General features: G+C 35.3%; 5 protein-coding genes across 8 annotated transcripts in view; 2 read left to right on the top strand and 3 right to left on the bottom strand.

Annotated features, from left to right (window-relative positions):
- Nucleotides 1-4620, bottom strand: part of LOC127848282 (snaclec aspercetin subunit alpha-like) — a 5252-nt gene extending 632 nt beyond the window's left edge. The window contains exons 1-2 of the mRNA XM_052380656.1: nucleotides 4548-4620; nucleotides 672-766 (exon numbers count right to left, since the gene is read on the bottom strand). Of these exons, the coding sequence (XP_052236616.1) occupies nucleotides 672-766; nucleotides 4548-4593 (141 nt within the window). The 5' untranslated portion in view covers nucleotides 4594-4620. The remainder of the gene's footprint in view (nucleotides 1-671; nucleotides 767-4547) is intronic.
- A 9723-nt stretch (nucleotides 4621-14343) lies between these two features.
- Nucleotides 14344-17661, top strand: LOC127848276 (neurogenic locus Notch protein-like). Its single transcript, XM_052380647.1, has 4 exons — nucleotides 14344-15023; nucleotides 15700-15835; nucleotides 15965-16017; nucleotides 16651-17661. The coding sequence occupies exons 1-4, from the start codon at nucleotides 14672-14674 to the stop codon at nucleotides 16758-16760; spliced, it is 651 nt and encodes a 216-aa protein (XP_052236607.1). The 5' UTR covers nucleotides 14344-14671; the 3' UTR covers nucleotides 16761-17661.
- Nucleotides 17662-37777: 20116 nt separating this feature from the next.
- On the top strand, nucleotides 37778-43207 carry LOC127848977 (calmodulin-like). Its single transcript, XM_052381706.1, has 4 exons — nucleotides 37778-37787; nucleotides 38652-38793; nucleotides 40254-40354; nucleotides 43149-43207. The coding sequence occupies exons 1-4, from the start codon at nucleotides 37778-37780 to the stop codon at nucleotides 43205-43207; spliced, it is 312 nt and encodes a 103-aa protein (XP_052237666.1).
- Nucleotides 43208-46007: 2800 nt separating this feature from the next.
- On the bottom strand, nucleotides 46008-106816 carry LOC127848274 (uncharacterized). Of its 3 annotated transcripts, none has more exons than XM_052380644.1 (7): nucleotides 106498-106816; nucleotides 103266-103387; nucleotides 53939-53994; nucleotides 50164-50307; nucleotides 49120-49218; nucleotides 48324-48470; nucleotides 46008-47761 (listed from the first exon to the last, which is right to left on the bottom strand). In XM_052380644.1, exons 1-7 carry the CDS (start codon nucleotides 106666-106668, stop codon nucleotides 47724-47726), a joined length of 777 nt encoding a protein of 258 aa, XP_052236604.1. In that variant the 5' UTR covers nucleotides 106669-106816; the 3' UTR covers nucleotides 46008-47723. The 3 variants fall into 3 exon arrangements, with proteins under 3 accessions (XP_052236604.1, XP_052236603.1, XP_052236602.1); XM_052380643.1 differs by lacking the exon at nucleotides 103266-103387 and adding an exon at nucleotides 69054-69175 and having other exon boundaries at nucleotides 106498-106815; XM_052380642.1 differs by lacking the exons at nucleotides 103266-103387; nucleotides 106498-106816 and adding exons at nucleotides 69054-69175; nucleotides 72315-72615.
- LOC127848279 (calmodulin-like) lies at nucleotides 78630-89882 on the bottom strand. Of its 2 annotated transcripts, none has more exons than XM_052380651.1 (6): nucleotides 89489-89882; nucleotides 83157-83213; nucleotides 82213-82335; nucleotides 81422-81553; nucleotides 79798-79911; nucleotides 78630-78949 (listed from the first exon to the last, which is right to left on the bottom strand). In XM_052380651.1, exons 2-6 carry the CDS (start codon nucleotides 83209-83211, stop codon nucleotides 78915-78917), a joined length of 459 nt encoding a protein of 152 aa, XP_052236611.1. In that variant the 5' UTR covers nucleotides 83212-83213; nucleotides 89489-89882; the 3' UTR covers nucleotides 78630-78914. The 2 variants fall into 2 exon arrangements, with proteins under 2 accessions (XP_052236611.1, XP_052236610.1); XM_052380650.1 differs by having other exon boundaries at nucleotides 82213-82356.
- Nucleotides 106817-111863: the final 5047 nt, after the last annotated feature.

The following is a 111863-nucleotide window of genomic DNA, read 5'->3' on the forward strand; positions in this document are numbered from 1 at the left end:
TGTATTTTTTACTTTAACAAAACTGACAAAACAATGACTAAAACGGTACGCCATAGTTTATTTAAGACGCGTATGTCTACAGTTTATGTAAATTAACGTGTAAACATTCGAACCGGGAAAACACAGGTTTCCGATTTTTATAACAATTAAGTTGACAACTTTAATCCGATGTTTATAACAAAAACGTTTAAACGATATGCACTTCCACTTCTATCTTCCATGTCTTTATCGAAACTTAGTTTAAATCACACTATTGTATTGTATTCCTATCGAAATAAACATTTAAGCATAATAAACACACACTCCAAAATACGTTTTGAATTCGTTCGATATTTTTAACAAATAGTTTACTGTTAAAAAAACACCACGTCCGACATGTCCTTAAATTCCAGAGAGTTTAGATAAAACTATTGTGTTTCGTCACAGAAATGACGTCACACGATGTACTACGTAATATATTTCGTAATATAAAATATTTATATTTTCGGTGCGCGGAATGTGACGCAATTAAATTGGTCGAAGTAGTCCGGCTAGTATGGTAATACGGAATTGGAAACAGCGAGTAGCGTAATACGGGATTCTTTATTTCAACGATTGATACAACCTGTATTTTGTTAAATGCATTAAACAGGTATATAATACAATTGTATATTTGTTAATCATGTACTGACCGCAGCTTCAGTAAAGTGTGCATGTATGTCAGCAAACAAGTAGCAGGAGCCTTCAAATGCCAGCCAGCCATCTGGACAATCGGTTCCCTCGGAGGCTGTTGACATGATTCGTTTTGTTACATATATGATAAAAATTAAAATTGCTATAATTCGCTTAAAGTTTACATGATTTACAATACTGTGCAAACACTAACACAATAAGTGTTTATCCTACAGCTTAATGATTTTATAGAACAAACTACGAGCCATACAGAAAATATAAGGTTTTCTCCATAGATATTTTGAGATAAGGTTTATCCCAGAGATATGTTTAGAACATGTACATAGGAACTACTTTTGTAGGCCTTTCACCCCTGGTTAAAGGTCAGATGCAGTTAAGACTTGTAGACCATTTAACTTGTTTAAATGTATCATATTTAATAAGCATTACATTGACCGAAAAAAATCAATGACAGTAATCATAAGAATAAAATAAATAAATCACTATTACACACTTAAGTACTGCCATCTGCTTCATATAAATATTGAACAAGTGAAAATTCTAAACAGAAGAATAAAAATGTCAGATAATATTGATTATACAACAGTTAGCATTTTATGGGATGCAAAACGACATGGAAGATGACTCCCTTAAAACTACAAACACAACAGCGAACGTGAAAAATGAAGAAAACGGAACGATAGAATCGCAAAGTGCAGATCAGATTGTTCAAGTTTAATCATTTGAAGATTTTAGTAAATTGTACGGATTCGATGCAAGGGTTCTGGCGATACATTTGAAAATGCAACTTTTAATGAAGTAGCCAGCATTCCGATTCCTGAAATAAATGAAGAATTTGAGGACATTGACATTTGCATGGTTAATAAACGTATTTTAGAACAAGAAAACAAAGCAAAATTGAAAAAAAAATGTTGAAAAAATTAAACGATTCCTGGAATTAAAAGGCGAGAGCAGAGAACTGCATGTACTTGATGTTTATATTTTAGATGAATATCTGGCAAATTTCATTCTTTCATGCAAGACTAAGACTTGAACAGATTAAGAACCCTCTGGTATTAGAAACATCCTGTCAAGCATATATAGGGAACTAAAACACAACAAATATCCATATATGATTATGTCGAACACTGTTCCCGAGTTCAGTCTATCGAGGGATGCCTTCGCAGCAAGGTCCAAGAGTCTTAAGAGACAAGGTAAAGGTAACAAACCGAAAGCTGCTTCTCCATTGACTGACTACGAGATTGAGGCTTTATACCAGAAACAGATTCGTTGCTGTCAGACTCCCAGTGCCTTTCTGAAAACCATGTGGTATAACAACTGTGTCCACTTTGGCCTTCGGGGAACCACGGAGCAGTATAGTCTCTGGTTTGAGTGATTTATAATCGTTTAGCCATTTCCTTTGCGTTTTCTATATTGCCTGAAAATAAAAAAACATTTATGTAACATTTTGAGATTATTCTGAACAAATAGTAAAACATAATACACCAAATAAGTCGGCAAAGTACATTTATTGCACACGGTAGTGCACACAGTTTTGAAGTTTATTATTTTAACAAGATTTTTTTTAATGATAATTTGCCCCATAGGTGCAAACATGTTCCATCTGCCATTTCAGTGTCACATGGCACTTTTTGCACCAATGAGGCGATATTCAACTAATATTTGTTTTTATTTCTTAAAAACTAAATTGCCTCACTTTTCAAGGAATTCAATGTTCATCTCTTCTTTTAAGCTGGGAAGACGTTACCCTCAGAACGGCAGCAGATGGCACGGAGTTCCTTGAACTGAATGAGCGCCAGACCAAAACAAGGACAGGGGGTGACATTTAAAACATCAGGAAAGTGCCACCTAGGTTGTATGCCACACAAGACGACAGATGCCCCATCGCAGCCTATAAGCTGTTTGCCTCTATGCGACCCGGTAGATATTGTCAACCAGGAAGTCCATTCTACATTGCGCCTAGGACCCGGGCTTTGACAGGACCAGATGACCAGTGGTTTATTATGCAGAGGGTCGGCCTCAATAAACTGGGACACATGGTTCAAAGGATGGCTGAGCAGTGCGGGCTGGACCGTCAGCGCCTGACTAACCACTCTGTTCGAAAGTGAATGATCCAAATGATCAGGGACGAAAACGTTGCCCCTACTGACAGTATGCATTTCACAGGCCACAAAAACATCCAATCTGTATTGAATTACAGTTCGATTTCTGAATCAACACAGAAGGCCGGATCACACATCCTGTCTGGGAAACGACGGTATCCAGTCACTGCAACTGTGACGTCCCCACCATCACCATCAAGGATGGAAATGCACGATGATCGCGATGCAGCACCATCTTTCACGTCTAGCGCTTTCAAGGAACCAACATCCGAACCCAGGTCCGTCAATATTCCGAACATTGATGTTCATTCTTTCCCCACCCACTCGGAACAGAATCACGTGTCCGTCTCATCATCGAGGAATCTCCTTCAGACACACTCTCAGTTTTATTGGGCAGTCTTCAATGTGAACAATTTCAACTTCTACACAAAGCAAATTCAACGCTCTCTGTAATTCGCGTTATATTTGTTAAACTTTTTGTTCCATTTCCATTCGTTGTGTAGTCACACTGCCACATGTGCTTTACATGATTCATTTATGATTGCAAATGGCGACCTTCACCTTTTTTACGGAAAATTATTTGCTAATTCTCATTTAATACTTTATATTTAATAATAAAAATGTGTATTGCAATAAATTGAATCAATTTTAACCGGGGTATATGATGTTTAATCCCTTTATTTTTCGCAATCGTACGTTTAACTTTAGAACTATTTCGCGTTCATGCGAAAGAAGATCCACATGTTTGTATATTAATACGCGAGGTAAAAATAGGTTAAAAACTTAAAGATACAGCCCCGATGTTTGTTACATTATCGTTTCGTATAGATTCGTAACATTGTTTTTAAATTATTTTGTAGGATAAATAGAATAAATACTATGTTAGTGTGAGTGTGTACTTAAGCGTATCCCATTCGTCTCAGAAAAGCTTTCAAGGCTCGGCAAGCCTCGCATTGTAAACCTTTCTTCACTCGTGGGATAAATTATAGTACACAATCACACTTACATAGTATTCTCTATATACTGTACCTCAAGTTATAAGTAGCAATTGTACGTTATAACTATATCGTTTTTAAATTAATTCTCTTACGACTAGCTCAATCTTTGCATTTCTCAAATGTCAATGGACGAATCCTGATTTTGAATCCCAAGCAATATACACATTTATGTTATGGTGCTTGATTTGTGTTAATTTTAAATGTGTGTATGAATAGTTTACTAAGTAGTTTGTTCTTGCTATATTTCTCTGTTTTGAAGTAATCTTGGGGGGGGGGGGGGCGTTCTATTTTGATTCAGATGATCAATTCGTAAGTTCTCCAAAGGGATTGCACATTGCATGTACAGTTAATTAAAAATACATTACACTTTAAAAATAAGCACACGGTATGTCTGCATACATTGTAAGTAATTTTGATATTTTCTTACTTTGTAAGAGAATTAATTTGAAATTACGAATGATAAAATAAAATAAGGTTATATTTTATCTATTGGATAATACAATACAACTAAATTATTCTATTACTATGTATCTAATCGTTTGCATAATGTTTTCAAGATTTGACTAGGTGTTTATTGGGGAACAACATTATTAAAATTGGAAAATACCCATAATTAATGGGCATCGAGAACGTTTGCTTTTAAACTCTTGCAAGCTATTTCAAATACTTTCATTTTTTTACAAAAATGAATAGCCATTGTGTTAAAATCATCACTTCTATCTTATATGCAAAAACTTAATCATACACTAAGAAAAAACAATCACACATTGTTTACCTGCCAACAAAGCGAATAGAATAACAAGACCGTGTTGTTTCGACATTATCCCTTCTATGTAATGAAGTTTGCGAACTGAGTCCTAGTTTGAAATAACGCGCACAAGTGTCCCGATGCAAAGACACGTGATTTGTGTTGCGCCTTTCCATTATATACCACTTCAGCAGACTTGTTCACAAACATTTCCTGAATATAAACATGCATGTCGCAGCACTTTCGACTTTGACTGAAACGTTACTTAAGTTATACAAACAGATTGGACGAACATTATATTTTAAATAAACATTTAGAGCAAATAAATAGAAGAGAGCAATACATACCAAATGGAAAATATACGCATTTATCTAGTTATTCGAACATATGAGACTTATTTCAATGTAAAAGATGGCGTTCGGAACACAGGTCGCGCAGGATTTTAATCTCGCATTAATGATCAAGCAATACAAAAAAGACATACCACATGAACATGTTGTTTTAAACACGACTTTAGCAACACAGAAATCAATTATTGAAAAAAATGTTTAATGCATGTCTTATGTTTTCTAATATTTATTTTTTCATCTTAAACTGCTTTTAAAATTGCTTTTTCTTATTGGAATATACTGTTAAAGCATGAAGACATTGTATTACATCAAGACGCCGCATTAGGCGCAACATCGTCAGGACACTTTAAAAAAGCAAATGTTAAACAACAAATGGACTTTGGCGTACGAAGTCTCGTACATTATCAAAGCATTTAAATTGATATTGTTACGTGCCATCATGAACACCACTGAGTATATACCACTAGTTTATGGTCTTATTTATCAATGCTTAAAATAGAAAAGCCTTTTTTTATAAGAAATTCTATGGACGTCGTACAATGAATGTTTATATTTTAGTAAGCTTACACACGGACCTAGCGTTTATAGGATTATAAATTCGATTAAATGTAATTTACTTCTTTTACAATATTGACACCTTTTAACCTGAATTATTGGCATGATCTTTAGTTTGTTTATATTTTTTTAAGAAGTGTAGTATTTGTGGGTAACTGATCAGTTCTTTAGTTGCATGTTGTGAAAGGAGTCGAAAATGAGACATGCGTAAGTACTTTGAGAGTTGATTAAGAGGCAACTATGTAAAGTAACAGAAACAATACAAACCATGAGTTGGCCACACATGAGTGTAATTTATTGTTGAAGAAGCACTAAGTTGGATAAATAAACAATTATATAAAACTTGTTATTTGTTAAATGTTGTAAGTTTGTTTTGGAGCTAAACACTTCCACATCGATCAAGCAATTAAATGGAAACTTACAACCTCCTATGTAGGTCACCCTACGGTTGATCATCATGACTTATTTTCCCCTGAAACAGCTGCCACTGCTCTGATGGGATAACTTGGTTGTCATGTTTGTGACAAAGCTCTGTTTAATATTCGCATATTTACATGTATAACCCTAACCTATATTTATCTAGTTATCTTGTCAGTTATTTTATATTAATATATAAATGACATTTAGATAACAGTTACACTTTTCTTAGAGTTTTTTAGTTGTTGTTCTCTTAATAATTATAAGTTGATTCTTGATTTAGATAAAACTGTCTGTCACTGTAATATGGGTATAAACTTTCATTAAAAAACACAACAGCATTGTTAAAAATGTAGTATGCATCTCAATAATGAACTTCCTACAAATGTTTCTATTTTAGATTTTGTTTTATGATTTAATAATATGATAATTTTTGTTGTTTCTTAAAATGCTTTTAAAAGTGTGTGCATTTCGTGTACTATGAATAAAAAGAACGTCAATAAAAACATTTGATGTTTCATACTCCGATATATTTTATAAACTGACAAAAAACTAAAATATTGGTTTTTATTACATGTTTAATGTTGTTACATACATTGAAAATAGCTGTAAATGCCATATGTTTGCAATATTAGATTATAACTTTAATGCGATCGTAGAATTTTATTTATGTTATTCGGATACTTTAGGTCGGGATTCTTCAGAAGGTGGTTAATATATAGTTTATTGCTGTCTAATAAAAAAAGCAACGTTTTGTTCATTTTGTGTAATTCTGTTATTCTGTTTGAATAAGATTATACAGCTATTGAAGGAAATATTAAGCTTATTAGAAAAAAAAACACAAGCATTTAACATGCCTCATTAATTAAGGGAATTTGTTTAATATAACAATTTGTTTGCAATGTCTGATACTCTGTTAAACTATACATGTATATAAGTATACATATACGTTAAACAATTCGTAGTATACGAATATGCGCCTAGAAAAGTGCTTTTTGATTTAACATCACATGAGCTAATTCAGTACCTTCGCAAGCAGGTATACAACGATGATATTGTTTCCCATGCTTAAGCTGAAGCGAGTGCAATGAAGAGGGCTTACATTCGTACATACAAAACACATGTTGAAAATTCAAAAATTCCGAGGGTTACCACTTACATGTACCATTCGGCATTGCAAAACATGTATGCATCACTTAACAACCACTGGTCCAAAATTATGACATCGATAAAATTACACAACTTATTCCCTAAAAAACGTTATAGCCTACCGAAGGAGAAAACGTCTCAAGGACATACTTTTGCGTGCCATAATTACACCCGAAGCTGTGAACAACGTTTCAGGAGCGTCAGTCACATGCAACATCGATCGTTACCAAACATTCAAGGCATGCCACCAACCCAGACATTGAAGGGCATATCAGCCGCCAAATTGTCAATAAAGGGTACCCATAACTGTAAAACAGCAAATGCAGTATAACTCATACAACAAACGCATTAAGTTGCAAAGGTCTGAACGGAAAACACGTAGATTTAATAGGTTCCCCGTTGCATTACATTTTAGCAAAACTGACCTCATGTTTGATGACATCGTATTGTGCTATATTGAAGCTAATGAAAATGTTCAGACGAAACACGAAAGCTTCGAAAAACATACAAGCGAATGCTGCTCAACACTCTTCAGCCGCTTGTAATTCATGAAACGACACATAGAGGCATGATAAACAGAAAAACAGGTTACTGCCTGATCTTTTTGTTATATATCAGCAAGGCTTCGACTAATATAACGGAGAGGCTTGCCGAGCAGTTATTCTATTCGAGCCGAGCCTGATATATTACAAAATGTCCCCGATTATAAAGAAATAATGAAAAAAATCGCTAGAAATCTGCCGTTTTTGCGGGTAATAATATGGTAAAGGTAAAGGTAAATGTCTTTTTTATTATAGTGTCACCCCTATTGAAAGGGCCAGCTAATTTGGCTTATGAGACACCTTTGCGTATATACCATGTACCTCCAAACTCCTATCACTATGCCAGGCGCAAGGCGGATAGAAGTCGGTAACCATTCATGTGTAACGCTAGCGGCTCACGAGCCGGCCATATCGGAACAAGTCCCATGACAAACATCCATCCTTCGACAAACGCTCCCATGGAGTTCGAACTTTCGACCTCCCGATCCTGAGGCGGACGCCTTATCCACTAGGCCACGGCGATCGGTAATATGACTTTTGTCGTTTGACATGGTAATATTGACGTCATGAGCACGCGCGCTTTATATTTGTAAAAAAATGTACAAATGTCATCGCTTTATCGAAAAAATAAACAGTCAATAACACATATATAATCAGTAACAATCAATAAACACAAGGCATAAATATATGTTAAGACTGAATGCCAAACGTTCACTGAACTATGTCTATGTAATATTTTATTTATTTATTTTTAAATTTCTTACTAGTTTATACCGAATTACACCTCTGTAATACATTTATTATCTATTAAATTTCGACTTTTCAGCACAATTCATTTTCAATAAAAATTGAAATTGTATTCATTATTGCGATTAGGTTAGGCTCGAATTCAATCGCAATTTTTGTGTTCATTCCGCTTGGTAAGTCGCAAACGTTATATCAGTCTTTTAAGACAAATAAACCCGGTCGTTGAACCAACTCGTTTAAACTTTACGACACACTGGTAATAATTACTATATATGTGTTACTAAACATGCGACCTTTAACTTGTGTTTGATTTATTATCACAAATGTGTTGAATTTTACTTAGTATTGTAATTGTACAGTTATTTTATTTGTATGCACTTTATTAGATATTATTTCAAATGGAGCTTACTAAACATAAAGCAGTGGTTATTCAGTAAATTCGGTCTCGTGGGGATTCAGTACTACCGGGAGAAGGTTGTAATTTCGAGTGGCAAACCCGTGAGTGTTCTTCAAACTGACAACACATTGCACTGCGCTCGACAATCCACAATTAAGCAGCTTGCCAGGGGTTTAGGTTCAGTAACAAAACGTGTGAGGTTTTAGCTTAACCAACCATACCGGCAGTGGATGCAGAGAATCTGGAAATAAAGAAACCCTATTGCAATGCGGTCAGCAGTGATTCTGTTGATGTCGATGTATTTCGTAGTCTTCATTAAACTTCAGCAAGCTGACGCTTTGTTGGTACGTTTTAAAAGCTACTGCTAAAGATGTTAAACAGAAAATAATAAACGTTAAATACGTCACACTGATATATAGCAAAGATAAGATTTATGAGCATATGACAAGTCGTTTGACATTAAGTACAACATTGAATCATGTGCTTCTACGTGTACATGGGCGTGTGTAAACGACAACAGCACTGTAGCACTGCCACATCAACACCAACACTTACTTTATTCAGCAGTTATTTTTCTCTAAGCCCCATTTTTACATAGTATTCATGAAAAATTGAAACATAAGAACAATTAATACTGAAAAGTATAGTTAACTATAAATCAGAATGATTTAAAACAAACATACATATTTTTCTTAAACAAACATAAAACAATAACAACTGTCCATCACTGGGATTGCCCACTTATATCCCGTATAGCATACGATGATATGCAAAGATACTGTTATGGTCTCCTAGTTAATAATCTTTTTGTCATAGGTACACCTTAGTCTGATAACAACAAGCTATACTTGACACTAACGTGAGTTTATACATAAATTTTCTGGCGGTTAAGGTAACACCATATATTGAACCAGTTGTACTTGGGGTCCCTAATACACAGTACGAATATTCGACATAATAAAAAAGTTCACATTAATAATCCTGACCACAACACTAAGGTATTGATAATGATAAAGTTATATCCGATGTTCATTTGCTCAAGTTAAATAGCACATTCAAATGTATGATACCTAGTCAATTACAACATGAATAGATGAATTACATTTAAATAACCTACATTATAGTTATGGGCTTAAGAACATCGTTCGATAGCGACGTACGGCTAAAACTGCAATATCTACTAAATTATTTCAATATCACGAATTGGTGTCAAGCCTTAATAAAAGATAAACGAATTTCGAGTTTCGTTAACTTAAACTTGTTTTTATTTCCCGAAAACTCAAAATATTATTATTAACTTTTGTGTATTGATGGAAACTGTAAGTCTGTATACTTTACAATAAAAATTTGGTTATGTTATCATTGGATATTTTATCCAAGTTCTTGTTGTATTCCGATGTAATGCATACAGAGTATATTTACACGTGCTTTTACAGGACGTATATTAATGTTTACATGGCATGTTGTACATCATTTTCAATACCTTATGTGTAACAGTTCGATACGCGAGTAAGACCGTATTTTTTTGTTTTGCTTTTCACAATAACATCGCAAGCAATATCAAATCACCATAAAGGCGCCCAGTCCGATATCGAGTCTTACCATCAATAACATTTATAAACCGCATATAAATTGCAATTGCTTCAATATTTACAACAATTGACAAGTTTCATATAAAAAATGTTTCTTTGTTCTCACGTTTTGAACCTTGCAACCCAACACTATTCCAGCTATGCAACTTTTGAATGATAACACGAAAGAAAAGTATGCATAATCCAGTATCAGCAAAAGGGACTTTAAATTATATTTTACCTTTTTTCAATAATGAACCTGACTAAACAATAATGTTACATTTAAGAATTACACTGCTTGCATGTTAGCATTTACAAACGAATATGCAGTCACTTTGTTGAGATTTGCTAATTTTGTGAATTAAGCTTATGTATCAAGTTTATCATATATCTCATTAGTAAATTTATTAACAATTATCTATAAGTATATGCAAGCAATTATCTTTTTCGCATGCGTTTGTTTGAAACAAGCCCGTTTTATTTCTTTATGAGTGTCGCGTGAGTTTAGTCCTGTTCGTAAATATTTGGCATATATTTCTTATGCAGTTTGAGTTAAACATTATTTTTAAAAATAATTGCCATAGTTCAGCTGACGTTGGCGAACACTTAACCCTGTTTAAGCATTAAGTTAAATTTATATCCGCATCAAGTCCCTGACAATGCTCATGTTGATCATGTTCAAAGTGAGTATTTCCTATGTATAGACACATTTTGCATGTATCATTTAATAATCAAGTCAACTTGAGTATGGGTATCGATAGTTCACATATGAATATACTTAAGTTTGCCCTTAATGCCTATATGGAAATATTCATATGTAGTTTACTTTTAATTTTTACTTACCTATGCCTTAAGCCACACAACTTATTTGGCATAGTAAATTTAAGTAAAAATAAGAAACATATTGTATCAATGCAAATTAGAATATATATTGGGGTTACAAGGTAGTAATCCGTCTTTTTTTGCGCTTTAAAACTTAAAAATAATCGCGTTTGTAGAAATGGACGTATACGTCTAGAAATCCTATTTTATGTTTTCAAAGCGTTACAGTTTGAAAAATTATAAATTACTTGCTAACTAGGCTATAGATTTAATTTTATCTATGCCTATAAGAATATATCTGGTGGTTAAAAGGTAGAAATCCGTCTTTTTGCGCTTTTAAACTTAAAAATAATCGCGTTTGTCGAAATTGACGTATATGTAAAGAAATCCAACGTTCGGTTTTAAAAGCGGTACCGTTTGAAAAATAATAAATTACTTGCTAACTAGGCTATAGATTTAATTTTATCTATGCCAATTAGAATATATCTGGTGGTAACAAGGTAGAAATCCGTCTTTTTTCGCTTTAAAACTTTAAAAAATCGCGTTTGTCGAAATGGAAATATACGTATAGAAATTCTACTTTCGGTTTTAAAAGCGTTTGAAAAATAATAAATTACTTGCTAACTAGTCAATTGATTTAATGACAATTTGAACAGTTTCAAATTTCATCTGATTTTGATTAACATGTTTTGATTAACATGTATTTTATTTCAAAGTGTGTGGCTCTAATGAATACAATGGCAAGTAGTATCGATTGCGAGGTTAATTTACTGCGACTGTTTTAAGAAAATCCATTATAATACCGTTGACTATTCGTTACATTTAAATCATGCTGATTGTGTTCAAACATACAAATACTATTCAGCTATTACGATATATTCGCGTATTTGTTACTTTGCAAATACACTTGTAAATGTTCATACCGTACAAGGTTTTCGCCGGATTATTTTTTTGTCGAGGTTTAAATCCCTAGTTAAATTGGTGGAAATTAAAAAATGCATTTTGAACGCACATTCATTAATTCCATACAATAATTATATGTAAGGAACTACTGCGAAGACAGGCTGGGTTCCGTGCGTCAGTTTACTACTTGTTTAAACGTAGTCTTTTATCCGAAGTTCTAATAAACACGCGATAATTGAATAAGGCTTATAGTATTCACACTACATTTATTTTAAAACTTAACGGTTAATCTTCATTGAGGTTAAAAAAATGCCCCTCGAAACGACACTCAATTCATCATGTCCATTGTTGTGGCAGAAAAATAGACGTGAATCTGCCATTACACGTGAACACGTTATCCTCCAAAAACTCGTCTCAATCGTTAGCGTACATACTTATAACATGACAGCGTTATTATCTAACCTTTACAGTTTATTTGTTAACATTATTTCCTTCCATACAGCCCTTAACTGCGTGTTCTAGATTAATGACTGAATATTAGCCCGCCTGTGTATACTCGTTATATTAGAGGCGAATACCAGTCAAAATATACTACACGTACTACTGCCTGTAAATTTAAGGACGAATTAGAAAATATTGATCACGACTTTGGTTTATAGCGAAAACATCAAAATAATACGAATACAATCACACATGTTTGTAATATTTTAAATAATCTTATATTGAAAGTTGTATATCGTGATTTGTTTAAGCGCTCCTTTGGAATAATTTTAAATAAACTTCCTGATAGACTTCAAACTTCCTCATTCATGGTTGAATGATTATAAATGCAGTACGTTTCATTAATTTACAAAACTTCCTTGTATATCGTTAGACTACTCAGTTCTAAGATATTCATCGGGTTTTAAATCGCATGTATAATTGAAAGCTTCTTTAACGAACATTTATGAATGCCCTACCATAATTCTGTATAAAAAATACTGTGAAGACTGGCTGTGTTCAGTGCGCCAGTCTACTATTTGTTAAATCATAATCTTATATACGAAAATCTAATGAACGCGCGATTATTGAATTTAGCTTACAGTATTCACACTCAATTTGTTCTTAGACTTAACGGTTACTCTTTCGTGAGGTTTTAAAAATTTCTCCATAAACCACATCAATTCATCATGTTCATCTATGTAGCAGAAAAAACGTGAATCTGCCAGTACACGAAAACACGTTACCCTACAAAAACGTCTCAATGTTTAGCGCACATAATTATAATATGAAAGCGAAATTATCTAACCTTTACAAATTGATGTGTTAACATTACTTTGTTCCATACAGCCCTAACCTGCGTGTACTAGATGATTGACTTGACTGAATAATTGCCCGCCTTTGTATACTCGTTATATTTGAGGCGAATACCGGTCAAAATATACTACCTGTAAATATAAAGACATGAAAATATTGATCACGAATTTGGTTTTAAGCGAAACCATAAAACATAATAGAAATATAATTAGACAGGTTATTAATATTTAAAGTAACAATATATTAAAAGTTGTATATATATCGTGATTTATTTTTAAGCGTTCATTTAGAGTTATTTTAAATTAACTTCCTTATAGACTTTAAACTTCCTGATTCAGGGCTGAATGACCATCGATGCACTACGTTTCATTTATTCACAAAAGCGGTATTGTTTATTTTTAAAATACTCAGTTGTGAGATATGTATCAGTATAAGCAGACATGATATTATATTGTGTGACTTTTGTATAAAATCAATTTCTTTGAGATTGAAAACTTGTATTTAAGCAAACTGAAAAAAATATGGCGACGATTTATATTCTTGGCAGTGTGATTATTTGTGGAACCATCGCTGTGCAAGGTAATAGCTTTGTGAAATTCATTATTATATTGTTGACAAAATCAAACTAATAATGATCATGCTATCACATGCGTTACATTAATTCTTATATTATAATTGATAACCTATGACCTATTTATATTTGTATTTCATTGTAGGTCAATCATCGTGTTCCGATAAGTGTACTTACTGCTTAGGGACGAGATGCGTAAGCTGCATTGATGGTTACTATCCCAGAGGTAAGGGTTGTGTGCAGTGTATAAGCCTAAACTGCAGGACATGTGACACGAGTGATGTGTGTACATCATGTAAGTCAGGATACTTTGGTGCATCATGTGCTAATCCCTGTGGAAATGGGTGCATCAATAGTACATGTGATAGGAACACAGCTCAGTGTCAGTGTACAGACGGGTTCTATTCAGCGTATTGTAATCAGGCTTGTGCAGCTAAGTGTCAGGATGTGTGTGATAAAACAAGTGGCGTGTGCCGGTGTCAACCCGGATTGTATGGACAACATTGTCACAGCAATTGTTGGAGTCGGTGTGCGGAATGCACAAACTCAACGTCCTGCTCTGTGTGTCAAGCTGGAAAATATGGACCAACATGCAATATTGATTGTAACCCAGTCTGCAGCGATGGATCGTGCGACATACATACTGGTCTGTGTACGAAATCATGCCCTGTCAACTGTAATGATTGTGTGGATGGAGACAATTGCACGAGTTGTGTCAGCGGATATTATGGGACAAAGTGTGAAAAGCCGTGTCCTTTACATTGTCTAGATAATATATGTGGTAAAACAAATGGTCATTGCCACGACTGTATTCATGGATACTCTGGAGTGATGTGCCACGTTTCTCTATGTCCTTATAATTGTTTGAGTTGTATCGGCTTTCAGTGCAATTCCACAGGTAGTAAATGTACTAGTGAAGGTTTGTGCATTAACGGATGTGTAACAGACTTCATAGGACCGTCATGTGAAAGAACGTGCCCCACACACTGTGCACCTGTGCTGAATGGTAGCAGGTGCTCTAGCGACGGAGTATGTTACAATGGATGTGTGCTTCATTATTACGGCAGTTGGTGTGAGAACGCGTGTCCAGCACAGTGTCTATCGGTTGGTACCGAAAACAGATGCGTTGACAATGGTACATGTAGAGAAGGCTGTATTGCAGGGTACTCGGGAGAAAGATGCGGTAGGATTAAACAAATTGATATTATACATTGATCGTGAATTAATATTGTATGGTCCCGTTTAAAAATGGATGTATAATAGCTCGATAATTTCGACATAAAACTAGATAATAATAGATGTCAGCTTAATACCATGACTGAAATAGATTTCAATATTGATCCTTAAATTGAAAACTTTGTTAAACATGGCCAAATTAATAGCACGTCGGCTCTCTAACTCAAGCAGTTTTAATGGAATTATCATGACACTTGTTGATAAGAGTAGTACTCATTATATCTCGTCCAGGTTGGATCATTGGCTAGAACGCCTAGAGCACTTCTGAATTATTACCAATGAATTAAAACATGGCCAAGTTAGAAATGTTTGCTCTCTTACTATTGCGTTACCATTATATCTAACCCACAATCAATAAATAGCAAGATCGTTGAAAAACTTCTGAATAATGTCCCTTAATTAAACAGAATGCGCTATCTACAATCGATTTCTTTTAATGATAATATCATTGACGTTCGCATCGATTTATATGGTCATTTATTCTCGAGCACGTTTGATAACGTACCAGATCGCCTGAAGTAGTTATGAATGATAGTCATTGCATTACCAAACAATTATACCATTTTAAGAAGCCGAAGAAGTTTTTATTCTGATATTTCTTAAACGCATGCTTTTTTCAATAGAGCACCGGGCTGACGCATTCCTCCGGGAAGACAGTAAATCTGCCAGTACAGCAGGAATGGTGGCTGGTTCGTTTTTTGGTGGGGTGGCCCTTACAATTGCATGTGGGGTGATCGCGCTCGTAGTGTGGATGAAAAGGTATAATGTGTTTTAATATTTACTTGTGAACATATTGCAATTATACAATACTTGTTCTGTCGGATTTTTAGCACAGTTTTCACTCATTTTATTATAAATATGAGATATATGCATTAACATTAATTTCAGGAAGAAACCTACACCTGCCAATGAATATTATAATACACAGACTTTTGGAGCCGGTAAGATATATACAAATAAATGTTAAAGTTTGAGAGGTAGTCATTTTGTCATTTGGTGTTTAATTTATTTAAATTTGTATAAACATGACAAGACTTCATTTTTACGGAAATGCTAATAAATATAAAAAAAATATCGCAAACACTCAAAACTGTGATAATTTGGGATGACAACGTTTTACCTAGAAATGTATAACGATCTTTATTGCACTCAACATATGAAAGAAAAATGGTCATTAATTCAAATTTATTATATAATTTGTTATCTAACTTTACTTAAAATGGTTTCCGAGCATTATTTATTTGCAATCACATAGGAATATACCTGCGGTATATTTGAGCCAGACGTCAAGTATCATTGTCCAATTGTTCTATACAAAAAATTTCAATTTTGGTGATATAAGTGTTATTCGTGGTGTTATTTGTTTTATCTATCGGATAAAAAATAAATAAATTCCTATTTCTATCATCGAAGCTAGATATTTAGTATGTAATTAATAAAGTTATAAGATCCCATGTCATGCAATTAAAACTGGACACTAATTTTGTATGTTTAAGAGCAAGCAGTTGATCATTTTCGATAGACAAACTATAAAAGCAACTTATCATTTTTGAACACGCGCTTTCCGTTTATAGGCAATGAAGCTTCAAAGCCTGACCAACCAAAATCAGATGCCGAGTCCAATTACACATCTTTGGGTGGCAATCAGGAAGAAAGACATACGTATTCCAGTCTGGACCAATAATATTCGTGGAGAACGTTACTGTGTTAGTGTCATCCTAAAATCGACATTGTTTTTTTTAACAATACAGTTGCATATCGACAAAATAACAAAACGGATACATGTATGAGTTTCATGTTCAAAGAATTTTACAATTACACAATTTATCGTTTCAATTCAAAATGTGACTCTGGTAAAGCTATTGATAAATATACAAAAACTATATTTTACTCATCGTTTACGGCCGATACTATTGTGAAAATGTTACACAATTCATGCCATACTTATGCCTTTAAGATAAAGAATGCATGTATGTTCTTCTTGACTATGAATGTTCCAATTTTTGACTACATATCGCAAAGGCATAAATTGTTCCAATGTTTGTTTAAGTTAATGCTATGAATATGATAATGATAATTTATATGTGTTTTAGTACGTATGTTAGGGAATATTATAACATATTTCTACTTGTTTAGAGTTATAATTTTTGTTTGGGGCTTATCCAAGAGGCAAATAAACTTAATTTGCATTGTCCATGTAACAAAAACTTACTGAACAACACAGAACTGAACTATCTACAAAAATACAACTCCAAAGACATCATCAAGGAATCAAATTCACCATACACAAGCCATTTATTTAAGACAATGGACCGATTGCTTACACCAGAGAGGACTATACAGATGAAAACACAATAATATACAAACACAATTATATTTAATTGACTTGATACATAAACCGAAATTGCAATTTGCTGAAACATTTAACAATTTAATTCCAATTAAATTAAAAGGTAGTTTCTTGCTACGTTGTACTTGGTATATTGTAAGCAAACATTCTCGAACTGAGTAGGGCAATGTTTTATACACTCGTCGTTGTAGTGGTAATGGCAAACATCTATCACTTCATTTCACTAACATTTCATTTCGCTCGTAGCTGGTTTATTAAAAATATATTTTGTTACTAAATAAGTGCTGATATTGACTCAGCGGATCGCATTTGATGTAAATATCAATATTCATATTTAAACTTTGATTACAACTCTAACGAACGATACTCATTATAACTATTTATTTTTTTAAAGTGTATATCAAAAGAATAAGTCGTACTATAATAATCATTATCATTATTGTATAAATACATGAATTTTATACAAGCGAATATAAAGAATAAAAAACTATCATTAAAAATATGATTTTTTATTTCGTTTTCCACCATGTTCGTGTTGGAAATATATTTTATAATTTATATACTGTATATACATAAAAATTATTAATGAAACTATAATGTATATAATTGCGTTATCTTTTGTTTGCATCACGAAACTTAAGTCTTGATAGAAGATTATTTTCTCACGAGCATGAAACTAATGAAACATTTAAAAGCTGTCCCATATCGCCCTGGTAATTTATATGAATGGGAACAAATAGCACCATGCTTCCAAGAAAACACAGCACATCAACGTAGCTCATAACCATCAATGTTGTCAATGGTTTTTGATATAACCTTCCTATGTTAACAAAACATATCCGTAAAAACAGCTCTTCTAATGCAAACGTTTAATATTTCGTCAGAAACGGATCGAGATGGCAACTTTGAGTTGTATAGGTCGTAATATGAGATCATTTTCTACCTGGCTGATTTTGAATCGTTCAAATACAAAGCTCATGCACGGATAGACCGCGTGTCTGAATGGCAACTACGTGCAAAAAGATATGTTACTATTATTGCTATTTTTTCGAATTTGGTAGTGCATTCTGATAAACAAAATCGCAAAATCAGTGTAGATGTTTAATTTAAAAAAGACCTGTACTATAAGATGATTGGCGGCTGTTGGATCGTTTTCACTAATACCAGCTCGTAACGCAAGTGGAGAAAATGTATTTAACATGTATCACAATTGCACATTTTCAGAATTTAACACGTTCTTTCATTTTATATCATATGTTAAAAAAGAAATTTAGAAATAATATATGTAAGCGAGAGATTGGATAGCTACACACGAATTCCATGGACGAGTTTTATAAATCATGGTATGAATGAACAACGAGTGTCCGTTCTTTGTTATCACATGCTTTTAAAGAAGCAAAGAAACTCAATAATTAAGTTACCGTTTTGGTGAAATCCTTAAAGATGCAAATGAAGCGTAACGTCCCTTCACGTTTAAGCGTCATTTCAATAAACTAGACTTACGCAATTTGTCCGTCTTGCTAAAAGTAGCCAATTAGACTCTCAATGGATATATTGAATCTAAAACAAAGATTAGCATGTGATAAAACTGACATATTAACCAATATTGTTTTATTAAACATTGCTGTAATTTGTATCAAATTGTTGTATAGGCCCAACCAAATAACACGTGTACTTTATAAAAACGTTAACGCATCCTTTTCCCGAAATGGTTGAACAACCAACTGGCTTTTATCATAATGGGTTTTCGATGACAAAATAGTTTTACGTTATGTTATTGTGTGACCTTGTTATTTAGAGTGATATTGCTAGTTAACATATTTTTCATCAAATGGTAGATCCATTGGAAAAGAATATTAACCAATTATTTTAGTCCACCAAACAAATGTGTACGAAATATGTCTAGTTATTATCGATAAATTATCAAACAGCTCATTCTTCGTAAAAGGGCCACTGAATTTGCAAACACCTACACTCAGTTTAACATTTGTAATACTTTTTTCAGGAAAACATGCTTCCATCTTATTGTTTTTACTATGTGTTTTGTTTTTTATGTAAATAATATATACATACGAACAATTACTAGCACGTGCTTTGTCTTGTATAACAATTTACTAACTGTCCATATCCAACTAATGCATACAGTCAATTACTATTTGTTAGTGCGTTCTATGCTAATTATATGTTAAATTTACCTGTTATAAACTATAACTTATGTATACATTCCTTACATATACGGAAATTTATTTTTTCATATTATCGAATATTCCTTTAAAATCTTTATTTAACTTTCCGTTCTTTGCCTTAATTATTTTCTATACACATCCTGCATTTAAATACCCCAACATTGTTTTTGTGCAAGAAGTTGTATTTGTTTAATTCCCTCAATGTCAGTTTATATTATACTCGTTAATACAAGCGAATGGGATTATTACTGGTAATTCGGTATTAACAATACATACTTATTTACAGTATTATTAACAGAGGCAGTAGACCACATTGATAAATATTAAAAATGGAGTGAGTGTTTAGTTGCTATCAATGAATAGACTTTTGTTATAAATATTGAATATCGACATTTAACAGAGCATGCGTATTTGCCAAGTTAACTAATTGAACTATGCTATTGACATTTAGATGAGTGGCGCATTAATCAATACACTAATTTTACAGTTAGACAAAGATCTCTGGAGAAACATATAACCCGTCCTATTAAGAAATCAGGTTACTTTTACATTGAAAGAAAGAATGTCAACACCTAACGCAATACATGACAAGACGGACGCCATTGGGGTTAAATATTCGTCGAAAATAAGTAATTGCAGACAAAAAAACATAGTAATAAAACACCAGTTTTGTATCATTTGAAACATGCCCAACGATTTAATACGATGTACCTCCATAACGTATTATAAGAACTGACAGGAGCACAATTACACGTTATATTAATTTGTGAGATAATCGTGGTATGTGGACATAAGCTTAACATTAATCCCCGCAACTTCGATATGGGGAGACGTTTCTAAATGATGTTTCACGGTGTGTAATCATGCCTTACTATTTGAACCTATAGTTAACAATATAACGCATTTGATCATATGTGCTATAGAAAAGTTCGAAAACGTTTAAACAGTGCCTAAGATTATATATGATTACCTAAACATACCAAATTATCTCATAAATATGATCGGACTATTCATAATATATCTCGATCACATACATAACATGAATCGTCAAAGCAGAAACCTACAAACATTTCATTTGTTTATAAATCAGTATTCGGAGCATTCTGTTAAACTGATCAAGTAATGTCTTATTCAGAAATTTTATCTTATACATTACCATAAATTAATGTTCATCTGAAGTCCAGTACAAAAACATAAACCTAAACTCAACGGACACACAGACAAACGCATCTAAACATCCACCCACACACAGAGGGTAAACCTTAAGTCCTCTCTGATCACAGACCAGTAGGGGAACAATAATAACTTTGTTTATAATTTTCAATAAGGCAACATTGTTTACAAAGATGTGCTGCAGTCCAGTCCATGAGTTCAGTCCACGAGTCCAGTCCATGAGTCCAGTCCACGAGTCCAGTCCAGTCCATGAGTCCAGTCCAGGTTTTCTAGACTGCCGTTTGCTCTGGAACCGCGTGTCATTTATTTCAGGTTAAATATGACTGTTGAACTTTGACATTATTATTGGTTTAATTTCCACTGGAAACGCGATTCATTAATTTCATGTGAAATAACACTGTTTAACTTTGGGATTATTATGGCCTCAGTCAAACTGATTGTAAAGCACTTTTCACAAAATTAATTATTTTAATAATAACCAAGTATAATGCATTAATTGAACACACACATGTATTAATTTTTTTGCAGTCACCCATCGTAACGTCGCGGCGGTAGGCGATTGTTTCGCTGAGACCGTCGTGGTCGGGAAGGCGTTGTACTGCGATAAATATCTGTTGCGGCCTGGACATCTGCTTGAACTGGTTGAAATGTGATGCGTCCCGGCGAAAGAGTTTTCCTTGATGTTCAACCGTTATTATAGAACCGCTCTTTTTAATGACCTTGCCAGGCGTAGAATTAAATGGCAAATCCAGTTTATCATATGGCGTTTTTTTTTGTCTCACTAAGACTTTATCGCCTTAGTTGATTTGTGACGTTTTTGATTTTTGTTTGATATCTGCATTTCGTTTTTGATTGCATTTGGAAGTGAGTCCCTTTTTTGACATGTTCGTCGTTTTCTCGTACTCTGAATATCGGAATTATAGTTTTAATTTATATCCTTCCAAACATGATTTCTGCTGATGAGCGGCCTGTGCTAGGATGTGGTGAGCTACGGTAATTCAAAAGAAAGTTGCTAAGACCTTGTCAGATCTGTATTCCTTCCGTACCAGTCGTTTTCAAGGCTTTCACAAGAGGCTTCATGAACGCTTCAACTAGACTGTTGGCTTGTGGATGCAACGGCGTTACTCTGCGATGTTGAAATCCGTATGTTCGTAAATTCTTTGAAATTTTGACTGTTAAAGGGTGCTCCGTTGTCCGACTGATATCTCGAATGGAGAAAATATTCGCTATGCTGGGGATTCCAAGCATAGTAAAGTGCTGATACATTTCTGATAAGTTCGACGACTGGGAACCGGCAGTCATCACATATAACTACCATTGCGTAATCGCCAGTCGTCAAAGGACCGCAAAAATCAATTGATGCTTCATCCCATGGTCCCTTGGGTGGCGGGCTTGATTTTACTGGTTCATAGTTATTGTGCGGAGACGCTGACAGGCACGGGATAGTTTTACATACGTCCTTGATGAGTTTATCCATATATGGAAACCAGCACGTGAATCACGGAGTACGAAAAAGTTTTCATTAATCTTCACTGTGGTTAGTTTATCAGACACAGTCTTGTACCGTTGAAAGACGGGATTGTTTTGCGTCGATTGTTTATGCAAAGCGTTGTTTGCTAATGCATCAAAGACAGACCGTAATATTTCATCTCTGCTAATACCTCAGTCACAAATAGAGACCGATCGCCGTCCGATCAGCGGCCGACGTCTTTTTCCGCTCATCGGGCTGGCGACCGGGCGATGATCGCACGGGCATCGGGTCATTTTGTGGCATCGGGCGGCGTCCGGATTAATTTTAAGTCTCACTTAAAATTTTACCCGACGTCGGGCCCGGGAAGGAATCGTATTGAGATCGTAAAAAGATCGGACAATCAACGCACGGTTATCGCTCGGCGATCGCCCGACATCGGATTCATCGTACGCGTATCGGCAAAAATCAAGATATTTCACAGGGACATATACATCGGCCGGCGACCGTCCGATTGCCGGAGGGCCTCCGCACGATGACTGACAGACACCGGACGGAGCTCGTAAGGAGACCGAATGATTCCGGTAAATGCACGTGGACAGATCACGTGGGTAGATTCAGCGCCAAGCACCTCCATTTTAAAGTGAAGATATCGAAGAGAAAGGTCGCAGCACGGCAAATGCCACCTCCTCAAACAGAAGGTCAGCCCGATGATGGACAGCATGACCAGGAGAAAGAAGAGCCATCGCAGCCACATATAAATCCTGAGAAAGCTGAAGCAATTGCCCAGTCAAAAAAAAGTCAAGCGCCAGTGAATGGTAAGAGTTGCCTGTGGCCAACAAGCGCTAGGTGATGGCCAGCTTTATGCCAATGCTCAGAGGAGGCCGTCTACTGAAAACACAAAAATGTATAAGTCGTTTGAAATAATCTCTAAAATGTTTTCAAAGTCACTCTTTTAATCCGCGCTTTGTGATTCCGCATTTTCACGGCATTATTTTTTTCAGTTTAGGTACTTGGCGCTGTATTTGTAAACAAACAAACCTTATTTGGTAGTGCCTAGATAGATTACCTTATTTTGACAAAAAGAACAGGTCATTGATAAAAGTACAACATTGATACAAATGCTCGCAGAATGCCTAGAACTATTACGAATGCATTTCACATTATCCCGAAAGCTCTTCGAATTTAAATTCGAATGACAGTCGAGATCGGTCTCTAGTGTTACTATAAGTATATAAGTACATCAATAAGTATGTCAGACAATTTATACTCACTCTTGAATGCGAGGCCCGACTCTTGTACATAGTTCTTGAAACAACTCTGGCTTGAGACGCAAATAAGCTTCGAAATCGGCCGGGTTCTCGAGACGCAATTCATGCAAAAGGGTCTCGTATTGCCCGTAGAGGGATCGTCTCTGAATCCAAGGCTTGACCCACCATCGTCTTTTACGTCGCTGTGGTTCTTCGAACTCCTCAATTATTACCAAAGCAGCAACTACAACGTTGAGGCGGTGTCTGGCTATTGCGTGCCTCTCCCTCAGCCTCGTGACTCGCTGATCTCTGTTCATGACCATAAAACAGCCTGCAAATGAAAGTTTATGGACTGCGCGCATTATATATATATATATATACCATTTTCCAGACGGCACGACACGCTTACCTTGCGGAGTCCGTCCGATGCCCGCAAGGAGCCCGGCCGAAGCCCGCCAGATTAACGTCCGATTTATTAAAACTATCCGGCTTTCTTGCGGCGCTACGTCGATATTGCGACGATAGCCGTCCGAACATCGGCCGGTTGTCGTCCGATTTACAATTTGACGCTCAACCCAAAAGCTTTTCTCAAACTGTCCGATTGCCGTTCGATCATCGGCCGATTCTCGTCCGACGCCCATAAAAGGCCGAGTTCCTGTCACTCATCGGACGGCGACCGGCTCCGACGTGTCAAATCTTCCCGATGCCTGGAGATCGGACACATCGGCCGGCGACCGGATTATTTGTGACTGAGGCATAAAGGTCGCGGCTATTTCCGCTAATGTCATTGAATCTGGTACTGCTGAAAAGGCCAGGAAGTTTGCGTAATCCTCTGTAAAAATTAATGTTTTATTTTCTTTCTTTGGGTGTCTTGAGTAGTAATCGGATACCATTTGATTCCCTGTGCGATATTTCATTGTGAAATTGCATGTTATCGATTTCAATTGCCACCTTTAATGTCGGGCAGATTGAAAATTGATTCCAAGGGTTTGTGATGAGTTATTAATGTAAACTTCGACCCGAACAGGCTCAGATGAAAGTGTTGTCATCCGAAGACACACACCAAAGCCTCGCGTTCTGTTTGTGAATACCGCTGTTCTGCAGGTTAATGCGCGGCTACCGTACGCTACGACTCTGTTATGCTGGATCAATATTGCTGATAACCCTACTGGACTAGCATCCACGCACACTTCTAAGATCTCGTGGGATCATAATAGGTCATGACCTGGTTGCTAGGTCCGAATTGTTCGAAATCAATTGTTTTGATCCGTACCCCAATCATATGCTTGATTTTGACGTGTTAATCGACGTAGAGGTTCCGATATGCTGGAATAGTCGTTTAAAAACCTTCGCACGTTATTTGTCATCCCCAGAAACGACCTTATTTCCGCTGCGTGTTTCGGCTTTTGGACATTTTTAATTGCCTCGATTTTCACTGGGTCTGGTGAAATGCCGTCTTTGCTGATAATGTAGCCATAGACTTTCAATGATGATTGTCCGAATTTACACTTGTCTGTGTTTAATGTAAGATTCTTTTCTTTAAGTCTTTTTAGCAGAGACTCGAGTCTTTTATCGTGGATTTGTTTGGTCGGCCCATGACTTATAATGTCGTCGGCAATGTTTAATGTGCCTTTTAATCCCGAGATAACTTGCCGTATTTAATTTTGAAAAATTTCCGGCGCAGCTTTTAATCAAAATGTAATCTCTTAAAACGACGTAGACCGACGTGTGTTGCAAGAATGTTGCATGATTCGGGCGCTTATTCTAGTTGATGAAACCCATTATTTAGATCAACTTTCGAGAAAACTGTTGATCCGTTCAATTCTACAATGACGTCATCGAGCGTTGGTGTCACGCGATTTTCACGTTTAATGACCTGCTTTGCTTTTCGCATATATACACACATGTGCATTTCGTTAGGTTCGTTTGGTTGTGGTGCAACAACAATGCTAGATACCCATTGTGTCGGGCCGTGTACACATTTAATGAGGTATAAATCTTCTAAGCGTTTGAGCTCATTTTCAACTTGACTTCTCACATTAAACGGGATCCGTGTAGCTGGCTGTGCAGTCGGGGTAATTGTTTCGTCGACATGAAATTTAACTTGAGTGTCCTTTAATTTTCCCACACCGTCGATTACTTCTTTGTATTTTTGTCATTTTAATCCCTGGATATCGTGTTTATTACAGGTACAATTCAGAGATTGGTAGCAAATTCGTTACCAATTATATTGTCGTTGTTTTGTCTCACTTAACAGGACATTCAGTCTTGTGGACTTTTCAGACTTGAAGGACCGAAACATCACGCCACCAACTCAAATAAATTGACATAATGATACTTGGAAAATGAAATGGAAAATAGAGAACACAACAATAAACACTAACAAATCACAATACACTCACAGTAGTCTAAATGAAAATATTTAAACCAGTTAAAAAGAATGTAATTTTACAATTGAAAATTCAATAATTGTAAACTAGTATGCAACTTGCTGTTAAAACAAATCAGATTCTGATAGCTCAGTGTGACAGTGACTGAATGCAAATAAAATATTTTACACAAAAGTCACATTATACTTGTTAGGAATCAATAAAGTACCTAAAACAACAGAATTCATGTTAGATGTCAATTACAAATAAAAGCAGCAAGCAATTATCGCTTTTCAGGAAATTTCAATGACAGCTACTTACCGGTCGTGGAATTAAACTACAATGCCAACAAACTGACCACAGCGATATATAAATCAATAAAAAAAAACACTATTACGCGTTAATTTAATCGAGAACGAACTGTTTATAACGCGATTACAGCAATCTGAGTTGCAGAACGGTTTTTTCATCTCACCGTAAGAAAGACATATTTACTTGCATATGAGAAAGTGTTCAGTGCGCATGCCCAGTAACATTTAATACATTTTCACAAAAATAAATCGTAATTTTTACTGCTAATATTTAACTTAAGCTCTCTTTTACTTTAAGCTTTTAATTCTATGAAATAAATAACCTTTTGCTCTTTAATTATTTACAGAACATTCGGACCGACAACATAGCAATTTCAATCGGATCTGTCTTAAAAACCACAGTCAGGTCCGACGGTCCGGCACTTTTGGGAATGCCCAATTTTAGAAAGTACCCAGTTAACAAAAATAAGCAAGATATCAATTTAAAGTGTTTAATAATATTCTCTGTAAATTTAAAAATCTGTCTTAGAATGGTTCAGACACGCTAATATAGTCGTGTGGCGCGACGATTTTATGGAAGTATAAGTATTTATTTCACGATGATCGCTTAATGCTTTCAGAATAGGTGGTATAAAGATGATGTTTTCGCTATAGAGCTATATTTATATTAAATGTGTGTTTGATAAGATTGCAAACGCATTTGTATGGTGTCATTGAAAGGCCTTATTAAGTACCACAAATCTGTAACCAAGACTTAATTTCACTTGAACCTTACGGAGTTAGAACGCATTTAAACGGCTCTAATTTTGCTAATTGGAAACCGAGATAAAATTCGAATAAGTGAGATAAATCGAAAGATCCGACGCACATAATAGTAAACAGATCTCACAATGTTGACATTTTAAATAAAAAAAAGTGTATATACAAAACTATGAGAGTATCAGATATTGCGGAAGACTTCGCAACTAAATCATTTAGTAAAGAATGATATTTAATATCATAGCAGTCCCAATATATGTAACGTATCACTAATGTCCACTAGTATGCAATTGAATATTATTGCCACTATTATGCAATGGACAATTAAAACATCATAATAATAAAGAAAATAATAAAACAGTTTTATATTAGTAGCTCATCTGTTAACAGTTCTATGTCACCATACACATTATATTTATTTTGGTCAACAATCTGGAATAAGTACTCATTATTAGCTTTTTCGTTGTTGTTTTTTCTCAATAAATACATTGTAAGCATTAAATTGATATGCCCACTATGTGATAGATTAAACTATGTTGTGTTGTGTAATTGAACATATTGTAGACTGCCAATAGCCATTGAACAAAGGAGTGGTGAGCGGCAGGCTCATTATAATCTATAGCATCCATATACCTAAGAATGCAACAAGGAAGACAACTGTCGCTTGGTTAAGCGAATCTGTACACTCTTGAAAACGCCTTTAACAGTTTTCCATTAGTTTTATAAATTTCGCTTACTTGTCGATTGGTATCAAAACTGCCGACTGTTTGTGTGTTTTAGTTATAAACCTATTTATTTTTGCTCGGTTGCATCAAAAGCGGAAAGCTTTTTTTGGAACGCTCTCGAGTTCGTTTTCTGGGACTAGAACCAGTATTTGGTGTCTTTGAGAGATATCAAAAGAACGCTCCCACGATTAAGATCGAACTCATAACCTCCCGGTCGCTAGGCGGACACCATATCCACTTCGCCACGGCGAACTTGCGTGTCTTTAAATGCTTGAACAAAATAACGTTGAAATTCACAGAAAAAAGGTGAACTTGGATATAAAATGTTGGAATTATTTTTATTAATTGACATAATGCTATGACTTTAAAAGACGAGAAGATATCTGTCTTTTTATTTCATCCAGCCTCAAAAAGTTTGGGTTCTGGTGCTCTCGTCGATACATAATCATTGATTAATCAAATGGTAATTACATTCAAATGTTTTCTTTAATTGCTATTTAATAAGACTCGTGATGATATGAGGTTCAATTTTTATTTACACTTTAACCGGGTTAAATCTTTTATGATTCGCATTGACCGTTTCTAGGTTGTGACCCCACTTGTTTTCTGTTGTGTGGGTTGGTTGTGTAAGTTTTTCTTGTCTTCTCAGTTTTTCGAATGTATGTTATTATATTTTTATTTTGGAATACATTTTAAAAGTTTACTCGAAGGTTTCAACAAGTATATGGCGCTATGCGGAAGGTTCAATATTCAATTATCTCTGCAGAAAGACACATATGGACACTCGTGGACGCCAATAAGCTAACATTTGGCGCTTTTTCTAAAATGTGAGAGATCAAGGTTTATGCTACTTAGAAAATAATATTCGGGTCAATATATGAAAAAAAGACACTTATCCCCCCCCCCCCTCAGAAAAAAAAATTGCTATTAAACATATTTTAACTGATTCTGGTATGGTAAAATGTCTTTTATAACATATTAAAAGTTTACTCAATTCTGACCACCGGAAAGTTGTGTTTTTCAAGATGGCGTCCAAGATGGCCGCTAAACCTATAAATGATGATAACTATGTGAGCATCTACTCACATTTCATTTTTTTGGAGTCTTAACTTAGATATTGCGGGAAAAAGAACACAAGAAGGTGATACAAAATTACAAAATACAAAAATATCGCAAGTGCATAACTATTGGCTCAAACGTGTTATTCTTGTTTCGCAATTCTATAATAACTAGTGTTTTATGTTTTATTTTGAATATTTATACCTAGTATAACATTGCAGTCCGTTATTAAGGCGCAATCGTCATAAACAACAAAATATAAAAACTGACCACCATTATCAGAGTGCAGGATCCCGTGACTTTGTGAGGTTCCCCATTTTAACTTTTATGGATTTAAACCCGGACTTTTTAAAACATTGGTTCTTAAAAATTTTAACTAGTGCATAAAGGAAGATTGTTATGCTGCTCATGGCAATGTGAAATACGTCAGAATTACTTTATTTAATCAGCCTGTGTTCTTGTTCAAAATTCGATTTGATGTTGGGGTGTTTTCATACACTCATAGACTTTCTGGGGCCATAGGATTCCCGCATTGAAGGAACCGGTCACAAAAACATTCTTGAGCCTATCAATGGGGAATATGCCATTGTGCCCAGTATGACAGGGAAAGCTGACCAGAGGGCATTGCGATGCCATTTTCGTGTTTACAAGTGCCTACGCATCCAGTTAATTAAAGGAAGATCATAGATCCGAGATTCATATAATGCTGGATCAGGCAGAGTTGTTTTCTTCAATTCTTAGGGGCGATACGACGCATATTGTTCATGTTCTTGCATAAACTACAAAGACAAGCCAATTATGGCTGAAGTATCAGCTTCTGATAAGCATGGCAATGATGATAAGTAAAGCGGGTCGTACTGGTTGTTAAATGGTGCATTTGCAGGCAGTATCCAATCGTCTTTCTGTTTTTGCTGCAGCTAGGTACTTCAATTACCTGCGATCTGCTTCTAACTATCTAAGCAATAAGCAGCCTAAATGAAACGCACTCAGAAGTTTATCAAAAGTTCGTTTATGGTTTCCACGTTGTTCGTAGGAGAAATCAGTGCTGGGCTGGGCTAAGCAGTGATCTTGCCATTGAGCAAACATTGATGAGGTCTCTTAAGAACACAGGCTGTCTCACTCGCGGCAGTGAGTACCGGTACACCGAGGAAACATTTGAACCTGTAATATCCGAGTACAACAATTCAATGCTGGATTTCACAGAACTGGTCTTTACTAAAAGTACACAACACAATGACTCAACTGACTCATTAAAAGAGATACTTCTGATCTCGAGAAAAAAATAACAACCTGTTCACCTACATAGCTGATCCTACTCTGAAAAAAACATTGTCAATTTGATAGTGGCTGGATCACATGTGAATGCTCATGCATTTCATGAGGTTGGGAACAAGGTCGTGAAAAACATCATAGGAAAGTAGACCTTTGTTTCAATAAATCTAAGAAAAAAGACAGATCCCAAAACTTTGGGTATAGCGCCACTCTTAAGATTACTTTAGACTGTACTATTTATCCTGCCCTTCTGTTTCAGCGTTTCCTGGTAGTGTCATTATCTAGAGATCTTTCCCTTGCAGACATATTGTCGTATGAACTGAGTCCCCATCCGCCTGCACTATTATAAGCCAAGAACATACTTCGTAAAGCAGACAAGCCTAAGACCATTTATTCAATGAGAGATCAAGCTGTATACATATCAAGTGAAGTTGTAGTGAACTTTATTCCTGAAACAGATTGTAAGGTGCTTGATGGTGGCTCTTTTTTTTCATCGTTTACCATAAAAAATAGCGACACAAACAACGCAATAGCCGAATCTTATGCAGATTTCACGGACAAACAACAGTGGTGCTGATGGTTACGAAGACGGCTCTTCTATCAACGATATCACACACCAGAGAAGAGGACAAAAACGTGAACCTGAGTATGAGTTTCAACAAAAAAACGAATGATCATGCTAAAATGAGGACATTTTTCCCGTGACAAAACAAGGCAGGCATCATTGCTCTGATCAGCTCAGCTCTGACTTAGAGGGGATGTAATGCCATTGTGTCACAAGGGAATACAGACGTTGATATTGTAAAAGCAACAGCGGAATGATCCTGTCATAGCCCCACAACGTTAATCAGCGAGGATACAGATTGTGTATCAGGTGATAGTGGACAGCCGAATGTCATAAATTGGATGTCATGACGAATCACCTGTTTATTGGTATCAGCAATTCAATCAAAGTTCTTTTGTAGAACAAACTATGGCGTTTTACTTAAAAAAAAATCACCTTTGAGTCAAACGTCATGAGCATGTGATCCTTCTCATTGTGGTGGTGTCTATTTTTTAGCCTGTTTTGGATTAATGTGTATCATAATAAACTTACACTATGTCTGATGATCTTAGTGTTTTTTGACCCCGGTACATACACCAAAATCATAAAATTTGAGTGGATAGTTACATAGTTGTATCATAAATAGGTTTTGGAGTCCATCTTGGCGGCCATCTTGAACAAAGCAATTTTCCAGAGGTCCGATTTCGGTAAACGTTTGATATGTTATAAAGTACGTGCTACCCTACCAGAATCAAATACATTGTGTAGCAATTTTTGGGGGTCAAAGTGTCTATCCACCTGACTATAAATAAAAACGGTATATATGACCAGTTGCCTATGCTCTGATAATGAAACTTATTTGACAAATGTTCAACCTTCTGTCTGTCATCCGTTCATCTTTTTGCCTTTTTTGTGAAAAAACAACAACATACGTTGAGCTTGCGTTTCTTTAACGTCTACACATCAACACACATCGGCTTCAGTTGTAAAATTATGTGAATAAACAACACGACGTTATATACGTGTAGTTTAATGCAGAAAAAAATAATATGCTTATACAAATTAATTAAATTATAAATGAACACAAAGTTAATAATGCTTTAATTTAAAAATGATAAGTTTATTACAAATCTGGTGAAACTGCGCTGCATTATGCAGAAATATTTTGTCAAATCTTTCCTTAATCGTGCGTTTATGCGTGTGACTTTTTACAAGATATTTTTTTAATTTCTTCTAATATTAGGAACTACTTTCAAAACAATAACTTTGTCCACGTTTCGGATAAGTTCGAAAATGGTTGTAAATCTTTTATAAACATCACTGCCATGGCGGGCTGGGTGGGTGTGGGGCAGTTTTCCTTTATGGCTATAATGACATGGCGCCGCCAGGGAATGGGGAGGGGGGTGGGGCAGTCGGGCAGTTTTCTTGATATGGCATTAGTGAATCCTTGTTAACAATTCTTAGAAGTCTCCTTCAGTCAAACCTTTATGAAACTTGGTTAGAACGTTTGTTTAATGATATGTCGTCCAAGTTTGAACATGGCTCCCGTCCGTCGTCAAACAGACCGCCAAGGGGAGGGGAAGTTTTTCTTGAATTGCTTTAGTGAAACATTGTTAATTCTCTATTTTTCAAATTATTATCCCACCATCATGATCTTGGATGGTTCACGTGAGCGCATAAACTATGTCAATAATGTCAAATAAAAAAATATTTATTTTTTATCTCATTTAAAAGGATATCAACATAAATTTTGATTGAGCAACATCTGTACTGCTTGTCAGACAATACAAATAGTTAATTGTCTACTGATAAAACATGTCATGAATCGTCATAATCAGAATCATTATCATCATTATGTTGGTAATGTTGAATGGTAAACGCGCTTTGGTATTAACCTTAAAGCGAATGCACTTTGTTATTGATAGTTAGTGCGGTTCTACACAGCTAAAATGCATGGCTTAAGTATATTCAATTGCAAAGACCTATAAAATACATATGTCTTTGTAAATAGTAATGTGATTAACAGTAAACACCAAATTGAATTTCGTAACATTTACCATCGCCTGTAACATTCACTTAGTCATAAGGATATTAATGTATCATTTGTCAAAACATGATGCGGTATATAAGGATCCGTTTGTTCGTATTACAAACACTTATACTGAATGGCTACACCAAATGAATGTTTCGATCCGATGAGTTTTCGTGTGGCCTTATGGGTGTGTATATTTAGGGGAAATACCGCCATCTTTTACGTTATATACTGCATATTACAAAATATTTACAGCCTATAGACGCTCTCCTATGAATTACATAACACAACATATTTGGGCCTCGCTCAATGAAAACCAGGCGAAAGTGTAGACACTGATTAGCATGAACAGTACGTACAGGCTATTCAAGAACGACACTGAACAGTACGTACATGCTATTCAAGAACGACACTTTCCACCTAGACTCGACTTTCGCGAAGAAGAGACTTCCTATAAACGTACTATTCCAAAGATGGGAAAACAATCTTCCTAAATAATGCTGTGCTAATGAAATTAATGTTATTCATGTGAATCACATTTAAATAACCCATTTATGCCTGGTGTCTGGAAAAAAAGCCTTGGCAAACAGCGTAGACCTAGATGAGACGCCGCATGATGCGGCGTCTCATCTGGGTCTGCGTTGTTTGCTTAAAGGAATTTATGTAAGAAATATTATAAATATAAAAATAAATATACTAGACATCCCTAATTTTGGAAATAAATTGATCCGATTTAGAAGGATGGGAGAGTCCATAAATGGGTTAAAATGCTGTGTAAATATGCAACGTACGCTACATTTATAATCTCTCACATATTAACTGATGTTTCAACTGTGTTTTGAGAACTTCGATTATCCGCAGAAATGGATTAACATTTAACTTTGTGGGTCGTAACCTATTTAAAGTGGCATTGAAAATATTGATAGAACAGTCGGTTTTATAACATGTAATTGACTTAACCGATTATTCTACTCAATTGTAAGGCATTTAAATAGGATTTTATCGATGTGAAAGTAAGCGCAGTCGTGTATGGGAAAAGGCTTTGCACGGACTCTAGATATACACTCCGTGGGCTTTGTAAGCTGATATAAAACATAATTAGATATTGTTTTTCTGAAACATTCCTTTTGTTTTACTTTGTGCATCACACGTTGTAATAGAGGAAGATTAAAATGGTAAGTGCTTATAGCATTGTGTGTATTTATTAAGTGCACGTTTGTAAGAAATAGTACAGATAGTATATAACTAAGCCGCTTTTAGCGCGGTTATACTAAAAGGAAGGCTTATTTGCATGAATTCGTTAGTTTAATGAATGCGTCGATACGATAAGGTTAATTAATCATAAATCAAAGTCTATGGTATGCGACTCCAGGATTTAATACATATTACAATTGTATTATAGCGAACTGGTCCTGCAATTCTCTTAGGGCGAGCTCGGGCGATAAGGCTTATATAGCTCATGAATAATTGTGCCGCGATCTGGGAAAACAGGGCTTAATGCATGTAGCACAGGCAAATCAGGACGACGCCTTCCACTTGTATGGCACCTCTGGTTTAAAGACACTCTCTATTTAGCGAAAATCCAGTTAAGGTGGAAAGTATAGTTCCAGATAAGCCTTTCCGGACTTCACTGGCTAATCTGGGACTTCATATTACGCACATACATTAAGCCTATTTTGTTTTCAAGAACAATGCCAAATTGGTGAGCCATACACTTGGTTCTGTGTTCAACAACACTAAAGGCGGTTTCCGCTCTGTCATTATAACCGTTTACTTTTGTCATATTTAAAACGGTATATGGTAAAACAATCGTATTTTTTCCCAAACTTCATTCAATGGGTACTTAAAGGGGCCTTTTCACGTTTTAGTAAATTAACATAATTAAAAAAAGTTGTTTCAGATTCTCAAATTTTCCTTTAAGTTATGATATTTGTGAGGAAACAGTAATGCTGAACATTCACCATGCTCTAAAAAAGCCCTTATATGCATCTTTTGACGATTTAAAAGTATAAAGTGTACCTCAACAGTATAAAGCTTTGTAACGCGAAAGGATTGAATAATTTGGATAGTTATGTTGTTGTCGCTATATTTTGTGAATCTATGAGGATTGCTTATATACATGTAATGTAAAACATACAACCTCCATTGTATTAGCACGGATGGCCGAGTGGTCTTAATGGCAGACTTTTACTCCAGGACTCCAGGGGTCAGTGGTTCGAGCCCTGTTGAGGGTTACTTTAAAAAACTGTATTCTTGATATTTTAATGGAACTTTTTAGATCCAATGTTTACATTCATCATTATAAAGCATTAAATGACAAACTTCAATAAATGCCAAAATATGTGATAAGGCCCCTTTAAAAGACAATTTATGGTTCAAAACTGACCATGTCATTGAGTTGAACGGTTTGTGTTTGTATTTATTTGTTGTACAATAACTTAAAACTTGTCTTCTCTAAATCCACATCTAAAAAATTACCCACTAAACACATCTAGGTGAAATATTTGCCCCCTGTCGGTTTAATTTAAGAACGAAAATAAAATTATGTTTAGACGACGCAATCTATTGGTATTAGATTTATTTTTCAAATTGGAATTAACGCTTATACGAGCTGTAAGCATTGCAGGCTAAATAATCTTATCATATGGCTAATTTATTGTGATAAGCGTGTTTAATCTATTGTTTGTGTTGTGTTGTCGATTGGATCCTAATTGCACTTAGCTTCAAAACGTTCAAATCCACGGATAGCCATATGGATTATTGTCATGTAAATCGTACTTATAATACAATTACACGTAAGTTCGTCACTAATGCTGTGTTTTAAACCTCGTAGAAAATGAAAGTAAACCCAACATTTGGTAATGATTAAGAAACAAGCAAAAATAGCAAACGAATTTGGCACCCTCGGAAAAGTTGAAAGAACGTTAAATGAAGCGTAATTCACAATTAAGTCGTTGACTTAATTCGACTATTATTTCTACTAATACTCCTACCACCGCCACCGCCACCGCCACCACCACCACCACCACCACCACCACCACCACCACCACCACCACCACCACCACCACCACCACCACCACCACCACCACCACCACCACCACCACCACCACCACCACCACCACCACCACCACCACCACCACCACCACCACCACCACCACCACCACCACCATCATCATCATCATCACCACCACCACCACCACAACCACCGGCACCACCACCACCACTACCACCACCATCACCACCACCACCACCACCACCACCACCACCACCACCACCACCACCACCATCACCAACACCACCACCACCACCACCACCTCCAACACCACCACCACCACCACCACCACCACCACCACCACAACCACCACCACCACCACCACCACCACCACCACCACCACCACCACCACCACCACCACCACCACCTACTACTAATTTCACATTAATTACCACCACCACGTGTAATTTTTTCATCTACTCTTGTCATTTTATATCTCGGAAATTCCGCTGATTGTGGATTTTGTTTTCAATAGTTTTTATGCCACTTTCGCCTCATATAATCATTTTCTTAAATCCTTTAAGATTTATCAAACCGACTCAGTTGTTGAGTGAGTACATAGCACATACTGTTCAGAAACATATTCGATAAACAATCAGTCTCCTTAAATAATTGTAACAGTATAAATTTAGAGTTTTTGTAAAAAAGCATAAAACATAAATATATACGTAACTTTATTTCATAAGTCGAGCAACAGAAGATCAAGCAAAGTTGCAACTGAGGAAGACCATAGTAATTTTGATAGAGGTAAGTCGTATATATATCTCACGTTTAAGAGTTAATTGTGTTCTTCAAAATGAATATCTGTATTTTAATTCAAATTAATGTAAATCCTTTCTTTAAGTTTATACTGTAATTAACATTCAAACTCACAGTTTACAAATCGATATATGAGTAATGAATCAGGGATATCATTAGCGATATAAGATTAGTTTCATTGGTTTAAAGCGGGGATATCATTAGCGATATAAGATTAGTTTCATTGGTTTTAACCATTAGACCAGCATGCTTTTACCATTGCGTGTCCGTCGTGCGTGCGTTCGCGTGTGAAACGAATTTGATAAAACCTCACATTGTTTTGATTTGGGTAGCCCCGCGCGTGGTAGTTTGTAAAAAATATATGTCTCCAACTTAAGTATGGAAATGATGTCGTTAATGACATCAGCATTGTCGACCATATGGAAATGATGTCGTTAATGACATCAGCATTGTCGACCGTATGAAAATGATGTCGTTAATGATAATCACTATCGCCAACCATGTGGAAATGATGTCGTTAATGACAATCAATATTGCCGACCGTTTGGTAATGATGTCGTTAATGATAACCAGTATTGCCGACCGTTTGGAAATGATGTCGTTAATGACAATCAATATTGCCGACCGTTTGGAAATGATGTCGTTAATGACAATCAATATTGCCGACCGTTTGGAAATGATGTCGTTAATGATAATCAATATTACGACCATATGGAAATTATATCGTTAATGAGAAAAATTCAAATTTAATTTCAATTTCATCATTCTAGGTGGTTTTGACACCAGGAAAACATATCATTTATTTAAAACATTATGACTCGTATGAATATATAGGAGCGTAATGTTGCAATCCGGTCGGTCATTAACACATGTTAGTTGATGCGTTTTACTTTTCACATTATTAATTTACGTTGTACGATTTTTAGAATTTTACTTTGTTGTGATTTTTTTAATTTGTAATATTTGATATTATAATGTTAATCAATTTCAACTTAACTTACATTAAGTATTAGATTGTGTTGAATAATTTTATGTCGAAATTTCAACAAAATCCGTTTTAAAATAAGTGAGCTATATTGATTGGATTACGTGTTGCGATAGAAATGTCTCCAAGTGTACAGCTTTATATTTTAATAAACAGGTAATAATTGTTTAATTCCTTTTAATACATGCATATTACTGTATCTTGCAGAAATTGAAGAAATGTTCAAGGTATTTGATCGAAACGGCGACAAAACAATCTCTATTGAAGAGTTAAGAATGGGACTGAAATCCATGGGGACGACCTTCACCTACAAGGAGGCCATGTTGGCGGCAAAGACCATTGATAAAGACAGTATGAACTTTACTAGCAGCGTTCTGGGAAAACAGGGCTTACTGTAAAGTGTCGGAATGGCGGAAAGTGTCCATATCATCAGATAAGACAGTGAGGACTGCACTGGTTAATCTGTGACGACACTTTACGCACAAGACCAGTGTTCACAGAACGCGTCTTGTATGACCAGCCGAAAGTCATCTAGTGGCGTATATACGAATAACACGAGGGAAATTGCTCGCTTTAGTCATACACATTAAACTCTATATTTTCGTATGAACACCTCTACCAAAATTGTATTTGAAATATGATACATTAGACTTATATTTATCAAATATAACATATAATAGGACTTAACAAGAGCAAAAAATCGGTATTTTAAACATTGAAAAGGACGAAGTGAGTGGTTCAAATTGTAAAGCTATGTGAATATATGACATTAATTCGCAAATCAGTTTCAAACATGGTTAGATTTCCGGTAAATTATATATTGCATGTATGTTTTAACCCAAACTATTACATGCAACAATTTTTCATTGGAAAAGAGTGCATCTGTTGTAAGAAATGTGTCGTATTTAAAAAAAACACATGTCAATATATTGTTAAAGTAAATATTTGGTTTGGCTTGTGTATCTTAATTTTTGTAAGAAGAGTGGGAATAATTATACGGTAATGTTTTTATGTTTACAAAATATGTTAAAGATACTAACAATGTATAAATACATGCTATTATCTATAGACGCCGACACGGACAAATCTGTGATAGCGTTATTTAAAGTTTGTCATCGTTGTGAATGTTTGTTCTATCCAAACAACTATTCATAATCAAAATATGTGCTTGTACAATTTCGACATTTTATCATCAGTTACAGGTAACAGGTATAACTATGTGTAATGGTTAGCAACATAATTTTTAACATCGTGTTACTTTACTATCAAAACGTGTTTCAGAGAACGGCAAAATAGATATAACAGAATTTAAGGAATATATTCGCCAACAGTTTAAAAAGCAGGACATCTCCACGCAGGCGCGTGAAGCGTTCCGTGTCTTTGACAGAGATGGAAACGGCTCCATTGACAGAAAAGAGTTGAAGTATGATCGTGGTTATATACTTATTTATGATAGTTATAACACAGAGCTCTAGTAACATTGAGGTTATAGGCGAATTCCATTACATGAGCAAAATAAAGGGCATACGTAATAAAACGGTTTTATCGATAATAAAGGTATAGCATAAAAAGGGCATATACATGTATAAGAATACGGTTATTTAGATAATATAGCTGCAGAACACAACTGGTCATATCTTTGAATACAGTTATATAGATAATTTAGCTGTGGTAAATAACTGGCCATATGTTGGAATACGGTTAAATAGATAATACAGCTGTAGCAAATAAATGGTCATATGTTGTAATACGGTTATATAGATAATATAATCGTAGCTAAGAAAATGACGCAAGTAATGATACTGTTATAAATATAATGTATTTCGTGCACTGGAAAAGACGTTAGTGAGAATACGATAGCGTTGATAATATAGTTGTAGCAAAGAAACATGTTTACTTAAGAAATAATCGACGGGTAACCGTTGGTTATTGCGGTAATAACCAATGGTATGGAGTTCCGATGCCTAGGAATTAAACCACGAGGGCGTAGCCTGAGTGGTTTGATAACAAGCGTCGGAACGACATACCGTTGGTTATTACCGCAATAACCAACGCTTACACGTACATTAGTTCGATTCTAACACGATTTCATTCATTAGTTATCCGCGATTTAACGGTTTTAAATGAGAATTATAATAACCGAATGTCCTCCAATTTTCCGCGAAAACACGACGTCACCACAACAATCAAAATCAAATGACGTCGTCTTCATTCATAAACAGTGTGCGGACAATCAAAGTGACGTCATACTTATATCCGTTGGTATATTGGGGTAATAACCCACGGTAGTTTTCCTTCTTTGTATATAGAAAACAAGTCACGTGCCGTGGTAGAATTAAGAAATAATCGACTGGTAACCGTTGGTTATTGCGGTAATAACCAACGGTATGGAGTTCCGATGCGTAGCCCTCGTGGTTTGATAACAAGCATCGGAACGACGTACCGTTGGTAATTACCGCAATAACCAACGGTTACCCGTCGATTATTTCGATTCTAACATGATTTAATAAAAACGTTATCCGCGATATAAAGGTTATAAATGAGTATTATATTAACCGTACGATCTCCACTTTTTCGCGAAACGTGACGTCACCACAAGAACTCAAATAAAATAACGTTTCTTCATTCATAAACAGTGCGCGGACAATCAAAGTGACGTAACTTTAAACAACCGTTGGTATATCGAGGTAATAACCAACAGTAGTTTTCCTTCTTTGTATATAGAACGCAAGTCACGTTACAATTTGATAATAAGTATTTTTTTTCTTCAATATTATATCCTTCATTAATGTGATCATGAACTTTTAAATGCACGTGGTGACTCATATGTACCGGTCGGGAAATACCTTCATCTATAAAACCATGTACACAAACTGTTTCCAGATATGCAATGAAACTTCTCGGCGAGAAACTTAGCGAGACGGACGTCTCTGAGATGATCACAGAGGCGGACACCAATGGCGACGGGAAAATCAGTTTTGAAGGTAACATATTCATTGATCACGCCGGGTATGCGGATACTTTGATAACAGATGGCACTTCAATACCAGATAACAACAAAAGCCATGCTCGAGAGTTGAGTTCTTCAGCTTTTTTGCATTTATGTTGTGTTCATTTGGTTTTCAGACATGTATTATTGTTTGTTCGAGTGATGGTATAGTACTTCGTATTGCGGAGCAAGAAAGTCGTGAAAAAAAACATTGGATTATAAAAAAGAGATAAAATTTCATCGATAATCGTCATGAATTCGATGATCAGTACGTATTTCAACACAATACAAATACTTGGAAATAAATCAAGAACGTGCCAACTAATCGAAATAAAAGATCAATATCTCCATTAATGTTACAACATGTTAAATTTTAGTTGAATGGCGTGTTTAAGGAAATTCAAATGGTTTAAGAGTCGGATGCCAAATTTTCATGGAAACTTCTTTTACCGATCATCTCAAAGACAATGGCACTTCGATTCCAGATAACTCGACACTTTTTACCAGATGACACACACTCTATTTAGTGAATCAGAAATGCAGAATTCGCTGTGGAATACTGCTATAGTAAGCAGGCAATAAATACAAATGTATGTTAAATTAAACACGAATTACCGAAACATGTTCTTATCCCTTTGGAATATGATAATAAAAGGGAAAGGGAAGAGTAAAAGGAAGCGCTATCTATAAGAAGAGCTCAATATAAAGGGAGTTTTCTAATCTATTTTAAATATTGTGGCTACGCATTAGTATCGTCTTCATGATGCGATTCTAATTAGCACCAATGACAAAGGATTTCATGAGGTGTATTGGCCGCTTTAAGACCCCTTGCTCCTCTTATCAAGAGGCCTGCTATATAAGTTCAATTGAACACAGTCGTGTTGATTCACATGATCCGTTGTATTTTCAATTCTCTAAATCTCAATTTACCACTTAAAAACAATTTTATTTATTATTTAGACAATTATTTTCGGTCGTCACTTGAAATATATTACTTCAGAAATAAGCATTTTAATCTTATTTAAAATTTGCACTTATAATATTAATAATATAAATATAAGATTTTTGAAAACGAATCATGGATTTATTTTACATGTGAATGTAATTACGTTATGCATAGATTCCCAATGTGTCGGGCTTGACAATGCAAATTGATTCGTACTTCAAAATGTTTGGTAAGAATAGCCATAATATACATAAATGCATTTCAGGTAGAAGATAAAACTCGGTTATCAGAGTGCCCAATTTGTTGAAAGTCTCTGTTATCCGAAGTGCCCTATATCGGGAATCAAAGTATCCACAACTTCATGAATACCACCTATTAAAGGGGCCTTTTCACAGATTTTGGCATGTTTTGAAGTTTGTCCTTAAATGCTTTATATTGATAAATGTAAACATTAAATTTTAAAAGTTCCAGTAAAAAATCAAAAATAAAATTTAAAAAAGGAAAAAAAGTAGCCCGTAGCGAGGCTCGAACCAGTGACTCCCGGAATCCTGAAGTAAAAACGCATTAGCCAACTGAGCTATCCTGCCAAGCATACATAAAATGCGCATTTTATACGTCATATAAGCAATCTTCGTAGTTTCACAAATTTAAACGACAACAACAGAACTCTCCAAATTATTCAATCGTTTCGCGTTGCAACGCTTTATATTTTTTAGGTTTTTAAATCGTCAAAAGATGCATATAATGGCTATATTAGACCATGGCAAATGTTCAGTAATACTGTTTCCTCACAAATATCATAACTAAACCGAAAATTTGCGAATCTGAAACAACTTTTTTCAATTTTGTCAATTTACCAAACCGTGAAAAGATCCCTTTAAAACATGCTATATCTTCGTTTTTATTATATACCTGTTTAATGCATTTAACAAAATACGGGTTGTATCAATCGTTGAAATAAAAAATTTCGTATTACGCTACTCGCTGTTTCCAATTCCGTATTACCATACTAGCCGGACTACTTCGACCCATTTAATGACGTCACATTTCTCGCAACGAAAATATAAATATTTTATATTACGAAATATATTACGTAGTTCATCGTGTGACGTCATTTCTGTGACGAAACGCAATAGTTTTATCTAAACTCTCTGGAATTTAAGGAAATGTCGGACGTGGTGTTTTTTAACAGTAAACCATTTGTTTAAAATATCGAACGAATTCAAAAGTATTTTGGAGCGTGTGTTTATTATGCTTAAATGTGTATTTCGATAGGAATACAATAAAATAGTGTGGTTTAAACTAAGTTTCGATAAAGACATGGAAGAATAGAAGTGGAAGTGCATATCGTTCCAACGTTTTGTTATAAACATCGGATTAAAGTTGTCAACTTAATTGTTATAAACATTGGATTAACAAAGTTTCAAGTGTCAAAGTTTATTGGCAATCGGCAATAAAAACATGCCTTTAGCCATTTACAACATAATTATGGCAAAGACAAAAAGAACGGTTAATTAATATTATCACACACAACAACGTACACATATAAATATCCAAGCATAATATACATGCCTATATAAAATGTATTTATGTAACGAACCGTTGATATACTTTGGATTAAGGAACAGATAGTTCAGTAAGGGTATTATTTCTATATACCATAGCTTCTTTCAGGTATTTACAAATTCCTAATATTTTATTTATTTTTTTCGATGTCATGGTAGTTTGGAATAAATTTAAGGTAGGCCAAGAGATATGCCCAATAAATTTCAGTCTTAAGTGTCTATAATTGTCACAACAAAGTAGAAAGTGATACTCAGATTCAACAACGTTCATATTGCAGCATCGACAAAGTCTCTGATCACGATCAATACCTTGGAATCTGCCAACTTCAATTTCTAGATGGTGCGATGATAGTCTAAAACGGGCAAATTGTTTCAGCAGGTCATTTTTTTGTATTTTTAATAGGTACTTTTCACAGACAAATTCAGATTTGAATAAGCAATACTGCTGTAATTTAGACATTGATTGAATAGTTCCCTTCCATTCTTGAACAAAAATATCTCTAAGTTTATTTTTCAAGCTTGGAAAGTAGTTAATTTCATAATTAAAATTATGACGAATATTATTAAAATTTAAATGGTCAATCAAGGTATTGATTCTGTTAGCCCAGCAGCCACTGCTACCAGTGTTACACAGATCGGAGTATATGTTACAGATAGGAGAATTTCTATTTTTCATAATTTTTAACCAAAAGCGTATCGCCCGTTCTTTACATAAAATAGAGAGGGAGAAGCGACCAAATTCAATTCGATTAACGAAGGCATTAAGGTAAGCGTGTCGGAAACCTGTATTTTTCAGGTTCGAATGTTTGCAGGTTAATTTACATAAACTGTATTCAGACGCGTCTTAAATACTATGGCGTCCGTTTTAGTCATTGTTTTGTCAGTTATGTTAAAGTCAACAATACAAATGTTAACTGTTTTCGTTAGTTGTTGTATATAATAAAATGAATATTACGCTAGTCAATTGTTCCAAGAGTTTGTATGACTCTCGTGGCTTGTGCTATTTCGCATTTGAAGCACAGTGATTACTCTACATGCTGGAATATCAAACAGTTTCATGCAACACTTATAAGTAGTTTATTTTGTTGAAATGTTTACTGGTCATCCAGTTTATGCTGTTTTCCGACCGAATTTTCTATTTTATAGGAAAAAATCTACCATTCTTCCGTTATGTTTTTCTTTGCAATAGAAAATGATACACCATTTATAAACTCGACCATGCGCCTTGTCTAAAAAACTAATCTTAATGATATAACTTTAAAAAAACTGATGAACTTACCTCTCGCTCGTGGCTTTTGTTGTTATCTGGTATCGAAGTGCCATCTGTTATCAAAGTATCCGCATACCCAGCGTGTGATTTGTGTCTGAGAAAACGTTTTTACCCCATGTTTGCTTTTTTTTGCACCAATGTCTTACAAGTGCATGTACAAGCTGACATATAGCAAGCCATTTGTTGTTAATCCAACTTCGGTGGTGAAGATGGTTATGACTTTGCTTTTTTGAAACGGTGATTTAGATTAATAAAACCTGATGTTCTAAATTTACTTATGGATTTCACGCTTAGACATTCCATAAAAGTATCACATGCTAGGGCTATTCATCCCTTCGACAATTCGTTCAATAGATTCAAAATGAATTTTAATTCATAACAAATTTATAGATTTAAACAGAAGTTATTGTTTTTCAGAGTTCTTGACGTTGTGGAATAAGAAAATGAAAGGGCATGTGGAATAACACTCGTGCACTGCTCGTGCCAAAGTGTCATCGCCTCTAAGTAGAATATTCACACACCCAAAATGTATCGTATTAACGTCGTAAGATACCATGTATGTCTTATCATTTTGCAAATGCATGTAGATGTATACTTGTATATAAATATTGCTTATATATTGGCGAATTGTAAATGTGGTCGTTTCATACCATATTAAAGAAGAGATCTGCAACAAGGTCTTATTTTTTTCTTTAAACGCGAATACGATTATTTATTGTGTGTGTGTGATTAATTAATATGTAAAGCATCACTATTTTCAAATCTGCAAACATTCGATGACAATTCAAATTATGTTTTATTTGAACTGCTGATATATAGAGAATAACAGGTTACTGTTCCATCGTTTTGTAATATATCAGGCGAGGCTAAGAATAATATAACGGCGAGGCTTGCCGAGCTGTTATTTTATTCGTGCCGAGCCTGATATATTACAAAATGATGGGACAGTAACCCGTTTTTCTGTTTATCATACCACATTTTCCTAAAAATCTGCAAAACAATTCATTTTTTATATTTAAACTGTACGGATCCCCGCTGATGTTGCTGATCCGGCTTTTACAAGTTGACATAAATGTAGCAACGACATTCGAAAAGACGATACAAATAATCGCTTATTTTAAACATCGTATAGAGAAAAAAAAGTTGTTTGCACTACGAATGGGAAGAGTACACCCGCTTTAATTATACTCGTCTTGAATTGGAGATCAGAAATGGACTGCAGCGACAAATTTAATCAAAGAACACACATCACCGAATAGTTTGGAGACGCCATTTTGGAGATGTGTATTGAAATTGACATTTTGATGATGGTGTCAATATTGACATAAGCGTTTTTAATTGTTTTTTTAAGTAGTTAAGGATTACCATACAGTTATCATTTGTCTTGACTTTCCGTGCAACACTTGCGAGTGCAATGACTATATCGATATTTAAGATGTATTGTCCCATTGATGACGTCATTTAACTTCTGTAGTACGGGCTGATGTAATTTTTTTTAAATAAACGTTTTTGTGATGTATGACTTTAAACTAGAATGAAATATGTACGTTCTTGGTATCAAATTGTTTGTTTTGTTGAACCTGATTTATGTTGATAGAAGTAGTTGACTTTATTGCAAATCCCACGTAACTCCAAAGATTGACTGATATAAGAACTTCCTGTTGACAATGATATAAAAAAATATATCAGGCAACGTTATATCAGGCAGTTATCAATGCAGTGGTATGATAAAAATGATAAATCATATAAGATCGCATATCCGAATTCGCAGCCTAAGAGTTATCTCTCTTGGCGTGCTTATTACATTAAAGATCGACATGTTTGAATTAAAATGTAACGTAGGCAAAATAAAAACCAAAAACAAAACTCAACGTGAATCTTAAAGGTGTATTTATTAAACGGATACAGTAATGAAATATGTACATAAGTTTAAGATAAAATGGCATACTAGTTAGAAGGATGCTACCTAATTCAACAGTTTTACCGTTATAGCATTTCACATGATATAAATCAGAGGGGGTAATCACGTGACAAACAAGATGGCGACGTCCATGCCGAGGCAGGTATTTTTCGTCGTTTTATACCCTGTATTACTTGCATTATTATTCTTTATTCCGCTCACTTTCCAGCCATATTAGGAAGAAAGTTACTGGCTTTTATTTCATAGTAATATTCGCTCTATATCTCGACTTTACTCGGTGCGAAATTTCTTAGCGGGATGACCTAATTAGGGCTCCACTAAGAAAACTTGCGGGGAGTAAAGTCGAGATATAAAGCGAATTTTAATACGAAATAAACGCTTATCACCTTTTTACTGATATGGCTGGAAAGTGAGCGTCATTTAAAAAATAAACAGAAGTAATAAAGGGTATAAAACGGCGAAAAATAACTGTCTCGGTATGGACGTCGCCATCTTGACTATCACGTGATAACCCCCTCTGTAAATGCGTGTAGAACAAAATGTGCCACAGATGAGGAATGCTGTTGTTTCGAAAGGGTAATATGCTCGAATATTACAGCAAACTAGTGTTAGTAATAAATAAAAAGATTTTAGGGCAAATCTAGCAAAATTTTAGTATACTTATGGAATTTATTTACGAATACACGAATACAATATCGTGTCTAGTCATTGTAAGTATAAGTTGAAAAAATCTAACATGATATTAATTAAGCTCTCTTTAGATAACACAATCTTTTAATTATCAATAAACAAATCTAAAAAAGGTAGTTGTTAACCTTAAAATACATACATAGATTCGTATTGGAATTTATGATTTTCGAATATGTTAGATTACTTTTTGTGTTTGCTTCATCGTAGGTATTTTTATTTTCTAAATAGTTCTAATGCGCATTTACTGAATCACGCAGAAATACAAAAGCTATGATGCGCGTATCACTCCCGAATCACGTCCGAAAACACTAGTTCTTATATGCGTTTGCCGAATTGAGTGGGATAACATAAGTTTAGATGCGCGTATACTAAATAACAACAGAAAACACTAGCGTTGATGCGCGTTTGCCGAACCACAACGGGCAACACTAGTTCTGAAACGCGTTTGCCAAATCACGGAGATTGACTAGTTGTGATGCGCATAATCTGAATGCCGCGGGAAAACACTTATTCTGAAGCGCATATGCTATATCACACGGGAAAAATATTTCTTATGCGACTCTTATTAATTACGCGCGATAATACTTTATGATTGTATTAACACGCAGCAGAATTGAAGCTATTATTTAACACGCAAAGCAATTCAAAATAAAAAAATGTTTCTTAATCGAGATGCGTGTAACCGGTTTTAGCATCAAAACGCAATTAATATCGTTAAGCGTTATGTTATAACAGGTTTACATTATAAACTTCATTAATCCACTACATAATGCAAAGCAATAACTTAAAAAGCAGAACAAATGAATTAATTCCAACAACATCAAATTTGTCAAAGTGAATAAGAAGCTTTACTACAACAAATTATTCACTTGTTAAAATTGTCTAAAGACTTAAAAGTCTTTAACGTCACGTTGCGGCACGTCATATGTTGGCAGTCTACGTCACTATAATAATCACCACGGTCTGAAAAGTTCAAAACACTGACTTGCACAGATCTGCGTCGACAAACTCTGAAAAAAAGAACACTTTTTTAATGTCAGTAAACATACAAGTAAAAATAACAGCAACAATAATTCTATAAAAATTAACTATCGAACGTACATGCGAAGGATTCAGAGAAATAATGCAAAATAGTTTACGGTCTTGTAATATACAGTTTACATGTAAACATCTACTAAGGTTTATTTTAAATTATATTGGCCCGTTGCCCTGACGTTTATTGATCAACGTTATTAATGCGTTCGAGAAAGTATACAAAAAGACCCTTGTCATGCGATATTGGGTGTTATGTCATATGTGAACAAGTTATGCGATATTGGGTGTTATGTCATATGTGACCAGCGTAGCCCCAGACGACTCTGCGTATTGGCACAGTCTGGTCCGAAGCAACGCTATTAAGGTCATGGGGTCATGGAACCGTGCGTGAATTAATAGAGGAAAGGGTTGCACCTGACCAGACTGTGCGATTGCGCGAGCTGTTCTGGCCGTATTGGTAAAATACCATTAATTGCACTTTTTTAAGGTAAGTGTTAGATTAATGCTCTTGGGCTATACAAATATCGTTAAGTATACCATTATAGTCTATCCTCCCATCGTTGTTTTTATCGGCGAGTCTTAAGATCTCGTCTATCTCCCTGTCGGTGAAATGATCCCCTGTCCTCGACAAGGCGTTCCTTAACTCCTCCACCGAGATAAAGCCGTCGTTATTGACATCTAGGACTGCAATTAAAGAGCGTGGAAACGTTAAATAGCTTAAGTCGCGCTCTGGGAAAACAGGGCTTAATGCATGTTCGAAAAGTATCGTCTTAGATAAGTCTGTGCAGTTCGCACTGGCTAATCAGAGACGACACTTTCGTCCTAGACTGGGAATTAATTTAGAAGAGATTTCCTTCAAACGAACAATTCGATAAAAGCGGAGAGTGCCGTCCATGATTATTTATCCTGTGCGGACTTTAACGGAAAATATGTGACGATACTTTCCGCACATACGTTGTTTAAAATTGTCCGAGAGCGCGGCTTATTAAGATGTGTCAGATAAATGAGCTAAACGTTAAATATTTCCACCACGTTTGCGTTGCTTAACTAACAGACCCTGTGGATTAAACGTTGTAAACGACATTTGTGGACAATACAATGACGTCATTATGTTATTATTGCTAATGTTTGTTGTTTGTTTGTTTTAGATTTCAAACAATACAAAACAAAAAATAAATAACTACCATTTTTTTAATCATCACAGAATATAAAAGTTATGTTGGCATAGAAAATGCAAACTTGTATGCAGTATTTAACGGACAGATTGATTTCCGTTTACTTATTCAAACACTCGAATAACAAAAATGTAGTTGTGAACCCTTTACGTGCTTACCTTTAAAAGCAGTTTTCATGCGATCTTTTTCGAAGTCAACTTTTATCATCTTTGATCTCATTACATTGAAGTATTCTTCAAAGTCAATATAACCGTCATCTGCAATAAAATTCGTACTATGATACAATAAAAAGACAAACACGCTAATATTGATTACGAAAGTCAAATAGATTCTATTCAGGATAAAGTGTTGTTTATGTTATTTCTATAAACTTTTGTTGAATAGTTGCAGTTTAAAATATTTAAAATAGGAAAGTCACAGTTAATAATATATATGTCATTAGCTCATTTTGTAAAGTAAACTGCGGACACTGTCGTTAGGGCGATTTAAACATTTATTACAATACAAAGCACAAGAAATGAGGTTGAACGAAAATATATGATTGTAATGTAATATGCAAAAAGTCTCATGCAGTTTGTGTCTGTTCATCGACAATATACTAGAATGTAGGTCACCTACCGTTTGCATCATGTTCCATGTAATAGACTCAAAGTCACGTACCGTTTGCATCATGTTCAATCTAATAGACTTATAGTCGCAAACCGTTTGCGTCATGTTCAATATAACTGACTCATGGTTAATTACAGTTTGCGTCATATTCAATATAATAGACTCAGAGTCATCTACCGTTTGCGTCATATTAAATATAATAGACTTAGAGTCATCTACCGTTTGCGTCATATTCAATATAATATACTTAGAGTCACATACCCTTTGAGTCATGTTAAATATAATAGACGTAGGGTCACCTTTCGTTTGAATCATGTTCAATATAATGAACTTAGGGTCACCTACCATTTGCATCATGTTCAATATAATAGACTCATGGTCACGTACCATTTGCGTCATGTTCAATATAATAGACTCAGTGTCTGCTACCGTTTTCGTCATGTTCAATATAATAGGCTCAGTGTCTGCTACCGTTTTCGTCATGCTCAATGTAATAGACTCATGGTCACGTACCGTTTGCATCATGTTCAATTTAATAGACTCAGGGTCAGCTACTGTTTGCGTCATGCTCAATATAATAGACTATCACGTACCGTTTGCGTCATGTTCCTTGACAATCTGCTCGAGTTCCGGCTTGGTTGGGTTGAAGCCAGCCAGCCTGTAGGCCCGGGCTATCTCTGTCTTGGAGATCCTCCCATCTCCGTTCTCGTCCAGCACCGAGAAGGACTGCAGGATCACTGCAATTATCCACACTCATCACGAGCAAGTTAACAAGTTTTATTTCGTGTTTTTCCACATTAGATACAGATTTAATAAGGGTAACTATTAAAAAAAATGTTATGGTCTAATTATGTGGTCGACATTACAAACTACGGAAACACTTTATAATTATATTTATATAACTGTTTATTTATTTATACAAGTAATACTCGTTTGCAGAATGACTCAGTCGTCATACTTCTATTTTACAAAGCGATAATCGAAATGATACACATTTATCACGAGAAAGTTAGCCCGCGTTGCTATATTTAATCTTTCTCTCCATTTTGGCCTGGGGCGTAGCCCTAAGGCCATCATCGTCGGATACCCACGTTCGACCCATTCCGCTACTCTCCATTTATCGAATGCTGGAGAGTAACGGAATGAATTAGTCGTGGGTATCCGACGATGTAAGGCCATAGCAATGATACAATTTTCTGAGAAAGTCAGAATTGGCTGGCTGCCAAAACCCACGAATGAATTAATTCCCAAAAGTCCGATTTACCACTTGGCGGTAATTCATGCACAATCAAAGAAGTTCTTCGCAGATCTCGATAACCCGCCTTGTAAATACAAAACAATACTATATAACATGCCAATGTCATAAAACGTGTAAAAAATATTATTGAAGCAAAATTGCTAAGAATTGGCTACGACATAGTTTTTATTATTGTTTGCATATTCATGCCACAATAATTTCCTCACTTGACGGTCTAGGCCGAAAAGATACGAGTGTCTACGGAAACAGTAAGAAGAATTTTTTTCTGATACATTTTTTGGAAGACATTACATTTGGTATTTATAAACATATTTTAAGATTTTGTTATTTTATTTTGCGTTAACGAGACATTCAAGAAAAAAGAAAATGAAAAAAACAACAACAACAAATATTCATGATCATTCTCGGAAATGCACGAAGTTACCGGATATGATATTTTACTGCGCAGATCGAGCGCGCAAATCGAGCGCGAAAAGTTCTACGTGAGACAGCGTACAGAATCTGTTCATCGTTCTTTATCAAGGTAAAGGCCCAGTCTCACTATGATGCCGGCGGAGCCCCTTTGCGTGATCCGGGATCTACCGGGATAAACCGGGGCTCTACCAGGATGAACCGGGGCTCCATCGGGGACGACCGGGATGAACTGGGGAAAACCGGGGCTCTACCGGGAAAGTGGATGAACCGGGAGTCACCGGGAAGGACCGGTAACGACCGGCGCGGCACCGGGAACAACCGGGACGGCCCCGGGAACAACCAGGACGGCACCGTAGCTCCACCGGGACCCATACAGACCCCGGCAGAGTTACGTCAACGCCCCGGCAACAAACAGGGCTCTGCCGGGGCTTCACCGGGATAAACCGTAGCCAGTCCGGGTTGACCGGGACTCTGCCGGGCTGTTGACCGGCTTCAACGGGGGGGGGGGGGGGCACCGGGAAATAGTGTGACTGCGTTAAAAAAATTCTACGAATCATCCCGGTCCTCGCCGGTCGACCGGCGTTAGCAAACCGGGATGGAACGGGGCTCTACCGGCAAAAGTTAGACTTGGTCTTAAGTAGATTTTCTTTTGTATACACATAACAAAGGAAGAATGAGTGTTTTTCTATTCTGTTAATTATGTAATAGAAAGCTATTTTAGGCTATTGAAAGTAATATATTTGACGCCAAATAATAGCAGTTTTTTGCGGCCATGTTGTTGTTGTTGTATATCTTCACCGCCTATGTAGACGAAGTTCCTCAACCAGATCTGTAGAGTTGAACAAAATGTTATCGTTCCCACAACCAGTATCGTGTTGTCCTCCGCCGTCTATGTACACTATAGTATATACACAAGCATTGTCCTTTCTTACAGTCTCTGAGCTTCGGCACTCATCCGCTAGGTTCAATCCGTATACATTCGGACAAAGGGAGAAATTTGGACAAAACATCTTAAATGCATTTTACGTCACACTAAACCTAGCCCCAGGCCTTCAGCGCCTACAGCGCTTTGATTACTTACACAGTCAGGGTAACGATGCACATAAATTTGACGAATATGCATAATGGCCAAGTTATGCGGTAAACAATTTTCATAAAACAGGGAACCTACATGATGATTCTGTAGAAACGTTCAATCCTTTCTGCTAGTAATAATAGTATCTAATATTACTAAGCTTGCTATACTGAGGAGCCTCGCTCTTGGAAAACGGTGCTTAATGCGCATGCGTATAGTTTCATATAAGATTAGCCTTTGTAGTCCGAACATGCATTAAGCCCATTTTTACCGGAACGTGGCGCATGGAGCGATTTATAATGATCTGTTCGGTGACTGCATTAAGCCCATTTTTACCGGAACGTGGCGCATGGAGCGATTTATAATGATCCGTTCGGTGACTGCATTAAGCCCATTTTTACCGGAACGTGGCGAATGGAGCGATTTATAATGATCTGTTCGGTGACTGCTTCATGCAGAATTTCATGGTGATTGTAGTTCCCTTTGTTACAATGTATAATAAATGATAGACGGACAGTTATATTTATACGTGTCTTATCATGAGGGAAGTCCATACCACGTGGAAAGAAGCTAGCGTTCTGTTAATTTTCCTATCAATACACTGTGCCGGTCTAGCCAACAAATCTTGCTTTTAATACGTGTGCGTCTAGATTACTATGTCTTAGATCTTAGATATTAATCGTATGCACACGTTTATTTAATATTTAGGCCATACCCCTTCCTAAGTTTCATTCATAAACTAAGGAATGAGGAATAAAACCGTATTTCATATTAAGCAAGCTTAAATTTTCACTTTCGAGAAAACTAATTAAAGTGACCGACATAAATGATCGTGCGCAAAATATTTAATAACGTGTTATTCTTAATGTATTATTAGTACATCCAAAAGGATGGCAAACAACAAAGAAGTGTGAACATGAACATGTTAGTGTAAATTTGTTTACAATTACGCTAGTCGACTAACAACTAATCGGGGTAGCTGTGACGTAGTGGATATAGTGGATAGTGAACAGCAGATCTTGGCCCGCATTCACCAACACATACTTAGACTTAAGACTAAACAAACGAAATAGACCTTAGAAAAAAGCACTTCTGACTTTTGTGATGTACAAGCTATATATGGTGTTTATGTTGGCATTATAATGTACTTAATGAAAATACATTTAATGAGATGCAGTTAATGTCAACTCTGATTAAAATCCAAACAATCTTGAATATATCAATTTATATTGTATTCTTTATCATAAGTCCAAATATTGGTGAGTTAACACGGGACCTGTGCTCGATACATGAAGTTTTCTAAATATCTTATGTTCAGACACTATGTACCCAGATTCTACCAAAGAAGCGGATATGTGATTTTCTAAATGAGCTTTCGTCCTTCGATGCAGCAGAGCTTAAAATGGTTACAATGAACTAAATATCAAACTCACATTTAATAAACTGAATATCAAACTCACATTTAATGAACTGAATATCAAACTCACATTTAATAAACTGAATATCAAACTCACATATAATGAACTGAATATCAACTCACATTCAATGAACTGAATATCAAACTCTCATTTAATGAACTGAATAGCAAACTTATATTTAATGAACTGAATATCAAACTCACATTTGACTTGGTCCTCCCTCAGACTGGGGTCCTTCGTAAGGCAATCGTCTACGCGCCTGCAAGCAGAAATAAACTAAAATGTAACGCACGAGGCGTTTATGAACACATTAGAATCAAAGCGTTGAACGGTTCGATACACTGTAAAGCGAACACAGTCACGAGTTTCGCGCATTAACCCATTTATGCCTAGCGTTTAGAAAAGGCCTTGGCAAACAGCGAAGACCCAGATGAGACGCCGCATGATGCGGCGTCTCATCAGGGTCTGCACTGTTTGCTTAAAGGAATTTCATGTAAGAAATATTATAAAAATTGAAATAAATATACCAGACATCCCTAGTTTTGGAAATGAATTGATCAAATTTAGAAGTATGTGAGAGTCCACTAGGCATAAATGGGTTAATACATCGATTAGCTGACTAAGAGCCTGAAGCGTTAAAGAGAATCTATCAGATTGAATACGGATTTTTGAATGTACAAAATCAGGCTCGCTTGTGCAGCCCGTAAAATAACTCCGCCAACACCCGCAACCCTTCTGGATAAATATGCGTTTCCTTTAGACAGTCTACTTTCAAGCGGAAGAATAAAACTGAGTAAAACAATAATATTCTAACGCTGATGTTCATTGAGGAAAGAACAAAATTATTTTTTCCAAATTATGAAATATGCCCTATTAAAAATGCAGAAAATTCATCGAGTTCATGAATACCGTATCTTTATTATAATTTGAATAAACTTGCATGAATATTTGTTCAAATCCTACTCCAATAAAAAAGAAATGCAATTTAGTTTACATCTTTTGTTTTCGTAACGCTGGGTGGCTATTAATTACTTTAATGCGGAAGTTGACGTCAATGTTTATTCACCGATAAATAATACCAAATTTTATTTAGCTAATTGATAAGCGTCTAGAAAATAAAAGATGAAAACACGTTAAATAAGCGAACGTGATCATTAATGCGAACTTTTAAATCTAGAAGATGATGTGATCACATTTATGGATAATAGCTGTAAGATCAACGAAAGAAAATCACATGAAAATGTGTATTCCATGTGAACAAAAACCATACACAAATATGTAACAATCACAAGAAAACTCGCCTTTTATTGGAACCATCACCCACGTATGACTTGTAGTGGAGGTATGTATACCTAGTGGTAGGTCGAGTTGACTTGTTCATCTCAATTGGGCACTTTTAGGGGCTCACACAAATGCGAAAAAAAAACACTAAGCGAAACCTCCTCCACGGTATTTTGATTTCACTGAACCGGTCAATATATATCACTTCTTTTATTTGTTCTTATGAAAATAACGTCTAGAATCAAATTATTGATAAATATAATTGTATGACACAATTGTTAAATCAATAGTAGATGTGACTGATTAGTTACAACTGATGGTCAGTCATTATGTCCGATTTCTGCCGACTTTTGCAGTACTGAAATACGTTGTGTATTGAAGTAACAAGTTCAAATATTGGCAAATGACAACTTTCGAATTGAGTAAATTTTGGAACGGAAGGTACAAACATTAACTAAAAACAAACGATTTAAATCACACGGCTAGCGCAAGTATTATACATATCGATTCGTTAATGGATTCATAAATAAATATCGAAAATTATATAAAGGCGAGCGTTTCGTTTTTGGTCGGTTATATATTAGGTGTAAATAATTCAACGCCGAAACCATGTATGATATATTCAGGTTTCAAAACTGCCAATCAATGTCCCGACAGCTATTGACAGCAACAGATGTTTAAAAACATATTTTTATTTTATTTTTTAGATTATCCCTTGTGAAATTGTTAATGCGCACCATGATTCACATTATACAAATACCACAAGATATACGAACTTGACAATGACATCGAACTAAGGGTCAAGTGCCTATTCGATTCACAAATACTATCCCATTTTTAATCCCAGAAGACATTCGAACACACAATTAACTCCATAACAATAGTACGAGTAATACATTTATAAAATTCAAACAAATCGCAAAATTATGCGCATTATAATTGACTGTTCGCCAGTAAAGTTGCAGGTAAAACCATCACCGAAACAACCTATTTCAGAATATCTGGAATACTGAACTATTTCGTGAACGGATGTGTAAAAGCAAACGAGCTATTTTGTTAACAAATCATTAATATTCAACGCTATAATTTGTAAATCAACTTTTAGGACAAATTCAGCCCGTATGTGATCTGATATTCAGTTTTAAGTAGTTGTACTGAATTTGAACCTCTTGACATTTTGATCCGATGATTTCCATTACAAAATTGCAAAATATTCATCCCTCGTCTTTATTTCGGGGTTACATAGTGTGGTTGAAATCATTTCTTTGCAACTGAATAACATCCGATTTGTTCACATCTTACGCTACATGTTTCCTAAGTCTCACGGGCTTATTGTTAAAGCACGATTTTTTTTATAACTTTGCTTCCACAAAAAACGCGCTTTAACTGTTTAGATAGTCTAATATGTCCAGAGAGCCATATATTGCCTAATAATTAACCCATGTATGCCGAGTGGATTCTCCGATAAGTCTTAATTAGATCAATTTATTTCCAAAATTAGGGATTTCTAGTATATTTATTTCTATATTTAGAATATTTCTAACATAAATTCTTTTAAGCAAACAGCGAAGACTGGGTCTACGCTGTTTGCCAAAGCCTGTTTTCTAGACGCTAGGCATAAAAGGGTTAATTTTTTTTATAGTATTTTCGCATTCTCTGTATGATTTGCACGCCCAAGAAATGGGCATTTAAAAGTCCAATTATAATACAAGCTTACATGTTTAGACACGAGTAGTTTTTAAAAAATGATCGAAATAATTAAAATTAAACCTATTATTGAAATGTACGGTAAATCCCATATACGCAAAATAATATGCACTGATATATCCAACAAATGCGGCTTAGCGCTTCGTCGCTTCGTAGCAGCAGTTTATGTTTCAATAGAGAAAACCTGATATAGATTGTTACATATGTAAACAACGTCACCATATAAATGAACGCGTGATTAGCCCATCCGTCATTTTGCACTTGTTTTGGAGAGCGCACACGTCCATTTACGTCAATCCGGGAAAATAAATGGCCCTGTTAAATTTCAATTATTGGAAATAAAATCGAGATGTTTGCGCCATTTCAACGCATTCTTCAGCGCGGGGCATAATGGATAATCGTTCGCTAGCATGCAAAATCGGGATTATTTTTAAGTGTTAAGGGCAAGATTATTATTATGTATGATCAGTAGTGGACACAATGAATTGTTTGGATACGAATTTGTATTTTTAGAAACAAATTAACACTTGAACAGAAACAAACGGACGGAGGTACATAAGAATGAATGAAAAGTACGTAAGCAATGTTTCCAAATAACTGTAATGACATTTTTACTAAATAAGTGCAAAGCATAACAACTCAACGGACGGATTGATTGACCGACGGACGGATGGACGGACGGGTGGAATAATGGTTGCATTGACTAGGAACGAGGAAAAATCGTAGTAATTTAGAATGGTAATAACCTCGTTCTTAGCAGGTAAACAAGCCGTAGTAAACTACCGGTACAACGAAAAATAAAATCTTACACATTTTACGAACAACAAAAACAGACACTACAAATAACGTCACCAACTTCTTAATGCAAATATATCTGATCAAGATTCTATTATTTCTTCAAGCCGGGCCTAACTCTGTCGGGCGGAACGCTGTAACATGGCTATGGATGTTCACGAGTGATTTGTGGGGAAAAATATAATACGCCATTTCAAAAGCGTTTATATGGATTTCCAATATAATATGCTTGTTTGCCACACTTGAAAAGGCCCGATTCACATCCCAAATTGGTTCTAAATTAAACTTTTACGGAAATTACATTGCCAGTCTTTAATTGAATATACAGAAACAGAAAATATCAATTTCGAATGGCAGTACTGTAAGTGGCGTCTTTGCTTACACTGAAATGAGAGATGTTCAATTTGTCACAGATGTAATCGATTTCAGAGCAAAACTAAAACAATAATTTTACTGAATTAAGTCAAAATGTAGTATTTAAGCAGGCACAATATATGAATAATTTATTTTGAAACGAAAATGATCATGAATAAGGCTTACAAAAACAACAAAAAAAACGTGAATTGTTTTCATATCGTGACATTTTTAAATGAATCTATTTTCTAAGAGCCGTTATGAAGTTGTACAAGATCTGTTTTTCTGCGACAATGGTTAAAATAATTGATAATAATTATGAAACGGTTGTTTATGGATTCATTGAACAAAGACTTTAGGTTCAGAAGCCAGTTTAAGTTAACATATTACGACACATTTAAGTTACGATACAAATTTGGAAGAAGTATAATAAGTTTAATAGCAATAACCTCAATTATACGTTGATTTTATTTTTCCTTCATTTTAGATATGTTTATTATAAATGTTTTTTTGGTTGTGATTTCAACATGCATCTTTTTTAAAAACGAAAATTGTATTTTTACCACACACGAACACAGTATTATTAGTTGGTCGCGTTAGCGGCCGACTAAATTAACAGAGCATATTTTGCAAATCAGTATGTGCTTAGAAGCCTTAGCTACGGTAAGAACCGCAACTCACTATGCTAGGAGCGATAACCGCTGCCTGTCTGCACTGAAGACGGCAAATGCTTCTGCTCTACTTCTGCAGTGAGTGCATATACCAGCTTGTAAGATGGCATTGGCCAGTCTAGTGTTTATCATTGAAATCTGTACATTTTGGCTGCTTTCATGGAAAACGGGGCTTAATGCATGTCAAATAAGATTAGCCTGTGCACACTGATTAGCCTGTGCAATGCGCACAAGCTAATCAAGGACGACAACAGCGAACAACTTCAGTGCCTTCAGCGCTTTGATTTTATACGGACATTGTATTTTTACGAAAAACGAACTCAGCATAATTTTCAATGCTGACAGTTTTTTGTATGCCATGTGCAGTGTAATGAAAACACTATAAACACATACTGCGGCATTTACCGGATGGCTCGAATTCCGGATGGCTCGAACTTATTTTGCCGGTCCAGACGAGTTTGAGCCATCGGGTTTCGACTGAATTTAAGGAATGAATTTTTTTCATGAAGTGTTAAATCATTAAGAAATTGTCCCCATGTCTTTTGTGGTTATTTTCTCTGTTCTATGTGTGTCTGCAGCATTACTACGTTGAAAGATGAAAGTTTGAGGTATTTGGCTTTTGTCTAAATCTCAAAGTCAAAACCCTGTTTTCTAAGGTACGCCTGAAATTACGCTTAATTTAATGTTCTTATAAACATGGCATTGCATTTGTATTCAAACTTTCATTCAAATTGTTTTATTCAATTAAACTTGCACAATCAGAAATACAAGACGGGCGAGATAAATGCCTCGAAAGATGTCCTTCATTGAGTGAAAACGTGATATGTTTTTAATCACGAAAACCGAGCTCAGGAAAAGTATAAGGTTATACGATTTATAGTTTTAAAGAAATGCCAGTATAAAGTATATGCTAGCATGTGATCGCGTTCACAAACGCACAGATAGTAATTTTATTAAAATCATTAGCACCGAAAAACTATTTTATGCAATCTTATATAGAAAAACTATTTAATAGAAAGTAAATGTCGTTCATTTATTTAAAACAATTTTGTTTATCAGAAATACATTCAAACTAAGTATATGTTTTATAGCTCTTGGTGCAAAATTAAAGCCCCATAAACACTCAAAATCAACGAATATTTCGTAAAATAAAAATCAGTGTTCCTTATAACCATAGCCAAAATATCAACGCTAGATGTGGTCTGGTTATAAAGATTTAAAGATATACGAAATGCAAAATGCTCGTTTTAATTTTCGCGAAATTGACTTTGGGCATCTCATGCGAAATACGTAGTGGGCCCGACGCTGCCCGTGGCCAATCTTGCGTTCGCTAGTAAATGTTCGGATATCGTTGCGGGAAATTCACATATAAAATATTGTCACACAAAAAATGAAAACGGTCATGTTGCATCTCGTTCAATCTATGTTACCATACCACATCTAGCTTTGAAATTTTGGCTAATGCTATAAGGAACACGGATGTTTATGGGTTAACTTTATTTACCGAAATATTCGTTCATTTTTTTAGTGTTTATGGGGCTTTAATATAAACATGTTCATGAGAGGAACATTGCCACGAACGTAGCTCACTTCATCGATTTACTCTCAAATAATTACCAACTATCTTAAGTATTAAAACGCCCAACTACCAACTCGTTTAACATTTACCGAATCTTTTAGTCAGCAACACGTTAATTTTAAGTTCTTTTTTGAGAGTGGGACTTCACTGCTTTCTTATGTTAAAGGGGCATTTTCACAGATTTTGGCATGTTTTGAAGTTTGTCATTACATGCTTTATATTGACAAATGTAAACATTTGCTCTAAAAAGCTCCATTAAAAAAATAAAGAATAAAATTAAAAAATGAAAAAAAAGTAACCCTCAACAGGGCTCGAACCACTGACCCTTGAAGTCCTGGTGTAAAAAGTCTCCAACTAAGACCCCTCGACCATTCTTCCGCATACAATTTCTTTATACTATATATAAGCAATCATCGTAGTTTCACAAAATATAGCGACAGCAACAGAACTCTCCAAATTATTTAATCGTTTTGCGTTGCAACGCTTTATGATTTTCAGGTTTTTAAATCGTCAAAAGATGCCTATAATGCCTATATTAGAGCTAGTAATTGTTCAGTATTACTGTTTCCTCACAAATATCATAATTAAATCGAACATTTGCGAATCTGAAACAACTTTTTTTAATTTTGTCAATTTACCAAAACGTGAAAAGGACCCTTTAACACGTGTTTAAGATAAAGTGAGAAACCTTGTTTGCATGAGAAAACTGAGTTCAGTTCATGAGAAAAATGTATTAAACCATTGTCAAAGGGGAGGCTGTTCGTTTATGTGTATACACGCTATGAGAAACTTCGGTAATTATAAAAGGAGCCTTAACTAAAGTTATTTATAAAGACATACAACGCTCGATCCTTGAATAAGCGACTTAAGCCTCATTAGTTTTGATGTTAAATCAGGTATAAACAACGAGTAAATGTTCAATGAGTACATTTTTACTTAGTGCGCGTTTTATTGTAGAATTTGTTCGCTTAATCAATAGATTAAAAATAAGTTATAGAATACAAGAAATACATTAATTAACTGCAGGTTTCGTACGATTGAAGCGTATAAAACACGTTTCTTTGACAAGGATTTAGGTTAACATATAATGTCTTCTCACTATTATCTATGATGCAAACTGAATGCGTGAAATGAACAATATTTAGTGAAATGATATCAATTGTCGAGTTTGGAGTTTCATAGCAATACTTTAAAGTTCAAGTCCATGCCAAATAAAAAGATTCGTATTTTTTATAAATAAATTTTAGGTAAATAACGTTTGTTGAACTGACAACTAGTTCAATTTAAAGGAAATCATTTTATCTTCGTTCTGGGAAAACTGGGCTTAATGCACTTGTGCAAAGTGAGATTAACCTGTTTAATTTCGCAATGGCTAATTAGGGACGACACTTTCCGCCTATACTGAATTAGGGACGACACTTTCCGCCTATACTGAATTAGGGACGACACTTTCCGCCTATACTGAATTAGGGACGACACTTTCCGCCTATACTGAATTAGGGACGACACTTTCCGCCTATACTGGATTAGGGACGACACTTTCCGCCTATACTGGATTAGGGACGACACTTTCCGCCTATACTGAATTAGGGACGACACTTTCCGCCTATACTGAATTAGGGACGACACTTTCCGCCTATACTGAATTAGGGACGACACTTTCCATCTATACTGAATTAGGGACGACACTTTCCGCCTATACTGAGTTAGGGACGACACTTTCCGCCTATACTGGAAACATGATATCCCGTGTTGCCTCGGAAGTATAAACATTCCTTTAGCACCAAGCGATTTCATTTATAGACATACGCGTATTTCTTACAAACACAATCGTTTTTCTTGCAATAAATGTCAATATATCTTTCAGTAGATCTGATTCAAATTTAGCATGGATTTATATATTTTCTGTAGAAAGATGCCTTTACTCAAATATAGGTCTACGTTCTAATAAGTAAAAACAATAGAGAACGTTTAATATGAAAACAAATATATATATATATATATATATATATATATATATATATATATATATATATTGTTCATACACGTATGGCAACTTCAAGAGTCGTTATTCCTCGTTACGTTTTGATACGATATGTAATCAAGTTACCAAGTTAGGTATACGATAAATAAGATGCGCAAGTGTGTGGCAACCCAGTGTAGAATAAGATCTACAAAATCCATATTTGATTAAACACATTTTGTTTCATATGAACAAGATGAAACGAAAAAGTACAAGAACGATTGAATAAAATAAGTTTAACAGATGCTTATTATGTTAGTTACCTTTGAAGCAAACTTCCTTTGGATGTTTTTCTGATTCTTTCGCTAATTGTCGCCCACTTTGATTTATACATAGTTCCACTCTTTGAAATTTACAAACTTCTGACGAATTTCAATTTTTTGGAAGTTTGTTTTAAGAAATTTTTTAACGAGGCACTTGTCTTTGTTTCAATAATTTGATTAAGTCGTTCGATAAAGAATATTATCTATTAGATACTGTTTTCTGATATGTTTTAATAGATCTGTTAATCTTATCCACCGTGTTTGAAATGAAACTCACGTTGATGAAACACTTGTCAATCAATCGTCATAAAAAACGAAATGCTTTGAAGAAGACGCAAACTGAGTAAACAACATTAAATGGAGAATTATGTATACAGCGCACACAGAATCTTTTGAAAATGCACGCGTTGTATGAAACCGTGAATCTGAAATGATGTACTTTTTGCAACTCTCTGTGAAAACGGGGTTAACAGCAATATCGATACGTGTCGCACCAGCTTAGTCAGTACAGTCCACAAAGGCTAATCAGGGACGACACTTTCCGCTTTGAAGGTATTTTTCGAAAATACAGTTCAGGGGGAAACTCTCGTCACCGGACAGGCTTATTTTGGAGGATACATTACGCATATGAATTGAGCCCCATTTCCTCCAAGTTCGACTTATTTTCTGTTTTTCTGGTCGAATTGGAATCATTTTGCTTCGTTGTAATGGCAGGACCTTTTTCATATATTCATGTTAAATTGCATAAACGAATAATATTTTCGATTGTGACTTAATGACAGATTTGCAAAATACAAGTGTTAAATGTTTTTTTTGGTTTGTTGTCTTCCTAATATTATTTAATAGCTTCAAGTAAACATCAAATATAAAATATGAAAACATGTTAATCCACATATATGAAATAATTACAGATCGTTTTACATCTTGAATTTAACGCGGTGTGTTAGAGCAAGTTCCTATTGAAACTTATTGACTGTCGAGTTTTTCTTAATAATTAATCATGTTTGTCATGAATTATATGCAAATAATAACACATAACTCTGATTCTGATTTATACAAAAAAGCCAACGATAACTTTTACGTTAAGCTTCTTGACAAACAACGCAGAAAGTGTTCATTAGACAGATATGTTCATCTCAAAGGCAAAACAACAACAACAAAACACGTCTATCATAAATTATTAAAATCGCATTATCTTTAATGATGGTTCAATTATGTAATTTTCGTTTTGATAATTAAGAATTCATACGAACGTTAATCTAAACGGATGTTATTGTTTAATGGCCGGAAAGCAATTTAATTATCGGAACGCTTTTTTTACGACAACTCTTTTTCAACTTTTAGTTTTAATGTTTACCTGTCATAAAGGCTGCGGTGATTTCTGTAAAGTAGGTAAAGCTTCCCGAAAGCGCGGTTTCTCTCCATAATTATTAAAAAGATTCAATGAACAACAATTAAGTTCACTATAAAATAAAGTAAAACAAACAATGACGGCTTTTATATCAGTAGCGATTTGTTTACAGGCCAGAAATCTGCGTGATATATTGTGATAAACAATATTGTATTACGGAACTTGTTAAGGATTTAATTGATTTATGAATGAAAAGAAAAATTAAATAAAACAATTGACAGTTTGAGGAAGATTAAAAGGTGTCTCGCATGAGTGTAACTTCTTTCCAATCGAATCTGTAGGGGATTATTGGTGAAATTTACAACTGTCTGGGTTTTTGAAAATATTTTTAGATGTCCTTCAAGCGCGCAAATATCCTTGAATCGAACAGGGTAGTATTGTTTTTTAAGTTCCTAGATTATTTTTTTAAGCTCGGTCGCATAAGATTACTAACTACTTATTTGAAACGCTCTCTAGTCCGATTCCGGGGCAGAACCAGTACTTGATGTATTTGGGGGAGATCTAAAGAATGCTCCCACGGTGGTGATCGAACCCGTTGCCTACCAGCCGCTTGGTGGACACCATATGCATTACACCACGGTGACATTTAGTTCTTGTTCCGTGTTGGTAATATTGACATACATACTTTTAAAACTTTCAATTGTAAGGAAACTTTCCAAGCGTATGTATTTATTTACCAACAGAAGACACCTACCTTTTAACAAGAGAGCGAAATGCCTAAGAAACACATCTGAGACGAGAAGGAACTGTTTTGAGCATTTGTGTGATGTTTCTGTAACCATTTCGGAACTAAGGCCATGTATATTTAGATCAAAATTAATGTTCTAGGAAAGTGTTATGTTCATTGTTCGATTAATGTGGCTTCTTGAGGGTTCACATGTTTTATTATAGCAAAATAAGGAAAATCACCCCGACTAATGGAATCCATAATTCATATCGGATTTCGAACTCGGTCGAGTAAGTAGCAAAGTATCAAATTAAATGTTCTAAATGTTCTCACCATGAACATTTGACACACCAAGACTACTTTTAGAGTGTTCATAATGTGTTACTTTAGCCATAAAAAAAACAAACTTGCACTCCCCCACTCCCGGCGGCCATTTTGTTCAAAGGACCGGAACCATGACTGTTAGAGTATTCGCAAGGGCTCAACATAGCCGTATAACAAGCTCTGCCATTTTTTTCAAAAGGATGGACCTATTAATTTTCAAACACGTCCGTGATATCATTGGAACAATTGGAATATGATTTGTACAAGTTTCTTGACTATTAGAAAACACATATAACTTCAAGAATGTTTAACAGGTTTCACAACACGCTTTATAGACAACTACCCAAACCCCTGGCGGCCATATTTTTCAACAGGCCGTAATCGTTTTGAAAAGCGGCCGATGAATCATTATAACAAATATTCTGAGCCAGTTCCAAGACGAATATACACAAAATGTGACTCCTTGTCTGTTACAAAGAGTTAGTAATACATTTATTAAGAAAATTGCCCCAATCCCTAGCAGTCATGTTTTTCAAAGGACATGATTCATTTAAAGACTCGGGGAAAATATCATTATAAAACAATCTGAATAAGTTTCGAATTGATTGGGCAAAAAACGAACCCATGCTTGACTTTATAGCGGACAGTGTTGATTCTGATGCGCGCATGAGCAAGCAAGTCTCAAGCAAAGAGTCTCACATGGCATAAGATCATGTTTTCATGACGCGGATCAATTAATTGTAACAATTTTGACAAGCCTTCCTAGATGTGGCCTACTATCAAACCCAGATGTTGTACATAATCACGTCTGTTTATTTTAAAACAACATATACCTGTAGTTATACGCCAATAGTGTTTTATCCTTTGCGTGTTTTCGTGTATTTCACGCTCATATCTCATATCCATATTTTGAATTTTTGTCTCAATCAACCAACTGCTAGTAAAAACAAGATGTGCTTGTGAAACACTATGTCCCCATATATTTGACCTTTGACCATGAAGGATGACGTTGACCTTGACCTTTCACCACTCAAAATGTGCAGCTCTATGAGATACACTTGCATGCCAAACATGAAGTTGCTATCTTCAATATTGCAAAAGTTATGGCAATTGTTAAAGTTTGACGCAAACCAACAATTTGAAACAAACCAACAGACACGGCAAAAACAATGTCCCCCAGTATAGACTGGGGGACATAAACAAAGACACATTTTAATCATAATAATTATTTTGTTCAGTACACTGAACAAAACAGGTTTGATCAGCTACAGGATTAAATTCATTTTGGCTCAAGGTCGCAACGGATTAATTGAACCAGTTTAAATAATTGTGTATAATACTTTAAATGTTCGACCTGTGTTTGCATTTCACTTGATTGACTCCTTAGGGAGAAAGCTGTGAAAAAAAACATCATAAACTAAGCTGAGTATACTCAAAGTCATAAACGATCATAGGCAGAGTAGGTTCGTGTGTTTTTCCCTTTCGTCAATTTATCGTATCGTATCGTTTTTATCTATATCGTTTTTACCGATCAATCGATTGTTTCTCGAGTGGTGAACATAATGCAGTACCGATCATAATCTTTTAAAGCACACTTTTATTAAGCACATGTATATCTTTTAATTTTTCTTGTAGTACATTCTTTATATCATAGACGCAATTAAAGTACCGGCATTTCAATTATATTCATTGACAGTTGCATAATTTGTCTTATCTTAATTTATTTCCTCTGAGTAAAGCATTTTGAATTGGAATATTAAATCTGGGTTAAACTGCTTGGTTCTTACAGGCCGTTCTGTGCTGAAATTATTAAAACAAAACGTAGTTTTTTTTGTTTTCGGTTTCTTAATCACACACAGAAGGAATACATAAAGCTCGAGTACCTTGCATATACAGAGTTCCGCCTCTTGATTGTCACTTGAGGTATACTTAATGTATCCATTTCAAATGATAACTGTTATATCTTTAATAATGCACTTTCGTGGATTTACTGTGGTTTAAAAAGTAAGCTAACCCAACATTATGAAACAATTTAAATTAAGTTGTTTTACTTCCATAGATTTCTGTAGACTTTATTGCACTTTACCTACTGAGTAAACCAAACTGATCGTAACAATTTAACGAGTCATTGTATTAATATAAATCCACGAACAAATACCATTGTAAAGAAGGTTAGATGATATATAATCTTTAGAGTAAGAATGAATGGTCAAAAATAATATTATGGTTTAAGATTTCGCTAGTGTGCATTTTGGGTCATGGCCCCGTAAACAGCTTACCAAGGTATAGCAGGCTGTTTTTGTCAGCAAATATTGTATGTCGCAATTCACAGCATAAAGTTTTAATATAAAGATGATAGAATTTAGTAATCTGACAATACAAGCACAACTAATTTCATAATATTAAAATAAATGACAGTTTAAAGTCCCATGAAAAACATCATTAAATGATGTTAACATATACACTGACACCAGCCATGCAAAACGATAATTTCAAATGAAAATTATTTGATGGAACAAGTAAAGTTTTCTCTTAGTTGAAATTAGCATCGAATAAAAAATAATAATGTTTGTTTTTAAAAGCCATTTAAGCTCCCGACAAGACTCGGAAATCTAGAGAAACTTTCTACAGACTCTTACCTGAGAAAAGATCGGACCCAGTGAGTTAAATTGAACCCTCGCACACTTTTCCCCGGTAATGAAGTCAAACTGCCCTGAATATCAGAAGGTCGCAGACATTGTGTCGCTCGAATTAAATGGTGCGTGAATAAAGTAAGTGAACACTCGCTTAAAAAGATTACTAGTAGTTCTTAATCACATTTTACCTTAATGCTTTCTTTGTTATATCATATGTTTCATAAAATTGGTCAACCTAATCACCTAGTAATATGTATAAGTGGTGATATTTAGTTGTGAAATAAGTGTTTGCGTCCGACAACACAAAATTAATGAGAAATTTGTTGAACTAAACAGATATATAATCTAAATAAAAACGAGATGTGAGAAAACGTAACAGCATTCTTCCAAATAGGATTGCAGACCGTCATACATATGTAGTATATTACTAAATATGTCATATATGAACAATCATAACCCCTCATAATTCGCTGGATAAAAAAAATCCAGTGAAAATTAATTTTCTAAGATTTTCAATTGATGTATGGTAGTGGAGAAATTACATTTAACAAAGGGACTTAACTCATATATCAAACACATAATAAAGAAATGGGTCGTCTTTCTTGTCTTAAATAGTAAAATACATTTTATGCTGTAATTGTATAAAAAAATTGAATGGAATAATCCCAATGCGGTAAGTAAAATCCGTAATAACTACATCAACTTCACTAAGAGCGATGAAGCAAGTGTGAAAAAAAGAGAAGGAAAACTTAAATCAGTTAATGGCAGAGCAATAACTAGACACAATTCAAGCCGGCTACAATCTTATGGTACATTGAGCAATCGAATGGGTCTTACAAATACAACGAGAGTGACGCAGTTTGGAAACTATAACCCGTATTGTATCGCTATCAATATATTCGGCGTCACAAGTTTTAACTTTCACGATATAATTGGTCTCGTGCGATTTAATTGTCACGATAAAGCCCACGTCATGCGATATAACTCTTATAAGACAGTCGGTCCATGGGCTATCTCTTTAGTCGATGGTACACGCTATAGCTCACCTGCAAATTACCGTCTCGAGAAATATAACTTTCACAAGAAAGCCTGTCACACGTGCTTTCAAAATGGTCGATGCCACACGATTTATTTCTATTTGGTCTTGCTCACTGTACCTATAGTCTGTGCCACGATACATAATACCCGAGATAGTTGTCACGCGCTATTATATACTTGTACGTGTCACACGTTATGAAAAACATGTCAAATTTGTCGTCACGCACTATAACATACATGTATGTGTCATACGACATTAAATACATGGCATAGTATTTGCCACGCGCTGAAACACATTTTTTTCACACAGTCTAAAACACATGAGATAGTTGTTTTCGCGCGCTACATCATACATGTATGTGTCACACGAACTAAAATAATTGACAAAAATGTGTTGGCACGCGTTATAGCATTCCCATATACCGCATGTCTATGTCACACAAACTGTAGTTAATGACATAGTTGTAGGTGTCAAGCGCTATAGCATGCATGATAAAGTCGGTCTAACTTTATTACCCATAAGGACTACACTTCACATTAGAGAGTGGGTCGCACAAGCTGTAACTTACATGAGATAGTCTGTTTCTCGCTGATTGTATTTCCTAAGCTCGGTTTCTACGTCGAGAGGCATGGCGTCATCGTCTGCAATTTTCCGCATTGCCGACTGATCGAACGAGTTCATCAGATAGTGCTGCAATATTATAGACAGTTATTATGTCATTATTTTAACCCATTTATGCCTAGCGCCCTGAAAAAGGACATTGCAAACAGCGCAGACCCAGATGAGACGCCGCATGATGCGGCGTCTCATCTGGGTCTGCGCTGTTTGCTTAAAGGAATTTCTGTAAGAAATATTCTAAATATAGAAATAAGTATACCAGACACCCCTAATTTTGGAAATAAATTGATCCAATTTAGAACAATGGGAGAGTTCACTGGGCATAAATGGGTTAATGTGTTTGTGTTTTGAAATAAGAAAAAAAAATAGGTTTTGCAAAAAAAAATGCAAATAATTTGGCGATTGTAGCGTTGATAGTTACAGTGATGGTTACAGCGCTGGTAATGCAGGCGCTGATGGAAAGTAATGGTGATGATAGAAATGAGGAAATTTATGGATACTCCGTCTGAGGAGTAGGTAATAATACTGTTGATTATGGTAATAACTTTTGCTGGTTGTGTTGTTTCGATGGTTAACCCATTTATGCCTAGTGGACTCTCCCACTCCAATTGGATCAATTTATTTCCAAAATTAGAGGTGTCTGATATACTTATTTCTATATTTAGAATATTTCTTACAGAAATTCCTTAAAGCAAACAGCGCAGACCCAGATGAGACGCCGCATCATGCGGCGTCTCATCTGGGTCTGCGCTGTTTGCAATGTCCTTTTTTCAGGACGCTAGGCATTAATGGGTTAAGTGGAAACACTTTTGCAAGTTAACACATCATTATTGCAAATCTTTTGGCAGCGCTCACTGTTGTTTTTAGTTCAACCAAAGACTGTTCACAGACCAATTATGTCGGCATTTAACCTTTGTTGGTAAAGATAATTATATCCGGTTTAGCGGGTGTATTCAATGTTTTTATCGATCTAGCCTTGGTTGAAAATCGTAAGTCCGTAGTGTCATGCTGTAATATTATCCCGTTGATATCAATCTGCAGGTAATATTATACTGTTTGTATCGTTATTTGGTATTTGCGTTTTATTTTTTACAGGTTTAACATAGTAAAAATAAAATCACTGTCCTTCATGTAGGTTATCAAACAGAATTAGGATATGTTGCATGTTAACGAAAACATATCGTTACTACTGTGGATATATTCACAAGACAACTCTGTGATACTGTATCTAGTACCGTGTTAACCCATTTATGCCTAGTGGACTCTCCCACTCTTCTAAATTGGATCAATTTATTTCCAAAATTAGGGGTGTCTGGTATACTTATTTCTATATTTAGAATATTTCTTACAGAAATTCCTTTAAGCAAACATCATGCGGCGTCTCATCTGGGTCTGCGCTGTTTGCAATGTCCTTTTTTTCAGGACGCTAGGCATACATGGGTTAAATGATAAAGTTATTTGATTGAGGTACTGTAATAGTTTAGAATCCAATGTATGTCTGAAAAATTGTGTGAAAATCTGTAATACGAGCAATTGATTTTGCGGAATATATACACGTAAAATAACGTAACAGATAAGAACTTATAAAAATCAATTTTGTACATCTTATCAACATCTACTAACACATTTGTATGTACATGTATTCAAAATAAAAACCTCAACACTAAAAAAACTCGCAAAACTACATACCACATTTAAATAATAAATAAATGTTGTATTCCCCTAATATAACTATAAACACACACTTTCCTTTAAATATAAATGTCCAGAAGAATCTTTGATAATACCGGCTGATCGATTATCCATTAATTCCTATATTCAATTAATAACGCCAGCCTGGCTGTGTTGATTTCTATCGCATGTGACGAATTAACTTGCAGTGTTTCCCCATCGATATTTCTGAGTCGCTGGAAACGCATTAATTAACCCATTTATGCATTATAGTGGACTATCCCATCCTTCTAAATTGGATCAATTCATTTCCAAAACTAGGGATGTCTAGTATATTTATTTCTATATTTGGAATATTTCTTACATAAATTCCTTTCAGCAAACAGCGCAGACCCTAATGAGACGCCGCATCATGCGGCGTCTCATCTAGGTCAACGCTGTTTGCCAAGGCTTTTTTCTAGAAGCTAGGTATAAATGCGTTAACTGAATTTTGCGAAAATACTGACCATCTCATTTGGTACACGCAAAGAGAAGATAACTTAATTGGTCAGGAAGTTCGTACTTTCCAATAGGTTTATTATCAATTTAACATAATTCGCTGCCTTAAAACCCAAATGGTAGATGGCAGGCAAAACTATTAACCTGATTGTCTATATAAATGCTATGTTTGAATTTATCACATTGAACTTAAGAAAGTGAGTGTACTTATATGTGTTCCTTACGCGCATGAGGGTGAAATATGTGTGGAACCGGAGTGTGTTCCCTCAGTCATTCGTAATTAACTTACTACACGCACGAACCTTGCGACGGATTTTAAACTAAAATTGCAATTTCCAGGTATATAGTTGTTTCTGAAAGATTTTCAATCGCGGTGTGTTACTAATTTTCTTCGGGGGAGCCGGAGTACCCGGAGGAAACCCCACCTGTCCGGTTTGGTGACCAACAACCAAACTCACGTGCGCCGGAAACAGGGATTGAATTCGGATCGCTTAAGTTAGGAGCGCGTGTACTGACCACCGCGCGAACAGGACAGCACTTCTATTAACCCATTTATGCCTATCGTCTAGAAAAAAGGCCTTGGCAAACAGCGTAGACCCAGATGAGACGCCGCATGTTTGCCTAATGGAATTTCTGTAAGAAATATTCTAAATATATGGAAATAAATATACTAGACACCCATAATTTTGGAAATAAATTGATCAGATTTAGAAAGATGGGAGAGTCCACTAGGCATAAATGGGTTCAAGAAACAACCTTACCTACTCGCAGGGAAGACATGTATCACACATTATAATTGATAACGATGTACTTGTAAAATTAACATCTAGCGTTTACAACTAGTGCAAGAATTGTGATAAAATAGTTATATGCGTATTGGTTATAATGCTTGCTAAATGAAATATGTATGTATGGAAACGTCGAGATAATTTATCATATTTACGTCAACACTTCAGAAAATATACAAAGTACCATAACCTACAGTATCGTGCGCGTAATCACATAACACATAAGAGTCGTTTATACAGGATAATGTACTCACCTCGATGATGTCATCATCATTATCATTCGCGGACAACTTCTGTTCTTCGATCCCATTTTTGACCTCCTTATGGGCCATTGACCCGTTCAAGCGTTTTGACTCGACGACCTCGCCACGTGACTTTCTGACCGACCCGGCCCCAACGGGGTGAGAACGTCCAACTTTATTCATATCGAATAATCACGTGATTCATACACGTTCAACCATTTTTACTTGACGCTTGCAAATGTTATCAGCAAATCTATCTTTTGTATTGTTTGTTGCTTTCAGTTGGCAAACGTTGGCAAATTAAGGAATTAAATATACACACATTGTCAACACGTTTCACTTATCGTCTTGTCAAATGTCATGAGTGTAGGCTGCAGCCACTTTTATAATCTAATGTATTAAAATTCCATTTATTAAGAAATCGCACAATACTTCTCAACGTAAATCGCACACTAGATTCTGACTTAGCATTAAACAAATAATCCAATGTATGCGCGGGTTGCCGTTTCGCTGTAATGCAAGTAACAATTAACTTTTAATCCTTGTCAATAACTCCGACATTATTAATAGGCTTGGAATTGTTGTCAAAATAGATAAACCAGCGTGGTATAGACCTATGACCCGTGTTAATTATGATATATCTACTACATAAACAACTTCTAAAACTACTACTACTATTAATAATACAACAACAACTACTACTTCTTCTTCTACGACTACTACTGCTTCTGCTGCTGCCACGACGACTACTGCTACTACCCCATCTTTTGTTATTAATTCAAACACTTACAGTGTCCTTATCTTGGCCTGTCTCGATGACCATGCAGTACAATACCACTTATAGCATTTAACTGCAAATACAAACACTACATTCATGAGCTGCAACCATAGCGCAGCTAACATTTATATATACATGATATATTATATTTACGACGTCACTTGGATTATGTTCTTACACTTGGTACCGTACCTTGTGTAAATAACATCACAACTGGTTGACGAAATTCTCAAAATGTTATTATTGGAAGTCTATTGATATTTCTTTGTTAATCCATTAATGAACAATCCTACTTAATAATATACTAGTATTCTTTGGGTATTCCTCTGTCAATCGTTCAAAAAACCACATACAACCTTTTTTTTTTAATTTCACAACAGCGTTTTTATATTTTGCTTTTGCTTTAAAATCGAATGTTCTTGTGTAAATAAACAATCCTTCAAACTTTTAAGGACAGTTTGTTTGGTTCATTGTGCTACGAAATTCGGAAATTAATGGACGCCTTTTACCATACTGATCGAAAATAAATATACTTGGATAGTATTTGTGTTTATTTAACACCGTTTGATCTTACCTTTAATATATGGCCTTTTTATCAAGATGTAAATCAAATTGCCTATTTGAAATCTAAATGAAATAGTTTGCATTTATTTTAAGAAGTGAATTATTGTTTCCATTTTTTTCCCACGAGAGTTATTGACACTGTATACATAACGCTAATGCGTGTTTGCGACTTATTATTGAACCTCGCTCTAGCTGGGCTATTGAATGTGCGTTTAGTTTCGTTCTAGATAAGCCTGTTAAGGCTAATCAGGGACGATACTTTCCGCTCTCGTCGAATGTTTCGTTTGAAGGATGTGTCTTGTACAAGAAAAAACAGTTAGGGCGAAGCTCGTCGTCCCAGATTAGCCTGTGCGGACTGCACGCCCTAATCAGGAACGAAACTTTACGCAATTTGCATTCAGTCCACTTTTCACCGAACGTGACTTGATAAAAAAAACAGAAATTAAACAAGATGCATCAAACAATGTATGGTCGATCGGAATGTTTATAAACCAAGCTTTCTTTTGATTTTCTTTTAATACGATAACAAAACGTTTACTTCGTCAGTCATTGTTTAACGCATTTAAACAAAAACATCGTTTTAAAAATGCATTCTTTGTATAGAGAGAGAGAGAGAGAGAGAGAGAGAGAGAGAGAGAGAGAGAGAGAGAGAGAGAGAGAGAGAAAGAAAATCTTCTGGCAAAATATGCACTTAACAAAAATACCTCATGCTTGAACAACGGCTGAAATGTATGCAGTCATGTAGTTTCTAAGGTTACACATTTGCAATATGAACCGCGGCATGCGAAAATGGATCTTATGCCTTGTGCGACCAGCATAGCTCCAAACCAGCTTACGCATCCGCGCAGTCTGGTCAGGAGGTACCCTGTCCGCAAATAAGACCACGAAACCTTCTGTGATTGTATAGTGGACAACCTTACTCCATCATGACTGCGCGATTTACGCATCAGATTCATGTGATTTATACAGAATTTAGAATACTAAATATTCTGGTAAGACATTCATGTGTTTTATACAAAAATAAGAACACTCAATATTCCGGTAAGACATTCATGTGTTTTATACAAAAATAAGAACACTCAATATTCCGGTAAGACATTCATGTGTTTTATACAAAAATAAGAACACTCAATATTCCGGTAAGACATTCATGTGTTTTATACAAAAATAAGAACACTCAATATTCCGGTAAGACATTCATGTGTATTATACAAAAATAAGAACACTACATATTCTGGTAAGACATTCATGTGTTTTCTTACAAAAATGAGAACACTATGGAACGCAGCTTTTTACGTTGAACAGTTTTAAATTATTGTGTCTTACTCGCGTGCTAAAAACCTTTTGCCTAATGCATAAATATGAAATATCAAATTATATTAAAATCATTCAAAATATATCAAAATATATAAAAAATATAACATACCACGTTCTAAGAAATCAAGATGAATGAAACAACGATTTCACTTGTAAGCTTAAGCAATAATTCATCTTTAAAGTACGTACGAAGCGCAATAATATTGACAATAAATAGTTGAATAAGACGGTTTACGTAATGCAAACTGTATATTAGTCCAATCCACTGTCACACTGACACAAAGTTATAGCAAACCAGTTCCTTTTGTTCATTACCTACTTATAAGTTGCTGCTGTTTAATTAAGCATAAACTCTTACCCCTTAGCATGCATTTCAAGCTTATGCACTATGCATGCATTTCAAGCTTATGCACTATAATAGAGATAAGTTACTTGTACAGACTCAATACACGCCATGCTTAGTTGTTATGTTTGACCGATTTTTGCGTAAGTATAATACCGATAATGTAATGTCTTTGTTGGCTGTTTTCAATTAACGATTTAAATGGAAGATACATTATACTAGTGTTATTGTTTTGTTGATTGAATAGAAACATAAAACCGATCTGTTCATGAATACTAATATTACATTCAGCCTATAAAACACTGAAAGCTCTAAGGTGAAAAAATAACTTGAAAAACAAACCTGTAAAGTCCGGGTTCCGAAGAAGATACAACTATTTATGCACGTAATTCGAACGCTAATTCGGTGTTGAGGCGGCATAATGTGCATCACGTGATGAGTCTTGGGCCCAGTTGCTCAACGCACCGTGAAAATAAAATTGTGGTTAAGCCTTACGTCCGTTAAGTATCCAAACGCAGCGTTATTTAATTAGATGTAAACTTCATGTTGCTCAAACTGTTTTAACGCTTGCGTTAATTAACGCAGCGTTAAGACTTTCACGTCTGTGTTAATCCCACAATGCATTCCAAATATCCTCTTCCTTGTCATGTTATTTAAAATGGCCTACCATTGCTATCCAATTATTGCATTTACAGATAAATTAAGCAACACAAATTATTTGTAATATAAAAATGCATTTATTCATGGCAATGTTTAATTAATAAGAAAACTAATGGCACACGTATCAAAATAAATTGAAACTAAATGTAATTAATTAAGTGCGTAAGATGATACTCATAGATTAAAACGTTCATAAATTTTATTTATCCATAAACATGCGGAAACATTTGTTTATCGATGCATTCATAACACAATTATACGTATTTTTCCACTCGTCGGGCTGGCGCCCGGCCGATGATCGCACGGACACCGGGTCATTTTGTAGCATCGGGCGGCGTCCGGATTAATTTTAAGTCGCACTTAAAATTTTACCCGACGTCGAGCCCGGTAAGGAATCGAGTGGAGATCGAAAAAAGATCGGACGATCAACGCAAGGTTTTCATCAGGATTTCCTTCCCGGGCGCGACGTCGGGTTATTTTAAGTGAAACAACGGTGTCGCTCATCGGACGGCTCCGACGTGTCCAGTCTTCCCGATGCCTGGAGATCAGAAACATCAGCCGACTGCATGTTTGTGCTCTTGTAATTCGAACTATCTTTTACTGTATCTTAAGGTCGTGGGAATCTCTTTGGTGGTAAAAAATGAGGTGCCTTTGTTTATAGCAATGTCGGCAAGTATCATATACAAATAATGTGAGCCCCGCTCTGGGAAAACGGGGGTTAATGCATGCAGTCCCCACAGGCTAATAAGGAATGACACTTAATGCATGCAGTCCCCACAGGCTAATCAGGGATGACACTTAAGGCATGCAGTCCCCACAGGCAAATAAGGGATGACACTTAATGCATGCAGCCTCCACAGGCAAATAAGGGATGACACTTAATGCATGCAGTCCCCACAGGCTAATCAGGGATGAAACTTTATGCATGCAGTCCCCACAGGCAAATAAGGGATGACACTTAATGCATGCAGTCCCCACAGGCTAATCAGGGATGAAACTTTATGCATGCAGTCCCCACAGGCTAATCAGGGATGACACTTAATGCATGCAGTCCCCACAGGCTAATCAGGGATGACACTTAATGCATGCAGTCCCCAGAGGCTAATCAGGGATGACACTTAATGCATGCAGTCCCCACAGGCTAATCAGGGATGACACTTAATGCATGCAGTCCCCAGAGGCTAATCAGGGATGACACTTAATCATGCAGTCCCCACAGGCTAATCAGGGATGACACTTAATGCATGCAGTCCCCACAGGCTAATCAGGGATGACACTTAATCATGCAGTCCCCACAGGCTAATCAGGGATGACACTTAATGCATGCAGTCCCCACAGGCTAATCAGGGATGACACTTAATCATGCAGTCCCCACAGGCTAATCAGGGATGACATTTAACGCTTGTATGGTATTTTTCATTTGGAGTAAGTCTTATCTCAGCAGACTGCATTCGGAATATATGCACATAAATACATAAGTTGTAAATAGCTTTGTGAATATTTCTCGTAACCAACAAGTTTCATAATTGACTCTATAGTAGGAAGTGCTTTTTCGACAAAAGCCCCTGGATGACTGTATTTAAACATGTCAGCTTATGATGTTACAGTAACTGTACCGAGATTAAGTGAGATAGGTAATAACAGTTTAAGCACCCGTTTCATTCACTTATTACAACCGCAGTCTTGAAAACGTCCCGAACCGGGACTCGAGTCTCAGACGGACTGTATAATTGTTCAACACATGGGGAGACTTGTCTCTATTTGTCTGATATAAGAGAAATATTTTTTATTTATTTACCATATTATTAAGAGAAACGGGACTGTACATTCGTGTTTGTTACATTTTACAAACGGAATGAAAAGATCAGATTTTTCATTACAAACGCAGAAAGTAACCTCTGCAGATAGGCATACGCTAAATCATAACGTTTTTAATCACGTGTTTACTTGAAAGCAAACATAAAACCCTGCAATCCTTAATGTTATGCTTTCAATTTAATACGATCTTTCCCAGATGTCACGATAGGCCAAAGTATCTAATAATTGTCTTTATATGATAGTTTTGACTTTGATACGATGCGATATAGGTTCTTGCCAATTTTTCAACTACAAGTGCCCCATTATTTTACGATTGTGTTTGCGGTATCTGTCATTGATTGAGCAATTGTCTGAGAACTGCAATCACCATAATTTCTGTCATAAAATATTTTTCCTGCTTTGTCAGATTGCAATACGAACTAACACGATTAACGTTGATGACAATCGCTTGCAGTGTATATGTATATCGTCGAAGCATGCTCCCTCGATTTGCACGATTCACATCAATACCAATCTAGGCAAAAACATGATTGTGCAAAGGTAACAACAGGGTCAATAAGTTTGGCACTCGAACTTTGTACATCCGCCATTAAGGCGATACCTTCAACCACTTTGTGACGAAGGCGTTTATAATACGTCGTTGTGTGACAACTGGGGTCAATGCATGAGCGTAAAGTGAAGACCAAACTTGCTATTGATTTTTGTGTGTAAAAAAGTCACTTCAACCCAGCTTAGGTGGAAATGTCCCTCTCTGATAAATCTGTGAGAACATACATTAAGCAAATTTTTTCAAGTACGGGCTCAGATATGAACGTACATGTATTTACAAACAACAAGAACATTAGCATTTCGTGGTATTAATCAACAATATTATTCAAACAAAATAATTGTATGCATGTATATGTAAACAAAATTATAACACACTTTGCAAGATATACATTAATAAAGTTGATAAATAAAATGTCATTGCAGTCCGTTGCTTTTGCTGAAATCGCGATTGCCGTATCCTGACACCAACCTCTGTCCTAACTCTATCTGACCATGTCGGTGAAGTCAAACATGAAAAGGTAATACATTGTACTATGTTTATTTTTGATAAATGGTAGTTTCATTAGCTGTAATGTTGAAGCTCTCACCAGTCCTTTTCACATACTGAGTTGACGAATTCTAAAACATAGTTAGAAAGGTTAATCGTTTCAATTGTAAAGTATTTGTAAAGTAATAATAACGAAGGATACATTTGTATCAATATTCTACTGTATTAAATAATGTTAACATAACATTGACCTTACGATCTACAAACAGCTTATTATAAATCAAAATTAAATCATTAAAAACAAGACTATTGCCAAGCAATATATGTCCCCTACCGGCTTCACCATTGTCAGATTTTTTTTATTTGTTTCCATAGCAACCAGAATTTTTGACGTAGAAACAAAATGAAATGACGTGCATAATTTCCATATTGCCATCTATCCATGTTTCAAGTTTCATGAACAAATATGTAGAACTTTTAAAGTTTTCGCAGGATACAGAAAAGTGTGACAGACAGGCAGGCAGACAGGCAGGCAGGCTGGCAGGCAGGCAGGCAGGCAGGCAGGCAGGCAGGCAGGCAGGCAGGCAGGCAGGCAGGCAGGCAGGCAGGCAGGCAGGCAGGCAGGCAGGCAGGCAGACAGGCAGGCATGCAGGCAGGCATGCAGGCAGACAGACAGACAGACAGACAGACAGACAGACAGACAGACAGACAGACAGACAGACAGACAGACAGACAGACAGAGCGCAAACCATAAGTCCCCTCCGGTGAAACATTTTGGTTCGCATTAAATTAACTAAAATGAAACACGTATTTTATTGCAACTAACTAGTAAATATTACACAAATCGCACAAGCGACGCACAGAACGAATCTTGATTGCCATTACAAATTTTAAATCCATTTCAGCTTGTCGGTTTAAACAATTTCATCAAGTTCAGTTCCTATAAAAGACAAAACAATAAAAAGAAATCTTTCCTCACCTTCGAAGCTTATTTTACCGTCCCCGTTTGTATCTGCCTCTATAATAAGTTGGGTTACCTCCTCATCTGTGATTTCGACCCCTTCACTTCTTAGAACCGTGCGTATCTCTTCTCCTAAAAGTATATTAAGTCGTTTAGTCTTGTCAACTTCTCTATGATCATTCAGTTTATTAGACGAGTTAATAATTGTAAATGAGCCGCGTTCTTGGAAAACGGGGCAAAACGCATGTGCGTGAATTGTCGTCCCAGATTAGCATGGGCAGTCTGCACAAGCTTATCAGGGACGACACTTTCATATGTTATGGTATTTTTCGTTTTAATGAAGTATCTACAACACGCAACTCTTGGTAAACTGTTTATGCGGAACGCGTCGTCCCTGATTAGCCTGTGATGACTGAAAGGCTTATTTGACACGACATTTTACGCACGTGCATTTGTACCCAAATTCTTAGAGCGCGACAATCGCCTTAAGCATTGCAGCTTTTCATAAAAGTGATGATATGAATATAAATATATATATGAATCTATCTATTAAGTTTGTTAACATAAGACGACATCAAGTTGATACTTTTTTGTTTCGTTTCATCGTGCCGCATTATGTTGCAGTTGTGTTGCTGTGGTAAACATCTATGAATTTGTAACCTCATGTCGCCACAGTCGGCCGTCATATTTTCCCAATGGTGTGATGCATATCTTGTTAAAATATCAATGAACTCGGAATTCAAGTAGAGCTGCACGTTTTTAGTGCATATAAGGGTGTGTGGAGGTGGCAGATTACAAATTTGCAATTGTTGAAAAAAAGTTTGATGACTTCGGAATTCTTTCGCAATTTAATGCACTTCTGGTTGCGTTTGCAACTTTTTATTTGTAATTTTCGTTGACTATAATTTTCTTTTTTTATTAAGATGTCAAAATTAACGCCTTTGAATCGGCGCATGACATTGCCGACAATCGTGTTAAAAATATCGGACGTTTTTTATACAGCGTTGTTATATTGTAGGAACATCAACAATCCACATTATATATATGAATGTTTCCCACAAAATGTTTTGAAATTTTCACGCATTTGCCTTTTTGGCAGATTGATCGAAATCTCCGGGCTACAGAGCGACTGCATTTATGTAAGCGGGTCCTTATTTATTTATGATATCATTTGATTATTTTTTTGTATTTTTTTCATCCCCATGATGTTTTCTTAAATAAAAATATAAAGACCCTGCCATTCAAATTTGATGGTATAAACACATATACAAGTAAATATCGACGACTATTTTTGCTTAGCACGAACACTTTAAATACAGGCTTACATGGATTTAGAATGTCAAAGCCTCGTTAAATAAACTTTACTTTGTTCAACACTTACCCTGCATTCAATATATTTGGCATATAAATGGCATACGACTATGAAAACAGGGTAGAAAGCATGTAAAATAGCGCTGTTAAATGTACTGTGCGAAAATTTAGAGTTATTAATTATTGACTTAAATCGGCATGTCCGATCGTATTAAGTCACGAAAAATAGTTATTTTTGCTAAAAGGGGGGATTTCCGAAAATTTAAAGTGTCCAAAAGCTAAGAATAATTAAGGTAGTTGTTTTGTGTGGTCTTCATAGCCACCACCTCACCTGTAATGAAACCGTCTCCGTCTTTGTCAAATCGCCGGAACTGCAACTGTAGCTGCTTGGTTTTGAAGTTGGCAATGATCAGCCGTGGTGCCATGAGTCGCTCAAACTCGCGATACTCTATGAAACCGTTTCCTGGAAAACCAAAATCGCGGTTGATTTAAGAATTTTGTTTAATAAATAATAATAATATAAAATAAATAAAGTAAAGTAAACAGGTGACATCACTTGCGATTACATAATGCAAGTTGAATGTATCATGCATGTTATCTAGGTTCGGGAAAGGCATACATAAAAAAACACAATGTTTCGTTTAATTGCTGTTTTAATATCTAACAATCTATCATCTTAAATAACATATAATATTATTGGTTAGATAAAAACTATCAATTGAAGCAAAATAATGAAAATGGGTAAGATTTAAAAGCCGAAAATGTTATCTGAAAATTAACAAATTAACAATTAAGGTACAGTCACTTTTGCAGTAATCCAATGTTATTAATACAGCAGTAAATAAACGGCGAATTAAGCAAATAAGTAAGGGATCGTCACAGCAAATTGCTTCTCCTCATTTTAGACTTCTTTGTTTCTTTTATTTTTGGCGGAGATTATGTCAGGTAAAGAATGATTAAACGAGGGCTTTAAAACGAAAAAACAATCTGCGAATGCAGATCCAGATCTGTATTTGCAATAAAGATTTCGTCGAAGAGCTGTCTATTGAGTAAGCAATACTTTATCATCACAATTTACATGGGAAATAAGATCACAGAGCTAATATTGACTATGTAGCTTACTGTCCTTGTCGGCCTCTTTGATCATCGCCTTGAGCTCGTCACGTGACAGCAGGATTCCCAACTTCCGGCACGCCATATTGAGATCGCGTTCACCTATCCGCCCGTCCCTGTCCAGATCTATGGCTTGGAAAGATTTTTTCAGTGCTGGTGTATTGTAAATAAAAAAAAGCAGCTGCTGGAATCGACTATGAATACGTTAAAACTAACAGCAATGCCACACTAGAGGTATGATGGCGTTACATTCAATCAGAGTGTAGAAACATATATGCACAGCTCACTGTTTCCTATCGAATATGGTTGCACCAAGAACTTGTTGAATCACCCGATTAAGTCTCGATTAGCCACATGCCTCCATATGCTATCGAACTATTGCTAACTAACCACATCTGTGTCTGCTGCTGTCTTTTAAATATAAACAAAGCGAAACTCTGATATACATGTTTCCGATCAGTAAACATTGATCTTCATGTTTACATACAAAAGGGCACAAAAACCAATATATATGCAATACATTTTTTGATCTCATAATGTTCCTAATATTTACCATAAAATGTACTGCGTTGTTTTAATCGATGTAATATGTTATTAATAACTGCTATATTTAAGACGTGATATGTCATTATTAACTTGTATAATCAAGACTTTTAAGCTTATTTAATATCCTCATTAGAGTCATTCCGATAGCTAAGTCCCTTTAGCACTGAACAGAAGAGAAGCAAATTATTAGAACTAAATTTATGTAAGAATACAATATGCATATATTAAAGCGTAAAAAAACAAACAACTATTTTTTCGTAACTGTTTTATATATTGTATGACATTACTAATTTCGATTATTTCTCTTTTCGTGTGGTAAGATTATAATTAATGAACATAGTTTCTCATGTAGCAACGCTGCATTTCACAGCTATATTGTTCTAATAATCTACTAGACGCTATCTTACTTTTGATTTGTTCTTCTGTTAAGGTTTCTCCAGTCATTTGCATTGCCTTCTCCATTGCTGAAAATTGTATTAATATGCATACAAATTTCAAATATAGATGCATCGGTGGTATAATTGTAATTACAGTTTTTTTTCAAGTAAATACTGTTTTTAAAAATAATAAGATATGTGTTTTTCAGAAACACTATGCCCCTTTCTGCGCCGCTTTGAAGCTATATATTTAACCTTTAACCTCGAAGGATGACCTTGACCTTTCACCACTCAAATTGTGCAGCTCTATGAGATAAACATGCATGCCAAATATGAAGTTGCTATCTTCAATATTGCAAAAGTCATGGCAAAATGTTAAAGTTGGAGCAAACAAACACACAAACCAACCAACCAACAGACAGGGCAAAAACAATATGTCCCCCAACACTATAGTGGGGGACATAAAAATGACCTTATAAGTACCGCGTAATAAATTTAACAAAAGTTTTAATATATAATAATTATCGTTGTAAACTGTACTTAGGAATTGATAAATGGAGTGATGTCAGACGAATTAATTACTTTATAGTCCAGAAGTAAAACGTGTTATGGTTTAATATTTCTTACATAAAACCATTTTTCGTATATACACGTTTGTGTATTTAAACAATTAATTACTTAAATCGACACTTAGAGCAGTCTTTCTAAAATTAATGTTAATTATATTCAAAAATATTTTATTTCTTGGATTCCTTTTAAATGGCATGATTAATTTAGTAAAGTAATATTAACATTTGTTTTATAACATTACGAATGTCTGATATTTAGATTTAACAATAGCAACGTACTTGTTCTTTGCAGAATTATCCACAATATATCTTTACTCCCGAATCATTATTTAGCAAATGTACCCTTAAGTCACTGAAAAAGCCTTAACGTGTGTATCAATAAAAAAGGAGGTATTAATAATAAATTCGATTCCTTTACCTACATTGAAAGGACGTGACATAACGATACGTAGATGGCACAATGGTATTGAATTACATTTTAATTTAAAGGTACCGTAAGCCCACATGGAGTGTAATATAGTCGGGACTATTCATTTCCGTATTTAAACATCCAATGTTTACAATTTGGGCTTTGACACGACTCTATCGAAAGAGGCTGTACACAAAGGATTTCTGAAATGTGGTTTATTTCTGAAGTTGGACATATTAATTTCATAGTCGAAAATGAATGTTACAATAAATGCCTGCATTAACGTGCAATGTTTCAGTCTATAATGTACCCCGTTTTATATATTCACACATTTTGAAACTACTGATTTCTGTGAAGTAATTCCCCAGAAGAAGAACGCGACGACGACACAATACAACAACAGCAGTTAGAGTACAACCAGTAACAGCAAAACAAGCAACAGCAAAAACAGAAAACAACAGACTTTCAGACAGTTATTACAATTACATCTTCGGCCACTCGCGCATGTGAATCTTTAATGAATAGTCAAACAATACTGTTTAAACCATATTCAGTCATTAAAAAAAATCTATACCATTTTAAACTCAACTGTTGTTTTGCACGTCTACATGACTGATCACTCCTTTAACAGCCACTTAAACAAATATAATTCAAGTAGTAGCCATTGTGTTTTGACTGTTCTCTTTGATATTATCTTAAGGTATTGGCCAGGTCTCATTTATGGACATGCATATGTCGATCATTGAGCAAATATCTTCGTGTTTAATCGTTAGTTGACTCATAATGGGTTTATGTATTTGTTACGCGCGGAATAGTATTTCTTACTTGAACTATTCAATAAAGGATTAAATACAATTATTGTATGGCCCGCGTCATGCGAAAATGGGTCTATTTATATATTTGGTTGCATATGTAAAATTCTAATTGCAATACATTTCTACAAAGTTTTAAGTGATGATTATCCAGTCCCTTATTCAGTTTGAATAACGCGTCTTCTTCATCTTGGATGCCAACGGTACATCCCGCGATCTTCGAAATTGCCACCATATTAAAGGTCGTGATAAACGACAAAATAGCCCTGGTCTTGGTGGTAACCAGTCCTTTTTGTTCCGAAGACAGTGCACCTGGTTACTTTTTTCCACAAAAACTGGTTATCATAACGCCCAAAACTATTTAGAAATGTACGTAAATTTCTACATATTTTTAATACCCAACCTACATTTAAAATGCTTTTCATTGATATATTGGTCTCTTTGGTTCATTTTATTTGTATGTGTGTGTGTGTAAGAAAAAGGTAGTTCTTTCTTCGACTTGAAAAAGGAATAAGGAACCAGTTCATTATTCCCTTTTCAATCCGAATAAGGAACTAGGTTATCATTAAAAGAAACTTATAAGAGATGTACTGCAATTAATGTTTGTTTATACCCAACCTACATTAACAATGATTTCCATTGATTTATTGGTCTCTTTGGTTCATTTTGATAGTTTGTTTAGTATGAAAGAACCAGTTCCTTATTCCTTTTTCGCACTGAATAAGAAAATGTCTGTGTTATTCTTAAATAATACTAGGTAGAAACATAATGCATTAAATATTGTTAACTTCAAACCTACATAAACCATGATTTTCATCGACATTTAATATTATTTGGTTAATTTAAATTCATGTTTTAGTAAGGCAATATTATTTCCTTATTATTGTCTTCATAATACTTGTTTTCAGCGTGTATCGTCACATAGAATATAAAAGAAATATGACAGAATACGCCCATATAACATATTCACGCTTAAATAACCCACACACCATCTAAAATATAACATAGCCGAAAGTTATCGCCAAAACTACAGGCTTCCGAATAAGGAAGTAACTTTACGCCCAATTCCTTATTCAGAGGCCATAATTTCGGATACTTTACTTCGGATCATTTTAGAATAGCACAGCTTTATATTCGTTATTATTTGCGATCTTTTGTGTAAGATTTGTTACTTATATCTCTGGTACAGTTCTTGAAGTCTTATCTGACCCTGAACTTTGATCAAGACGATAAAATAGCTGAAAACTGAACATGTTGAAGATATCGTGTTCCGTTTTCATACGAAAACTGTAACGAAGGGATATGATTAAGAATGCAAAATGATTTCAACACGTCTCCATAAAAGAAAGACTGCACCGGAAGCAGCGCTCTAAGTGCCTCTATAAGACTGAAAGGTTTCATCGAAATGCCTCAATATTTTATTTTATAATTGAAACGAAAAAGCGCACAACCTAGCTGTAAAAGTGTGTTTTCTTCTGATATATTTTTAGTGCGAATACGCGTTTTCTCGCTAATGCAGACCGACAGTACATTCGGCGACTTTCAACCTCGGCACAAGACGAATGACTATGTTCCTGACAGAGTTGTCATCAGTGCGACGTCACTGATGTCACAATAAAGCAGAGCAGGAAGCAGAGGCCACGGTGCCTCTATTAGACTGGACAATTTCATCGAAATCCCTCTGTATTTCGTTGTTGCTGTTATTTTTATATATTAAACACCAAAACTAACATAGCTGTAATTGGGTGGTTTTATTTCAGTAGATTTTCTATCTCCGAAAGCGCGTTTCCTCGCTCTATGATACCTACGTTACATCCGGCCACCTTCAACATTGGCGCACGATTAAAAGTCGTGACAACCGATAAAATGGCACTGTTCTCGGTGGTTATAAGTGATATATATAGATTTGCAACTGGGTACGCTTTCCTTATTCAGCCGCGAAAACAGCACTAGGTTATCATTACACAAGAATACTAAAAAGAAATCTACTGTAAATAATACATATTTTTTATTCCCAACCTACATATACAGTGATTTTCCTTGATTTATGCGTCTCTTAATTAATATTATTTTATTTGTTAAGTAAATACCAGTTGCTTATTCGATTTGAATAAGGAATAATGAACCAGTTTCTTATTCCTTATTGAAAACGAATAGGTAACTATGTTATTATTAAATTCAACAAAGTAGAAATGCACGGCAACTAATAATTTTATACCCGTCCAACATATTCAATAATTTTCTGTGAGTTATTCGTCTCGTTGGTTTATTTTGATTTATAATTTATAGAAAGAACATTCCAGTTCCTTATTCGAGTTGAATAAGGAATACGGAACCAGTTCCTTATTCCTTTTTTAATCCGAATAAGGAACACGGTTATCATTTAATGAAACATAGTAGTGATGTACTGCAATTAATGTTTTTTATACCCAACCTCAATATACAATGATTTTCATTGATTTATTGGTCTCTTTGGTTCATTTTAATAGTTTGTTAAGTATGAAAAAGCCAGTTCCTTATTCGATTTGAATAAGGAATAAGGAACCAGTTCCAAGGAACTGTGTTATTATTAAATAATACTAGGTAGAAATATATTGCACTAAATATTTTTAACTTCGAACCTACATAAACCATCATTTTTATCGACATTTTATATTATTTGGTTCATTTTAATTTATGTTTGAGAAAGGCAATACCATTTCCTAATTATCCTCATCATAATACTTGTTTTCAGCGTATATAGTGACAGAATATTCAAAGAAATGTGACAGAATACGTCCATATAACATAATCATGCTTAAATAACCCACACTACATCTTAAATATAACATATCCGAAAGTGATTTTCCGAAATACAGGCTTCCGAATAAAGAACTAACTTAACGCAAATTCCTTATTCAGAGGCCATAGTTTCGGATATTTAAATTCGGATCATTCTAGAAAAGCACAGCTATATATTCGTTAGTATTGGCTATTTTTAGTATAAGATTTTATTATTTTATATGTCTGATACAGTATTTGAAGTTTGTTCTGACCCTAACTTCTAGAGAAGACTTTCCGATAGCAGAATACCATTCATTTAGCTAATCCATTCCGTTCTTGTACCTAACAGTCTCAAGGGGATATGATTAAGGATGCAAAGCGATTCAATGCGTCAACCAGTTCCTTATTCTTTTTTCAATACGAATAAGATACTTTGTTATCATTAAATGAAACTTATTATAGATGTACTGTAAATAATGTTTATTGATACACAACCTACATTACAAATGATTTTCATTGATTAATTGGTCTCATTTTAATAATTTGTTTAGTTTGAAAATGCCAATTCCTTATTCAATTTGAATAAGGAATAAGAAACCAGACCGACATACATTTACAATAATTTTCGTCGAGTTATTCGTCTCGTTGGTTCGTTTTGACTTATAATTTATAGACAGAAATTTCCAGTTCCTTATTCGATTTGAATAAGGAATAAGGAACCAGTTCCTTATTCCTTATTCACACTGAATAAGAAACTGGATAATCATCGCTTAAAACTTAGTAGAAATGTATTGCAATTAGAATTTTACATATACAACCAATATATTAAAAATATGTTCATTTATATGTGGTTAATTTTGGATCAAAGTAAGAAAATGCCAGTTCTTTATTCGGCTTGAATAAGGAATAAGGAACAGGTTCCTTTTTCCGTATTCAGCCTCGAATAAGGAACTGGATTATAAATAAAAACAAAACATGTTTAAATGTACAAGATTTATTTTTTTTTCACATACATGTAAAATAATAGTATATGCCTTAAGTTTTGTTGATTTGAAATTAGTATTCGAATTACAAAATATCGGTTCGGTTTAAACAAGAAATCTTATGCAATCGCGAAGAAGAAACTTGAATATGTAAAGTAATACATAAAGTAAATGTATTCGAGTTATTTTGTTTTTATTTACTTCAGAAATGTTTGCATTATTGTTCTTTAAAACCCTATAACAAATATATTACGTGCGAATAAGGAATAAGGAACAGTTCCTTATTCCTTTTTCGAAAAAGGAATAATCAACTAGGAAAAAGGAACCAATTTATCACCTATACCTTGCGCGGCTGTTTGTTGTTTTAAAATGACTACTGACGTTGACTTTTGTGATCACGTGACAGTTTTGTTCATTCCCAGTGAAACGGTTGATTACAGATATAAAAGATATATAGAATTAACTGATCTAACATAAACAAAAACATGTTGTGTAAACACAGTTTTAATTGCGAGGTTTACCGATTTTAAGATCATGTAAAAGTACAACAAACTAATTTGCAATTGAGATACTTTATAAATACTGGTATATCGTTCGGTATAAATGTTTCTGTTGGCACCTATAGTGTCCTCAGTTCAAACATTGTGTCACCTCTCCATTTTTAAATCATAGTATGCAATATATACACTAAGTTTGCAGCTGCATTTTAACGATTGAATTGAAAATAAACGTTCAGGTATATCATTCATCCTTTTCTTCATTTATTCATTCAAATAACACATACAACAATCATGCATACATCGGTATTCATCCGAGCTTTTTTTACCTGCCAGCCATCTACAGTATCGGCTTAGCCGCTACAAAAAGTATGTCAATGATGTCAGTATACTCAGTCATCGTCATCATCATCAATCCTTTGACCGGTTTGGCCGTTGGGGAGAAATGAGGGACGACGATACAGAAATTCTCCTCAGCCAGGTCTGTTGTGTGCTGATGAGAGTAATTCAGCCATGGGAAGGGATGTCCATTCTTTTACATTATCAATCCAGTTTTTCTTCTGAAGGCCTCGACATCGACCTCCCTCTAGCCTGCTTTGCACTAAGTAAAATTTCAATTAAAATCGGCAGACATTGCATAGTCAGTTGGTGACGAAATCAGTTACCCTTCATTTGAAAGCAAGCGGATAATTAACGTTTCCAAATGCATTAATTAAATTATGGTTGTACTTTTATATGGAATGTGTATCTATTATTATAAAATATACCGCTAACGACCAGATTTAGGAAAAAAAAACACTGGTTGCTGGGATTCAATGTCTATTATCGCAGTAGGAACCTCTCCTGAAAAGTGAGAGCTTGAAACCAACGCGATTTAATGTTTTGAAGCTATTTTAAATATATTGTTGATGGATTTATGACGATAATTATAACAAATACATTGGATTGATCAAATGGAATACATTCGAAACATTTTTATTTGATTAATGCAATCGGGATTTAAGCAAAACTCATCCTTTCCCTCTCCTCAGCATCGTCATCACCGTTATCTTCACATCCATCATCATGATCATCATGAACATCATCATCATTATCATCATCACCACCACCATCATCAACAACAACAAACACCCTTAGCAACATAAAAAATTTATTTTCTCCACAAACACCGTATTCACAGCAATCATCGTCTATCACATATCCATATCAAATAATAAACATCAAAACAGCTTATTATAACATACTGAATTCTTTAAATTAGTATTTAAATAAAACAAAATCTCCGTTCATGAATTCAATGTCGACCTAGATCAAAGATGATGGTCACACCGGGGCTTTAACGGGGAAATTTAAAGGGACTTGTTCGCAGATACTCGAACTGTTGAAAAATATGCTGAATAACACATCTAAATACGTTTTGAATAGTCGTCATTGATTTTAATAGCAAGACAAACGTCTATTAGAAGCAATCACTGGGCCACACAGGCTTTAGTATGAAGTCGCAAAATATTAACGCTATGTCAGTACAATACTCAACATTCGGTCGCAAAACATTAACGCTATGTCAGTAGAGTACTCAAAATAATGTCGCAAAACATTAACGCTTTGTCAGTAGAGTACTCAACATACAGTCGAAAAACATTAACGCTATGTCAGTAGAGTACTCAAAATAATGTCGCAAACCACTAACGCTATGTCAGTAGAGTACTCAATATATTTTCCGAATGAGTGAGAAAATGCGTTGCAAACACTAGTTTATTTTACCGATTTCGAAACATCATCCATAAGTGAACCAATATTTTTTAAATTTCACATAATTAGTACATTCTTTTTAATCTCTGACAATTATTTTTAAATTCGTCATTTTATCAAACAATGAACGAATCTCTTTAAATGTATTTGTATTTTATGTTAATAAAATTGAAAACGAACTGGCACAAATATATCGGATATGTATTAACGTTATATCTAAAGGTCATACGTCAAAATATTTTGCTTGCGTATTACTTGATACATTTAGTGATAACACACTATTAGCCTGTAGGAAACATGCTAGAAACGTGAGATACTTATCAATTGTACCTATTATAGTCTGCTTAATTTTTAGTGTTATCGTCAGCCGTTGGAAGAAAAAAAAGTTCATCGGAATATATAAATATGAACGGAACCACTTAATGCGCTGTTGCCTGAAATAGTTACCCGGACGCTGTAAATAAACAAGCATGAAAAACAACGAGCTGCGTTTGCAAACATATACACAAACTAAATGGAATAAGATTAATCAACGTGCAAAGAAGTTCTCTGTAAAAAGCTTTTCTTTAAATTACACTGTGATGATATTGAAAATAATGTCGCAATTCCATATTCTGATAAATCAACGGATTTCTAATTTAGCGCTCTACAAACGGAGAAAGCCGACCCGATTATCAAGGTGCATGAACGTAACAAATCTATCTTAAAAACACAGCGGTGGGAAAATTATCGAAGACAAGGCCTTTAAATTTATGTCGCAGTTTTCTTCATCTTATTTTCTGATGTTTTAAAGTTGTGTCTCCGAATTCTATTACATGTCACTTTCATTCATTTAATATATTACTATTATCTTAGCACGAACAAGGGACCTGGCTAGAATCTCTTGAACACAAATATACCATAGTATTGCGTGTATTCACTGTACTCCTCATTAATTATTCAAACTTTATATTTTTGTCATTGCTAACCCAGCTCGTTTAGTACACGTTTTTATGCGGCTACAATATTTCTATTTATGATTATGTTTGTTTTGTCCTTCTAAACATGTGTAAATACCATTATGTCATGTACAGGAACAATTACGTTATCCTTATAAAAGCCGTCAACTTAAGAAGCTTAACAGTCTGATATTTAGTTTAAACGTATTTATTTAAGCTCGATTGCATCGAAAGCCGGGGATTATTGAGGCGAAGTCGGGTCCGTTTTCTGGATAGAAAAGTAATAAGTATATTTTAAGAAGATCGTGAAAACGCCTTTACAGTGGGGACCAAACCCCGGACCTCTCGGTCGCTAGTCTTCACAATATCCACCATGCCAAAGCTATATTACCGTGTTGATTCGCTATGCATCTAACCAAAAGTGCCAGAGAAAAAAAGTTACATACGCACACCTAATGCTCAGGTAAAATTTGAGACGATAAATCGTGTCTTTTGAAATATCCATGCCTTTTTGCGAGCGGTCTTTTCATGTATATGGTTGTATTGTAGATCTTTTCTTGCGAGTAATTTTTTGTCGTATATTAAATAATATTGTTGAAATATGGGCTGTATATAATATCTTCATTGAATTGCATGTAATTTAGTTTTTATTATGCTTTATGTTGGGCGTCTCTTTCATACGCTCACTAATCTTTGGTATGTGTGATAAAAGACACAGTGTACCTTCTATGGAGGACTTTTACATGTTTAAAGAATTACTGATCGCCTAACTTAACCACAATTTTTGGTAATTCTTGGCATGCGCGTGTATAAACCTATGCCAATCAACAGCGTCACATTCCCCACATAAGCCGTGTGTTCTTTTATTGCGATGACGATTGTTCACCTTGTCCAACAGATTTTATGCTGAGAATTTTAGGAAAACACTTCGTTACAAATGCTTTTAAAAAACGCAGGTGCGTGACATATTACACTTTCGAAATGGCTTAATTATGCAATTACTTCGTGTAAACGTAGGGCATTGAATTATTATCGATTTGAGCTAATCGGATTTGTATGCGATTTCCTTGACAATTTTATTTGTTATATTTGTGTTAAGCAGAAATTATAAAATATCTGAACTTCCATAAATAAAAACTTGCAGATATCCAACTAACACGTTGCAATATGAAGCTCTCGATGATTATAAAGTGAATAATCTTTGTTAGTTTATGTTTATGTCACATTTAATCCGTATTTATTGACAAATACTGTTATTGCCATCAGGTTATTGACATGAAACGTCCTTTTACAAAATTCTTATTTTAGCTGATATTTTCGAAAACGCTTACCGGTAGCTACCAAACAATATTATACATATTGATTAGTGATTTCGACAAAACATGCTGTAACAGTAACAAAAACAAAGTACATTGTCGAAAGCATTTACTCCACCATACTTTACATTGGGGAAATAAAACACACATTTCCATTTTTTTCTGTTTGCTAAATACGTGGAAACTTAATTGCAATCGTTCAAGGTTAGTCCTCTGCATAACGTTTGTACTATAATGAAAACAAACGGTCCAAAACAATAGCAAGATTAAAATTCCTCCTATGCACTTGCAGCAAAGGCCTTGCTAGCCGCTCTGGAGACCTGGTCATAGCTCACTGGTCTTTCAACGGCGGTGTAGACTTCGGAAACTGGAGGTGAAACCGGCGGACTTCCACTTCCACCGGGAACCATCTTCGCAAATATCTTCTTAGCTTCAGGAAGAGACTTCGATTTAGCGATTTCGAGCGCAGCCTTCGACGGTCCTGCTAACGGTTTGTTGTTTTTTAGTAAGGTGGTTGCTTTTGTCCCGGATTTGTGAAGTCTGTCGTAAACTGACCTTGTAATGGCATCCCTCTCAGGCTTTCCACCTTTAGCCTTAACTGCTGAAACTTCTTTGTCTACTTCTTCGCTGATTTTCCTCATAGCCAACTCTTCTTTAGCTCCACCGATTATGGCATCAATTAGTGCTTGTGGAGTTGATAATGGTACGTACTGACCCCCGGCAATGTAAGCCAACGCTTGGAAAAAGTCTTTGTAAGGTAGAATGGAAGGTTCGCAGCCGACCGAATACAGTGTTATGCCGATCCTTGCCATTCTGTACGCCATTTTGACTGGATCAATGCCAAGAGGATCACCGTCTGGCCACCTGTCACCTGACGACACCAGACCATGTGGCGGCGCGTCCGCTATCAGGACAGCAATCTTGACTGCAGAGTCGTACCATGACAATGAACTCCCCGCGTACAGTGCAACAGCAACAGCCTCGGGTAAATCACCACCGCCGTTTGCTTCTGATTTTTCTAACCACGATTGCATTGTTGTTACCGACGGCGTAAAGTCTTGTTTTCTGTACACGTATGTATTTTCTTCCGGTTTGTGGTCCCTATACTCAATGAGTGCAAACCTGATGTGACTTTCGGAAATTTCCGTGATTTCTTGCACAACTCGTTTGATGTTGTTCCTTGCTGTTTCGATATACGGCCCCATGCTTCCAGTTGTGTCCATTATAAACGCTATGTCAAGGTGTGTAGTCATTGAGTTAGTAGCTTCACCCTGACTACGTATTCCACAGATCAACGTCGTTAGAACAAAGAAAACGTTTAAGACAAACATTGTTTACCGTGCTTTTGAAATAACAAATAAGTGAACTCTAGAGCATTGCTATTTATACAGGCATATTGTGGACGTGGCTGGCCTTTAAACCGGATGTTCACATGCCACTGGTTGTTAAGCAGACTTTTATATCCGTATTGGACCAGTTGTATCAAAGCAGTATGTCGCATAATTGATGTATATATCTTGTTCGCAATTATGCATGCCCTGTGTTTACGAGACTCATTAGTTTGTTGACAGTAAATGCACGCTTGTTAATGGGTTCAGTCCGTTTAAATTATAGATCATGACAAGATTACATGGTAAATAGATTTTTGTTTTCGTGTCGGTGCAATTACCAGATAATAAATACGCCCGTATATGCATTTCAACAAATTGGTTTGACCCATCAAGTTGGCATTTTTATGTAACGATACATGTATATAAGCAATGCTTCTTTTGACACAAGAAAAATAAGGATTTAAACCATAGGAGAGACGCTAGAGAACAAATACTTTAGGAGCCTCACAAGAACAAGAACAGTTGTCATGTATTTACGATAATCACTTTGTGACACAACAAATGCATTCCAAGCATTAAGAATATTTTTTTTTATCTTTATTTGAGTTTGAGTGCCTAAATAAGATCAAGAACAACCGTTGCGTATTTACCATAGCCACCTTGGGACCTGATACATATTTAAAACACCAAGACTTAATTGGATTGCATTGATGTACATACACAACTAATGTTTGAATTATAAAAGCATGATTATTTTAGTGTTTAATTTGAGCTTACACTTCACCTTAAATGTTCTGACACATTGTATTCACGTTTGTTTTTTAGGAGAAATATGACTCCATGGTACACTGTTTCATAGTTAGAAATTTATATAAAATGTTTAACACGATAAGCATCCAAGTTATGTGAGATAAGCACAATGTTTTGAAGCAAGATCTTATCTAGCAGCAAAGCACAATTTAAAGAATATGGGTTCATGTGCACAATAACAACTCAACTTTAAAGTTTTATTTACTTGCAAGATGAAATAACCAAATGGATAGCTCTTTAATTTCAAACAATAAACAGCAATTCCTCATACATAAATGTTATTACGAAATTCGATCGTTCTTAGAGTATACATCAGTAAATCAATATGTTTTATGCCAAGTTTCGAGAGTTATGATACATATGTACATTTGGAACAATTAGAAACAGTGCAAACCACATGACTGTTATATACTTTTGGGACAAGATTTCTTGTTTTCTTTTATCATGTACTATTGGACTTTGATTTTCTGGAAATTTCGTAATAACAGTGTAGATTTCACTATGCCTAAAAATTATATGCCCAAATGAGTAGATTGACTAGTACAGTTTCATGGGGTAAACAAAAAGCATTATACAGACTTTTTCTGTCAAAATATATATAAATGAATGAATAAGTCTGTAAAATAATGTTACTTGCCTGTCTTAATCTACTGGGCCTAGTTCTCTGCGGTGAATCCAGCTGGGAAATCTTCACTGGTGAAGGGACAGGGCTGGATTTCTGTTTAATGGGTGACAATTTTTTTTGTCTTCACTGGTAGAGGTTTGTACACAAATGGAAACTGAAAAAAAGGGAATAAGTCTGTCAAATGGTTTACAAATAAGTAGTTATTTAGATTATTCAATCTTCAATATCGTATTTATTTTTATTGTTCACTTCCCGGAACTGCGATATTAAATGAAAATAAAGGTTAATTACTATATGCTGCACACTCCAAAAGTATAAATTATTCAATACCCATTAAGTATAATACACAAGACATTAATCTTATATGAAATGGTTTTATGAAATGTGTATGCATAAGCAAATAATTAGTTATCGTCTATTTTGCCAAAAGACTTCGTATCATCAAAAACTGCTTATGTTCATAACATAATTGTACAGAGCATGTGTTTTATAATGATTTTGACCATTTGCTTTGTCAAACATACAACAAATACAATCAAAATGCAACACAGCAGGAATAGAAATAATGTTGCTATGGTTGCTTCATTTCCTTCAGTCAAAATTTCTTGTACAGCGTACACAGGTGTCTTTCAAAAGATCTAGGTGCCAACCATTAATTTTAGGGGTCATTGGCTAGTGGGCCCATACTTATTTCCATCCCTGAACACAAACTCTGTTCATAAATCCCTAACAAAATTCACAAACCATCATGATTACCTATCTTTTACTATCAAATGGATCAGGCTTGATCAAATCTTTGGGTATTTGATTGTGGCCTGGCGGTACACCCTGACGTCTGCCCCACATAATTGTGGGAAGTGCAAGTACCGCTGACCCGAGGCGTCCGTTCCAAGCACCAACTCCCGCTTGTCAAACGGCTGTAGCTCTATAAGGTCTTAAGGACTCCTGCATATGCTGTGTGATAAAAACGTGTCTATGATATTTTGATACTAGTTAATGTTGGGTTGTATTTGTTTTTCAAATATTTTTTTAATAACTTCATTACATAAAATCTACCATTCAAATTATTTTTAATTACCTAATTAATTGCACATACAATCCGGTTTTAACTCAAAATAGAGCTATTTCAAGATGGAATCATAAGTTTATGTCATATGTAAAGAAATTAAATGCGCTAGAGTTGAGCAATTGGCAAGGTGTGAGAGATTTATTTTTATTTACAGAATGACATCTCAACAAGACTAATGCTACACATACAGTTCAGGGGGAAACTCTCGTCACCGGACAGGCTTATTTTGGAGGATACATTACGCATATGAATTGAGCCCCATTTCCTCCAAGTTCGACTTATTTTCTGTTTTTCTGGTCGAATTGGAATCATTTTGCTTCGTTGTAATGGCAGGACCTTTTTCATATATTCATGTTAAATTGCATAAACGAATAATATTTTCGATTGTGACTTAATGACAGATTTGCAAAATACAAGTGTTAAATGTTTTTTTTTGGTTTGTTGTCTTCCTAATATTATTTAATAGCTTCAAGTAAACATCAAATATAAAATATGAAAACATGTTAATCCACATATATGAAATAATTACAGATCGTTTTACATCTTGAATTTAACGCGGTGTGTTAGAGCAAGTTCCTATTGAAACTTATTGACTGTCGAGTTTTTCTTAATAATTAATCATGTTTGTCATGAATTATATGCAAATAATAACACATAACTCTGATTCTGATTTATACAAAAAAGCCAACGATAACTTTTACGTTAAGCTTCTTGACAAACAACGCAGAAAGTGTTCATTAGACAGATATGTTCATCTCAAAGGCAAAACAACAACAACAAAACACGTCTATCATAAATTATTAAAATCGCATTATCTTTAATGATGGTTCAATTATGTAATTTTCGTTTTGATAATTAAGAATTCATACGAACGTTAATCTAAACGGATGTTATTGTTTAATGGCCGGAAAGCAATTTAATTATCGGAACGCTTTTTTTACGACAACTCTTTTTCAACTTTTAGTTTTAATGTTTACCTGTCATAAAGGCTGCGGTGATTTCTGTAAAGTAGGTAAAGCTTCCCGAAAGCGCGGTTTCTCTCCATAATTATTAAAAAGATTCAATGAACAACAATTAAGTTCACTATAAAATAAAGTAAAACAAACAATGACGGCTTTTATATCAGTAGCGATTTGTTTACAGGCCAGAAATCTGCGTGATATATTGTGATAAACAATATTGTATTACGGAACTTGTTAAGGATTTAATTGATTTATGAATGAAAAGAAAAATTAAATAAAACAATTGACAGTTTGAGGAAGATTAAAAGGTGTCTCGCATGAGTGTAACTTCTTTCCAATCGAATCTGTAGGGGATTATTGGTGAAATTTACAACTGTCTGGGTTTTTGAAAATATTTTTAGATGTCCTTCAAGCGCGCAAATATCCTTGAATCGAACAGGGTAGTATTGTTTTTTAAGTTCCTAGATTATTTTTTTAAGCTCGGTCGCATAAGATTACTAACTACTTATTTGAAACGCTCTCTAGTCCGATTCCGGGGCAGAACCAGTACTTGATGTATTTGGGGGAGATCTAAAGAATGCTCCCACGGTGGTGATCGAACCCGTTGCCTACCAGCCGCTTGGTGGACACCATATGCATTACACCACGGTGACATTTAGTTCTTGTTCCGTGTTGGTAATATTGACATACATACTTTTAAAACTTTCAATTGTAAGGAAACTTTCCAAGCGTATGTATTTATTTACCAACAGAAGACACCTACCTTTTAACAAGAGAGCGAAATGCCTAAGAAACACATCTGAGACGAGAAGGAACTGTTTTGAGCATTTGTGTGATGTTTCTGTAACCATTTCGGAACTAAGGCCATGTATATTTAGATCAAAATTAATGTTCTAGGAAAGTGTTATGTTCATTGTTCGATTAATGTGGCTTCTTGAGGGTTCACATGTTTTATTATAGCAAAATAAGGAAAATCACCCCGACTAATGGAATCCATAATTCATATCGGATTTCGAACTCGGTCGAGTAAGTAGCAAAGTATCAAATTAAATGTTCTAAATGTTCTCACCATGAACATTTGACACACCAAGACTACTTTTAGAGTGTTCATAATGTGTTACTTTAGCCATAAAAAAAACAAACTTGCACTCCCCCACTCCCGGCGGCCATTTTGTTCAAAGGACCGGAACCATGACTGTTAGAGTATTCGCAAGGGCTCAACATAGCCGTATAACAAGCTCTGCCATTTTTTTCAAAAGGATGGACCTATTAATTTTCAAACACGTCCGTGATATCATTGGAACAATTGGAATATGATTTGTACAAGTTTCTTGACTATTAGAAAACACATATAACTTCAAGAATGTTTAACAGGTTTCACAACACGCTTTATAGACAACTACCCAAACCCCTGGCGGCCATATTTTTCAACAGGCCGTAATCGTTTTGAAAAGCGGCCGATGAATCATTATAACAAATATTCTGAGCCAGTTCCAAGACGAATATACACAAAATGTGACTCCTTGTCTGTTACAAAGAGTTAGTAATACATTTATTAAGAAAATTGCCCCAATCCCTAGCAGTCATGTTTTTCAAAGGACATGATTCATTTAAAGACTCGGGGAAAATATCATTATAAAACAATCTGAATAAGTTTCGAATTGATTGGGCAAAAAACGAACCCATGCTTGACTTTATAGCGGACAGTGTTGATTCTGATGCGCGCATGAGCAAGCAAGTCTCAAGCAAAGAGTCTCACATGGCATAAGATCATGTTTTCATGACGCGGATCAATTAATTGTAACAATTTTGACAAGCCTTCCTAGATGTGGCCTACTATCAAACCCAGATGTTGTACATAATCACGTCTGTTTATTTTAAAACAACATATACCTGTAGTTATACGCCAATAGTGTTTTATCCTTTGCGTGTTTTCGTGTATTTCACGCTCATATCTCATATCCATATTTTGAATTTTTGTCTCAATCAACCAACTGCTAGTAAAAACAAGATGTGCTTGTGAAACACTATGTCCCCATATATTTGACCTTTGACCATGAAGGATGACGTTGACCTTGACCTTTCACCACTCAAAATGTGCAGCTCTATGAGATACACTTGCATGCCAAACATGAAGTTGCTATCTTCAATATTGCAAAAGTTATGGCAATTGTTAAAGTTTGACGCAAACCAACAATTTGAAACAAACCAACAGACACGGCAAAAACAATGTCCCCCAGTATAGACTGGGGGACATAAACAAAGACACATTTTAATCATAATAATTATTTTGTTCAGTACACTGAACAAAACAGGTTTGATCAGCTACAGGATTAAATTCATTTTGGCTCAAGGTCGCAACGGATTAATTGAACCAGTTTAAATAATTGTGTATAATACTTTAAATGTTCGACCTGTGTTTGCATTTCACTTGATTGACTCCTTAGGGAGAAAGCTGTGAAAAAAAACATCATAAACTAAGCTGAGTATACTCAAAGTCATAAACGATCATAGGCAGAGTAGGTTCGTGTGTTTTTCCCTTTCGTCAATTTATCGTATCGTATCGTTTTTATCTATATCGTTTTTACCGATCAATCGATTGTTTCTCGAGTGGTGAACATAATGCAGTACCGATCATAATCTTTTAAAGCACACTTTTATTAAGCACATGTATATCTTTTAATTTTTCTTGTAGTACATTCTTTATATCATAGACGCAATTAAAGTACCGGCATTTCAATTATATTCATTGACAGTTGCATAATTTGTCTTATCTTAATTTATTTCCTCTGAGTAAAGCATTTTGAATTGGAATATTAAATCTGGGTTAAACTGCTTGGTTCTTACAGGCCGTTCTGTGCTGAAATTATTAAAACAAAACGTAGTTTTTTTTGTTTTCGGTTTCTTAATCACACACAGAAGGAATACATAAAGCTCGAGTACCTTGCATATACAGAGTTCCGCCTCTTGATTGTCACTTGAGGTATACTTAATGTATCCATTTCAAATGATAACTGTTATATCTTTAATAATGCACTTTCGTGGATTTACTGTGGTTTAAAAAGTAAGCTAACCCAACATTATGAAACAATTTAAATTAAGTTGTTTTACTTCCATAGATTTCTGTAGACTTTATTGCACTTTACCTACTGAGTAAACCAAACTGATCGTAACAATTTAACGAGTCATTGTATTAATATAAATCCACGAACAAATACCATTGTAAAGAAGGTTAGATGATATATAATCTTTAGAGTAAGAATGAATGGTCAAAAATAATATTATGGTTTAAGATTTCGCTAGTGTGCATTTTGGGTCATGGCCCCGTAAACAGCTTACCAAGGTATAGCAGGCTGTTTTTGTCAGCAAATATTGTATGTCGCAATTCACAGCATAAAGTTTTAATATAAAGATGATAGAATTTAGTAATCTGACAATACAAGCACAACTAATTTCATAATATTAAAATAAATGACAGTTTAAAGTCCCATGAAAAACATCATTAAATGATGTTAACATATACACTGACACCAGCCATGCAAAACGATAATTTCAAATGAAAATTATTTGATGGAACAAGTAAAGTTTTCTCTTAGTTGAAATTAGCATCGAATAAAAAATAATAATGTTTGTTTTTAAAAGCCATTTAAGCTCCCGACAAGACTCGGAAATCTAGAGAAACTTTCTACAGACTCTTACCTGAGAAAAGATCGGACCCAGTGAGTTAAATTGAACCCTCGCACACTTTTCCCCGGTAATGAAGTCAAACTGCCCTGAATATCAGAAGGTCGCAGACATTGTGTCGCTCGAATTAAATGGTGCGTGAATAAAGTAAGTGAACACTCGCTTAAAAAGATTACTAGTAGTTCTTAATCACATTTTACCTTAATGCTTTCTTTGTTATATCATATGTTTCATAAAATTGGTCAACCTAATCACCTAGTAATATGTATAAGTGGTGATATTTAGTTGTGAAATAAGTGTTTGCGTCCGACAACACAAAATTAATGAGAAATTTGTTGAACTAAACAGATATATAATCTAAATAAAAACGAGATGTGAGAAAACGTAACAGCATTCTTCCAAATAGGATTGCAGACCGTCATACATATGTAGTATATTACTAAATATGTCATATATGAACAATCATAACCCCTCATAATTCGCTGGATAAAAAAAATCCAGTGAAAATTAATTTTCTAAGATTTTCAATTGATGTATGGTAGTGGAGAAATTACATTTAACAAAGGGACTTAACTCATATATCAAACACATAATAAAGAAATGGGTCGTCTTTCTTGTCTTAAATAGTAAAATACATTTTATGCTGTAATTGTATAAAAAAATTGAATGGAATAATCCCAATGCGGTAAGTAAAATCCGTAATAACTACATCAACTTCACTAAGAGCGATGAAGCAAGTGTGAAAAAAAGAGAAGGAAAACTTAAATCAGTTAATGGCAGAGCAATAACTAGACACAATTCAAGCCGGCTACAATCTTATGGTACATTGAGCAATCGAATGGGTCTTACAAATACAACGAGAGTGACGCAGTTTGGAAACTATAACCCGTATTGTATCGCTATCAATATATTCGGCGTCACAAGTTTTAACTTTCACGATATAATTGGTCTCGTGCGATTTAATTGTCACGATAAAGCCCACGTCATGCGATATAACTCTTATAAGACAGTCGGTCCATGGGCTATCTCTTTAGTCGATGGTACACGCTATAGCTCACCTGCAAATTACCGTCTCGAGAAATATAACTTTCACAAGAAAGCCTGTCACACGTGCTTTCAAAATGGTCGATGCCACACGATTTATTTCTATTTGGTCTTGCTCACTGTACCTATAGTCTGTGCCACGATACATAATACCCGAGATAGTTGTCACGCGCTATTATATACTTGTACGTGTCACACGTTATGAAAAACATGTCAAATTTGTCGTCACGCACTATAACATACATGTATGTGTCATACGACATTAAATACATGGCATAGTATTTGCCACGCGCTGAAACACATTTTTTTCACACAGTCTAAAACACATGAGATAGTTGTTTTCGCGCGCTACATCATACATGTATGTGTCACACGAACTAAAATAATTGACAAAAATGTGTTGGCACGCGTTATAGCATTCCCATATACCGCATGTCTATGTCACACAAACTGTAGTTAATGACATAGTTGTAGGTGTCAAGCGCTATAGCATGCATGATAAAGTCGGTCTAACTTTATTACCCATAAGGACTACACTTCACATTAGAGAGTGGGTCGCACAAGCTGTAACTTACATGAGATAGTCTGTTTCTCGCTGATTGTATTTCCTAAGCTCGGTTTCTACGTCGAGAGGCATGGCGTCATCGTCTGCAATTTTCCGCATTGCCGACTGATCGAACGAGTTCATCAGATAGTGCTGCAATATTATAGACAGTTATTATGTCATTATTTTAACCCATTTATGCCTAGCGCCCTGAAAAAGGACATTGCAAACAGCGCAGACCCAGATGAGACGCCGCATGATGCGGCGTCTCATCTGGGTCTGCGCTGTTTGCTTAAAGGAATTTCTGTAAGAAATATTCTAAATATAGAAATAAGTATACCAGACACCCCTAATTTTGGAAATAAATTGATCCAATTTAGAACAATGGGAGAGTTCACTGGGCATAAATGGGTTAATGTGTTTGTGTTTTGAAATAAGAAAAAAAAATAGGTTTTGCAAAAAAAAATGCAAATAATTTGGCGATTGTAGCGTTGATAGTTACAGTGATGGTTACAGCGCTGGTAATGCAGGCGCTGATGGAAAGTAATGGTGATGATAGAAATGAGGAAATTTATGGATACTCCGTCTGAGGAGTAGGTAATAATACTGTTGATTATGGTAATAACTTTTGCTGGTTGTGTTGTTTCGATGGTTAACCCATTTATGCCTAGTGGACTCTCCCACTCCAATTGGATCAATTTATTTCCAAAATTAGAGGTGTCTGATATACTTATTTCTATATTTAGAATATTTCTTACAGAAATTCCTTAAAGCAAACAGCGCAGACCCAGATGGGTCTGCGCTGTTTGCAATGTCCTTTTTTCAGGACGCTAGGCATTAATGGGTTAAGTGGAAACACTTTTGCAAGTTAACACATCATTATTGCAAATCTTTTGGCAGCGCTCACTGTTGTTTTTAGTTCAACCAAAGACTGTTCACAGACCAATTATGTCGGCATTTAACCTTTGTTGGTAAAGATAATTATATCCGGTTTAGCGGGTGTATTCAATGTTTTTATCGATCTAGCCTTGGTTGAAAATCGTAAGTCCGTAGTGTCATGCTGTAATATTATCCCGTTGATATCAATCTGCAGGTAATATTATACTGTTTGTATCGTTATTTGGTATTTGCGTTTTATTTTTTACAGGTTTAACATAGTAAAAATAAAATCACTGTCCTTCATGTAGGTTATCAAACAGAATTAGGATATGTTGCATGTTAACGAAAACATATCGTTACTACTGTGGATATATTCACAAGACAACTCTGTGATACTGTATCTAGTACCGTGTTAACCCATTTATGCCTAGTGGACTCTCCCACTCTTCTAAATTGGATCAATTTATTTCCAAAATTAGGGGTGTCTGGTATACTTATTTCTATATTTAGAATATTTCTTACAGAAATTCCTTTAAGCAAACATCATGCGGCGTCTCATCTGGGTCTGCGCTGTTTGCAATGTCCTTTTTTTCAGGACGCTAGGCATACATGGGTTAAATGATAAAGTTATTTGATTGAGGTACTGTAATAGTTTAGAATCCAATGTATGTCTGAAAAATTGTGTGAAAATCTGTAATACGAGCAATTGATTTTGCGGAATATATACACGTAAAATAACGTAACAGATAAGAACTTATAAAAATCAATTTTGTACATCTTATCAACATCTACTAACACATTTGTATGTACATGTATTCAAAATAAAAACCTCAACACTAAAAAAACTCGCAAAACTACATACCACATTTAAATAATAAATAAATGTTGTATTCCCCTAATATAACTATAAACACACACTTTCCTTTAAATATAAATGTCCAGAAGAATCTTTGATAATACCGGCTGATCGATTATCCATTAATTCCTATATTCAATTAATAACGCCAGCCTGGCTGTGTTGATTTCTATCGCATGTGACGAATTAACTTGCAGTGTTTCCCCATCGATATTTCTGAGTCGCTGGAAACGCATTAATTAACCCATTTATGCATTATAGTGGACTATCCCATCCTTCTAAATTGGATCAATTCATTTCCAAAACTAGGGATGTCTAGTATATTTATTTCTATATTTGGAATATTTCTTACATAAATTCCTTTCAGCAAACAGCGCAGACCCTAATGAGACGCCGCATCATGCGGCGTCTCATCTAGGTCAACGCTGTTTGCCAAGGCTTTTTTCTAGAAGCTAGGTATAAATGCGTTAACTGAATTTTGCGAAAATACTGACCATCTCATTTGGTACACGCAAAGAGAAGATAACTTAATTGGTCAGGAAGTTCGTACTTTCCAATAGGTTTATTATCAATTTAACATAATTCGCTGCCTTAAAACCCAAATGGTAGATGGCAGGCAAAACTATTAACCTGATTGTCTATATAAATGCTATGTTTGAATTTATCACATTGAACTTAAGAAAGTGAGTGTACTTATATGTGTTCCTTACGCGCATGAGGGTGAAATATGTGTGGAACCGGAGTGTGTTCCCTCAGTCATTCGTAATTAACTTACTACACGCACGAACCTTGCGACGGATTTTAAACTAAAATTGCAATTTCCAGGTATATAGTTGTTTCTGAAAGATTTTCAATCGCGGTGTGTTACTAATTTTCTTCGGGGGAGCCGGAGTACCCGGAGGAAACCCCACCTGTCCGGTTTGGTGACCAACAACCAAACTCACGTGCGCCGGAAACAGGGATTGAATTCGGATCGCTTAAGTTAGGAGCGCGTGTACTGACCACCGCGCGAACAGGACAGCACTTCTATTAACCCATTTATGCCTATCGTCTAGAAAAAAGGCCTTGGCAAACAGCGTAGACCCAGATGAGACGCCGCATGTTTGCCTAATGGAATTTCTGTAAGAAATATTCTAAATATATGGAAATAAATATACTAGACACCCATAATTTTGGAAATAAATTGATCAGATTTAGAAAGATGGGAGAGTCCACTAGGCATAAATGGGTTCAAGAAACAACCTTACCTACTCGCAGGGAAGACATGTATCACACATTATAATTGATAACGATGTACTTGTAAAATTAACATCTAGCGTTTACAACTAGTGCAAGAATTGTGATAAAATAGTTATATGCGTATTGGTTATAATGCTTGCTAAATGAAATATGTATGTATGGAAACGTCGAGATAATTTATCATATTTACGTCAACACTTCAGAAAATATACAAAGTACCATAACCTACAGTATCGTGCGCGTAATCACATAACACATAAGAGTCGTTTATACAGGATAATGTACTCACCTCGATGATGTCATCATCATTATCATTCGCGGACAACTTCTGTTCTTCGATCCCATTTTTGACCTCCTTATGGGCCATTGACCCGTTCAAGCGTTTTGACTCGACGACCTCGCCACGTGACTTTCTGACCGACCCGGCCCCAACGGGGTGAGAACGTCCAACTTTATTCATATCGAATAATCACGTGATTCATACACGTTCAACCATTTTTACTTGACGCTTGCAAATGTTATCAGCAAATCTATCTTTTGTATTGTTTGTTGCTTTCAGTTGGCAAACGTTGGCAAATTAAGGAATTAAATATACACACATTGTCAACACGTTTCACTTATCGTCTTGTCAAATGTCATGAGTGTAGGCTGCAGCCACTTTTATAATCTAATGTATTAAAATTCCATTTATTAAGAAATCGCACAATACTTCTCAACGTAAATCGCACACTAGATTCTGACTTAGCATTAAACAAATAATCCAATGTATGCGCGGGTTGCCGTTTCGCTGTAATGCAAGTAACAATTAACTTTTAATCCTTGTCAATAACTCCGACATTATTAATAGGCTTGGAATTGTTGTCAAAATAGATAAACCAGCGTGGTATAGACCTATGACCCGTGTTAATTATGATATATCTACTACATAAACAACTTCTAAAACTACTACTACTATTAATAATACAACAACAACTACTACTTCTTCTTCTACGACTACTACTGCTTCTGCTGCTGCCACGACGACTACTGCTACTACCCCATCTTTTGTTATTAATTCAAACACTTACAGTGTCCTTATCTTGGCCTGTCTCGATGACCATGCAGTACAATACCACTTATAGCATTTAACTGCAAATACAAACACTACATTCATGAGCTGCAACCATAGCGCAGCTAACATTTATATATACATGATATATTATATTTACGACGTCACTTGGATTATGTTCTTACACTTGGTACCGTACCTTGTGTAAATAACATCACAACTGGTTGACGAAATTCTCAAAATGTTATTATTGGAAGTCTATTGATATTTCTTTGTTAATCCATTAATGAACAATCCTACTTAATAATATACTAGTATTCTTTGGGTATTCCTCTGTCAATCGTTCAAAAAACCACATACAACCTTTTTTTTTTAATTTCACAACAGCGTTTTTATATTTTGCTTTTGCTTTAAAATCGAATGTTCTTGTGTAAATAAACAATCCTTCAAACTTTTAAGGACAGTTTGTTTGGTTCATTGTGCTACGAAATTCGGAAATTAATGGACGCCTTTTACCATACTGATCGAAAATAAATATACTTGGATAGTATTTGTGTTTATTTAACACCGTTTGATCTTACCTTTAATATATGGCCTTTTTATCAAGATGTAAATCAAATTGCCTATTTGAAATCTAAATGAAATAGTTTGCATTTATTTTAAGAAGTGAATTATTGTTTCCATTTTTTTCCCACGAGAGTTATTGACACTGTATACATAACGCTAATGCGTGTTTGCGACTTATTATTGAACCTCGCTCTAGCTGGGCTATTGAATGTGCGTTTAGTTTCGTTCTAGATAAGCCTGTTAAGGCTAATCAGGGACGATACTTTCCGCTCTCGTCGAATGTTTCGTTTGAAGGATGTGTCTTGTACAAGAAAAAACAGTTAGGGCGAAGCTCGTCGTCCCAGATTAGCCTGTGCGGACTGCACGCCCTAATCAGGAACGAAACTTTACGCAATTTGCATTCAGTCCACTTTTCACCGAACGTGACTTGATAAAAAAAACAGAAATTAAACAAGATGCATCAAACAATGTATGGTCGATCGGAATGTTTATAAACCAAGCTTTCTTTTGATTTTCTTTTAATACGATAACAAAACGTTTACTTCGTCAGTCATTGTTTAACGCATTTAAACAAAAACATCGTTTTAAAAATGCATTCTTTGTATAGAGAGAGAGAGAGAGAGAGAGAGAGAGAGAGAGAGAGAGAGAGAGAGAGAGAGAGAGAGAGAAAGAAAATCTTCTGGCAAAATATGCACTTAACAAAAATACCTCATGCTTGAACAACGGCTGAAATGTATGCAGTCATGTAGTTTCTAAGGTTACACATTTGCAATATGAACCGCGGCATGCGAAAATGGATCTTATGCCTTGTGCGACCAGCATAGCTCCAAACCAGCTTACGCATCCGCGCAGTCTGGTCAGGAGGTACCCTGTCCGCAAATAAGACCACGAAACCTTCTGTGATTGTATAGTGGACAACCTTACTCCATCATGACTGCGCGATTTACGCATCAGATTCATGTGATTTATACAGAATTTAGAATACTAAATATTCTGGTAAGACATTCATGTGTTTTATACAAAAATAAGAACACTCAATATTCCGGTAAGACATTCATGTGTTTTATACAAAAATAAGAACACTCAATATTCCGGTAAGACATTCATGTGTTTTATACAAAAATAAGAACACTCAATATTCCGGTAAGACATTCATGTGTTTTATACAAAAATAAGAACACTCAATATTCCGGTAAGACATTCATGTGTATTATACAAAAATAAGAACACTACATATTCTGGTAAGACATTCATGTGTTTTCTTACAAAAATGAGAACACTATGGAACGCAGCTTTTTACGTTGAACAGTTTTAAATTATTGTGTCTTACTCGCGTGCTAAAAACCTTTTGCCTAATGCATAAATATGAAATATCAAATTATATTAAAATCATTCAAAATATATCAAAATATATAAAAAATATAACATACCACGTTCTAAGAAATCAAGATGAATGAAACAACGATTTCACTTGTAAGCTTAAGCAATAATTCATCTTTAAAGTACGTACGAAGCGCAATAATATTGACAATAAATAGTTGAATAAGACGGTTTACGTAATGCAAACTGTATATTAGTCCAATCCACTGTCACACTGACACAAAGTTATAGCAAACCAGTTCCTTTTGTTCATTACCTACTTATAAGTTGCTGCTGTTTAATTAAGCATAAACTCTTACCCCTTAGCATGCATTTCAAGCTTATGCACTATGCATGCATTTCAAGCTTATGCACTATAATAGAGATAAGTTACTTGTACAGACTCAATACACGCCATGCTTAGTTGTTATGTTTGACCGATTTTTGCGTAAGTATAATACCGATAATGTAATGTCTTTGTTGGCTGTTTTCAATTAACGATTTAAATGGAAGATACATTATACTAGTGTTATTGTTTTGTTGATTGAATAGAAACATAAAACCGATCTGTTCATGAATACTAATATTACATTCAGCCTATAAAACACTGAAAGCTCTAAGGTGAAAAAATAACTTGAAAAACAAACCTGTAAAGTCCGGGTTCCGAAGAAGATACAACTATTTATGCACGTAATTCGAACGCTAATTCGGTGTTGAGGCGGCATAATGTGCATCACGTGATGAGTCTTGGGCCCAGTTGCTCAACGCACCGTGAAAATAAAATTGTGGTTAAGCCTTACGTCCGTTAAGTATCCAAACGCAGCGTTATTTAATTAGATGTAAACTTCATGTTGCTCAAACTGTTTTAACGCTTGCGTTAATTAACGCAGCGTTAAGACTTTCACGTCTGTGTTAATCCCACAATGCATTCCAAATATCCTCTTCCTTGTCATGTTATTTAAAATGGCCTACCATTGCTATCCAATTATTGCATTTACAGATAAATTAAGCAACACAAATTATTTGTAATATAAAAATGCATTTATTCATGGCAATGTTTAATTAATAAGAAAACTAATGGCACACGTATCAAAATAAATTGAAACTAAATGTAATTAATTAAGTGCGTAAGATGATACTCATAGATTAAAACGTTCATAAATTTTATTTATCCATAAACATGCGGAAACATTTGTTTATCGATGCATTCATAACACAATTATACGTATTTTTCCACTCGTCGGGCTGGCGCCCGGCCGATGATCGCACGGACACCGGGTCATTTTGTAGCATCGGGCGGCGTCCGGATTAATTTTAAGTCGCACTTAAAATTTTACCCGACGTCGAGCCCGGTAAGGAATCGAGTGGAGATCGAAAAAAGATCGGACGATCAACGCAAGGTTTTCATCAGGATTTCCTTCCCGGGCGCGACGTCGGGTTATTTTAAGTGAAACAACGGTGTCGCTCATCGGACGGCTCCGACGTGTCCAGTCTTCCCGATGCCTGGAGATCAGAAACATCAGCCGACTGCATGTTTGTGCTCTTGTAATTCGAACTATCTTTTACTGTATCTTAAGGTCGTGGGAATCTCTTTGGTGGTAAAAAATGAGGTGCCTTTGTTTATAGCAATGTCGGCAAGTATCATATACAAATAATGTGAGCCCCGCTCTGGGAAAACGGGGGTTAATGCATGCAGTCCCCACAGGCTAATAAGGAATGACACTTAATGCATGCAGTCCCCACAGGCTAATCAGGGATGACACTTAAGGCATGCAGTCCCCACAGGCAAATAAGGGATGACACTTAATGCATGCAGCCTCCACAGGCAAATAAGGGATGACACTTAATGCATGCAGTCCCCACAGGCTAATCAGGGATGAAACTTTATGCATGCAGTCCCCACAGGCAAATAAGGGATGACACTTAATGCATGCAGTCCCCACAGGCTAATCAGGGATGAAACTTTATGCATGCAGTCCCCACAGGCTAATCAGGGATGACACTTAATGCATGCAGTCCCCACAGGCTAATCAGGGATGACACTTAATGCATGCAGTCCCCAGAGGCTAATCAGGGATGACACTTAATGCATGCAGTCCCCACAGGCTAATCAGGGATGACACTTAATGCATGCAGTCCCCAGAGGCTAATCAGGGATGACACTTAATCATGCAGTCCCCACAGGCTAATCAGGGATGACACTTAATGCATGCAGTCCCCACAGGCTAATCAGGGATGACACTTAATCATGCAGTCCCCACAGGCTAATCAGGGATGACACTTAATGCATGCAGTCCCCACAGGCTAATCAGGGATGACACTTAATCATGCAGTCCCCACAGGCTAATCAGGGATGACATTTAACGCTTGTATGGTATTTTTCATTTGGAGTAAGTCTTATCTCAGCAGACTGCATTCGGAATATATGCACATAAATACATAAGTTGTAAATAGCTTTGTGAATATTTCTCGTAACCAACAAGTTTCATAATTGACTCTATAGTAGGAAGTGCTTTTTCGACAAAAGCCCCTGGATGACTGTATTTAAACATGTCAGCTTATGATGTTACAGTAACTGTACCGAGATTAAGTGAGATAGGTAATAACAGTTTAAGCACCCGTTTCATTCACTTATTACAACCGCAGTCTTGAAAACGTCCCGAACCGGGACTCGAGTCTCA

Source organism: Dreissena polymorpha, chromosome 10 (assembly GCF_020536995.1).
Source record: "Dreissena polymorpha isolate Duluth1 chromosome 10, UMN_Dpol_1.0, whole genome shotgun sequence".
Lineage (NCBI taxonomy): Eukaryota > Metazoa > Mollusca > Bivalvia > Myida > Dreissenidae > Dreissena > Dreissena polymorpha.

Excerpts from the sequence above, each read along its gene's own strand:
- LOC127848276 (XM_052380647.1), top strand. The coding sequence starts at position 14,672 with ATGTGCCACGTTTCTCTATGTCCTTATAATTGTTTGAGTTGTATCGGC. Across the intron at positions 15,024-15,699 it reads GTACTCGGGAGAAAGATGCG|AGCACCGGGCTGACGCATTC; the intron begins GTAGGATTAAAC and ends TTTTTTCAATAG. Across the intron at positions 16,018-16,650 it reads TACACAGACTTTTGGAGCCG|GCAATGAAGCTTCAAAGCCT; the intron begins GTAAGATATATA and ends TTCCGTTTATAG.
- LOC127848977 (XM_052381706.1), top strand. Across the intron at positions 38,794-40,253 it reads ATTGACAGAAAAGAGTTGAA|ATATGCAATGAAACTTCTCG; the intron begins GTATGATCGTGG and ends AACTGTTTCCAG. Across the intron at positions 40,355-43,148 it reads CGGGAAAATCAGTTTTGAAG|CATCGACAAAGTCTCTGATC; the intron begins GTAACATATTCA and ends TTCATATTGCAG.
- LOC127848279 (XM_052380650.1), bottom strand. The coding sequence starts at position 83,211 with ATGGAGAAGGCAATGCAAATGACTGGAGAAACCTTAACAGAAGAACAA. Across the intron at positions 82,357-83,156 it reads AACAGAAGAACAAATCAAAA|CACTGAAAAAATCTTTCCAA; the intron begins GTAAGATAGCGT and ends ACAATACACCAG. Across the intron at positions 81,554-82,212 it reads CAAAGAGGCCGACAAGGACA|GAAACGGTTTCATAGAGTAT; the intron begins GTAAGCTACATA and ends TTGGTTTTCCAG.
- LOC127848274 (XM_052380644.1), bottom strand. The coding sequence starts at position 106,668 with ATGAATAAAGTTGGACGTTCTCACCCCGTTGGGGCCGGGTCGGTCAGA. Across the intron at positions 103,388-106,497 it reads ATGATGATGACATCATCGAG|CACTATCTGATGAACTCGTT; the intron begins GTGAGTACATTA and ends ATAATATTGCAG. Across the intron at positions 49,219-50,163 it reads CAAGGAACATGACGCAAACG|ATGACGGTTATATTGACTTT; the intron begins GTACGTGATAGT and ends ATTTTATTGCAG.